We start from the raw sequence: 144,179 nt of genomic DNA, 5'->3' as shown, positions 1-144,179 counted from the left end.
CTCAGGAGCACACAGATATACAGGTGTCACATATCACATTACTCAGCGCAGTCTCTCATATACAGACTCAGGAGCACACAGGTATACAGGTGTCACATATCACATTACTCAGCGCAGTCTCTCATATACATACTCAGGAGCACACAGATATACAGGTGTCACATATCACATTACTCAGCACAGTCTCCCATATACAGACTCAGGAGAACACAGATATACAGGTGTCACATATCACATTACTCAGCACAGTCTCCCATATACATACTCAGATATACAGGTGTCACATATCACATTACTCAGCTCAGTCTCCCAAATACAAACTCAGGAGCACACAGATATACAGGTGTCACATATCACGTTACTCAGCGCAGTCTCCCATATACAGACTCAGGAGCACACAGATATACAGGTGTCACATATCACGTTACTCAGCGCAGTCTCCCATATACAGACTCAGGAGCAAACAGATATACAGGTGTCACATATCACGTTACTCAGCGCAGTCTCCCATATACAGCCTCAGGAGCACACAGATATACAGGTCTCACATATCACGTTACTCAGGGCAGTCTCCCATATACAGACTCAGGAGCACACAGATATACAGATGTCACATATCACATTACTCAGCGCAGTCTCCCATATACAGACTCAGGAGCACACAGATATACAGGTGTCACACATCACATTACTCAGCACAGTCTCCCATATACAGACTCAGGTGCACACAGATATACAGGTGTCACATATCACATTACTCAGCGCAGTCTCCCATATACTGACTCAGATATACAGGTGTCACATATCACGTTACTCAGCGCAGTCTCCCATATACAGATCAGGAGCACACAGATATACAGGTGTCACATATCACATTACTCAGCGCAGTCTCCCATATACAGACTCAGGTGCACACAGATATACAGGTGTCGCACATCACATTACTCAGCGCAGTCTCCCATATACAGACTCAGTTGCACACAGATATACAGGTGTCACACATCACATTACTCAGCGCAGTCTCTCATATTCAGACTCAGGAGCACACAGATATACAGGTGTCACACATCACATTACTCAGCGCAGTCTCTCATATACAGACTCAGGAGCACACACATATACAGGTGTCACATATCACATTACTCTGCGCAGTCTCCCATATACAGACTCAGGAGCACACAGATATACAGGTGTCACATATCACATTACTCAGCGCAGTCTCCCATATACAGACTCAGGAGCACACAGATATACAGGTGTCACATATCACATTACTCAGCGCAGTCTCCCATATACAGACTCAGGAGCACACAGATATACAGGTGTCACATATCACATTACACAGCGCAGTCTCCCATATACAGACTCAGGAGCACAGAGATATACAGGTGTCACACAGATATACAGGTTTCACATATCACTTTACTCAGTGCAGTCTCCCATATACAGACTCAGGAGCACACAGATATACAGGTGTCACATATCACATTACTCAGCGCAGTCTCCCATATACACACTCAGCAGCACACAGATATACAGGTGTCACATATCACATTACTCAGCGCAGTCCCCATATACAGACTCAGGAGAACACAGATATACAGGTGTCACATATCACGAAACTCAGCGCAGTCTCCCATATACAGACTCAGGAGCACATAGATATACAGGTGTCACATATCACGTTACTCAGCGCAGTCTCCCATATACAGACTCAGGAGCACACAGATATACAGGTCTCACATATCACGTTACTCAGGGCAGTCTCCCATATACAGACTCAGGAGCACACAGATATACAGGTGTCACATATCACATTACTCAGCGCAGTCTCCCATATACAGACTCAGGAGCACACAGATATACAGGTGTCGCACATCACATTACTCAGCGCAGTCTCCCATATACAGACTCAGGTGCACACAGATATACAGGTGTCACATATCACATTACTCAGCGCAGTCTCCCATATACAGACTCAGGAGCACACAGATATACAGGTGTCACATATCACATTACTCTGCGCAGTCTCCCATATACAGACTCAGGAGCACACAGATATACAGGTGTCACATATCACATTACTCAGCGCAGTCTCCCATATACAGGCTCAGGAGCACACAGATATACAGGTGTCACATATCAAATTACTCAGCACAGTCTCCCATATACAGGCTCAGGAGCACACAGATATACAGGTGTCACATATCACATTACTCAGCACAGTCTCCCATATACAGGCTCAGGAGCACACAGATATACAGGTGTCACATATCACATTACTCAGCGCAGTCTCCCATATACAGACTCAGGAGCACACAGATATACAGGTGTCACACAGATATACAGGTTTCACATATCACATTACTCAGCGCAGTCTCCCATATACAGACTCAGGAGCACACAGATATACAGGTGTCACATATCACATTACTCAGCGCAGTCTCCCATATACAGACTAAGGAGCACACAGATATACAGGTGTCACATATCACATTACTCAGCGCAGTCTCCCATATACTGACTCAGATATACAGGTGTCACATATAACATTACTCAGCGCAGTCTCCCAAATACAAACTCAGGAGCACACAGATATACAGGTGTCGCACATCACATTACTCAGCGCAGTCTCCCATATACTGACTCAGATATACAGGTGTCACATAAAACATTACTCAGCGCAGTCTCCCAAATACAAACTCAGGAGCACACAGATATACAGGTGTCACATATCACGTTACTCAGCGCAGTCTCCCATATACAGACTCAGGAGCACACAGATATACATGTGTCACATATCACGTTACTCAGCGCAGTCTCCCATATACAGACTCAGGAGCACACAGATATGCAGGTGTCACATATAACATTACTCAGGGCATTCTCCCATATACAGACTCAGGAGCACACAGATATACAGGTGTCACATATCACGTTACTCAGGGCAGTCTCCCATATACAGACTCAGGAGCACACAGATATACAGGTGTCACATATCACATTACTCAGCGCAGTCTCCCATATACAGACTCAGGAGCACACAGATATGCAGGTGTCACACATCACATTACTCAGCGCAGTCTCCCATATACAGACTCAGGTGCACACAGATATACAGGTGAAACATATCACATTACTCAGCGCAGTCTCCCATATACTGACTCAGATATACAGGTGTCACATATCACATTACTCAGCGCAGTCTCCCATATACAGACTCAGGAGCACACAGATATACAGGTGTCACATATCACGTTACTCAGCGCAGTCTCCCATATACAGACTCAGGAGCACAAAGATATACAGGTCTCACATATCACGTTACTCAGGGCAGTCTCCCATATACAGACTCAGGAGCACACAGATATACAGGTGTCACATATCACATTACTCAGCGCAGTCTCCTATATACAGACTCAGGAGCACACAGATATACAGGTGTCACTTATCACATTACTCAGCACAGTCTCCCATATACAGACTCAGGAGCACACAGATATACAGGTGTCACTTATCACATTACTCAGCGCAGTCTCCCATATACAGACTCAGGAGCACACAGATATACAGGTGTCACCTATCACATTACTCAGCGCAGTCTCCCATATAGAGACTCAGGAGCACACAGATATACAGGTGTCACATATCACATTACTCAGGACAGTCTCCCATATACAGACTCAGGAGCACACAGATATACAGGTGTCACATATCACATTACTCAGCGCAGTCTCTCATATACAGACTCAGGAGCACACAGATATACAGGTGTCACATATCACATTACTCAGCGCAGTCTCTCATATACAGACTCAGGAGCACACAGATATACAGGTGTCACATATCACATTACTCAGCACAGTCTCCCATATACAGACTCAGGAGAACACAGATATACAGGAGTCACATATCACATTACTCAGCACAGTCTCCCATATACAGACTCAGATATACAGGTGTCACATATCACATTACTCAGCTCAGTCTCCCAAATACAAACTCAGGAGCACACAGATATACAGGTGTCACATATCACGTTACTCAGCGCAGTCTCCCATATACAGACTCAGGAGCACACAGATATACAGGTGTCACATATCACGTTACTCAGCGCAGTCTCCCATATACAGACTCAGGAGCAAACAGATATACAGGTGCTACATATCACGTTACTCAGCGCAGTCTCCCATATACAGACTCAGGAGCACACAGATATACAGGTCTCACATATCACGTTACTCAGGGCAGTCTCCCATATACAGACTCAGGAGCACACAGATATACAGGTGGCACATATCACATTACTCAGCGCAGTCTCCCATATACAGACTCAGGAGCACACAGATATACAGGTGTCGCACATCACATTACTCAGCGCAGTCTCCCATATACAGACTCAGGTGCACACAGATATACAGGTGTCACATATCACATTACTCAGCGCAGTCTCCCATATACTGACTCAGATATACAGGTGTCACATATCACGTTACTCAGCGCAGTCTCCCATATACAGACTCAGGAGCACACAGATATACAGGTGTCACATATCACGTTAATCAGCGCAGTCTCCCATATACAGACTCAGGAGCACACATATATACAGGTCTCACATATCACGTTACTCAGGGCAGTCTCCCATATACAGACTCAGGAGCACACAGATATACAGGTGTCACATATCACATTACTCAGCGCAGTCTCCCATATACAGACTCAGGTGCACACAGATATACAGGTGTCGCACATCACATTACTCAGCGCAGTCTCCCATATACAGACTCAGTTGCACACAGATATACAGGTGTAACACATCACATTACTCAGCGCAGTCTCTCATATACAGACTCAGGAGCACACAGATATACAGGTGTCACATATCACATTACTCAGCGCAGTCTCTCATATACAGACTCAGGAGCACACAGATATACAGGTGTAACATATCACATTACTCTGTGCAGTCTCCCATATACAGACTCAGGAGCACACAGATATACAGGTGTCACATATCACATTACTCAGCGCAGTCTCCCATATACAGACTCAGGAGCACAGAGATATGCAGGTGTCACATATCACGTTACTCAGGGCAGTCTCCCATATACAGACTCAGGAGCACACAGATATACAGGTGTCACATATCACGTTACTCAGGGCAGTCTCCCATATACAGACTCAGGAGCACACAGATATACAGGTGTCACATATCACATTACTCAGCGCAGTCTCCCATATACAGACTCAGGAGCACACAGATATGCAGGTGTCGCACATCACATTACTCAGCGCAGTCTCCCATATACAGACTCAGGTGCACAGAGATATACAGGTGTCACATATCACATTACTCAGCGCAGTCTCCCATATACTGACTCAGATATACAGGTGTCACATATCACGTTACTCAGCGCAGTCTCCCATATACAGACTCAGGAGCACACAGATATACAGGTGTCACATATCACGTTACTCAGCGCAGTCTCCCATATACAGACTCAGGAGCACACAGATATACAGGTCTCACATATCACGTTACTCAGGGCAGTCTCCCATATACAGACTCAGGAGCACACAGATATACAGGTGTCACATATCACATTACTCAGCGCAGTCTCCTATATACAGACTCAGGAGCACACAGATATACAGGTGTCACTTATCACATTATTCAGCACAGTCTCCCATATACAGACTCAGGAGCACACAGATATACAGGTCTCACATATCACGTTACTCAGGGCAGTCTCCCATATACAGACTCAGGAGCACACAGATATACAGGTGTCACATATCACATTACTCAGCGCAGTCTCCTATATACAGACTCAGGAGCACACAGATATACAGGTGTCACATATCACATTACTCAGCGCAGTCTCCCATATACAGACTCAGGAGCACACAGATATGCAGGTGTCGCACATCACATTACTCAGCGCAGTCTCCCATATACAGACTCAGGTGCACACAGATATACAGGTGTCACATATCACATTACTCAGCGCAGTCTCCCATATACTGACTCAGATATACAGGTGTCACATATCACGTTACTCAGCGCAGTCTCCCATATACAGACTCAGGAGCACACAGATATACAGGTGTCACATATCACGTTACTCAGCGCAGTCTCCCATATACAGACTCAGGAGCACACAGATATACAGGTCTCACATATCACGTTACTCAGGGCAGTCTCCCATATACAGACTCAGGAGCACACAGATATACAGGTGTCACATATCACATTACTCAGCGCAGTCTCCTATATACAGACTCAGGAGCACACAGATATACAGGTGTCACTTATCACATTACTCAGCACAGTCTCCCATATACAGACTCAGGAGCACACAGATATACAGGTGTCACCTATCACATTACTCAGCGCAGTCTCCCATATACAGACTCAGGAGCACACAGATATACAGGTGTCACATATCACGTTACTCAGCGCAGTCTCCCATATACAGACTCAGGAGCACACAGATATACAGGTCTCACATATCACGTTACTCAGGGCAGTCTCCCATATACAGACTCAGGAGCACACAGATATACAGGTGTCACATATCACAATACTCAGCGCAGTCTCCCATATACAGACTCAGGAGCACACAGATATACAGGTGTCACACATCACATTACTCAGCGCAGTCTCCCATATACAGACTCAGGTGCACACAGATATACAGGTGTCACATATCACATTACTCAGCGCAGTCTCCCATATACTGACTCAGATATACAGGTGTCACATATCACGTTACTCAGCGCAGTCTCCCATATACAGACTCAGGAGCACACAGATATACAGGTGTCACATATCACGTTACTCAGCGCAGTCTCCCATATACAGACTCAGGAGCACACATATATACAGGTCTCACATATCACGTTACTCAGGGCAGTCTCCCATATACAGACTCAGGAGCACACAGATATACAGGTGTCACATATCACATTACTCAGCGCAGTCTCCCATATACAGACTCAGGTGCACACAGATATACAGGTGTCGCACATCACATTACTCAGCGCAGTCTCCCATATACAGACTCAGTTGCACACAGATATACAGGTGTCACACATCACATTACTCAGCGCAGTCTCTCATATTCAGACTCAGGAGCACACAGATATACAGGTGTCACACATCACATTACTCAGCGCAGTCTCTCATATACAGACTCAGGAGCACACAGATATACAGGTGTCACATATCACATTACTCTGCGCAGTCTCCCATATACAGACTCAGGAGCACACAGATATACAGGTGTCACATATCACATTACTCAGCGCAGTCTCCCATATACAGACTCAGGAGCACACAGATATACAGGTGTCACATATCACATTACTCAGCGCAGTCTCCCATATACAGACTCAGGAGCACACAGATATACAGGTGTCACATATCACATTACACAGCGCAGTCTCCCATATACAGACTCAGGAGCACACAGATATACAGGTGTCACACAGATATACAGGTTTCACATATCACTTTACTCAGCGCAGTCTCCCATATACAGACTCAGGAACACACAGATATACAGGTGTCACATATCACATTACTCAGCGCAGTCTCCCATATACAGACTCAGCAGCACACAGATATACAGGTGTCACATATCACATTACTCAGCGCAGTCCCCATATACAGACTCAGGAGAACACAGATATACAGGTGTCACATATCATGAAACTCAGCGCAGTCTCCCATATACAGACTCAGGAGCACATAGATATACAGGTGTCGCACATCACATTACTCAGCGCAGTCTCCCATATACAGACTCAGGTGCACACAGATATACAGGTGTCACATATCACATTACTCAGCGCAGTCTCCCATATACAGACTCAGGAGCACACAGATATACAGGTGTCACATATCACATTACTCTGCGCAGTCTCCCATATACAGACTCAGGAGCACACAGATATACAGGTGTCACATATCACATTACTCAGCGCAGTCTCCCATATACAGGCTCAGGAGCACACAGATATACAGGTGTCACATATCACATTACTCAGCACAGTCTCCCATATACAGGCTCAGGAGCACACAGATATACAGGTGTCACATATCACATTACTCAGCACAGTCTCCCATATACAGGCTCAGGAGCACACAGATATACAGGTGTCACACAGATATACAGGTTTCACATATCACATTACTCAGCGCAGTCTCCCATATACAGACTCAGGAGCACACAGATATACAGGTGTCACATATCACATTACTCAGCGCAGTCTCCCATATACAGACTAAGGAGCACACAGATATACAGGTGTCACATATCACATTACTCAGCGCAGTCTCCCATATACTGACTCAGATATACAGGTGTCACATATAACATTACTCAGCGCAGTCTCCCAAATACAGACTCAGGAGCACACAGATATACAGGTGTCACATATTACATTACTCAGCACAGTCTCCCATATACAGACTCAGGAGAACACAGATATACAGGTGTCACATATCACATTACTCAGCACAGTCTCCCATATACAGACTCAGGAGCAAACAGATCTACAGGTGTCACAAATCACATTACTCAGCACAGTCTCCCATATACAGACTCAGGTGCACACAGATATACAGGTGTCACATATCACATTACTCAGCACAGTCTCCCATATACTGACTCAGATATACAGGTGTCACATAAAACATTACTCAGCGCAGTCTCCCAAATACAAACTCAGGAGCACACAGATATACAGGTGTCACATATCACGTTACTCAGCGCAGTCTCCCATATACAGACTCAGGAGCACACAGATATACATGTGTCACATATCACGTTACTCAGCGCAGTCTCCCATATACAGACTCAGGAGCACACAGATATGCAGGTGTCACATATCACATTACTCAGGGCATTCTCCCATATACAGACTCAGGAGCACACAGATATACAGGTGTCACATATCACGTTACTAAGGGCAGTCTCCCATATACAGACTCAGGAGCACACAGATATACAGGTGTCACATATCACATTACTCAGCGCAGTCTCCCATATACAGACTCAGGAGCACACAGATATACACGTGTCACATATCACGTTACTCAGCGCAGTCTCCCATATACAGACTCAGGAGCACACAGATATGCAGGTGTCACATATCACATTACTCAGGGCATTCTCCCATATACAGACTCAGGAGCACACAGATATACAGGTGTCACATATCACGTTACTAAGGGCAGTCTCCCATATACAGACTCAGGAGCACACAGATATACAGGTGTCACATATCACATTACTCAGCGCAGTCTCCCATATACAGACTCAGGAGCACACAGATATGCAGGTGTCGCACATCACATTACTCAGCGCAGTCTCCCATATACAGACTCAGGTGCACACAGATATACAGGTGAAACATATCACATTACTCAGCGCAGTCTCCCATATACTGACTCAGATATACAGGTGTCACATATCACGTTACTCAGCGCAGTCTCCCATATACAGACTCAGGAGCACACAGATATACAGGTGTCACATATCACGTTACTCAGCGCAGTCTCCCATATACAGACTCAGGAGCACACAGATATACAGGTCTCACATATCACGTTACTCAGGGCAGTCTCCCATATACAGACTCAGGAGCACACAGATATACAGGTGTCACATATCACATTACTCAGCGCAGTCTCCCATATACAGACTCAGGAGCACACAGATATACAGGTGTCACTTTTCACATTACTCAGCACAGTCTCCCATATACAGACTCAGGAGCACACAGATATACAGGTGTCACCTATCACATTACTCAGCGCAGTCTCCCATATACAGACTCAGGAGCACACAGATATACAGGTGTCACCTATCACATTACTCAGCGCAGTCTCCCATATAGAGACTCAGGAGCACACAGATATACAGGTGTCACATATCACATTACTCAGGACAGTCTCCCATATACAGACTCAGGAGCACACAGATATACAGGTGTCACATATCACATTACTCAGCGCAGTCTCTCATATACAGACTCAGGAGCACACAGATATACAGGTGTCACATATCACATTACTCAGCACAGTCTCCCATATACAGACTCAGGAGAACACAGATATACAGGAGTCACATATCACATTACTCAGCACAGTCTCCCATATACAGACTCAGACATACAGGTGTCACATATCACATTACTCAGCTCAGTCTCCCAAATACAAACTCAGGAGCACACAGATATACAGGTGTCACATATCACATTACTCAGCGCAGTCTCCCATATACAGACTCAGGAGCACACAGATATACAGGTGTCACATATCACATTACTCTGCGCAGTCTCCCACACAGATATACAGGTATCACATATCACATTACTCTGCGCAGTCTCCCATATACAGACTCAGGAGCACACAGATATACAGGTGTCACATATCACATTACTCAGCGCAGTCTCCCATATACAGACTCAGGAGCACACAGATATACAGGTGTCACATATCACATTACTCAGCGCAGTCTCCCATATACAGGCTCAGGAGCACACAGATATACAGGTGTCACATATCACATTACTCAGCGCAGTCTCCCATATACAGGCTCAGGAGCACACAGATACACAGGTGTCACATTTCACATTACTCAGCGCAGTCTCCCATATACAGACTCAGGAGCACACAGATATACAGGTGTCACACAGATATACAGGTGTCACATATCACATTACTCAGCGAAGTCTCCCATATACAGACTCAGGAGCACACAGATATACAGGTGTCACATATCACATTACTCAGCGCAGTCTCCCATATACAGACTCAGGAGCACACAGATATACAGGTGTCACATATCACATTACTCAGCGCAGTCTCCCATATACAGACTCAGGAGCACACAGATATACAGGTGTCACATATCACATTACTCAGCGCAGTCTCCCATATACAGACTCAGGAGCACACAGATATACAGGTGTCACATATCACATTACTCAGCGCAGTCTCCCATACACAGACTCAGGAGCACACAGATATACAGGTGTCACATATCACATTACTCAGCGCAGTCTCCCATATACAGACTCAGGAGCACACAGATATACAGGTGTCACATATCACATTACTCATCGCAGTCTCCCATATACAGACTCAGGAGCACACAGATATACAGGTGTCACATATCACATTACTCATCGCAGTCTCCCATATACAGACTCAGGAGCACACAGATATACAGGTGTCACATATCACATTACTCAGCGCAGTCTCCCATATACAGACTCAGGAGCACACAGATATACAGGTGTCACATATCACATTACTCAGCGCAGTCTCCCATATACAGACTCAGGAGCACACAGATATACAGGTGTCACACAGATATACAGGTTTCACATATCACATTACTCAGCACAGTCTCCCATATACAGACTCAGGAGCACACAGATATACAGGTGTCACAAATCACATTACTCAGCACAGTCTCCCATATACAGACTCAGGTGCACACAGATATACAGGTGTCACATATCACATTACTCAGCGCAGTCTCCCATATACTGACTCAGATATACAGGTGTCACATATAACATTACTCAGCGCAGTCTCCCAAATACAAACTCAGGAGCACACAGATATACAGGTGTCACATATCACATTACTCAGCGCAGTCTCCCATATAGAGACTCAGGAGCACACAGATATACAGGTGTCACATATCACATTACTGAGGACAGTCTCCCATATACAGACTCAGGAGCACACAGATATACAGGTGTCACATATCACATTACTCAGCGCCGTCTCCCATATACAGACTCGGGAGCACACAGATATACAGGTGTCACATATCACATTACTCAGCACAGTCTCCCATATACAGACTCAGGTGCACACAGATATACAGGTGTCACATATCACATTACTCAGCGCAGTCTCCCATATAGAGACTCAGGAGCACACAGATATACAGGTGTCACATATCACATTACTCAGGACAGTCTCCCATATACAGACTCAGGAGCACACAGATATACAGGTGTCACATATCACATTACTCAGCGCAGTCTCTCATATACAGACTCAGGAGCACACAGATATACAGGTGTCACATATCACATTACTCAGCACAGTCTCCCATATACAGACTCAGATATACAGGTGTCACATATCACATTACTCAGCTCAGTCTCCCAAATACAAACTCAGGAGCACACAGATATACAGGTGTCACATATCACATTACTCAGCGCAGTCTCCCATATACAGACTCAGGAGCACACAGATATACAGGTGTCACATATCACATTACTCTGCGCAGTCTCCCACACAGATATACAGGTATCACATATCACATTACTCTGCGCAGTCTCCCATATACAGACTCAGGAGCACACAGATATACAGGTGTCACATATCACATTACTCAGCGCAGTCTCCCACACAGATATACAGGTATCACATATCACATTACTCTGCGCAGTCTCCCATATACAGACTCAGGAGCACACAGATATACAGGTGTCACATATCACATTACTCAGCGCAGTCTACCATATACAGACTCAGGAGCACACAGATATACAGGTGTCACATATCACATTACTCAGCGCAGTCTCCCATATACAGGCTCAGGAGCACACAGATATACAGGTGTCACATATCACATTACTCAGCGCAGTCTCCCATATACAGGCTCAGGAGCACACAGATACACAGGTGTCACATTTCACATTACTCAGCGCAGTCTCCCATATACAGACTCAGGAGCACACAGATATACAGGTGTCACACAGATATACAGGTTTCACATATCACATTACTCAGCGAAGTCTCCCATATACAGACTCAGGAGCACACAGATATACAGGTGTCACATATCACATTACTCAGCGCAGTCTCCCATATACAGACTCAGGAGCACACAGATATACAGGTGTCACATATCACATTACTCAGCGCAGTCTCCCATATACAGACTCAGGAGCACACAGATATACAGGTGTCACATATCACATTACTCAGCGCAGTCTCCCATATACAGACTCAGGAGCACACAGATATACAGGTGTCACATATCACATTACTCAGCGCAGTCTCCCATATACAGACTCAGGAGCACACAGATATACAGGTGTCACATATCACATTACTCAGCGCAGTCTCCCATATACAGACTCAGGAGCACACAGATATACAGGTGTCACATATCACATTACTCATCGCAGTCTCCCATATACAGACTCAGGAGCACACAGATATACAGGTGTCACATATCACATTACTCATCGCAGTCTCCCATATACAGACTCAGGAGCACACAGATATACAGGTGTCACATATCACATTACTCAGCGCAGTCTCCCATATACAGACTCAGGAGCACACAGATATACAGGTGTCACATATCACATTACTCAGCGCAGTCTCCCATATACAGACTCAGGAGCACACAGATATACAGGTGTCACACAGATATACAGGTTTCACATATCACATTACTCAGCACAGTCTCCCATATACAGACTCAGGAGCACACAGATATACAGGTGTCACAAATCACATTACTCAGCACAGTCTCCCATATACAGACTCAGGTGCACACAGATATACAGGTGTCACATATCACATTACTCAGCGCAGTCTCCCATATACTGACTCAGATATACAGGTGTCACATATAACATTACTCAGCGCAGTCTCCCAAATACAAACTCAGGAGCACACAGATATACAGGTGTCACATATCACATTACTCAGCGCAGTCTCCCATATAGAGACTCAGGAGCACACAGATATACAGGTGTCACATATCACATTACTGAGGACAGTCTCCCATATACAGACTCAGGAGCACACAGATATACAGGTGTCACATATCACATTACTCAGCGCCGTCTCCCATATACAGACTCGGGAGCACACAGATATACAGGTGTCACATATCACATTACTCAGCACAGTCTCCCATATACAGACTCAGGTGCACACAGATATACAGGTGTCACATATCACATTACTCAGCGCAGTCTCCCATATACTGACTCAGATATACAGGTGTCACATATCACATTACTCAGCGCAGTCTCCCATATACAGACTCAGGAGCACACAGATATACAGGTTTCACATATCACGTTACTCAGCGCAGTCTCCCATATACAGACTCAGGAGCACACAGATATACAGGTCTCACATATCACGTTACTCAGGGCAGTCTCCCATATACAGACTCAGGAGCACACAAATATACAGGTGTCACAAATCACATTACTCAGCACAGTCTCCCATATACAGACTCAGGTGCACACAGATATACAGGTGTCACATATCACATTACTCAGCGCAGTCTCCCATATACTGACTCAGATATACAGGTGTCACATATAACATTACTCAGCGCAGTCTCCCAAATACAAACTCAGGAGCACACAGATATACAGGTGTCACATATCACATTACTCAGCGCAGTCTCCCATATAGAGACTCAGGAGCACACAGATATACAGGTGTCACATATCACATTACTGAGGACAGTCTCCCATATACAGACTCAGGAGCACACAGATATACAGGTGTCACATATCACATTACTCAGCGCCGTCTCCCATATACAGACTCGGGAGCACACAGATATACAGGTGTCACATATCACATTACTCAGCACAGTCTCCCATATACAGACTCAGATGCACACAGATATACAGGTGTCACATATCACATTACTCAGCGCAGTCTCCCATATACTGACTCAGATATACAGGTGTCACATATCACATTACTCAGCGCAGTCTCCCATATACAGACTCAGGAGCACACAGATATACAGGTGTCACATATCACGTTACTCAGCGCAGTCTCCCATATACAGACTCAGGAGCACACAGATATACAGGTCTCACATATCACGTTACTCAGGGCAGTCTCCCATATACAGACTCAGGAGCACACAGATATACAGGTGTCACGTATCACATTACTCAGCGCAGTCTCCCATATACAGACTCAGGAGCACACAGATATACAGGTGTCACGTATCACATTACTCTGCGCAGTCCCCCATATACAGACTCAAGAGCACACAGATATACAGGTGTCACATATCACATTACTCAGCGCAGTCTCCCATATACAGACTCAGGAGCACACAGATATACAGGTGTCACATATCACGTTACTCAGCGCAATCTCCCATATACAGACTCAGGAGCACACAGATATACAGGTGTCACATATCACGTTACTCAGCGCAGTCTCCCATATACAGACTCAGGAGCACACAGATATACAGGTGTCACATATCACGTTACTCAGCGCAGTCTCCCATATACAGGCTCAGGAGCACACAGATATACAGGTGTCACATATCACGTTACTCAGCGCAGTCTCCCATATACAGACTCAGGAGCACACAGATATACAGGTGTCACATATCACGTTACTCAGCGCAGTCTCCCATATACAGACTCAGGAGCACACAGATATACAGGTGTCACATATCACGTTACTCAGGGCAGTCTCCCATATACAGACTCAGGAGCACACAGATATACAGGTGTCACATATCACATTACTCAGCGCAGTCTCCCATATACAGACTCAGGAGCACACAGATATACAGGTGTCGCACATCACATTACTCAGCGCAGTCTCCCATATACAGACTCAGGTGCACACAAATATACAGGTGTCGCACATCACATTACTCAGCGCAGTCTCCCATATACAGACTCAGGTGCACACAGATATACAGGTGTCACATATCACATTACTCTGCGCAGTCTCCCACACAGATATACAGGTATCACATATCACATTACTCTGCGCAGTCTCCCATATACAGACTCAGGAGCACACAGATATACAGGTGTCATATATCACATTACTCAGCGCAGTCTCCCATATACAGACTCAGGAGCACACAGATATACAGGTGTCACATATCACATTACTCAGCGCAGTCTCCCATATACAGGCTCAGGAGCACACAGATATACAGGTGTCACATATCACATTACTCAGCGCAGTCTCCCATATACAGGCTCAGGAGCACACAGATATACAGGTGTCACATATCACATTACTCAGCGCAGTCTCCCATATACAGACTCAGGAGCACACAGATATACAGGTGTCACACAGATATACAGGTTTCACATATCTCATTACTCAGCGCAGTCTCCCATATACATACTCAGGAGCACACAGATATACAGGTGTCACATATCACGTTACTCAGGGCAGTCTCCCATATACAGACTCAGGAGCACACAGATATACTGGTGTCACATATCACGTTACTCAGGGCAGTCTCCCATATATAGAGACTCAGGAGCACACAGATATACAGGTGTCACATATCACATTACTCAGCGCAGTCTCCCATATACTGACTCAGATATACAGGTGTCACATATAACATTACTCAGCGCAGTCTCCCAAATACAAACTCAGGAGCACACAGATATACAGGTGTCACATATCACATTACTCAGCGAAGTCTCCCATATACAGACTCAGGAGCACACAGATATACAGGTGTCACATATCACGTTACTCAGCGCAGTCTCCCATATACAGACTCAGGAGCACACAGATATACAGGTGTCACATATCACGTTACTCAGCGCAGTCTCCCATATACAGACTCAGGAGCACACAGATATACAGGTGTCACATATCACGTTACTCAGGGCAGTCTCCCATATACAGACTCAGGAGCACACAGATATACTGGTGTCACATATCACGTTACTCAGGGCAGTCTCCCATATATAGAGACTCAGGAGCACACAGATATACAGGTGTCACATATCACATTACTCAGCGCAGTCTCCCATATACAGACTCAGGAGCACACAGATATACAGGTGTCGCACATCACATTACTCAGCGCAGTCTCCCATATACAGACTCAGGTGCACACAGATATACAGGTGTCACATATCACATTACTCAGCGCAGTCTCCCATATACTGACTCAGATATACAGGTGTCACATATCACGTTACTCAGCGCAGTCTCCCATATACAGACTCAGGAGCACACAGATATACAGGTGTCACATATCACGTTACTCAGCGCAGTCTCCCATATACAGACTCAGGAGCACACAGATATACAGGTCTCACATATCACATTACTCAGGGCAGTCTCCCATATACAGACTCAGGAGCACACAGATATACAGGTGTCACATATCACATTACTCAGCGCAGTCTCCTATATACAGACTCAGGAGCACACAGATATACAGGTGTCACATATCACATTACTCAGCACAGTCTCCCATATACAGACTCAGGAGCACACAGATATACAGGTGTCACCTATCACATTACTCAGCACAGTCTCCCATATAGAGACTCAGGAGCACACAGATATACAGGTGTCACATATCACATTACTCAGGACAGTCTCCCATATACAGACTCAGGAGCACACAGATATACAGGTGTCACATATCCAATTACTCAGCGCAGTCTCTCATATACAGACTCAGGAGCACACAGATATACAGGTGTCACATATCACATTACTCAGCGCAGTCTCCCATATACAGACTCAGGAGCACACAGATATACAGGTGTCGCACATCACATTACTCAGCGCAGTCTCCCATATACAGACTCAGGTGCACACAGATATACAGGTGTCACATATCACATTACTCAGTGCAGTCTCTCATATACAGACTCAGGAGCACACAGATATACAGGTGTCACCTATCACATTACTCAGCACAGTCTCCCATATAGAGACTCAGGAGCACACAGATATACAGGTGTCACCTATCACATTACTCAGGACAGTCTCCCATATACAGACTCAGGAGCACACAGATATACAGGTGTCACATATCCAATTACTCAGCGCAGTCTCTCATATACAGACTCAGGAGCACACAGATATACAGGTGTCACATATCACATTACTCAGCGCAGTCTCCCATATACAGACTCAGGAGCACACAGATATACAGGTGTCGCACATCACATTACTCAGCGCAGTCTCCCATATACAGACTCAGGTGCACACAGATATACAGGTGTCACATATCACATTACTCAGTGCAGTCTCTCATATACAGACTCAGGAGCACACAGATATACAGGTGTCACATATCACATTACTCTGCGCAGTCTCCCATATACAGACTCAGGAGAACACAGACATACAGGTGTCACATATCACATTACTCAGCGCAGTCTCCCATATACAGACTCAGGAGCACACAGATATACAGGTGTCACATGTCACATTTCTCAGCACAGTCTCCCATATACAGACTCAGGTGCACACAGATATACAGGTGTCACATATCACATTACTCAGCGCAGTCTCCCATATACTGACTCAGATATACAGGTGTCACATATCACATTACTCAGCGCAGTCTCCCAAATACAAACTCAGGAGCACACAGATATACAGGTGTCACATATCACGTTACTCAGCGCAGTCTCCCATATACAGACTCAGGTGCACACAGATATACAGGTGTCACATATCACATTACTCAGCGCAGTCTCCCATATACTGACTCAGATATACAGGTGTCACATATCACGTTACTCAGCGCAGTCTCCCATATACAGACTCAGGAGCACACAGATATACAGGTGTCACATATCACGTTACTCAGCGCAGTCTCCCATATACAGACTCAGGAGCACACATATATACAGGTCTCACATATCACGTTACTCAGGGCAGTCTCCCATATACAGACTCAGGAGCACACAGATATACAGGTGTCACATATCACATTACTCAGCGCAGTCTCCCATATACAGACTCAGGTGCACACAGATATACAGGTGTCGCACATCACATTACTCAGCACAGTCTCCCATATACAGACTCAGGTGCACACAGATATACAGGTGTCACACATCACATTACTCAGCGCAGTCTCTCATATACAGACTCAGGAGCACACAGATATACAGGTGTCACATATCACATTACTCAGCGCAGTCTCTCATATACAGACTCAGGAGCACACAGATATACAGGTGTCACATATCACATTACTCTGCGCAGTCTCCCATATACAGACTCAGGAGAACACAGATATACAGGTGTCACATATCACATTACTCAGCGCAGTCTCCTATATACAGACTCAGGTGCACACAGATATACAGGTGTCACTTATCACATTACTCAGCGCAGTCTCCCATATACTGACTCAGATATACAGGTGTCGCACATCACATTACTCAGCGCAGTCTCCCATATACAGACTCAGGTGCACACAGATATACAGGTGTCACATATCACATTACTCTGCGCAGTCTCCCATATATAGACTCAGGAGCACACAGATATACAGGTGTCACATATCACATTACTCTGCGCAGTCTCCCATATACAGACTCAGGAGCACACAGATATACAGATGTCACATATCACATTACTCAGCGCAGTCTCCCATATACAGACTCAGGAGCACACAGATATACAGGTGTCACATATCACATTACTCAGCGCAGTCTCCCATATACAGGCTCAGGAGCACACAGATATACAGGTGTCACATATCACATTACTCAGCGCAGTCTCCCATATACAGGCTCAGGAGCACACAGATATACAGGTGTCACACAGATATACAGGTTTCACATATCACATTACTCAGCGCAGTCTCCCATATACAGACTCAGGAGCACACAGATATACAGGTGTCACATATCACATTACTCAGCGCAGTCTCCCATATACAGACTCAGGAGCACACAGATATACAGGTGTCACATATCACATTACTCAGCGCAGTCTCCCATATACAGACTCAGGAGCACACAGATATACAGGTGTCACATATCACATTACTCAGCGCAGTCTCCCATATACAGACTCAGGAGCACACAGATATACAGGTGTCACATATCACATTACTCAGCGCAGTCTCCCATATACAGACTCAGGAGCACACAGATATACAGGTGTCACATATCACATTACTCAGCGCAGTCTCCCATATACAGACTCAGGAACACACAGATATACAGGTGTCACATATCACATTACTCATCGCAGTCTCCCATTTACAGACTCAGGATCACACAGATATACAGGTGTCACATATCACATTACTCATCGCAGTCTCCCATATACAGACTCAGGAGCACACAGATATACAGGTGTCACATATCACATTACTCAGCGCAGTCTCCCATATACAGACTCAGGAGCACACAGATATACAGGTGTCACATATCACATTACTCAGCGCAGTCTCCCATATACAGACTCAGGAGCACACAGATATACAGGTGTCACACAGATATACAGGTTTCACATATCACATTACTCAGCGCAGTCTCCCATATACAGACTCAGGAGCACACAGATATACAGGTGTCACATATCACATTACTCAGCGCAGTCTCCCATATACAGACTCAGGAGCACACAGATATACAGGTGTCACCTATCACATTACTCAGCGCAGTCTCCCATATACAGACTCAGGAGCACACAGATATACAGGTGTCACATATCACATTACTCAGCGCAGTCTCCCATATACAGACTCAGGAGCACACAGATATACAGGTGTCACATATCACATTACTCAGCACAGTCTCCCATATACAGACTCAGGAGCACACAGGTATACAGGTGTCACATATCACATTACTCAGCACAGTCTACCATATACAGACTCAGGAGCACACAGATATACAGGTGTCACATATCACATTACTCAGCACACTATCCCATATACAGACTCATGTGCACACAGATATACAGGTGTCACATATCACATTACTCATCGCAGTCTCCCATATACAGACTCAGGAGCACACAGATATACAGGTCTCACATATCACATTACTGAGCACAGTCTCCCATATACAGACTCAGGAGCACACAGATATACAGGTGTCACCTATCACATTACTCAGCGCAGTCTCCCATATACAGACTCAGGAGCACACAGATATACAGGGGTCACATATCACATTACTCAGCGCAGTCTCCTATATACAGACTCAGGAGCACACAGATATACAGGTGTCACATATCACATTACTCAGCGCAGTCTCCTATATACAGACTCAGGAGCACACAGATATACAGGTGTCACATATCACATTACTCAGGGCAGTCTCCCATATACAGACTCAGGAGCACACAGATATACAGGTGTCACATATCACATTACTCAGCACAGTCTCCCATATACAGACTCAGGAGCACACAGATATACAGGTGTCACATATCACATTACTCAGCACAGTTTCCCATATAAAGACTCAGGAGCACCCAGATATACAGGTGTCACATATCACATTACTCAGCGCAGTCTCCATATACAGACTCAGGAGCACACAGATATACAGGTGTCACATATCACATTACTCAGCAGTCTCCCATATACAGACTCAGGAGCACACAGATATACAGGTGTCACATATCACATTACTCAGCGCAGTCTCCTATATACAGACTCAGGAGCACACAGATATACAGCTGTCACATTTCAGATTAATGAGAAATAACCTATGGCTGGCAACCATTAAATTACCACTGTTCAATGGAAAAAGTACTTCCTTCGAATCGGAACTACCGATGGTTGCTAACCATCGGCTCCCGATGTCCATCCCTGGTGGCTACTACATCTGCAGTTGTCAGCGGCCAGCACTTATTGTGAGGTGCAGTGACAACATAAAGAACACTGACATTATGTCCCCCTAGTGTTTTACGCGCATGTTTGGGTAAAACACTAATGGTAGAGGCAGCCGTGCGGTCTGATGAATCTTCCACAACAATTACAAATAAGACGAATATGTACAATTAACTTACCAGGTACGGGTCTTCTACATTCTGCAAGAATATCATCTATGTTTGGTTACGAGGGTCTTCTGCAAACTGAGCAAAGATTACAGACTGCAGCCTGGATGCCTGATGCACTTTTCTCACATAATGAATTTTTTTTAATTGTCTCAATGAACCGAACTGTATAAATTGCTGCTGTAGAAACAATTATTTTAGAACAGCAGTTGTGTTTATTACTAATTCTCTGATTATATTCGCTAATGAACTTTAAACATGTATTTGCTATTACAGTGCTGCCCGACTTGCACGTTCAGTTTTGAAAGTCATCAAGCAGTTTACCATTACTCTGAATTACCTATCTGATGCAGTAGGGCACTTTGGATAGAAATACCTTTAATAATTGTCTAGAGGGGTAAAACACATCCGGATCACATATACGGCACAGACTACAGATTTGCAGCATTTTAATTGGAAGTGCAAATTTATCAAAATCAACAGATACCAGAAGCTGTTAATATTCTGCAATTTTATGCAATCAGTTTCTATATACATCATTACCTAATATCTACCATTCCATCGTATATCATTATTTTTATGAACAAGTGTCTATATGAAGCTCTGCTCTGTACCAAAAAAAAAAAAAAAACTCCACAAAGGAAACAATTTAATTATATAGTTATTCAATTATATTTGATTGATCACCGACAAATCTGATGTATTAAGTGTTTCATATTATGAAATTGACTCAAGGAAACTTGTTTAATAGACTCTTCGGTCTGACATTAGTTTAAAATGTTCCCATCCACTGTGTTATATTTAAGTCACATCATATTATACATTATAATAAGTTATATTTATCCTCATTAATATTGCCTCTTATAAAGCACAGTAATAAGCACTGCCTGTCTGACGCCTCACAGGCGGTGGGTTAATAATAGCATTAATGCGGGGCTGCTTTACTAATGATAAGTTTATCCTAATTATTTTAAAGTTGTCATGCCGATCTAATATATGGAAAAGAAATCGCAAGTCATAAGATTACCTTTTGTACCGGGACTTGATGTCCAATTATAGAACCAGAAGCCTGATTCAGACCCGGACGCTATTTGCGTCCGCTCGCTGGCTAAAAGGGGCCGGCTATTTAAATCATGTGCTCACACTGCGTCGCGTAAAGCCACCCACTAAGTACTAGCGAGCGGCCGCACTATGCGCTTGCACCTGTATAAAGACGCCCCTTTGCCACTCGCAGCACACGTCATCTGTGCAGTTGTAGGATTAATCGGGAACATCAAGAGCCATCGGAGCTGCTCGCAGCGCTTGTGGTAGCCTTTTCCCACCACAACATTGCGAGCAGTTCTGGCTAAAATACAATCCAGTCACGTGTGTAATGAGGCTACTTTGCTAATTTTGCACACCCATTAAACGCCGTTCTGACGGTCGGGCACGCCTGTGTTCGCACATACACATCCCCGTTTTCAAGCACCTTCCCCTGTTACCACCCACAAACGGCACTATCTGTCACTCAAAATAGCGGGCCGACTGCGGGCTATGGGCGAGCACTTTTCCATCGCAATGAATGGTTCGCACATGCGCATTGCGACTCATACGCATGCGCAGATTGTGAAAAATCGCTCAATGCGAGCGAGCGCAGCATAGCGTCCGGGTCTGAATCAGGCCCCAGGCCCGGTGCTACCATTAGGCAGCTTTAGGTGGCTGCCATGGGGTGCCAGCCACTGGGGGGTGCCGCTGAGTCTACAATAAAAAAGAAGGATGTCTGTTTCAGTCCCGGCTGGGTCTACTGATGACCAAGGCTGATGCAGGTGTGTATGTGTGTATGTGTGTGTGTATGTGTATGTGTGTGTGTGTATGTGTGTGTGTGTGTGTGTGTATGTGTGTGTGTGCGCGTGTGTTAATGAGTGGAGACAGGCTAGTTGTGTGTGGGGGTGGTGGTTTTATTGAGTGCTGACAGGGTAAGTGTATGTGTGTGTAGGTTTAATGAGTGCTGGCAGGTTGAGGTGTATGTGTGTTTTTGGTGGGTGGGGGTTTAATGGTTGCTGACATATCATGGAGCACAGATGTGTGGCATAAATATATATTGGGGCATGGATGTATGGCATAATGTATTGGGGGCACAGCTGTATGGCATATAAAGAATTTGGGGCACATGTGTGGCATGTGTATTAGGGGCATTATATAGATAATTCAAGGCTATGTGGCATACAATTCAGAGGACTCTCTATGGAACGAGGATTTTAAAATTGATTTCTTTGACAGAAGCAATTTAATTAATAACTAACTCGCTGGAATTGGCAACTAAAGCAAAAATAAATATATCAATTTAACGCGATATAAAGTTATATTAACTTATATGTGTAACAAACCTTTAATGTGTTTATAATGCTTTACCTAACAAGTGCAGGTAGAATTATAATGACAGTTTTAAAGCACATATAACTTCACACACACAAATTCTGCTGTTATCCATTGTATGCATAAAACCACATGCTGTATTTTTATGTATTAATCCAAATAATGTTACGCCCTCTGATATTAGACAGTTTATAAGAGTGAATGTTTGCAGGTTCCTAGCCGAGGATGTACTATACATAGAGAAGTCAGGACCACTTGGAAAAACGGCATAATGTGCTATTGTGTAAGCAATGTGGACCTCATTCAGAGTCGGTCGTTGCGGACGCTCGGTCGTAAGGGAAAAGGGGCCGAATATGCAAATTAAGCGCTTGCAAGTTGCGTAGTTAAGATGGGATCGTTAGCTGGACGAGCGAGGGGAGGATGCGGCCATAAGACTAAAAACACGCCCCCTTCTCGTTCGCAATACACGTCATCTCAGGGTATATAAGGATTAATCGAGACCATCGGAGCTGGTCGTAGAGCTTAAGGTTGACCATACCCTCTCTTAAGCACTACGATCAAGTCAGTGTAAAAACCCCCCATGTCACATGTGCCATTACACTACTTAGTTAATTATGCACTCCCATAAAACGCCGTTTGCATAGTCAGGCACGCCGGCGTTCGGATCTCCACTCCCCCGTTCACAAGCACCTTCCCCTGTTACCACCCACAAAACGGCTCAATCTGTCACTCAAACTAACGACCTGGCCAAGTTGAAGTAGAGAAAAATTTCCGATCGCAACAGCTAGTTTGCGCACGCGCATTGCGAAACTTACGCATGCGCTGTTTTGCGAACATCGCTGGGTACGACCGAGCGGCCGCTTAATGCCTTCTCTGAATGAGGTCCTGTATCCCTTGGGTCTATTGTAGGGGTGTGCACCGGCCACTTTTCGTGTTTTGTGTTTTAGTTTTGGATCTGGATCTTTCTTCGTGTTTTGGATCTGGATTGGTTTTGCCAAAACCACCCTTCTGTGTTTTGGGTTCTGGGTTTTGTGTTTTGAATCTGTATTTTTTTGGAAAAAATCATAAAAACAGCTAAAATCACAGAATTTGTGTGTTTTTCTGGTCCTATGCTATTATTAACCTCAATAAACATTAATTTCCACTCATTTCCAGTCTATTCTGAACATCTCACACCTCACAATAGTGTTTTTATGTCCAAAAGGTTGCACCGAGGTAGCTGGATGACTATGCTAAGCGACACGAGTGGGCGGCACAAACACGTGGCCCATCTAGGAGTGACACTGCAGTGGCAGACAGGATGGCAGTTTGAAAAACTAGGCCCCAAACAGTACATAATGCAAAGAAAAAAAAGAGGTGCAAGATGGAATTGTCCTTGGTCCCTCCCACCCACCCTTATGTTGTATAAACAGGACATGCACACTTTAGCAAACCAATCATTTCAGCGCCAGGGTCTGCCACACGACTGTGGCTGAAATGATTGGTTCGTTTGGGCCCCCACAAACAAGCTGGCAATTAATCTGTCCCTGCATAAACTGGCTCTACGGAGGCAAGATGTTGTCCTCATCCTCCTCATCCACCAATTCCTCATCCTCTTCAGTGTTGTGTACATCCTCACATTAATTCGTCCCCGCTGGAATCCACCACCACAGGTCCCTCTGTATTTCTGGAGGCTGGTCTCCATGGAAGAATTGATAATTAATTTTGATGAACATCATCTTCTCCACATTTTGTGGAAGCAACTTCCTACGCCTTTCGCTGACAAGGTTCCCGACTGCATTAAACACGTTTTCGGAATACACACTGGAGGGGGGGCAACTTAGGTAAAATAGAGCCAGTTTGTACAGAATCCTCCAAATTGCCTCTTTTTCCTGCCAGTACAGGTACGGACTGTCTGACATGCCTACTTGGATGCTGTCACCGATGTAATCCTCCACCATTCTGTCAATGGTGACAGTATCATATGCAGTGCCAGTTGATATGTCAGAAATTGTTGCCAGGTCCTTCAGTCCAGACCAGATGTCCAAATTTGGTCCTGTCTGCCCTGCATCACCGCCGCGGGTTGCTTAGGATACACAAGTTGTTTCCTGGCAGCCGCAGTTGCGGGAGAAAATAAAGAAGGAGCTGTTGACGTGTCACGTTCCGCTCCAGCTGACAGTGTTTTCACCAGCAGGTCTTTGCACCTCTGCAGGCTTGTGTCAGCTGGAAAGAGAGACACCATGAAGGCTTTAAACCTAGGATCGAGCACGGTGGCAAAAATGTAGTGGTCTGATTTCAACAGATTGACCACCCTCGAATTGTGGCAAAGCGAATGAAGGGCTTCATCCACAAGTCCCACATGCTGAGCGGAATTGCTCTGTCTTAGCTCCTCCTTCACTTTCTCCAGCTGCTTCTGCAAAAGCCTGATGAGGGGAATGACCTGACTCAAGCTGGCAGTATCTGAACTGACTTCACGTGTGGCAAGTGCGAAGGACTAGAGAACCTTGCACAACATGGAAATCATTCTCCACTGTACTTGAGTCAGGTGCATACCCCCTCCTTTGCCTATGTGATAGGTAGATGTATAGGCTTGAATGGCCTTTTGCTGCTCCTCCATCCTCTGAAGCAAATAGAGGCATGAGTTCCACCGCGTCACAACCTCTTGCTTCAGGTGATGGCGGGGCAGGTTCAAGAGTGTATGCTGGCACTCCAGTCTTTGGCACACAGTCGCTGAATGGGGAAAGTGGGCAGAAAGTTTTCGGCCCACCCAAAGCATCTTCTGCACGCTCCTGTCATTTTTCAGAAAATTCTGCACAACCAAATTTATTGTGTGAGCAAAACATGGGACGTGCTGGAATTTGCCCAGATGTAATGCCCGCACAATATTGGTGGCGTTGTCAGATATCACAAATCCCCAGGAGAGTCTAAGTGGGGTAAGCCACTGGGCGATGATTTCCCTCAGTTTCTCTAAGAGGTTGATGGCGGTGTGCCTCTTACTGAAACCGGTGATACACAGCGTAGCCTGCCTTGGAACGAGCTGGCATTTCTGAGATGCTGCTACTGGTGACGCTGCTGTTGTTGCTGCATAAGGTGATACATCTACCCAGTGGGCTGTCACAGTCATATAGTCCTTAGTCTGCCCTGTTCCACTTGTCCACATGTCCATTGTTAAGTGGACATTGGGTGCAACCGCATTTTTTAGGACACTGAGGACACTTTTTCTGACGTCTATGTACATTCTCGGTATCACCTGCCTAGTGAAGTGGAATCTAGATGGGATTTGGTACCGGGGACACACTACCTCCATCAATTGTCTAAATCCCACTGCACTAACGGCAGATACCGGACGCACGTCTAACACCAACATAGCTTTCAAGGCCTCAGTTATCCGCTTTGCTTCAGGATGACTGCTGTCGTACTTCATCCTCATCGCTAGGGACTGTTGGATGGTCAATTGCTTAGTAAAAGAAGTAGTGGTGTTCCTACTTCCTCTCTGGGATGATGAACAACTCCCAGCAGCAACAGCAGCAGCGGCAGCAGGAGGCGTAGCAATGCAGGATCCTCCGGAGGAATCCCGGATAGGAGAGTCAGTCATGCCAGTGACATGGCCTGCAGAACTACTTCCGATCCTGATTGAGGAGGAAATTGATGAGGAGGGAGTTGGTGGTGTGGTTTACAGGCATTTGGATACAACAGGACAAAGGGATTTAGGTGTCCCTGGACTGCTTACGGTCTTAGCCACAGTTTCTGAACTTGACAGTAACTTTTTATGAATGTGCTGCAGGTGACGTATAAGGGAGGATGTTCCCAGGCGGTTAGCATCCCTACCCCTACTTATTCCACCTTTACATATGGCAAGACAGTTGTTGTCCGGATTTGGATAGAAATATTTCCAGACCAAAGAGGTGGAATGTTTGGTCTTCTGCCCAGGCATGACCGTGATGGGCTTTTTCATCCCACGGACAACAACTGTCTCCCCCGGTGCCTGATTTAAACAAACCACCTCACCATCAGAATTCTCCTCGTCAACTTCCACCTCAGCGCCAGTTACACCAATATCCTCATCCCGTTGAACTTCAACAGTGAAATCTTCAATTTGAATATCATCAAGTGGACTGTGGGTGCTCCTTCCAGCACTTGCAGAGGGTGTGCAAATGGTGGAAGGAGCCACCTCTTCCCATCCAGTGTTGGGAAGGTCAGGCATCGCAACTGTCGCCACACTTGGACTCTCCATGGAGATTTGTGATATCTTCTTAGAATTAGAAAGCACAATTTTTTGCTGTGTTTTTGCCAGCTTAACTTGTTTGATTTTTGTAGCGGGAGGAGGGCTTCCATCGTCATGTGAAGCTGAACCACTAGTCATGAACATAGGGGTGGACCTTAGCCGTTCCTTGCCACTCCGTGTCGTAAATGGCATATTGTCAAGTTTACGTTTCTCCTCAGACAATTTAAATTTATTTTTTAAGGTCATTTTCCTGAACTTTGCCATTTGGGATTTTATGTGCCCTCTACTATGACGTTGGGCATTGGCCTTGGCAGACAACGTTGATGGCATTTCATTGTCTATGTCATGACTAGTGGCAGCAGCTTCAGCACTAGAGGAAGTGGTTCTAGATCTTTCCCTAATTTATTTTTATCGGACAAATTTTTGACCTCCATTTATGTGATATTGATGCACGTGCGGCAAAGGCGCACACAATCACAGAAAAAGATTTTTTCATTTTATTTCTGACACTTTGGGGGTTACACCACCCTTCAACAGACGAGCCAGCCGGCCCTTGACTTATGACACAGGGCACGCTTGGCGCTGCTACTTTGTTGATGCACATGCAGCTACTGCGCACACAATTCACAAACACAGAAAAAAATATTATTTTTTTTTTGCACTTGGGGGGAGCACCCCTGATGGACAGATCACCCCCTGGACAACACTACAGCACCCCTTTAGGACTACAGCCTTTATGGGACACTGCACAACACAGCCCAGCCAGCCCCTATGGACTTTGGAGTTGACACAGCCTCTATGGACAACTGACTGCACAGCACAGTCCAGCCAGCCCCTATGGACAACAGCAGCACAACACAGCCCAGACAGCCCCTATGGACAACAGCAGCACAACACAGCCCAGCCAGCCCCTATGGACAACAGCAGCACAACACAGCCCAGCCAGCCCCTATGGACTTTGGAGTGGACACAGCCCCTATGGACAACAGCAGCACAACATAGCCCAGCCAGCCCTAACTCCCACCCTCACTCTTCACTGTCCACAACCAGAGTGAAAAATGGCGCTGACGTGGGGACCTTTTATAGAATCCAAAACCCGCGAGATCCGACAGCGGGGTGATGAAGTTTTGCCTCGATTTCAGATCCGACTCAGGCCGAAAAACTCGAGCCGGACTTGGTTCCCAGCTCAGATCGTGGGGGCTCAGGGGGCTTGGATTTCATAAATCCGAACCCGCTCATCCCTAGTCTATTGATGTATTATATTAATATATATTAAATTTTACCAAAAATTCCTGCAATTTTCACTTTTATCCACAAGATGGGGCCATTGCAGTTTATACATAATACTTTTTGTCTTGCTATAAAAACTAAGGGGCATATTCATCATCACTTAATTTATACAAAAGCAGGAGAAAAATAAAATTTTCACCTAATTTTGTATAATTTTAGTGTCAGCCCCATTCATTAATTATGTAACACAGGAGATATCTGCTGGTTACAATTGTGAATCGATAATTTCCACAATCGATAGAAATTATGAAATTCATCAAGTTCCGAAAAAGCTTTTTTTATGGAACTTGTGAGTGATGCTAATCGCCAACCCTGGAGGTGGCGTACAGCATCCGATACCCGTCAGAAAATGCCTTTTACACTGCACCTTGTGCAGTGTAAAAGGTCTGTGTCCTACCTGTGGCACTTCTGCTACACCTGCCGCTGCTGGAGGGAGAGCCAGGGGAGAAGCAGCAGGGTAAACTTCTCCTGCTCAGTGGCCAGGCAGCACGATGTGGCAGCTGTACGAAGGAGGCAGGAGGGGAAGTGACCGGAGCTGGCAGCAGAGACATTGGCACATTCTGCTGCACCTGCCGCTGATGGACGGAGAGCCAGAGGAGAAGCAGGGAAGAAGCAAGCAGCGCAATGTGGCAGCTGGACGAAGGAAAGTAGCCAGCAGGAGGGGAAGAGACCGGAACCGGGGGGTACTCCGGAACTGGCAGCGGGGAGACACAGAGGACCCAGCAGCGCTGGGGCAGCGGGGGACTCCGGAGCCTACAGATGGGAGATCAGAGAGAATACAGCAGCATAGGGGCAGCAAGGGGACTCCAGAGCAGGCAGCAGGGAGATTAACCGTAGAGTAGCCGGACACACGCCACGCGGGAACAGGAGTCATCGGGGCCGGCAGCCGGGGAAAATGAAGCATGATTGAAGCAGCAGTGGGAACTTCTACTGCTGAGAGTGTGTGTGGGGAAGGGGGGTGGAGATTGACAGGTGGAGCCAGCAGCAGGGGGTATTGAAAGACCAGGGAGGGCATACTGGCAGGGCATGCTCACAATGCCGGCAGGGAGCGGGGACACTGGGGAAGGAAGCAATGAGAGCGGGGACATTGAAGAGAGAGTGCTGGCAGGGAGAGCAGCTGAAGGGGAAAAGTATCATATTTTCGAAAAGCTGTCTCCACAGAAATAGCAGCTTTTCGGAAGTGATACTTTAATAGTTGAGGAATGATGAATAGGTCTGAATTTAACAATGAACTCGCAGTGAGTTCAAAACTAAATTATCACTAATGAAAATGCTATCATGCTGAATATGACCCTATGGGGTATATTTAAGAAAATGTAGGTTTACAAAAGTGGAGGTGTTTCCCATAGCAACCAATCAGATTCTACTTATTTATCTAGCACCCTCTAGAAGATAATAGCTAGAATCTGATTGGGTGCTATGGGTAACATCTCCACTTCTCCAATGCCTGAGTACTTCCTGGACTGGTCACCCGATCGTCAGAGGTGTACATCAGAGCTCAAGGCATGCCTCCATGAGCGCTTTTTCTTTGTGTCTTATTGGCTGCTTTGTGGTCCAGCCCCCAGCTTCAGGCAGTGTCTGAGTGATCAGAGGAGAAGCTGAGCTCTTTACTGCCTCATCTCTCCCTGGCAGTGCTGCTATTTTGGTGAGTTTTGCCTATAAAAATGATCAGAATAATACAAAGAAGATATTTATAAGTTATAAATATCCTCTTTTTAGTATTCTAATAGTTTTTATAGTCAAAACTCATGGCTCTCCCCCCCTCTCGGCCCCCCTGTGTATGGGCAATAGTCTGATCGCCTGTACACACTTGCCGATGGACAGATATGTCTGCATATGTGTGCAGCACAGCCAATGCGATGTGTCTGTGAACGATGTTGTTTACAGACATATCGTCTGTACACACTGGCCGATGGGGGCACGATATATTGGCCAATCAATTGATCGGCCAATATATCGGCCAGTGTGTACCCAGCATAACCAGGGGCTCCAAGAGGGGGGGGTGGGAACAAATTACCCGGGCCCAGGGTTGCTGGAAGGGCCCGGGTCCGGTACTGCTCCCCCCTCTTTTATCACAGCAGCCCAACACATGCTGCTGTGTGCTGAACTGCACTGGGAGACTGCTGGCGGCTGCTATGAAGCAGCCACAACAGTCTCCTATGCCTGTGGGGAGAGCGATCAAGCTGATTGCGCCCCCCACTGGTTATGCGCTGGGCTGAGGGGGCTCAGAGCGCCCCCCATGCCAGCACTGCTTTGCTGTGCTGCAAAAACATTTTTTTTCTCACGGAGGGGGCCTGGTGATTAGGCCACGCCTCCTTTACCCGGGCCTGCTGCGGCTCTCGGCGGGCCTGAGCATAACAGATAAATCTTATATGTCTGAATAAATAGCCAAAAGGTGACAATGAAAGGACTTAAAATGTTTTACAAAAAACTGTTCAAGTTATTTGGATACCTAATTAAATATTATATAGGCTTGTTAAAACCCAGAATGCTGTGCAGCATTCATGTGTGTATAGTCAGGGGGAACGGTATAGACTATATGTAGTGAATATTTAAGGTATAAGGAAAAAAACTGGTTATAGTTATAGCAAAACTTATAGGTACAGAGTAATGTGTAAATGTATACCTATGTGTAGTTTAGACTGATAATATGTGTAAATTACATGTATGCATTGTAAAGTAATGTGAATGTTACTAATTAAATGTCATTAATGTAATTTATTGAGAATAAGAAAACCCTGTGCACCTTCATAAAACAGTGTGGCTAGTTATTTGAAAACATTTCAAGTTTCACTTAATAGCACACTACAGGTAATCTAATAAAAGACCCTAACATACTATTCTGTTTTTGGAAATGGCTAATGAAATATTATTGAAAGGAAACTAGAGGAGCATTGCTTCAAACAACATATTGTAACATTTCACTTTTGATGGGCAATTTTATTTACAGGTGATGGGTACCGCCATGGGCACCAGGTTCGCACCGAGCTTTGCCAACCTATATATGGGCCTATTTGAAGATCTAATGGCTTGGAATGGCCCGTTTGCTGCGAACCTGGTGCTGTATGGTCGGTACATTGACAATGTTTTTTGTGTGGGATGGTGATTCACTTTCAGCTTCTTTATTTGTAGATTTCATTAATACCAACACTTTTGGTTTAAAATTCACTAGCACTATTCACGATACACATATCACCTTTTGGATATTGCCCTCTCTATAAGGGATAATCATCTAGTTACATCTACTTATCAGAAGGAAGTTGACTGTAAGAGCTTTCTAAATTACTGCAGTTGCCATTATCGCCCTTGGCTCAGAAATATTCCTAAGAGCCAATACTGCAGACTAAGACATAATTGTTCTGAATTACAGTAGATCAATATAATATTCAGGCAGCAGAATTGACTGAGTCTTTTAGTGTTCAAGGTTATCCTGCAAATATTTTGAAACTAGCCTTCGAAACAGCTAGTAAAAAAGACAGAGATTCCTTATTATGTCTATCCACTACAAAAACTAAAAGACATACTATGGATGAATTTGAGTTAAAATTTGTTACCAAATTCAAATGATCTAAAGGCTGCTTTCAAAAAGAATTATCCTATTCTTAAAACAGATAATATTTTATCATCCTTGCTTGGTGATGAACCAAGAATCATTTAAAAAAAAACAATGAATCTTCAGAGATATCTAGCACCCAGTCATTTTAGGACCAAAAAAGAAGAACATACTGAGGATACTTGGTTAGATAAATATACCCAGAAAAAGGGAAACTTCAAATGTGGGAAGATGGAATGTATTACTTGTAGGTTTATGATAGATAAGAGCACACAAATCAAATCAGCATCATTGGGATCTACTTTTGATATTAACAGTAGGATTAATTGTAGAACATCTTATGTGGTCTATGTTATCACTTGTAATTGTGGGGTTCAGTATGTTGGTAGGACGACTCGTATGCTCCATACACGCTTTTTGGAACATAGGAGAAATGCTATCAAGGGAATTAAAACATAGTCTTTCCCAACATGTGAAACTTAAACATGGGGGTGATGTAGGTGTACTTACACTGCAAGGTATTGAACACATTAAAGAAACTCCAAGAGGTGGGGATCATTTCAATTTATTATGCAAACGTGAGGCCTTTTGGATATTCTCACTTGGTTCCCTTTTTCCAAATGGTCTCAATGACTGTATAGAAATGAACAATATTTAATGGTTTATTTATTTTGGAGTTCTGGTTAATATTGGTTTATACCTATTTGTATGCTTACGCATCCCTGTATGCATTTATATATGTGCATCTATATATGTATATATATGTGTATGTGCATGTATGTATATGTATGTATATGCATATAGGTTTTTCGAAGCCGGATAATTGGCTGAGACAGAATCTGTTTAAAATTAAATCTACACGACGCCATTTTGCGAATGGCAAAAAGACGCCATTTTGCGACTGGCCGCCTAGCGCCATCTTAGCGAATCTCACCCATTAAAAGTACATGCGGCGATGCTATTATTTAGTATTGTGCAATTCACACACAATGGAAAGATGTTAAAAGTCCTCATTATATAAATACAGACAGTTACTAAAACATATAATATGATCAACCCTGCAAAACATGTAGTCGCACAACGCTAACTAGCATCTTTTCTCAATACCCCAATATTTACACACTGCACACTTACATAAAAGGTTACCTAGCATTAAGGTTAATATTTAAGGTTTTATTCATTATCAGTAATGTTGTGAAATACATGTTATTTGATATCTTAGGTTTAGTGCATGATGAGCAGACCTTGTTTGGTGTCATTCTAAACCACTGTGTCTTTGCAGATTTCCGGTTCCATCGGGGAAGAAATCGCAACATGTGTCTGCAAGTTATGGATCATAGAGAGTTAGGCATTAAAATGTATCCTGTAATGCAGCCAGTCTAATTTGTTATGCAGCAGGAAAATGGACACAAAGAGCTGTTGGAGGCTGGAATGTGACCATACGAATTGACCTATGTACTGTAACAGAAGAACCAGGAAGAAGAACCAATGGAATCATGCCAAACTGTTCTATTGTATTGCCTATCTCTGTAAGAGTATATATGCAGGCTCTCTGAAACTAGATGTTAGTCTTCTTGCTTTGCTGTTGACAGAGGTTTCATCTTTGATGCTGGGATCTGGATTCAGAGCGCGTGCGTATGTAACGACTGTTCCTTGTGTCTGTATAATTTGTTTGCGCTAATTGTATTTAGATCACAGCGTGTAACTATCTGTTTTATGGTGAATAATAACTTTTTGTGCTTTGGAGCCACAATCAAAGTCTGAAAGCAATTATTTCTTGTGTGACTCATAACGCTAAATAGCAACAATTTTAGAGTGTATAGATAGGTAGGAATCCATAGTTGGGGGCTTTGTCGAGTGAGATCACGCTACTACTTACACGATAGACACACGATTAGCGATCTCTCACCAAAAGGGTGGAAAGGCACCATAAGCAGGAAAGAACTCTTTGCCTTCGAAAACCTGCTACCACTTGGTTGCTGAGAGACCGCTATCCATATATTGTGCGAGTTCAAGGAGAGCTGATTAGAATCCAGGGACAAGGGAGGAAAAAGTTTGTTTTCCTTCGTTGATAGAATTTCATGTTAAAAGGGGAAGTTGCACAATAGCGTAAGGGTAATAAATAATAATATGTTTTGTGTAGTAGTTGCATTATTGTGAATGCGACTAGTCGCACAATAGCGTATACGTATTTCCTGTATTGCTGCCACGTGTTTTAAACAAAGCCGTTGAGATTGCATTGTGATATTGATAGAGTGATAGCATTGTTGTAAATATCTTAGTCATTGCTGCCATAATCTGGGAAAACGTTTATTTTTCTGCGCAGGAAAAGAGTGTGTAACAGTGAACGTGTGTTGGTAGGGGTAACATGTTCCCTAGTTAAGGGTATCGTAGGACCCTTAAGTGCTAGGCACCTTGTGTCGGCCTAGTGGCTCGGTAGTGGATACCGCAGTCTATACACATACGCAGGTGTAGTTGTTGGCTTGTTGTAGGTATCGGCTCTCAGTGTGATTGCAGCATTCAGTGATCAGTTAGGGTTATTGAGCATTGTAATTGAACCACAAAGTTGTGGCAAATTGTGATTGTGAACTGAGCAGAGGGTGGACGAAATCACTGAAAAGGGTAGGTGTTATTGGAATGCCTAAATGCTAGCAGTGAAAGGTAGTCAAAAAGGGATTAGGTGCGTGGAAGCAGCCTGGTTATTCTTCCATAGGTGTGTGGGCGCATCCTGTTAATATCGTCCACAGGTAAGTGAAAGTAGCCTTGACGTTCTTTCACCGGTCTAAACCTCTATAGAAAAGTTTGGTGTTATTTCCCCAAAGATGGGAGCCAAACAAACGGTAGAGATGTTAGCTGATGTGCTGCTGTTGGAAGCGCCGCTTGGGTCGGCATGGCATATTATGCATACTAGGTACGGTACTTATGCAACTAGGTACTGTGATATATGGTTTAAAATGATGAGGAAAAGTGTGAAACCGTTTCCCAGAATTGGCAGCTTTAATAAGGAGGTATTGAACAATGAGCCTGATTCAGAGCCGGATGCAATTAGCGCTCGCTCGTCCAGAAAATAGGGGTGGCTATTCAAATGAACCGTTCGCTCTTTGCGGTCTGTTCACGCCTCTAGGTCTGAACGAGCGAACAAAACTTGCAGTCGTTTTTTGGAAAAATACGCCCCCTGGCCGCTCGCATCCTACGTCATGTCCGCTATTTATTAGATTAATCGAGTACATCGACCAGCGTATGAACTGCAAGCTATTCTTGTGGTTGGTTTTTTCTACCGCAATCTTGCGAGCAGTTCTGACTATAAAATAACCCGGTGACGTGGTCAATGACGCTCCTGTATTAATTATGCACACCCTTAAAACGCCTGCGTTCTGATCTCCACTCCCCATTTTCAAGCACCTTCCCCAGTTACCACGCACATACGCCTCCTCCTGTCACTCAAAATAGCAGGCATTCGCTGTTTAGCGAACAAACGAATTTCGGCCGCACTGACTGGTTCGCGCATGCGTATAACGATCCGTACGTATGCGCAGTTGGGCAAACATCGCTCGGAGCGAACGAGCGGCTGCTTACGAGCGGCTCTGAATCACGCCCATTGTCCGAGATAGCATCTGTTTGGTGCACTCTCGAATGAAAAAGATAAAGTATAATGATTGTTTAAAGTTATGGCAGCATGAGGGGGATACGTGGCATAAGGGTGTGCATGCGATGCAGCGCTAGACTGCGGCGCGAGCGCGCCACGAAATAGCGCACATGCACAGCAAGGTAGCGTTGCGGAAGGTATTGCCAGTGGTTCACGTGCAGCACCACTACCCTATGCAGATGGGGGTGGAGGTACAGTCGATGTAAAAACTAATGTAACAGGTAACTTGTACCCTCTCTTAAGTAATCACAAGGAAAATGTTTATGATGCGGATGATGAGCCTATTGTTATGTCTGCCATTTCCCATGCTGTGCAGATGTTATATGCTCCATCACAACAAGCACAAGTGGTGCCGCCATCTTCATCAGTGGTAGTAACATCTACTGCACCCGTAGAGGAATTTGTTAACCCTATACGTAGCAGTAATAGACTAAGAGGGGTATTCAATATGAAACGTTAACTTCACTGCCGAAGTTAATGTTTCATATCGGAGGTTTTTTTCTGCGTTAAGTCTGGTGCGCGCTCCCACTTATCCCCGTATTCAAAATAAAATTAACGAAAACGGGAAACTCCGAAGTTGGATTTGCGTAAAGTTACGAATTTTTCCTGAAAATAATTGTAAGACCCCCCTAAAGTTGTAAAAACATGGGGGAACACTATGGGTACCCCCGTTTTAGCCTTTAATTGAAAGTCGGGGATTTAAATAGCCGCAGCAGGTGTTTTTTTCCCGACATTGAAGAAGTGATGCAGAAGAGCACTTAGGTTATTTTTTTCGTTTTTTAAGTGGTCCCATCAAATTTGGGGTACATGAAAATGGGTACTAGCATATTTTGGTGTCCCTAAAGTAATTTTTTTTAAATTCTGCATTTGTGCACCTGCCGCTATAATTCTATTCAGGAAAACATCTGCCGCATACATGCAGAATAGCCCTGAACCTATTTCCCTATTGTTTAACAATTTTTTCCCATTTTTTTTTTGCACCCCATTTTTTAAATAAATTTTTTGGGGTGTGCCTATTTTTTTTTTTAACTTTTTTTGACACAGTTCTTTTTTAAATGTCAATCTCAGGGGTGCAGGCTATTTTTTTTAAGCCTGCACCCCTAAACTCCAATTCTGCACTTTTTTTCAACACCTATTCAACGGTGAAAAGTTATCCCCGTTTTTTATCAAAGACTTTTCAAAACTGTCTTTGAAATTGAATAGGGTGTAAAAGTAAAACAAGTGATATTAACGCAAAAACATTAAAAAGTGCGATATTAACGCAAAAACACCCATATTGAATACCCCTCTAAGTCCCCAGTCAGGTAACAAGGTCAAAGGTAACAGTGTGGGTGGTCTCCATCCCGTCCGGACAATAACTGTTCCCAATGGGAATCCGGATGCGAATGGTGTAGTGCCCACAAGGGATGTAGCAATGCATTGTCCTTGGACAAGAGCGGAGCAAAATTCCATAATGAATGACTTCCCTGACCCTAAGAAGGAATTAGCAAAATGCCAAAGATTTTTGAAAAACTTGGGTAATGCTCACGAGCCAACCAATAAGGATTAGCGAGTGGTGTTAAGGGCTTGTCTTCCACACAATACCGACGTGAAAAAGTTTATCACGGATTGCGTATTGGATGGAGATGGTCCCTTAACAGACGAGGGTAACCAAGGTAACATTACCCGCATAATAACTCAATTGGGTGTATATTTTCCAGTAGTAGTTAACTGGAGTAAAATTTTCACCATAAAACAAAAGGAGAGTGAATCTGCAGAGGATTACTGTAACTGAGCTCTGCAGGCTACCACCCAGTACACTGGGATAGAAGATATTACAGATAGCACTCACCATATGGAAATTGTCATCACAGTGCTTATGGATGGTCTTAAAGACAATCTAAAGACCCGAGTCCAGACCTCTCTACCTGGCTGGAGAGGAGTTACTGTAGACACACTTAGGGAATCCGCTATTGAGCATGATAAAAACATCCACAAGAAGAGAGAGACCCAGAGCGAGAAGCTAATGGCTGTTAGTATTCAAGCTCTAGAAGGAATGAATGTAACATCACAGCCACTAGACACACATGCACCTGCACAGTTACACGTCCTCACCAATCCTGCACCACCACAAACACAGCCCTACCCCACTTATCACACACAGCCACAAAACCCATACTACCCACAACAACCATATTACAATCATATTACCCTCAAAATCCTTATCCACGCCCACAATCTTTCTCTACTGCTCAACACACACAGCAACCATTTCACCCACCCCACTCACGAAGGTGCTTTAACTGCAACCAAGTGGGACATGTAAGGAGGAACTGTAAGGTGAAGAAGGTAGGACCCCCTAACCAGGGAGTACCTGGATATCCTCATAAGGGATATACACAGAGTACAGGAAATTTCCAAAAGTCACCAGCTCCAATTGTGGTCTTAAATGCTGTGTTGGGGAGTGAAAGTCAACGCTAGGGGTCAGGTCATACCTGTAGTCTACAGATAGTCATGTTAATGGGAAGTACTAGGGAGAACTGGTGATGATGGTTGATGTAGCTGGTACTAAACATCCTTTTCTTGTAGACACAGGGGCGACCAGGTCAGTGATAAAATCTCCAGCTAATTTACAGGTGACCAGGGAGACAGTACCAGCAATGGGTGTAATGGGTTAAGTGCAACATTATCCTTTAACCAATTCCACAGAGGTTACTATCGGGCCATTGCATACCAGGCATTCTTTTCTCCTGGCAGCAGCAGCTCCTACTAACCTACTGGGAAGGAATTTGTTATGTAAGATGGGATGTGTCATATATTGTACCCCTGATGGTATATTTCTAGATATCCCAGAGAGAGTTATGCACGAGTTGAGGGATATGTTGGATATTCCCCAAAGGTTAATGTATCTCTCTACCGGTTCAGGTAAAAATCCATCTCAGGTAGACCCAATGTTATCCCAAATACCAGATTCACTTTGGACCAAGGATGGACAGGACACTGGTTTAATGGCAAATGTAGATCCCTTAATGGTAAATCTAAAAAGCGGTAGGTAAGCTCCAAAAATTCCCCAGTACCCATTAAAACAGGAGGTAGAGATAGGGGTTTATCCCATAATTGAGCAGTTATTACAGCAGAGAATTATAGTCTGTACAGCAAGTGTAGCCAACAGTCCCATCTTTCCTGTGAAGAAAAGTGGTGGGAGGGGTTACAGGCTGGTACAAGACCTTAGAGGGGTTAATAAGGTAGTAGAGAGCCAATTTCCCGTAGTGCCAAATCCAGCTGTCATTCTTATGCAGATCTCACCAAATGCAACCCATTTCACTGTCATTGACTTCTTCTCTGGTTTCTTCTCTGTACCTCTTCATCCTGACTGTTAGTACCTATTCGCTTTTACATACCGGGATTTACAATACACATGGACATGATTGCCCCAGGGCTTCATAGACAGCCCCAGTATCTTCTCCCAGGCCTTACACGACTGTTTACAACCTTTTCAACCTGCCAATGGATCTGTTCTAATACAATGGGCCAAATGTAATAGGGTGTCTGTTTTGGTAAATTGCGAGTTTGGTGCTAAACTCGCAATTTTTCACAACTCTCCAATGTAATAGGGTGTCTGTTCACTAAAACTCGCATTTTTCAGAGTTACTAAAACTCTCCATTCTCAAACTCGCATCCAGATGTTTTCACCTTGAAAACAATCAACTCGCCCAATGTAATAGGGTGTCTGTTTCAGACTCGCAAAAAAAAGATTACCAAAAGTCCCCAAATAATAGACCTGCTTCAGGCTAGCGAGTACATCCTGAGCAGGTCAGATTAACACTGAAACATGCAGATATCCATGAGATATGTACATGTTTCTGTGTGTACTTATGTAAAAGGTTTTTAAATAAAAAAAAAATTACGTGCACCCCCTCCCCAAAAGCGTAACCAGCCCCGGGCTTTATAAAGCCTGTTCTGGTTCTAAAAATACAGGGGCCAAAATGCGTAGGGGGCACCTGTATATTAAGAACCATTGTATCATTGTATCATTGATGTAACCACGACATTGCGACATTGTATCATTGATGTAACCACAAGAGTAACCTCAATTAATCTTGCGGCTACGATGTAGTGGTTCCCACCATAGACTTCAATGGGGATTTCTCACCATAGAAGTCTATGGGAGACACAGGCTGGCCGCATTCAGCCAATCAGGGAGCTGCTCCAACGGAGATGCTCCCTGATTGGCTGGCGGCCCCTTAACTGACGGGGTACACGTGTGCCCCGGTCATTTACGCGGAGCAAAGGTATGTGTACACACATACCTTTGCTGTGTCCGGCATGGATCGGGTTTTTTGCATTTTTTTATTTTAACCCCTGGATTGCCTACTTGGACAAGTGGACGTGATCTACGCATAGAAGAGGTGAGTATGGTTTTTCTTTTTTCAGGTACACCCCTATGGATTACTTTGGATACTAGGTGAGTATGTGTGAGTGTGAATGTATGTTTTATTAAAATTTTACTTTCACTGTGTATGTTTGTTTATTTACGTATTTCTTTAGTTGTGGAACTACAAGTGCCAGCGGGCCCGTAATGCCCCGCATGCTGGTATTTGTGGTTCTCCAAATACCAGCATGCAGGGAAGGCTTGCTGGTACTTGTGGTTCTACAACTAAAGACAATATGCAAACTTTATTTTTACACTTTACACTATCATCCCGGCACCCACCACCCTAGGGTGCCGGGGATAGCCCCGGGCTATCAGTCTAGGCCTGGGGTGTCCTGGAGAGGGGTACCCCTTTATTGGGGTGGGTACCCAACTCCCCAGGGATCCCCGGCCTGGACTGACTAGCGGTCAGGGGTAATGCTTTGGCCGGGGAAACCGGTGAAAGGTTTTCCCTGGCTGTGGCATTATCCCCCCACTAGAAAGAGTTCGGTGCTGGTTTTGGAATTTTCAGGGGACCCCTACTCGTTTTGTCCCCTGATTTTCCAGAACCAGGACCAGCTCAACAAAGCCCTGTGCTGGTTCTTAATATACAGGGGCCCCCTACGCATTTTGGCCCCTGTATTTTTAGAACCAGAACAGGCTTTATAAAGCCCGGGGCTGGTTATGCTTTTGGGGAGGGGGTACACGTTTTTTTTTTTTACACACACACAGAAGCTATCACGGATCTCACTGATCTGTGATGGCTTCTCTAAAACTTGCACCTTTTAATGCTACTCGCATTAAAAGGTGTCAGTTTACATAGTCCTAAACTCGCCTAAATTCACAAATGCAGTAGCCTCGAGCTGAAAAGTTCACAGGCTATTGAATTTGCGAGTTTCAGTACAAACTTGCACTTTTTAAAAGTGCGAAAAAGTGCGAGTTTGTAATGTTGCTAAAACAGACTACCTATTACATTTGGCCCAATATGTGGATGATTTATTGTTATGTTATGATTCGTTTATGTCATGTTTAAATGATACTAAACTACTGTTGCTTCATCTCTCACAGACAGGACACAAGGTGGCTAAGGACAAATTACAGTCATGCCAGACCATGGTTAAATACTTGGGAGACTGCCTAACCCAGGGGTTACGACATCTGACTAATGACAGGATACAGGCCATACAGACCATGACACTGCTGCAGAACCAACAGCAAATTCGTACCTTCCTGGGCATGTGTGGATACTGCAGATCATGGATCCCAGGTTTTTCTATCTTGGCTTTACCATTGCAGGACTTAGTCTCTTCCTCAAAACACGATCCTGTCATACACACAGAGGAAACAGAGGAGGCTTTCCTTAACCTCAAAGACAGTCTGACAAGAGCACCTGCATTGGGAATACCAGATTATGAAAAACCTTTTGATTTATACTGTACGGAAGCTAATGGTTGTGCAGCAGGTGTCCTCACACAAAAACATGGTGATGCCAGTAGGCCCGTAGCATACTACTGTGCACAATTGGACACTAGCAAGATCACTTCCAATGTGTTTAAGAAGTGTAGCAGCGACTGCACTATTGGTCAGTAAGAGTGAGTATGTAGTATTAGGCCATGATATGACTGTTTATACACCCCATGCTGTATCTGCATTGCTGAATTCTGCCCAAAACAGACATGTATCCTCAGCTAGGTTCACAAAATTGGAACTAGTTCTAATAGCACCTGCAAACATCACCATTAAACGGTGCAGTACGTTAAACCCAGCAACGTATTTACCATATGTGCCTCAGGATGCACAAAGGGTGGTGAGAGGTGAGTCGTTGGTGGAAGGTGAGTTCTGCAGGTATACTGATGCACATGATTGTATGGAATATATGAATTAGACCTTTACTGCAAGACCTGACACACGTGATACACCTTTAGAAAATGTAGATGTGACATTTTACACGGATGGGAGTTGTCATAGACAAACTGACACTGGAGAGTTATGTACAGGTTATGCTGTGGTAAATGACGAGGATGTTATAGAAGCCGAACCCCTTGGTCCACCTCACTCGGCCTAAGTGGCTGAACTGGTGGCATTGAGGAGAGCGTGTGAACTGGCAGAAGGCTGTCTGACAGATCGGTGGGAAGGTCCATATCAAGTGTTGCTGACGAGTACAACTTCCTTGAAAGTAGCAGAGAGAAAAACCTGGGTCCATTCCACTCACCGCAGAAAGGTCAACCAACCGGTGGAGATACAAGGGGGAGTAGAGGTAGATAACGTAGACCTATCAATCGCGAGCTTGTTCCAGGAGAGTTAAAGACTGCCTTGAGATAACCTGAGCTAGGAAAATTTGCAGCCCATTGTTCCCGCAATGGAGTGGCGGGCTGGGTTTGTGTTCTTACTTTCTTCCACAGTTTTCATGATCCTTGTTTGGTTCGGGAGGTCCTGTTTCTGTAACGGTGGGCAGATGATGGAGAGGTCGATGGCGATATTGATGGAGTGGAGTCGGGAAAAGGAGTGTTAAACCAAACGGGGGAGTATCTGACCAAACCCAGTACAGTAATTGCTAAGAGATCTGTTATTTTGGAAACTAGGAGACAATGTGAAGGTCTATCATCTGAGGACTATTGTATTTGTGAGTTTTCTGGGTTCCTAGTTGATGAGTGATGCATCCAGCAGTGTCAGCCTAAGTATAACCCGTATTGGGGTGGGTATCCTTCAGAGGATTATCATACCATGGTGGGCTAAGTTTTAAACCAAACTGACTGTTGGGTGTGCTCTCACATGCCTCAGGGACAACATAATGTAGGGTTAATGCCATTTCCATTAAATGTCTCTGAGGCTTTAGAATTGCAACAAGGGGAGGCACTGGATGGAAAATTTCTTATGCCCAAACCGCCTCGTTTTAAACTCCACCAGTATCAAGTAGATAGATCACTTTTGTGTTTGAACTTCACCAACTTCAACAAACCAGGAAGTTGGGAAGTGACTGGAAATAACCAGACGATGACCTTCTCACTAAGAGCTGATAATGAACCTATTCATTTTTAACTTTTACACTCCATTAGACTAGGTTGGAGACATTTCCGGTATTCCACCAAGGAAATGGTTGGTAGGGTACCAGAAGGCTACTGTGCCAAGGTTATACAACCAGAAACTTGTATGAGTCAAATGGGAGAACCTGAGATAGGATCACTTGCTAGGGAAATGTGTTTGACGATTATGATGCATTCTATTCCTTACGTTCTCCCTAATGATGTGTATTTTATATGTGGAAGGAAAGCATATAAGTGGCTCTCTCTGAGTTCAGAAGGTTTATGCTTCCTAGGAAGAGTAGTTCCAGAAGTTATGACCCTTACACATGGTGAAATGCTTGGTATCCATAAAAACACACCATCTCCATATCTTCATACGCATTATGAATACCGTGACAAGAGAAACATGATACCTGTTGACATACATGCACCTACACAGTTGATTAGTGAAACAACTGGCTTTCAAGTTTTAGTAGCATTGGATCCCACCAGGATCTCTTGGGGTACTCAAAATTTCAGATATATTCAAGACCTTGCTAAATAGATAATATCACTGAGATGTATGATGACACATTCAGGTATACCGGTAGGGAGTTACAAGCTTATAAGAAAGAACTTGTGCAACATAGGCTAGTGTTAAATTATTTAACAGCTGTCACTGGAGGGTATTGTGTAACTTTGGCCACTCAATTTGGTGTCAAGTGCTGCACATATATCACTGATAACACTAGTGACCCCAGGGAGGTGATAGACCGGAAGATGGATGAAATTCTGCAGTTAAAATGGGAATTTCGGAAGAACCATAATGCTTCAGTGGCTGAAGTATAGGAAAAGGTAGAAGAGTGGTTCACTTGGTTGAACATTGTAAAATGGTTCTCCGGTCTAGGAGAATGGGCAGGAACTGGTTGCTACTGTGGGTAAGCTCCTGATCCTTATACTGATTGTCATCTTAGTAATTGGCTTATATGTCAGGTGTGTTCTTAATGTATTGAAGTGTGGAAAATGTACAAGGGCGAACAGAGAAATCGAGATGATGGTGGTGAGCAATGATATTATAGATACCAAGGTCAAGGAAGAACTGTATTACAATCCTGAACTAGAATGACGATGTATAGATTTAGTCATGCATAAAATGTATTTTTAAATGTTATTTTAAACATCCTAAATAATGTAAGTCCCTATCCCCTTCAAGACTTCCTTTATATGATAGATGCATCCCCACATCTTTCTCATGATCTTCCAAGATCCACGGTGTGCGTATAAGGGTAGTTTTACATCCCTACCAGAGACACATTATTGATGGTTTAATGACCATATTGTGCCATCCCATAATATAACATTAAATAATATCCCATAGTGTAAGACTAAAAATAAAAAGTAAGACCAGAGTGTGATAGCGTGTTGCTTGCTATCAAAGTGTGGACTGTCGAAGCCGGATGATTGGCTGAGACCAGATCTTAAAATTAATATCAAGTGACACCATTTTAGGTTGCCCCTGACGACGCCATCTTGCGTCATCAGCATGAAACCATTGTGTGTGATGTGAATATGCTATTATTAGCATCATGTGATCACATTGCCACCGCATACTGTTTAAAATCCTATCATACTCCATACGCATATAAATATATTTATATAAAGACTTCATATATTCAGTGATGACAGACATGTCTTGTGGACATGTTTGTGATAAATAATTAAGAATACACAAGGATACTGTGAGTGTTTGCTCTGCATATAGATACAGTGTGTCTGTGACAATTGAAGTATAACACAGACACTGATATGCTAAATGTGGATTTGGAAACAATGGTCAGACATTTAGCTATCGTTTAACAATTGTAGGCCTTGTATCCATGTGGTTAAGTAGAACTAACAGTTGTATTCTGGATAAACATAGGAGAGCCTTTTGTTAAAATTATCAGACTGTTTGCCAAAGCTTGCTCCATCTATGAACAGGACAAACTCCATTGTTCGTCATTCTTTTAGTTCAGACAGAAGTAATATTAATAATAACCAGTTTGAAGCTATGTATATAAATATATATATATATGTGAATATATACACTTAAATGATCACATGGGTGTCCACAATGCGTGCACACATATATATATTTATATGTATATACAGTTGCATTTGTAAATAGAAACACACACAGCACACCTTTTATGCTGCATGTAGACACACAACGCATACTTACATATAATCAGAAATATACACGCACTCATAAAAGGTTCCTGCACAATATGGTTTATATTAAAGTTATTAATTATGATGCAAAATGCATGTATTTGATATTAATGGTATACAACATGATAGACATGGCATGTTTGGTAGTAAACTGACACACTGTTTATTTCCAGGTATCTGAACCTATCAGCGAGGGAGTCGCATCTTACGTTCGATGGTTATGGAATATAGGAAATTATTGGTTAGAATGTATACATTGTAATGTAGTGTCTCTATCTAGTTTAAATCAATTAAAGAAAGACAATGTAATCTGGAGAATTGGGACATACCCCTAGTGAACTGTCCTATGAACTACAGCGTACTACAAAGACCAAGAACCAATGGAATTATGTTTGTCTGTCTACATTGTTGTTATCATGATCTGTTAGGGTATATAGCCTGTGTCCAAGTCCCAGTTAGTAGCCATTCTCTTGGATGACCACAGACCTCTGGATAGATGACTGTAACTGGGACCGGTGCGCCTGCGTATGTATCGACTGTACCTTGTTGAATAATAACTTTTTGTGCTTTGGAACCACACTTAAAGTCTGGAAAGCAATTATTTCTTGTGTGACTTACAATGCTAAATAGCGACTTTTAGGGTGTATAGATTATCAGGTATTCATATCTTGCAGGTAAAAAAGTTATTTATTACTCACATATTGCAAAGGTAATACAATGCTCAAACATTTTCGGACTCCAAGGAGTCCTTTATCAGGAGGTACAACCAGCAAGTAGCAACATATAAATAAAACCAAACACCTACAGCAGAGGGGTTGTCTCTCACCTGAATTGCCCACATTCCTGATTTGGAACTCTGGGTTTTCACAGTCGCACAGGCCCAGCTACAGCTCATCACTGAGAGACAGAAAGGGTTTAAAATTCTCACACACCCAGTGCTCTGGGCACTGATGCCGGCCAGCGGCCAGTTAGTAGGCCAAAGTTTCTTTAGTGCCAGGGACTGATGAGATGGGCTGTGTTAGAAGAGCATGGCAGATTGTGGCTGCAGGCCATTGCAGCAGACTGACCATCAAGCACTGGGAATGCTGGGACGTTTACTTTTATCTGTTTATTTATGCTATGTGCCTGTGTGTCCAGCACTAAGCCCATGTATGCTAAAGTGCAGTGTTTGCTGCCATTAAAGACACTGCTTTACTAAATACATTCCTGTCATGAGTCCTTATTTCTACACCCTGTGTCACTATATTATATATATATATATATACATACATACATACATACATACACATACAGGTTGAGTCTTCCATATCCAAAATGCTTCGGACCAGGGGTATTTTGGATATCTGAATATTCTGTATTTTGGAATATCTGCATAAAATAATTAAGTAACTTGGGAATGGGATCCAAATCCAAATCTAAACACAGAAAGCACTTATGTTTTATATGCACCTTATACACACAGTCTGCAGGTAATTTTATACAATATTTTCAATAATTTTGTGGCTTAAACAAACTTTGTGTACATACATGAAATTAATTTATGTTTCATATACACCTTTATGCACAAAGGGCCTGATTCAGAGTTGGGAATAGAGTGAGATATCTCTCTCAACTGATCATCTTGGTGAGACCATGCTGCACGGCAGGGGGGGGCAGATTTAAAATGTGCAGAGAGATTTAGATTTGGGAGGAGTGTTTCCAAGCTGACATCTACATTGTAGAGTAAGAATAAAGCTGTGCAGTATTTGTGGGCTACATGCAAAAGCGGGAGGGAGAAGGTCAGCGACATAATGTACACACTGGGTGCGGGAGGGAGAAGGTCAGCGACATAATGTACACACTGGGTGCGGGAGGGAAAAGGTCAGCGACATAATGTACACACTGGGTGCGGGAGGGAAAAGGTCAGCGACATAATGGACACACTGGGTGCGGGAGGGAAAAGGTCAGCGACATAATGGACACACTGGGTGCGGGAGGGAAAAGGTCAGCGACATAATGGACACACTGGGTGCGGGAGGGAAAAGGTCAGCGACATAATGGACACACTGGGTGCGGGAGGGAAAAGGTCAGCGACATAATGGACACATTGGGTGCGGGAGGGAAAAGGTCAGCGACATAATGTACACACTGGGTGCGGGAGGGAAAAGGTCAGCGACATAATGTACACATTGGGTGCGGGAGGGAAAAGGTCAGCGACATAATGTACACACTGGATGCGGGAGGGAAAAGGTCAGCGACATAATGTACACACTGGGTGCGGGAGGGAGAACGCCATGGGAACGCCTCTGTCTGGGCAACCACACCCCTGACCCGCCCACCAAAGGGGGCGTGCTGTCACTCAACATCGACAGCACGTCCCCTTTGGTACGAGACCTGGAGCGACGGTTTGCTATCCGGGTCTCGCACATGCGCACGACAGAGCGAAAAAAGGTCAGCGACATAATGGACACACTGGGTGCGGGAGGGAAAAGGTCAGCGACACATAGGACACTGGGTGCAGGAGAAGGTCAGCGACATGTCGTGCGTACAGGGAAGGAAAATCCGGTTTCTGATCTCCTGTACCTATAGTAATGACGGCACGGCTTCCCACTCTAAGACGCATGAGTCCCCCGCATACAGAAGAACGCATTAGCAGAAGGTAGTGAATCTGGCTTGCACAGCTGCAGCCATTGTGTCTGAGACTCACAATCAGACCTACTGACAGTAAATACCCTGAAGTGGAGGCAGCTGCCCCAGTTGCCTCATTGTCGGGATACATTGTGCTTTGTTTTCCCGTGCAGAACACCGGCTGTTTGTGGTACAATCAATGTACCACAAACTGCTATCTCCAAATAAGTCAACGATTCTGTAGTGAAGTAACTGGGATGGGAATGGTGGTGGCCCACCAGTGGTAATAGAAGGATGTTGGTGTTGTCTCTGTATCCATCAGATCTTCCCTCATCCCATCTCTTGTACAGGACCCTTTGGTACCCTGAAAAGCTACTATAGTAGGAAATGTGCCACAGCTGAGTCTTTTTCACATTTGCTTCTAGGGTGGGATTCGAAAAGATGGTGGTGGTCCGGCCTCCCCCAGAAATAGCCAGATACACCATGATGTTCCACACCAGAGATACAGGCAACGAGGTCAACCGAGAGAGGTGAGATTCTGCTCTTATTCAGCTGTCCCTTTACTTCCTGAAGCTTCTCACATATGCAGCGATGTAGAAGGTAAATTGTTTTGCGGTCAGATTGGCTTCAAGTAGCTGCAACATTTTCTTTATAATCCAGTTGGCAGAAGACCAGTTGTGATCAGCCGGTAAAGGGTCGTTGTCAGCCAACCGAATTTCCGGGTCACACGATGCTTGGGCCAATTCGCCATGTCCGCAGGGTTTGGGAGTAAAGTAAGATACAGAACAGACCGCTGAATAATCCTAATATCACATCACATAATAGTATTCTCTCCATCTGCGTCTTGGGGAATCTGGAACCAGTCTATAGCAAATGTGCAGATTCTTCTGGCATTTCCTGAAATGAGGACACAAATTTCCTCAGATAGAGAGAAGCGTATTCTCTTCACGGGATGCAGATGGTTGAAATGTTGACTGCCGGCTTCACAACTGTCTAATCCCGGCAAGGGGCTAATGATAGACGTCGAAATCCTGTCACCTATCATTATCCCTACGCCGGCATACCGAACAAAGGGTTAGGCACCCCCCCCGGGAGGGTTAGGCTATGGGAAGGGGAGGTCTAGGGTTAGGCACCCCCCTGGGAGACTTGGGTTTAGGCAACGATCACGTGGGGGTTAGGGTTAGGCACTGGGGGGGTGTTAGGCAGGGCCATAGAGAGCGCCGCCGGGCACAGGTAGAGGGAGCATGGCCTAATTGCGGGAAGTGTGGCAACTACAGGGGGCTCCTACACTTTCATCCTGGCTCCTAGATTTTAGGAACATTTGTCAAGCCCTGTATTATATGGATTTGTTAATTGTATATGAATTTTTTTTTTAACATTAAAGCACACAATTTTCTTTTATTTGTGTGTGTGTGAAAACCCTCCAGAAGGAAACAGGATTCCCCCAAAATAATAATCCCTGAAAATTGCTAACCCTACTTATAAAGGGCGTTGGGTCCTCTATAACAATACAGATATGAAATGTATTTATAATGTACTTTCCTCTCGCACAGGATGCAGTTGCTGAAGGAAACCTCCAAAGTGTGGAAGGTGGACGGGCTTAATTCCTGCGCCTACAAGCTGCTGTCCGTTCAACGTGAGCTCTTATACGTCAACATCACAGTTGATATAGGAAAACCGCATTACTAAGTGGAGCACCAGCCCTAGAAGAGGCGCGACGGCTGGCAGACCCCATTGTTGTAGAGCGCGGACGATTGCTGCTGCTCAGGATAATACAGACAAATCTTGAAAAGTAATTTACAGACTACTTATCACTGGCGTTGCTCACAGACCCTTCTAAATGGACGTCTGTAGGAAGAGATCCAAACGTGAAATTATACTTTTCTAGAACACATGGTACATAATTACATTCATGATTACATTCTACAGTAGCTATTTGATATAATTCTGAGCCACTCACTCATTTGATTTATTTACAGGGAAAATAAAATGACCTGTTTCAGTAGTTTGCAAATGAAATATTTCCCAGGGTTTGAAGTTGATACGCCCCGCGTCATTTACTATTAGGAAGCCATTGTTCTGCTGTAATCTGCTTCTGAAATGGAAACTAAGATACACTTCAGTATACTGGATCCCACTCACATATTAGGCTAGCAGGATGAGGATTACATTATATTCAGATTTAACAAGTTTTCCTTGTGAGCCCTGACATTCTAGGTTGTTAATGAACAAGAAGTTTCATAGGCTTGCTGGAAATTGTAGTTCAACAAAACAGGTTTCCTAACTCTGAGGAGCTTGGAAGCTATACTTATTATTACGTATTATTTCTATGCAGTGGCGTAACTAGGGTATTTGGAGCCCAGGACAAATTTGAAAAGGGAGCCCCCCCTCCCCCGATGGCGCGCGCGCAGCGAAAAAAATGGGCGGTGTCACTTAAAAATGGGGCGTGTCAACATGACACACCCCTTTATTTTCACACTGAACATTCCTATCTATATGCACCTTAACCCCAGTAGTACCCCTTATACAGTACCCCCAGTATGCAGTTGTGGTCCCTCTTATGCAGGCCCATAGTAGTGCCCCTTATACAGTATCCCCAGTAGTGGTCCCCCTTATACAGCCCCCAATTAGTTCCCCTTACTCAGTACCCCCAGTAGTGGCCCCCCCAAATGCAGTGCCCCACGTAGTGTTCCCCCTTATGCAGTGCCCCCAGTAGCAGTCCCCACAATGCAGTGCGCCCAGTAGCAGTATCCCCTGATGCAGTGCCCTTTATATGGTGCCCCCAGTAGTAGTCCCCCTCCCCTATGCAGTGCCCTTTCTATAGTGCCCCCAGCAGTAGTCCCCCGCCATGCAGTTTTCCCAGTAGTGATCCCCCCTATCCAGTGCCCCCTGTAGTGGCCCTTCCTATTATTGCCCCCAGTAGTGGTCCCCCAAGTGCAGTGCCTCTACTAGTAGGCCCCTTTTATAATGCCCCCAGTGGTAGTTCCCCCCCAAGTAGTAGTCCCCAGTAGAGGTTCCCCCTCCCGATTAAGTGCCCCCAGTAGTACCCCCCCAGTAGAGGTCCTCCCAATAATGGTGCCCCCATCCCCAGTAGAGGTCCTCCCAGTAGTAGCCACCCCTCTCCCCCGTTCTGCAGATAGGTTAAAAAAAAATAAATGTATATATATATATATATATATATATAAAAACATACTTACCTGCTGCTCCGGTCCGCGCCGCCGCTCCCGCCCGCCAGTCCTCCCGGGCTGGCGCGCTCAGCATTATGGGACAGAAGTCATGACGTCTGTCCCATTACCCACTGCAGGAGCCGGACGGCAGTCCGGCTCTTGCAGTGGGTGCTGCTGCAGTCAATGAGAGTCTATCTGACTCTCATTGGCTGCTGTTTAACACACGCATCGCCGTCAGCGATGCGTGTGTTATGCACAGCCTGAGCCCGCCTCCTGGCGCTATTGGGCAAGCGCTCAAGGGGGAGGGAACGGGCTCAGGCGTGCAGCACAGGACCGGCGCTGGAAGCCTACCGCTGGTCCTGTGTAAATGTGTAGCGCCGACCGCAATCACTGTGGTCGGCGCTACACTTGTGGCTAACTAGGGTGGGCTGGACCGTGGCCAGCGGCGCCCCCCCCGCGCCGCCGGTCCCACGGCGCCCAGGGCACGCACCCTGCCCGACCCCCCCTAGTTACGCTACTGTTTCTAGGGTATTACAAGGTGTGCACAGCTCTGTACAATGTAACCTATAAAGCAGTAAGCAGGCGAACAGTGCATACACTTAATATGGTTACTGTAATGGCGGTGCTGCTGCACACAGGGCCCCTCAGGTGTTAATATGCCCCTGGCTCAGAGATCCTGTATCCAACCAGTGGGCATGTATACAGAATATGAGAAGCTGAGGAGGACAATGGCGTAGTGCACTGGGGACATCCATAGTGCTGGGAAAGAGCAAGAAGGTGGAGGGCACTGCTCATAAAGAGGGCCAAGGCTATACTATTCACAAGGCTGGGAGCCCTGCAGGGAGAAGTTGCACACCACACTCGTCCACTAGAGAACCACCCACGTGTGCAGAGCAAGAATACCCCAAACAAAAATAAGAATTTTGTTTCACCTCCTATTTTTTTTTTCTCAACACCCCCACATAAATTACAATTCATTGATTCTGTTAATTATTTTATATAAACTCTATTAATAAGAGAATTAACTGCTACCCGATTGCAGGGAAACAAATGGTCTCTTATATCAAAAAAATGATCCCTAAACTGTATATTTTTTTTATTAATTATTAAAATTGTATTCACTTCAAAATATTAACAACTAATACTAATAGAACAATGAAGCGCAATCAAATATTTATTGATAAAAATGTATGATGATAAAAATATCACAATGGGAAAAATATATATAAATATGTCTCCCCTAAACAAAGGCTATCTTTAGGTCAAAAGATGAATACTATTTAAACAAAAAATAAATGTTTTAAAAAAAAAAAAAAAAAAATATATATATATATATATGTGACAATTGAACTTATTTAATACATAAAATTCAGACACATGAAAGATCAAATATTGAGTCCAATTAATCCGGAATTATTGAAATAAGATATTTTATAATATCTGTGGATGCGGATAATAAAATAGACCAGAATATCTGAAGTATAAACACCTTAGTTTGTTGCAATAAACTGTAAGATAACGAATATCTGTGAATTGTCTCAATGTAGCGAGTTCTTAGTAACGCTATCTTTGCTTAAGTCCCGTATGAATCAATACATATATATTATAAACATAATCCTCCAGGAAGATAGGATACTGCACAATCAGTCCATATAACAAAGGTGTATTGTTTAACAACACGTGGTGCACTCACGTTTGTAACGAATACCGGGTTTTCCTCTCTGTTATCCGGAGGTATGTAACTTGTGTTTTTTTGCAGCAGCAATTGCCGATGAGTGTCAGGTGGACTTAACCTGTATAAGTGCCAGGTCTAGCCCCTCTATCCTCCAGAGGCCTGCACACCTGTAGTCTCCAAGACGGCAATGTATCAGACACCTGTAAGTCTGTATTCTCCACAGCGGCAATAACGGAGGTCGGGTTGTATAAGCCGGCACAGCAACGGACAGTGTGATCACATGGGCAGTGAATGACTTGCTGCCGTCTATTCTTCAACGCGTTTCTCCGCCTATATAGAGGTCAGCGGCTTCATCAGGAAGTGAATAGACCACTGTGTGTTTCATATATACTAATTTCAGCGCTAGACTGCTTTTATCTGTGTGTTCTGTCTAAAACTTCAAAATATTACACAGTATTAATATAAACAGTAAACCTGCCCTGTAACCACCAATTCTAAATAAAGATCTGGGAGACCGTATCAAATGTTTTCATCAACAAGTATATACAGGTTCTGGGTCACCATTATAATCCATATGACTTATCTAAGTACACAAGGTCTCCTATAGCGGGTGCTGCCGCTATGAGGACCCTTCCTCCAGACTGTCAGATAATGCAGTCATAAACATTCATGGCTGAATCTGCAGCAAAGTAATATGAAAATATATGGTTGAACCCATTTCCCTTTCATCCTAAGGACCTGGAAGTGATGTCAGTGAGGACAGAAGTGCGGTTCCATGCCCATAAAGACCACGAAAGAAGAAATGTTTCCGCTCGCCACGCTTCAGGCTTATTTCCCCTCTCTATGATCACGTGAATAGTAAAGAATGACGTTGGACAGTACCTGATGACATTAGGGTCCACTGGGTGAAGGGCATCTAGATAGTACCGTAAATATATGCATAGAATGAGGTCATTTACCGATGTTTATTACAGCTTAATTTCATATCGTTCAGTTTTGAGAAAATATATATTGGTTGCTGCCAATATGGACTCTATTTCATTTAGATTATAACTCAGAGAACCAGAACTTGTATATACAGTACTTATAGTAGCATATATCAACTATATTTATTTTTATAATCTTATAACTGGTGGTTACAGCACAAGTTTACTCTTTTTTTTTATAGTGCAATAAATATCCTCCTTCTCCAAATGTTGGGGAACTACAAACCCCAGCATATTCTGCAGCAGGTCTTCAAATGCTGGAGACACAGAGAACCATGTTTAAACACAGAAACACTATCAGTTCCTTACATAACATTTCACCTGGAAGAGTATACAGAAACAGGATACAAGTGGTGGCTTGACCAAAGGTGACTCATTACCTCCGTTAATTTAATTTAGCCACCTGTGCTCAGCCATGGATATCTCTAAAAACTAAACTGTTGGGTTGCCTTGAGGACCGCATTTGGGAATCTCGGCAGTAGAGACATGTGACATCACTAGGACTGCAGGCTAACCATTCAATAGGTACAAGTGACATCACTGAGAATGCAGCCTATCCATTCACTAGGAGCCAATGACATCACTGAAAATGCAGCCTACCCATTCACTAGGGACCAGTGACATCACTGGGACTGCAGCCTATCCATTCACTAGGAACCAGTGACATCACTGAGAATGTAACCTATCCCGGCATCCCGCAGATGGACTCCAAGGAAGAGAGAGAGGGGAGTCAGGACAGACAGCTCAAAAAATTTTTTGCCCAACACTGGCATCCCTGCTCCAAATGTATGATAACGGTAACATTTTGTAAAAGTGTGTATGGATGACCAGGTGGCTACTTTGCTACTGAACTGAGGCACCATCCCGAAAAGCCCAAGAAGCCCCAACAGCACGAGTCAAGTGGGCCCGTAACCTTCACATTTGAAGACAAATATGCCTGCCGAATGGCAGAAGTGACCCATCTAGCAATGGATCCTTTTCAAGGCTTGCCAGCCTCTCTTTGGTGCAACAACCAACACCAGCAAAGAATACATAAGCCTCAAAGATGCAGTGCGCTCCAAGTAAATGCGTAACACACGTACCACATCCAATAGTGCCAAGGAAGAAGCTTCACTAGTAACTGAATCCTGGCAAAAAGCTGGAAGGACAATATCCTGGTTAATGTGGAAAGCCAATACCACCTCCGGAAGAAAGGAAGGAAGGTTTAGTACATAACACTACCCTATCCTCATGAAAAATGAGAAGCGGAGATTTACAAGAAAGAGCCGCTAACTCAGATACCCTTCTGGTCGAGGCAATGGGCAAAAGGAAAACCACCTTCAAAGTGATATTGCAATTCTACAGATTCTAAAGGCTCAAACGGTGCCTTTTGAAGCACCTCCAAAACTAAATTCAAAGTCCCAAGGAGGAACAGGCAGGACATAAGGAGGCTGCATGCGAAGAACCCCCTGCAAGGTTTGAACTTCAGGAATGGTGGCCAATCTCCTCTGAAACAGGATAGGGACAAAATTTGTCCCTTAAGAGAGGACAATCTAAGACCCTTAACCAACCCCTCTTCCAGAAAAGAAAAGAGACGAGACACTCAGAACCTGTCAAGTTTGAACTTATATATTTCTTGGTGTGAAATACACATTTTCGATTTCCGATGATAAATCTGGGAAGTGACTGGTTTGCGAGCCTGTAGAATGGTTTTCACAACAGATTCTGAAAACCCTTTGGCCCTCAAGATATTGGATTTAAGAACCATGCCGTCAAAGCCAAACAAGACAAATCGGGGTGATGACATGGACCCTGAAGTAAAAGATCTGGACAAAGGGGCAGACGATACAGAACATCTACCAGCATGTTCCGAAGAACTGTGTACCATTGACAGCGCAGCCAGTCTGGAGCCACTAGAATGACTGGCCGTGCCACTTACCAAATCCGCTAAATTACCTTTGGTAACATTACCAGAGGAGGAAAGATGCTGGTGCTGTCATGGTATGCACCAGAGATGCCTGAGAAACCTGGGACTGAGATCCGTACCTTGGAAGTTTCTTGTTGAGACGAGAAGCCATTAGATCTATGTCTGAAGATCCCCACCTGGAAACTATTTCCGCAAACACCTCCTGGTGTAATTCCCATTCACACTGTGGCAACTTAAGAAGTCCACCTCTCAGATGTCCACCCCTGGAATGTAAATTGCCAAAATAGCTGTAACCCATTTTTCTACCCAATGAAGGATGTGAGAAACCTCCCTCATTGTTCGCCAGCTGCATGTACCACCCTGCTTGTTTATATAAGCAATTGCCGTGGAATTGTCCGATTGGATTCGCACTGGTAGGCCGCTGAGATGGAATTGAGCCTGAACCAATGCATACCAAATCTGCCTCAACTCCAGTATATTGATGGAAATAGAAGCTTCCTGGATGGCCCAAAGACCCTGTAGGTGCCTGATAGGCTGGCATCTGTGGTGACAATGGTCCAATTTATTACTGACAATTGGCAACCCCTGTTCAGACTTGCATCCTGTAGCCACCATAGAAGTGACTGACGGGTCTGCAGAGATAATCTGAACATCTGCCTGTTTAATCGAGGGTCTGGCTTCACCCATCGATGAAGCAATTGATTTTGCAGTGGTTGGGCATGAAGTCTGGTGAAAGGAACGGCTTTAAATGAAGCCACCATTTTTCATAGTAGCTGCATAGCCCTGAGGACTGAGTCGTAACACATCTGTAAAATGATCCTTATGTTGCATTGAAGATCCTGAATCTTTGCCTGTGGAAGAAACACTCTGACACTGGGAGTCGAAGAGAAGTCCCAAAAATAACATCCTCTGAGATGGAATTAAATTTGATTTGGGAAAATTGATGATCCAGCTGAATCTCTGGAGAATGCCTAAGGTAATCTGAAGATGTTGTTGCAATAGAGCTATCGAGGGTACCCTTAGCAACAAATCATCCATATAAGCCAACACATTGACATACTCCCGAGTAGGGAGATCATGTGTGCCATAACCTTTCATAACCTTTATAAAGACTCTGGGAGCTGTGGACTAACCGAATGGCAGAGCCTGGAACGTAAAATGCCAGTGCCCCCACTGCAAAAAGCATATGGAGGTAGGCATCCTTGATATCTACAGAGGCCAAAAATTCCTCTTCCTTCATGGAACAAATGACTGACCTTATGGACTCCATCTTGAATTTTTCCAAGTGGAGATTTATCCCTCTGAGGTTGAGAATGGGACGGAACGACCCGTCCGGTTTGTCTACCAAGAAAATGACTGGAGTAGAACCCCAAGCCTTGCTGTAATAACGGAACCGGAATAATTACTCCAGAATCGGAAAGCGCAGAAATTGCCTGTATGAGAGCGGCCTTTCTGCAACCATCCACAGGGAGAAGAGAGGAAAATAATCTTTCTGGAACAGGACCCTCCAGATCTAAAATATAACCCCTGGTTACTACAGATGTGTCCACATACATCTATACTCCGTGTGCAACACAACGCAGGAGCTCTGTGGGACAAGGTAGCGCCGAGCATCTTTTTAACTTCAAATGCATGTTATTCGCGATGCAAATAGATAGCGCAAGCAGCTTATGCTGATTAAAATAATATGCTGCATGCCTATATTCTGTGAGCGAGTGTGGGTGTATCTACATGCTAAACACAGTGTTACAGCCACTGACACTAACGTGGCATTCTGCATGGAGTTACACCCGCAGTCACACACAGAGTATAGGAATGCTGCATATCATTTTAATCAGCAGAAGCTGCTTGTTTTATCGATTTGCACTGCTGTGTGAATAAGACATTTGAAGGTAAAAAGATGCTCCGCACAACCGAGTCACGCCACGGCATGGCACGACTAGAAGGGCTGTTTAATGCACAAGTAGGCTAGATGTATGTGGACCCATCTGTAGAGGACTTGTCAAAAAATCCGGGTTGGATTGAATCCAAGTTTCCAGGAATATGAGTAAGCGGCCTCCCACCAGAGGACCGGTCCCAGTCCCATGACATTCATGTGGATTGCCCTGCTGACAGCAGCAGGGCGAAGGGTTTAGGGGACCCCTAGGTATACCCCAGAAGGTCTAAAAGCTTCCCCTGCCTTGAGTCGGAAAGGAACGAAATCTAGGGGATTTTGGTTTTGGTGTAGTTACAGGAAGGTAAGGACTTTTTCCTCCTGAGAACTGAGAAATTTTAGATCATTCTGGACCAAACAGAAAACCTCCTTCAAAAGGCAATGCCCGTCAATCATGCTTGGACTCTATGGGCCGTATTCAATTAGAAGCAAAAATCTGTTTTCCGCAAAAAAGTAGCGCTGATTGCGTCAGGTCAGAACTTCTATCCGTATTCAATTCCAGACGGTATTTGGATACGCGGAAAGTCAATACAAATGTAATAGGCGAAAAAGATTCGCCTCTGAATAGCAGGTTAAAAGAAATGCAAAATTTTTATTTTGGGGAGCAAAGGTGGGGAAACCTCTCAGAACCCTGGGGATAGCCCCCCAAAGGACAATTGTGTCGAAAGATCCTGGGGAAAAACTGAACACTCCAAAAAAGTATTTTCATTTTGGGGGCGAAAAAGCACAAAGTGGGGGGGACAAGTATAAAAGCTAGCTAAATAGACTTCTTGGGGGTCTGCAAGGATTGGTCAGGGTTTTTTTTAGGATTGCAGGAGCATTTTTCACGTTTTAAAAAAAAACTTCACTTTAGAGACATAACAATATGCTAGCACCCATTTTCAAGTACCCCAAATTTGACAGGTCTACTTATTTTCACCCACAAATATTGCTTAATGCCATTCTTCACCACTTGTGCAAAGACGCTAATAAGTGACTATTGAAACAATAAGTACCCAAAATAGCTTTATTAGGGCTATTCGGACACATCTACATAGATGCCCAATGTTAGTGCATCTTTTTTTCTGGGGGGGGGGGGGGTGTTCAGGCTAGTTTCCCCAATTCTGACAGCACTTTCCGCCTGTTCTGAAATAGCCGTTTGCCGTTTTTGCGTGTTTTGCAATTGAATACGGCGAATAGCGGGGATGCGCACGATAAGTTTCCGCATCCAAAAGACGCGATGTCGGCGAAAAGTCCGGCAGGTGAAACTTTTACACGGGTGCGAAACTAATTGAATACTGCCCTATGTCTGCCTTCCATGTTTTAAGCCATAGAGAACGTCTGGCGGAAATAGCCAAAGCAGAAATAGGAGACTGTACATGAATAGTATCTATTAAAACATCACCTATATATATATATATCAGTTTCCAAAATCTGATCAGCTAAAGATCTAGCTTCAGACAAATCAACTGATTGAAACCCAGCAATCATCTGGTTCATCCAGGAATTGATAGCCTTCATCACCCAGGCGCTGACCAGAACCGGGCACAGTGAGACTTTTGACAAAGTGAATATAGATTTAAGTGCAGCCTCATTCTTCCTATCCATAGGAGTTACAGGCTGTGTTGTGGGAATAACCGTATTCCTGACCAACCTAGCAATAGGAGCATCCACCATGGGTGGAATTTCCCAAAGCTTGGTATCCTCTTCCGAAAAAGGATAAAGATACTTACATTTTTTTTTTTTAAATGAAATTTGAAATCAGATTTTAACCAGGTTTCATTTAATATTGCCTCAAAATGTGAAAATTCTGGGAAAACAGAAACATGTTTCTTCTTACATTGAAAGAAAGAAACTGAACTAGTTACTGGAATAGCCGTTCCTGTAGATGAAAAGTCTCCCTGACCGCATCTATCAGCATAGAAACTCCTGAATCAGAATGGGAATCACCCTACCAGTTTGAGTTGTCTTTCTAGTCATAATCCAATTCCCCTTCTTCGTAGCTGAAGCCTCATCTCCAGGAAAATCCACTGAGGAATGGCCTGAACATGCTAACGTTACCATTTTATTTAGGGACAGTGCCATCTGAGCGAGACCTCGTCCCATATCCTGGGCCCATCTGGGCTCTACCAAGGGATCAGACAAAGGAGAAGCTTGAGCAGAAGGTAGCATATAATTTGCCAGAGAGTGATGTAATTAATCTATGGCCTCAGCAATAGACACGGCCCAATCAGGCATCACCGACTGTTCAGCCGAACAGCCCGGTAAGGGATCCCTGTGGGAACAACCAGCAGAGAGCGACCGCTAGTCCGTACCTTTTGGCAATATTTCATCACATTTTGTACAAGTATAAAAAGTGACTGATCCTTGTTTTTGTGAACCCTTCTCCATACTAGAGAAAGACAAGTCTAACCAATACAGATAGCTACCTAAATTCCACTGGATAAAGTAGCACTCATTGAATAGAAGAGAAAAAAAAAAAAAAAATCAAAAGGAGGGTTTTTTAATTTAATTTTAGAACAACCACTGCTTCTAAAATGACAGCAAAAGTGAAGAGGCTAAATAAGACTCTAAATCACCTGTTTAAATACAATAAAATCCCAGATTCCTCGAAGTCCACATTCACTTGCAAAAAACCCAAAGGCAAACAAAGACTCTTTCGTACAACCATGTTTGTTACTGCCTAGATTCCTGGCAAACAGTGCAGTAAAGGTGCTTACATATACATAACAATGTTATAAGACCGACATATATCACCAGGTTAATACCCAATTGTAATAAACCCAGTTTAACTGCTTATCTGATAATAGACAGCCGCCCCTGTAACTTGCAGTGAGTCTCAGCCAAACAATGTTTGGCCGTGGCTCTGAAGCTACACGAGCCTGCTGGTCACTCAAATACCTGGAGGGGGTGAGGCCGAGCACGCCGCCGGCGTCCTGCTTCATTCAGGGGCCTGACGTCAGCCTAGGCGTTTACCTAGCTGCCCGCATTTTCATCCAGAGAACGACAGAGCTCTGATGTTACCATGGCTCATAGTGATAACGTCACAGACAGCACGCTTGCACGTGCAGCGTCCTGGGGACATTAAACAAGCTTCCCTCTCTCACAAGAGCCAGCAGCATGTTCCACTGTTATCTCAGCCGGTGATCCCCCAGGAGGAACAGTCTGCTCATCTAGCGATGGTTGAAAGCGGCGGGTGCTACGGAAACCTGGGGAGGTGGAGTCACAGCTGCTGCCACGTGAGTAATATGGCCGGTCACTCTGCTTAAAAGCGGTGTGCCGGGAAGCAGAAAATACATTTTATATCTAAAAGACCTTGCTGCTGTATCAATCTTACGTTTTTGCCAGCAGCCCCCTCAGATGTGTGTCTGGTATGGAGAGAGACCCAAGGACTGTGTAGTTTAAAGACGGCCCCTGGGAGAGTCGCCAGAGTGGGATACAGTGTTCACACAATCCTCTATTCTAACTAACTCCCACTCTGCTAGTGCTTGTCGCCCGTTTCCGGGAACTAAGCACCCAAACCAAACAGAAAAATAAAGAAATGACACCTAACTGCTAGGACCTAGCTAGTGCCTTACTCCAAGGCACTAAAACAAGACTGAGGTTCTAGAGGGAGGTCTACAAGACATGCCAATTAGAGGTACTGTAGGTGACGGCACAGGCTTTGTACAGGGAAACGCTGAATCCCGCAAGACTTGTTCTTTTCCCAAATGCGCCACATACGCCCCAAAACGCCCATACATCTGTTATGTGTACTAGGCAATAAACACCGGACACAAAAGGTAGAAAATACAACTCTTTATAATCACACAATAAATACTGTAGTCACACATTTCCATGGACAGCTGATTGTCATGTTACAATATCACAGCAATCTCCACCAAATGACGTCTCCCTGCAACATACAGATCTAACTGTAAATAGCTATAAATGTATTAAAACACTTGTTTTACATTTTATCATTTTCCTATGAACACACAAGAATTGTGACTCATTGCAGAACCGATCACACACATGAAAATTACCCAAAGGCACAGTAATAAAATAAATCTAATAAAAATTTGCATATAACCAATCCCTGACAGTTATTTTTATTGTAGACAAAATGGACGCAGTCTTGCGGATATGGGCGTGGCCAAGGCAGATCATGACCACTGTATGTCCCAATTTTTAATCTGGAATATCATTTATATATATATATATATATATATATATATATATATATATTATATATGAATTAAACATACTGAAAGCATGTTGTCTACCTCGTTCAGTGTTTTGTTTTTATTGTTACCTAGGAGTATTAGGTGTTGCAATCGCTGTCAACAAAAAAGTTTAGCCATTGGCTACAAAATCTCTTCCCATATAACTATGTCCAAAACAGCAGGAGCATTAGAATACACAAGCAATTATACTTTTTTTAATTAAATATAATACAGAAAATAAATTTATTGTATACACAAATATATAATTATATTTTATATCACATATCAAAATAAAAACAAATTTGGTGATTGCATTTAGACTTTCAATAATTTTCACAGTTGGAAGAAATTAAAAATTCCCACAAACAAAATTTTTTTAGTTGTTACAAAGCTAGTTCCTATCAGCCCATCGCTAATGACCTCTCACTGAGCTGTTGGGTCTGTATCTGTGAGATCCCCTTGTAGGTGGGGTGAAGGAACACTCAGTGGGAATCCCAAGACCCACTCAGAACGTATCACTTGGACTCTCCTCAGTGGGAGGGGCCTATAAAGTCCATACCATACTCTGAGACAGGACTTTAGATGTAGAACAAATTGCTGAGGACTGTAGCTGGCTTTGAAAAATAAAAAGCAGCAATTTGTCTTTTGACAACATTTTTTTTTTCAGTTTAATGAGTGTTGTAAGAGCGATTTCCTAAGGAAAATCAGGCGAAACCCAAAAGAGACTCTAAGAACGACGACTGGAGAAGCGTTGAAACGAAAGTCCAATCATTTTCGATGGCTTAAATCCTACCTGCTCCTTAATTAGACTAATGTCAGCCATTTATATGATCACACTGTAATAAGGTCTTAGCGTCGCTAGTTTCTGTCACTCTGAGAACTCACTGAGGTAGTGCAGAGGAAATGAGGAGGGAAAAATTCTAGATGTATGAACTATTCTGCTAAAATGTCCTATTTGGAATGGAAACCTTTTTATAGATCTCAAAAAAAAAAAAAAAAAAAGTTATTTCATTGTTTTTTTTCTCAAGAAATTACTGATGCCTTTATCATTCTTACCCTGTTTGCAGGGAAAGAAACAAAATTACGTAAAGCAAACAAAATCAGACAACGATATAACGTGGACTTGAGAAAACGGAAGTTGTACTGAGGTGCCAAGTCCCACCTGTGTTTTAATCATTGCCATAAGAACAGTCAGAAATGGAGGGAATTATGGTAATAACGTTTTAGAGAAGGACAACCCTGAGACAAGGTGACATTCCTGTTACTCCTTGTGTAGAGAATACCCACCCGTAGAAGGCACATCGGTTTTATAAACACTTTATTCACTGTTTAATGCTCTGTATACAGTCAGGTGCATAAATATTGGGACATTGACAGAATTTTCAGATTTTGGCCTCTATTCACCACCACAATGGTTTTGAAATGAAACAAACAAGATGTGCTTTAACTGCAGACTTTCAGATTTAATTTGAGGGTAATTACATCGAAATCGGGTGAACGGTGTAGGAATTACAACAGTTGCAATATGTGCCTCCCACTTTTTAAGGGGCCAAAAGTAATGGGACTATCAACTCAAAAGCTATTTCATGGACAGGTGTGGGCTATTCCCTCGTTATTTCATTATCAATTAAGCAGGTAAAAGGTCTGGAGTTGATTCTAGGTGTGACATTTGCATTTGGAATCAGTTGATGTCGACTCTCAATATGAGATCCAAAGAGCTGTTACTATCAGTGAAGCAAGCCATCATTAGGCTGAAAATCAAAACATACCAATCAGAGAGATAGCAAAAACATTAGGTGTGGCCAAATCAACTGTTTGGAACATTCTTAAAAAGAAAGAACGCACCGGAGAGCTCAGCAACACCAAAAGACCCGGAAGACCATGGAAAACAACTGTGGTGGATGACAGAAGAATTATTTCTCTGGTGAAGAAAAACCCCTTCACAACAGTTGGCCAAATCAAGAACACTCTCCAGGAGGTAGATGTATATGTGTCAAAGTCAACAATCAAGAGAAGACTTCACAAGAGTGAATATAGAGGGTTCACCACAAGATGCAAACCATTGGTGAGCCACAAAAACAGGGAGACCAGATTATAGTTTGCCAAACAACATCTAAAAAAGCCATTACAGTTCTGGAACAACATCCTATGGACAGATGAGACAAAGATCAACTTGTACCAGAGTAATGGGAAGAGAAGAGAAGGAAAGGAACTGCTCATGATCCAATACATACCACATCATCAGTGAAGCATGGTGGTGGTAGTGTCATGGCGTGGGGATGTATGGCTGCCAACGGAACTGGTTCCCTTGTATTTATTGATGATGTGACTGCTGACAAAAGCAGCAGAATGAATTCTGAAGAGTTTCGGGCAATATTATATTCTCATATTCAGTCAAATGCTTTAGAACTCATTGGACGGCGCTTCACAGTGCAGATGGACAATGACCCGTAGCATACTGCAAAAGCAACCAAAGAGTTTTTTAAGGCAAAAAGTGGAATGTTATGCAATGGCCAAGTCAATCCCCTGACCCGAATCCAATTGAGCATGCATTTCACTTGATGAAGACAAAACTGAAGGGAAAATGCCCTAAGAACAAGCAGGAACTGAAGACATTTGCAGTAGAGGCCTGGCAGAGCATCACCAGGGATGAAACCCAGCGTCTGGTGATGTCTATGCGTTCCAGACTTCAGGCTGTAATTGCCTGCAAAGGATTTGCAACAAAGTATTAAAAAGTGAATGTTAGATTTAGGATTGTTTAGTTTGTCCCATTACTTTTGGCCCCTTAAAAAGTGGGAGGCACATATAGAAACCGTTGTAATTCCTACACCGTTCACCTGATTTGGATGTAATTACCCTCAAATTAAATCTGAAAGTCTGCAGTTAAATCACATCTTGTTTGTTTCATTTCAAAACCATTGTGGTGGTGAATAGAGGCCAAAATCTGAAAATTCTTTCAATGTCCCAATATTTATGGACCTGACTGTAGGTCCTGCGTCGTGCGACCCAATTTTTTATTTTTTTTTTAACCATGAAATGGCCACTTAACACAGTTCTGAGTTTGATTTCAGGGAGATCTACAACAAAATTTCCAAATTACTCATATAAATCATGGAGACACAAGAATTCTCCAACCTGACATACTGAGTAGCACCAACCAGCGTTCTATGGGCACTAGAGGGATTATTGTTAACACTCCACACAGCGGAGGCAGCCATCTTGTGTTCTGCACCATTGAACTTCTGAATGTAGACTGCTCAATTTCTGACTGACCTCTTTCTTCTGGCCCTAGTTTGTTCGCATATGGCATCGGAATATGGGATCAGCTCACAAAATGGCTGCCTCTGTGGATGTTGGCAAAGGACGTACTCTCCCAGCAGGCTTGTGGTAACGCACAATTCCAGGGAGTCTTTAGTCTCATGAAAGAACATCTGGTCACATTGTTGGCAGAAAGTGCGAGAGTCTGAGCATTAGATTAGAGTTAAAGTAACGTCCACTTCTTCGTCTTAAGAATCCTGGCGGGAGCATCACCAATGTCCACGGTAATGTTGGTATAAAGTACAGCTTTGTCTCTGGAAAGCAGATGAAACTCCAGAGAGTTCATCCCATCTTCTCTCCAGGTTCTTCCGGTGTTCTGTAAGTGACTATCCCTGAGGGAGTAAAAGAAAATTATCTTATTAAAGAGGCCCCGCAATGCCACATGCTGAGGGCGCTCTCAACACGGTACAGGAAATTAGGATGCCTCGAACCCTTGGGGGACTGCAGAGTCTGTAACACCCCTGTACTCACTCTAAACGCATTAACGTCTTTGGATACAAGGATAATTTTCAGAGTGTTCAAAGCACATTGCAAACACCCGCAGTAAATGATCTGCAGATATTAAATCAACATAGAGGAAATGGAAACCACCACGTCGGAGAGACCCATGGATACAGTTACAGGGACAGATGCGTTTAATAAAACATTTATTGGAGAGATAAAATAGAATATTGCTAGTGGTGGCAACCTGTGTGCCAGCAAATTTAAAGCAAACGTCCGGGTGCAATCCCTATACCAGTGATTCCCAACCTTGCTCCTCAAGGCACACTAACAGTCCTGGTTTTAGTGATATCCATGCTTAAACATGGATGGTTAAATCAAAATAACTGAGGTACTAATTAAGTCACTTGTGCTCAACTATAAAGATCAAGCGCCAAAGGAGAGTGTTGAACAGTTAATATGACAATAATTGTGTAGACAGCTAACACCACCTGGGAGTATGCCACCACTCCCAAAAAGCACAATAAGTGCCAGGAACTGCAAGTTTAAAACAGGTGGAATGGCGCTAAATACACATACTAGACATATAATGTATAAAATACATAAACCATTTATTAAAAATGTATATGGATAAAAAGTAATGGTATCCAAAATAGTGATAACATAAATTCGATACAAATCATGAACGCTCTACGTCAGCTGAACTCAAGAAACATAGATGCTGAATGTGTCAGCCTCCACATATATTGCAATGAAACAATTACAACATTACAAGTGTGGTGTCTGTTCAAAGAAGAGCGTCTTACTCCAAACGTTAAATGGTGTCGACAAAGTATCACATTGATGGCAAGTCACTGTTACAAGGCAGCCGCTGGTAAGTACATAACGATATGGGTACCCATATATCAAATGTCCAAATAAATAAATTCTTCCTTTTTGAAAAAGCTGCTGCATGCGGTGAAACGCGTTAAGGATCACAGAGACCATTCCCCACCAGTTTGCTACACTGTTACACGGCTCACCCAGCCATTTGGATTGACCCTTTTACACGGATTTCCCGTTTCACATTTGGCTTGAGCTTTTACCGGGACTGCATCCACCCTGCGGTATCCTTCAGCTGCGACTCAGCCTTGCTTAGCAAGACCGACGCCGCATCACATCTCTGGAGTGTGTCATCCACACTGCCGGGAGGTAGACAGCCACAGCTACCAGCCAGTGAACATTAGCGGTGGCTCCGCCTCGCTGTCGGGAACCACCAGCTGACAGCTTTACAACACAGACACGAGTCTGCACCAGGATTGCCACTTACTCCACGGCACCCTCCAGCTGAGAGTCAACCCTTCACCTTTAGGCCGATACCGCATCTTTAACCTGGAGAGGTAAACCATCATTGCCGGGAGGCAGGTAACTATAACGATCAGCCAACAGACCGGAGCGGTGTCTCCGCTATATTTGCTGACACGGACCAGCTGTCAGCTTGATTTCACATATACGGCTGGTGACTTAACACTTGCACTATTTGCCACTTGCTCTTTATTTGAACATTTGATATATGGGTACCCATATCGTTATGTACTTACCAGCGGCTGCCTTGTAACAGTGACTTGCCATCAATGTGATACTCCAAAAGATAAATGGTGTCGACAAAGTAAGACGCTCTTCTTTGAACAGACACCACACTTGTAATGTTGTAATTGTTTCATTGCAATATATGTGGAGGTTGACACATTCAGCATCTATGTTTCTTGAGTTCAGCTGACGTAGAGCGTTCATGATTTGTATCTAATTTATGTTATCACTATTTTGGATACCATTACTTTTTATCCATATACATTTTTAATAAATGGTTTATGTATTTTATACATGATAAGTCTCGTATGTGCATTTAGCGCCATTCCACCTGTTTTAAACTTGTGCTCAACTATGGCTATCCTTAAAACTTGGACTGTTAGTGGGCCTTGAGGACCGTGGTTGGGAAACCCTGCCCTATACTGTGTAGTTAATGTGCGAATGTGGATAAAGCAGAGGCGTCTGGGTTAATGCCATGTTTTAAGGATTTCCATGTTTGAGAACACAACTTAATAAGCACACCTGCACGGAGTGAAAATGTATGCCCTCATTTGTGGATGCAGGGTCCCTAAGGGTCTAATTCTGTGCATATCGGGCCTGATTCTGATATTGAATTTGCCCCTAGTACAAACCCTGTTGCACTGCAAGAAGGGAGGGGGGGGTGGAATGCATGCTTTTCCATGTAGCCCACAAATACTGGGCAGCTTGTTTTGGCACTGACATTCAGAATTAAGCTGATCACGCCCCTTCCGACTCAATCTCTCTGCACATGTTACATCTGCCCCCTGCAGTGCAGCATGGTGTTACCAAGGTGTATAAAGCTCCTGGTCTGATCTTCTCCCAACTGTGAATCAGTGCCTGAAATGCACCAGAGGTTTGAAATACTCCATTAAATAATCTAGAACACGTGATCTGCAGTGATACCCAGGGAATTCCGGAGACACTGATCTGGCCACAAGTATGTAGGCATTATCAGGTCTTCCTCTAACATTCCTAGGTGTAACCTTTGTTCTTTACTTCCAAATGTGATATTTACTTTGTGCAGCGTGTATACCACTGCCCAATAATTACTCCTTTTCCACAAAGCTGCACTGAAGCCTGACCCTGGGTATTGGAGGCCGTCTGTGTGGCAATCGGTAATCAGGTCAGAGCTTGATTAAAGCCTGGAATCTGGTTAATAGCATCACAAGCAGTGATCAGGTAGTACACTGCTGCTGTTGGAGAACTACAAGCTCCAGCATGTATTGCTGACTTAAGGTGGTCATACATCAGAGCCTGGATTTTGCGATCCGGTGATGCGATGGGAAACGCCGACCTCCCACCATCGATGTTCTGCGATCTGTCGCCGGATCGCAGACATTTTCCATGTTAAATGTCGGCGATTTGACGATCGCGATCATTTTTTGATCGCGATCGTCAAATCGGGAAAATCCAAAATGTTGGATTTCTGATGTCCAGCGATGCCGCATCGCAGAATCACGGCAATCCATCGCTGATGGATGGGCCCCAATAGGCGTGTAGATTGGGTTCAATCAGACTGCTATGAGATGATGCCATCCTTATCCTGCAAGACACCCAGACCCACTGACTTGTTATTGTGGACCCTTGCTACGGGGTCCACAAAGTTCTAGCTACTTCCCTCTACGGCGGTCTACCTGTTGTTGTTGTGACACCACTCTCCCCAAACCCACCTGTCCGGGCACTGCTGGCTGAAGGGCTCCTGGGGGGACTTAGAGTTAGGCACCTGCCCGGGAGGGTTAGATTTCGGCTAGGGGAAGTGGGCGTTAGAGTTAGGCACCCCCCCAGGAGATTAGGTCGCACTTAGAGGGGCGTTAGGGTTAGGCACCCCTAAGGGAGTGTTAGGGGGGAAAATAGGATTAGTATACTTACCTTATTAGCGATCAGGATCTTCACCACTGTCGGGATTTGAACCGCCGGCCGTGCGGTATAACCTACTACACCCGCGGCAAACAGAGAGGATACAAGGCTGCACAAAGATGGCTACTAGGGAGAAAAGTACACGGACGATGGAAGGCAGGTATATGAAGCATGCCAGATACAGGAAGTCTCCTACAGTCACGTCCAGGCAGGACATATAAAGTCAGGAACCCGAGGAGGTGGAGGAGAAAATAGGCCAAAACGGACAGGAATGAAAAGGCAAGATAGACTGCAGCATAGTGGAATATGCCTTTTCCAGTCAGAGATAGACAAATGCGTTGTACATATTGTGATTATACAGGCCATTAGAACTGAAATGTGTATTGTAATGGAATTATAGGTCTACAGGAATTTGGGGCTCCAAATCTACATACAATTGAACAAAAACCAGAAAAATGGTAAAGAATATAGAATGGGCACATGTGGTACGGCCAGACAGCAAATGTAATGTAGCACGGAGAGGACGGTGTGATATACATACAGCATAGTGATTGTTGGCTGTGTGGGAAAGCAGTACACGGCGCACAGAACCTTACACTACAGCCATGGCCAAAAGTTTTGAGAATGACACAAGTATTGGTTTTCACAAAGTTTGCTGCTTCAGTATTTTTAGACCTTTTTATCAGATGTTACTATGATATATTGAAGTAATATTACAAGCACTTCATAAGTGTCAAAGGCTTTTAATGACAATTATATTGTTTATGCAAAGAGTCAATATTTGCAGAGTTAACCCTTCTTTTTCAAGACCTCTACATTTCGCCCTGGCATGCTGTCAATCAACTTCTGGGCCACATACTGACTGATGGCCGCCCATTCTTGCCTAATCAATGCTTGGAGTTTGTCAAAATTTGTGTGTTTTTGTTTGTCCACCCGCCTCTTGAGGATTGACCACAAGTTCTCAATGGGATTAAGGTCTCGGGAGTTTCCTGGCCATGGACCCAAAAATTTAGATGTTTTGTTCCCTGAGCCACTTAGTTATCGCTTTTGTCAAGGTGCTCCATCATGCTGGAAAAGGCTTTGTTCGTCACCAAACTGTTCTTGGATGGTTGGGAGAAGTTGCTCTTAGACGTTGTTTTGGTAGCATTCTTTATTCATGGCTGTGTTCTTAGGCAAAATTGTGAGAGAGCCCACTCCCTTGGCTGAGAAGCAACCCCCACACATGAATGGTCTCAGGATGCTTTACCGTTGGCATGACACAGGACTGATGGTAGCAGACAAGCGTTTTTCCAGATGCCCCAAAGAATCTGAAAGGGGAAGATGCACTCAGACTTGCCTGATGCCATCCCTGAGCAAGCTCTGCACTGGTAATGCCCTGTTACCGCAGCTGAATCAACTTTAGGAGATGGTCCTGGCGCTTGCTGGACGTTCTTGGGTGCCCTGAAACCTTCTTCACAACTATTGAACCTCTCTCCTTGAAGTTTTTGATGCCAATAAATGCTTGATTTAGGTGCAATCTTACTAGCAGCAATATCCTTGCCTGTGAAGCCCTTTTTGTGCAAAGCAATGATGACTGCACAGGTAACCATGGTTAACAGAGGAAGAACAATGATTTCAAGCTCCACCCGCCTTTTAAAGCTTCCATTCTGTTATTCTAACTCAATCAGACAGAGTGATCTCCAGCATCGTCCTCACTCTCAACTGTGTTAACGAGAGAATCACTGACATGTCAGCTGGTCCTTTTGTGTCAGGGCTGCAATGTAGTGGAAATGTTTTTTGGGATTAAGTTCATTGTCATGGCAAAGAGGGACTTTGCAATTCATCAGATCACTCTTCATGACATTCTGGAGTATATGCAAATTCCCATCAGAAAACCTGAAGCAGCAGACTTTGTGAAAACCAATACTTGTGTCATTCTCAAAACTTTTGGCCATGGCTGCACATAACTTAAACCCCGGCCGTACCTGCATTACTACAGGATTAATTTCTCCATTATGCCGATGACTAGACCTGAGGATACAATGGCACCTTCTTAGTGCTTAGGTGATGGGCCTACATTCCAGCATTGCCGATTTTACCTGTTCATATTTTCCTCGTTGCCAGAGTCTCGCCCATGCGGGATCATTTTGTAGTGTCCAATACTGAGCGGCGTTCGTATGATACTCAGTCCTGCCAGAAGAATCCTAGAAGGGAAAATATAAAAATGTGACAGGACGCTGATTAGTTATCTTACTGTTATGTTCTGGGTTGTTTGTGGACCCGGGGTGGTAGCAGGAGCCATCACAGAAGCGGGTTTGAATAAAAAACTAGGTTTTTTAATAAGTGCTTGAGTAGACAAACTATAGCAGTAAATAAAAGTCAAGGAATATATAAATGTGCACAAGAGTTCTGTGGTGGGAGTAATGGGTTAATGTCCAAATAGAAACAATTAGAGCTGTCCAGGTGTGCAGGTAGTGAGACTGAAAATAATCAGCCAGGTATGCAGGTAGTGAAGCAGGAAAATAATAGCCAGGTATGCAGGTAGTGAACTAAGGCAATGAGCAGGATGTCAACAGGCTCAGGCACTCAGGTATGGGCAAGGGTGATGGAGGAAGCGGGGTAGTCCAGCGGAAGCTAGGAGCTGACAGGCAGACTGGCAGACAGCGAATTCACAGGAACAGGATAAGCACAGAGAACTCCCTCTCAGCTAGGCTGAGATACACGTTGCACTGGCAAAGAAGGAAGGCACTGACCCTTCCTAAATACCCCATGCCGTGCTGTTACTGGCCGGAGGGAACATGTGACTCACCAGGATTGGCCAGCCGCATCACATGGCCCGAAGGCAAGAAGGCGGCGCCCATGCCAAATGGAACGGAGACGCCGCCAGGCCTCACCAGCGCAGAGTGACAACAGGGCCGCACAACAACATGCGCAGCCAAAGCCCCCCGCCAGACACCAGCTCCGCCACCAGACAGCCCGCGCCACAATGACCTCACAGGTAACACCCGCCTAGCGCCATGCTGAAATACCCTGGCCGTGACACTTATATCTCAAGCAAACAAATGTAAGTTCCCCTATAATATAGTGATATTATGATGAGCAACGAGTGGTTGAATAAATTGCTGAAATACTTGTTAGAAAGTAATCTTGGTTATAAAAACTCCACATAGGGGGATCCTCCTGTCCTTTCCTGCTCTACGTGCCTCACACCCCGATCTTTGGGTATATGCAAGCCAGACACGAGCCCCACCTTTAACTCCCTCCAAGGAACGGTCCTCGACTCTACACCAGACGAGAGATGGTAGAGTGACCACCCGCTAGTAGCTGCCTATTGTACAGAATTTTGCCGTAGGAGGTCATTGTACTTAATTGGTTTTATTATATATTTGTACGATGTGCTCTCATACACTGTTGCTCAAGTCGCAGTAAACAGCCCCTCTCAGTGCGCCAGGTTACGGGCGACTTGGCCACGCAGAGCGTCTTTCTCGCTCAAAATATGAATCATATTCGCAGAAAAATAAAAAAAACTGGGTGCGACAAAACGGCATTGCTAACTTGCACTGATCAATTTGATGTGCGACATTTGTACAGTCTGGCGCCACATGGCGCATTGAGGCTAGATGTTTGAGGATACATCTGTAAACAAATTATATTTAGTTATGTCAAAAGCCCACACATTGCAACATTATACTGTACACGCTATTACCCACATACATCGCTAACATGGCTTCCCAGATCAGATCCGTCAGCCTGGCTTGAATTAATCTCCTACCTGGAAGCGATGTCGTCATCCTCTCCACCCCAGCCCCAGTATGTGTTGGGGAAACCATTAATCTTCATGAACTGGTCCGGCGTTAGCGCAGAAACTCCTCCGAAGTATCTCCAATAAGGCAGGCTGCGAGAAAGCATTACTGGTTAGTATACTCAGTAATTTGTTGTCCATGTTATTTAGATTGTAAGCTCTTTTCTCAGATTTATTGTGTGTAGTGGAAACACTTTAAAATCTGCTATAGCAAATATGGTCACTGCATAGGTGCTACAAAAAAAAAAAAAAAAAAAAATATATATATATATATATATATATATATATATATGTGACATATGTGTGTAGTAGCATGTGGTCTCTGCAAAGGGGGATTCACTTAAAGACAAACTTGTCTCGGGGAAAAGAAAACAAACGAACCCCCCCTCCCTAAAAAACAAATCCACAAATCCTTAAAGCATAAAATGATCTGTATAAGAATTGTAGATCTTATATTTGGCACCAGCGTTCTGCTGTAAGCAAACCTTTGGAAGTAAGACCCAAAGCATTATATGTAGTTCGATTATTTGGACACACAAGGGGCAGTTCATATTCAGCCGAGGAGTTTTCCATTACTATAGCGGAAGCTGGCACAGGAACGGACAGATAAATATTATTGCTCTCTAACGAGTTATCATCATCCGATCTGTCCTAGGGGACCTCTAACCTTTGCCATCCTGAATGTGGCTACAAATAATGACCCGTAAGATTGGGTAGAATCACAAATTCTCTCTATCTATAATATTACGTTCATTAGTAGATAATACTTCTTGTTTGGTCTCTGACGTCTTTCATGGTGAAAACGAAATAGCTGTAGTTTTTGTACACGCGCACCGTACATTATATGAACACGCGATATCTGAGCCAGCTAAAGGAAAACAAAAAGCAGCATTGTCTCAGGATAATCGCAGTACAGGAGATCAGCTTTGTAAGAACAAAGGACAACCTTTGTGCATATTCCAAGTAACGTAAGTGTCACATAACATCAGATCTCGCAGGCTCGCTCCATGTCCTCAGCAGACTCCCAGCCCTATGCAGGAGTTATACAGAGGGGCGGAACGAGACCTTGCTGACTGCATATCTAACCAATTTGTTAATGGATATTCATGCTCTTTGTTTAGACAGGTTTAGAATCAGTGTCAGACAGAAGTCATGAAAAGGCAGTGACAAGAGACAAAAACTGGAAACTGTAGATTTAATTCTTTGATCCTCCTGCAAATAGGGATCGATTGTGCTTTGCATGTATGAAAGCAGAAAACTTTGGAGATGCATTCGCGTGTTTGATAGGTTTGCTGTGCAACCGAAAAGCCAGACGGGTTTCATCGTACAACAAATTCTAATTTTGATATGTAATTTGCACCTACTGCTCCCATCCAACAAAGCTTAGGAACATCCAAGAGGTTCCAAAATGAATCATGTAATTGATGTACGCTGCGAAGTACAGATCGATGTGCAGTTCCAAAGAAACACAGAAGAGGGGTAGACTTAGCAGCCCGTTTTGCATTTAATATTAGTGACGCTTTAAATTTTGAGGTCAGACTCGCTAAGAAGCTTCATAAATATAGCCAAAAGGTGTACAGACAGACACTTGTAGCAGCATAACAGCACTGGCGAGATATTTAAACTGCGTTATCATTCCATCAGGAGATGAAACAAAAGCATCTCAAGTCCTGCAAGTTTGTGAGCCCGGTCACATTACCCTTTACCCAGCATGCTCAGAGGGAGGACATTAAATGCCAGTTTTGAACAGAGGTTAAAGTCATCCAACACCGGCATCATTAGTTAATTCTGCAAACTATCCAATCTACTAAAGATGGATTAATTTAAAAAAATGTGGCAATTTTGATCAATGTGACGTTGCTTAGCAGAATTGCCATTTATGTGAAAAACCAATATACTTTCAATGCATGCAGAACGGATGCATGAGAATCACATGGCCTGCGAAGACTGTGTGGGGATTGGTCTAGGTGCACCCTCTGTGTGCGGCTTGTGCTAGTAAATTTATAATCTCATCTTGTGCTCCCTGATGTACAATGTGGAATCAATTTCCAAAGTTGTTCATTAATTATTGCATACACCAACCTTTATAATGCTTCAACCAGTATGAACATCGAGTGTACAATTTAATGCCAAGATAACATTTTAATCAAGCCAATAACTTACTAATTTATAGTTGTATAATTTTACTTCTAAATTTTATAGTAGTATATTTTTGCAAATTCCCTCTTTATAACATTAGCTTATAGTGAAAGCAGTATCATAAAAAGTGTGTGATATATAAACATTAGACTGCAGTGCAATTTTGTGCAAATACTACACCTGGTGGGTAAGTGAGGGTGACATTATAGACGGTATGGTATAAAGAGGGAGCACTGTACAAATCTAATTTTACCAAGAGTTATATAAAAGACGACAGTGTATTGTACCCATGTAAAACAGCAGGGACATCTAGTGTCCGGTATGTGGTACTGCAGCCTATATGGAACTTCAGCTAATACGATACACACTGTACCTCCCAACTATGCTAATATAGGTGGGAAATTTCACATTTTATTGAACTGTTTGAACAATCAGATCTTCTGTCCCAGCTGCTGGGAGGGGTGTTCTACTTACTGCCACAAGCAAGTACCATACATGTGCCTGCCTCTTATGAATGAGACAAGTTGGGGGATGTTTTTATGAGACCATGGTGGGGTGGAGACAGTCTAGTGTTAGCAGCACTAGGCACACTCCTTTATGAGCTCACAGCACCAGGGTCCCATAGGAAAACTTTTTTCTTTGGTGCGAACGCACTGTCCCAGTTTACGCACTGACCTTGTTGGGAGGTTGCTATTATTCTCTTGTATTTGTAAAGGCACCATAAGGGTTCATTAGCAACATACAGGATTACACATGTACACAGTGAACACCGTGAACAATGTAGACCTATATAACAGTAAACAAGAAGTCACAGACCCATAATTACATAACAAGACATTAGGATAATGCAGAATTACGCAACAAGACATTCTAACAGCATTTGGGACACAAAAAGGCTGTGAGGAGTAGTGCAGTGAGGTGAAACATTTGGAGGGTTAGGATAAGGTGTGAAATAGTCAGTTTATAGCAGGGATGGGGAACCTCAGGCCCGGGGGCCGTATAAGGCCTGCAGAATCATTTGGTATGTCCCCCTGAGCTTTCTTCTGCTAGCCTCATCTGGCTAGCAAGATGCCTAGAATGGCACGTTTAAAGGCTGGGAGAACAATCAAAAGACTGGGTCATCCGGCAGGGAATCCCAGAATATGGGAGAAGTCCTGAAAGGGGAAGTGAGAGGAGGTTATCCGGAGGAACGGAGGAAGGAGGGGGGAAAGGCCACCACTGGCTGAGCAGAGCAAATAAGGGGGGGAAAGCATTTAAGGAGTTTCAATTTGATTCAGTGTCGAATAGGGAGACAGTGGAAAGGGGGGCAGGGAGCGGAGGGGAAAATGAGGCAGGCAGTGGAATTTAGGATGGACTGAAGAAGGATGAAGCGGGAGATAGGTAGACGTGACAATATTATGTATGATGATGATGTATGCCGACATGACGTGAAAGTTGGCCGGGGCAGCGCAACAGGAGCTTATAGGACAAATATATGGCAAATAAAGGGACAGCAATTAAGAGGGCAATCATGTTCACAATAGTAAATAAATGTAACAGTAAGAAGCAGCTCACAGTGTCACCCGTAGTCACACAATGTATGTAATGTGCATACATATAGCAATATGCGTTTAAAGACAAAACAATCAGAATAGACCCACATTGCACTTATCAGTTTCTCCATAACCTCATGGGGAATAGTAATAGCACAGTAATAGAGATGTGTCAACATATATCTATCCTCCATGCGCTACAAGTTGCTCCACACATAGCACAGGAGTACTGTGTGACTCGGTAGCGCTGAGCGTCTTTTATGAGTCTTTTTATCCTAAAATGTGCCTTATTAGCACAAGCAGCTTCTGCTGATTAAAATGATATGCAGCATGCCTATGTTCTGTGAGCAAGCAAATCACTACGTTAAAGTGTTATAGTCGCTATTAGTGTAACGGATACACCCGAACGGGCTCACAGAATATAGGCATGCTGCATATCATTTTAATCAGCAGGAGCTGCTTGTGCTATCAATTCGATTCGCTGTATGATTCAGATGCATTTGAAGGTAAAAAGATGCATAACAGGCGCTCGCACTACCGAGTCACGTCATGCCATAACAGAATTCACAGGAGTGCTGTGTGGCTCGGTAGCGCCGAGCGTCTTTTATGCATCTTTGTACCCTAAAATGCGTCTTATTAAGCAGCTTCTGCTGATTAAAATGATATGCAGCATGCCTATGTTCTGTGAGCCAGTATGGGTGTATACTGATTCCATGACCAAAATGCTATACTATAGTGTACCCAATTACAGCTTCTGTCAATCATCGGACGGTGATACAGAAAATGCATTGGAACACTGACGCATGTGCTGTGTAGTTTAGGAAAAGTGACACCTGGTGGACAAAAAGTTGTATTACACGTTATGACTTTTTTCCAGTTCTACACCACGTTCCGTTAAGAAACATTCTGTGTGGCGCGACTCAAGGCTTCTGTGTGGCGCAAGATGCATGGCGCACTACATGGCTGTATGGAGCAACAAACTAGCTGGGCACATCTGTAGGTGGCATTACCGGCCTGGAGCTTTCTGAAATACTGTGTGGGCTGAGGAGGTGCCACATGCTGTACCAATTCCTGCAACGTGCTCAAAACTGTTCCCAGGGGGGGGGGGGGGGGGTGGAAAGTGACATAGGGGATGCAGACCCTTTATACCAGGCGTGGCCAACCTATGATTCTCCAGCTGAACTACAATCGGTGATATAATGGATCAGAGCATGAAAAAGTTCTTAAGAGAAAAGTTAGAAAAAAAAACTGTGGAACATTGCCCGAGCGATAGTTTATCATGGCGGTGACAGAGGGAGGATTTTGAGATTTCCAGCTGGCTGCAATTGTAAGTCATCATCTAGGGGGCACTAGACTTACATGATGAATGAGCTTGCATTGGTGCTTGGTCATGTCGAGGTGGGGGTGGGGGTGGTAATCAGTGAGGAGGCAGAGTCTCCAAGCCCTCTGTCTCAAACATGTGGTAACCGAATCAAAGCCTGGAGTACTTGCCCTTGTCAGGTGGTCTTACACAGCCCCCAGTTGGATCAACCTTTCTGTCTACTGTTAAATTGATAAAAGCTGGGGGCTCTTCATTTTGGTCCTTTCCTTTTGCATTGCTGGCAAAGGAAGAGATCAGGGGTCGAGTCAGTACTTCTTGTCCTCTCACAGAGGGTGGCATAGAAGAATACAGGTCTGTCTGCTAAGGAGCGGACGGGTTAGCATCAAACCTCTCCATGTCTGGCAATCTGCCCGGCTGGTAGAGACGTTGGTGGGATCCTGCCTGGTTCCGTATCGGGATCTGTGGTATAATTACACTTTAGATTGCTGGGTGAGGGGCGTTACAGATTAGGGATATGTCATTGAGCCCCTCAGAATACCACCCATATGTTTTTTTTATTACAGGTCTACCTGTGGACAAGGTAAAGTGCCAGTCCATGAGACTAGCCATTCAGACATTACTCACATTGTGACAATCCTAGTTCCAGTACAGATTTTCACTCCAGCCTGTTTTGGTTCGGAAGTGAAAATGGGTCCTTTCAGCCTATTCTGAATCTCAACATCCTAAACTTACGTAGTAGACAGGACCAAAATGGAATCTCTGAGATCTGTACTCAACAGCAAAAGTGAGCAAATTAAATGTTTTTCAAATACTGCAAAATTTAAAGTGCCAACATCCAAAGGGATTCAGGCAAAAGGATTCTCAATCATTCCAGTATAAATATATCATTGTACATACCCAAATTCTTAAAGTAAAATGGATTAATAAAGTATATAAAACATCCACTAGAGGGCACAGATCAATTAAAAAAAGAAAATTATTATCACACCACCGTGGCAAAGTTACGATAATCAGCTATGAAACAGGATACCAGTTTTATTTTATATGCTCTGACTAGTATAGATATATACATATATATACACACACACACACACACACACACACGTGACCACATACATCTAGCCTCTTTGCTAGTTAAACAGCCCTTCTAACCGTGCCATGACATGGCGCAACCCGGCACAGTTGAGCGTATTTTCGTGTGACTTTTACCTTCAAATGTGTCTTATTTGCACAGTGATGTGAATAGGACGCACAAGCAGCTTCCGCAAGATGATATGCGGCATGTCTACAGTCTGTGTGCGGCTCTATCTGCAGGCGAAATGCTATGTTACAGTGTCACAGCCACTGTCGCAAGGAGAGACGCTCGGCGTTACCGTGTCGCACTGCGCTCGCGCATTGTGTAACGTGACTTGTAGCGCACGGAGGATAGACGTATGTGGACACATTTGTATATAAAACTCAACAACATAGTTGAAACATTACAATTATTCTCACCCCTTGCTCCAGAATCATGAAATAAGTCTGGCAGATGCTTTACTGTGTTATTGCTAGGTCATTTCATGTAAATATTCTGTCATTTTCATTGATAATGTTTTATTTCTAATATATATTTATTTATTTATTTTTTTTGAGGGGAAATAGGCCACATGATGGGATAGAGCACATGACCAGTTTTTAGGTTTTCAAGTACCTGTTATCTTCATGGGCAGGCAAATGCACACCCCCTATTGCATTTGCGATCCCAGCACTGCGACCAACGTCTCAGGGGCTGCGTGCGATCTCGCAGGACCCGCTCCGCATATGCACAGAATGGGTCCTGCGCACATTCCCATTAATTGAGAATCTGCGTTCAGCATTGCATGCTGAATGAGGCACTTAGCGCGTAGAGAGGTCATTGGAATAATGAGACGAGTCATACTATTGCACTGGTCACCTCAGAACGAGCAGGACTAGTGTCAGCCACACACTAGCAGCACCTTACCTGTACTGGTCACCTCAGAACGCACAGGACTAGAGGCAGCCACACACTAGCAGCACCTTACCTGTACTGGTCACCTCAGAACGCACAGGACCAGAGGCAGCAACACACTAGCAGCACCTTACCTGTAGTGGTCACCTCAGAACGCACAGGACTAGAGGCAGCCACACACTAGCAGCACCTTACCTGTACTGGTCACCTCAGAACGCGCAGGACTAGAGGCAGCCACACACTAGCAGCACCTTACCTGTACTGGTCACCTCAGAACGCACAGGACTAGAGTCAGCCACACACTAGCAGCACCTTACCTGTACTGGTCACCTCAGAACGCGCAGGGCTAGAGAGGCAGCCACACACTAGCAGCACCTTACCTGTACTGGTCACCTCAGAACTCACAGGACTAGAGGCAGCCACACACTAGCAGCACCTTACCTGTACTGGTCACCTCAGAACGCACAGGACTAGAGGCAGCCACACACTAGCAGCACCTTACCTGTACTGGTCACCTCAGAACGCGCAGGGCTAGAGAGGCAGCCACACACTAGCAGCACCTTACCTGTACTGGTCACCTCAGAACGCACAGGACTAGAGGCAGCCACACACTAGCAGCACCTTACCTGTACTGGTCACCTCAGAACGCACAGGACTAGAGGCAGCAACACACTAGCAGCACCTTACCTGTAGTGGTCACCTCAGAACGCGCAGGACTAGAGGCAGCCACACACTAGCAGCACCTTACCTGTACTGGTCACCTCAGAACGCGCAGGACTAGAGGCAGCCACACACTAGCAGCACCTTACCTGTACTGGTCACCTCAGAACGCGCAGGACTAGAGGCAGCCACACACTAGCAGCACCTTACCTGTACTGGTCACCTCAGAACGCACAGGACTAGAGGCAGCCACACACTAGCAGCACCTTACCTGTACTGGTCACCTCAGAACGCACAGGACTAGAGGCAGCCACACACTAGCAGCACCTTACCTGTACTGGTCACCACAGAAAGCACAGTACTAGAGGCAGCCACACACTAGCAGCACCTTACCTGTACTGGAATTTGTCCATTGCACTAGACATGTGTTTGGGGTATTGCTCATCACAAATATACAGGTTGTAGTCATTTTCGGGAATCAGGTCCACGTCGTGGAAGATTAGACAGTCCCAATCATCGTACCTCAGTGCTTCCCTCACTCCTACGTTAAGGAGTTTCGCCCGATTAAACGTACCACTGCCAGCCTGGGAAGATAAATGCCAGTCAGTTAGTAAGTGCGAGGGAATCAGTCTTATCGTGTAATAACAGCAGTGACTATTTCACGGGTCATTACAACACGATGATCGCTGCAAGACGAGGGAGCCCAGAGCACTTATCTGTACAGGAATTTAGTATTGCAAAAGGGGAAAAAAGGTTTATTACTCTCTTTAAAAGGGCAGCGCAAGGCTGATTTATTCATTTGTTAATAAAGTGCAAAAGGAAAATAAACAAAAAACTTAATAGACTTCCAATTCTAATAAGCAAAAACATGAGCTGCTTGCTTATACCACTAGGGGGCACAATCTAGAACATGCTATGGAACGATCTCTCAGTTGTACCAGAATATCTGTACACAATTGTACAATGAAACATTATAGAAGAAACACAACATATTTTCCACATCTTACTAAGATGTGCCCAATTACAATACTTATACAAGGCTGTATCAGAGTGAAAGCCAATAGATCCCAGGGACAATGCAGGCAGCATCTGTGGCACCCACTGCTTTATACAGATACAATACAAATATGTTAGAAATCTAGTTAAATACCAGTGACCTTGTGACGGTTACTCCAAGGCCTGACTCTGCATGACGTAGCGCTCAGTGTTATGTTACCTGTACCCAGACAGGAAGCAGGGAGCGCAACACAATGCCGCTTGTAGCAAATTTTCTATGTACTGTCTGTAGCAAATTTTCTATGTACTGTCTGTGATGCATTCAATAAATCAAAGACCATAGGAATAGCAAGAATGAACAGACCACCGTCACCCAAACATTCCCAGGTCTGAAGCCTAAAACCAGATTCATGAGGAAAAGCCCATTTTCACCTTTGAAAGCAGCAGTGCAGGGGAACAGGTGACAACCTGCATTTTTCAGCGTTATGCAGACTAATAAGGCTAAAAGTTTTTAATGTGCACCAACGTTGCATTCGTTAATTAACAATATGTTCATCAAGGTACTCACTGACGTTATTAGTTATATTACACTGGGGAACAAAAAAAACCCCCAAAAACATTTTTCTTGCCAAAGATTTAAGATCGGTGTGACAGTACTCGCAGGTCCTAGTTTCGTGTTAGATCTTCACTATGGCTTAATTGGTTCCAGTTTTCAAATTAATGAAAATTTATAAAATTCTAACCATTTTCTCCAGTACCTTACTAGTCTAGGCCACTTTAACAGAATCAACTTAGTTTTGCTTTTCTAAACTACCACCCTCCTTCAACAATAATAAGAATTTGTTTTATTTGTGATAACGTAGCTGGTAGTCACGATTGAGACACAACACGTTCAAATCTCCTAACGCTGGGAGGAGGCGTGGCTGTGCACTGCTGAGCATGCTGGGACATCCTCAGACCACAGCCACGCCTCCTCCCAGCATACAGAGAGGAGCAATGCACTGCTGAGCATGCTGGGACATCCTCAGACCACAGCCACGCCTCCTCCCAGCATACAGAGAGGAGCAATGCACTGCTGGGACATCCTCAGACCACAGCCACGCCTCCTCCCAGCATACAGAGAGGAGCAATGTACTGCTGGGACATCCTCAGACCACAGCCACGCCTCCTCCCAGCATACAGAGAGGAGCAATGCACTGCTGAGCCTGCTGGGACATCCTCACACCACAGCCACGCCTTCTCCCAGCATACAGAGAGGAGCAATGCACTGCTGGGACATCCTCAGACCACAGCCACGCCTCCTCCCAGCATACAGAGAGGAGCAATGTACTGCTGGGACATCCTCAGACCACAGCCACGCCTCCTCCCAGCATACAGAGAGGAGCAATGTACTGCTGGGACATCCTCAGACCACAGCCACGCCTCCTCCCAGCATACAGAGAGGAGCAATGCACTGCTGAGCCTGCTGGGACATCCTCACACCACAGCCACGCCTTCTCCCAGCATACAGAGAGGAGCAATGCACTGCTGGGATATCCTAAGACCACAGCCACGCCTTCTCCCAGCATACAGAGAGGAGCAATGCACTGCTGGGATATCCTAAGACCACAGCCACGCCTCCTCCCAGCATACAGAGTGGAGCAATGCACTGCTGGGACATCCTCAGACCACAGCCACGCCTCCTCCCAGCATACAGAGAAGAGCAACAGAGAGGACCGAGTGACGCAGTTAGCACGCTCCTGTCCCTTTGTTCAGCCCTCTCTCTGTCCCACCACAACCAATTTCCTGCCGTTAGCATTGAATGTGTGAAACAAAACGTTTTCGCCATAAAAATGAGTTCTTCTCGGAGACGGTGTACTAACCACCCTGATTTTTTTTGTTATATTTGTGGCAAATATAGTGATGCAAAAGAAAAGAAAAACAAGCGTATCAGGCTTATTTTGGACATCACATAAGCCAACAAGACAAGACTCGGGTGCCTCACAAAGTTTGTAAAACCTGCGTGGAATCACTCCGCAATTGGACTAAAGGTGATCGAAAAAAAACGTAATTTCGGCACACCTATGATGAGGTGGTGTGAGCCAAAACATCACTTGAGTGACGGCTATTTTAGTGCTGTAAATGTGACGGGTATGAATCGATTTAAGAAACGCAAATGGGAATTCCCAAGTATGAATTCTGCAAAACAACAGATACCACATAGCGAAGATTTACCTGTACAGGTTGAGTCTCCCATATCCAAATATTCCGAAATACGGAATATTTTTAGCATGACTGAGAAAGTGAAACCTTTGCTTTCTGATGGTACAATGTACAAAAACTTTGTTTAAAGCACAAAATTATTAAAATACAGTATAAAATAACATTCAGGCTGTGTGTATAGGGTGTGTATGAAAAATAAAATGATTTCATGTATGTACACACACTTTTTTTGATACACAAAATTATTACAAATATTGTATAAAATTACCTGCAGGCTGTGTGTATAAGGTGTATATAATACAGAAATGCATTCTGTGTTTAGATTTGGGTCCCATTCCCAAGACATTTCATTATGGCATGCAAATATTCCAAAATACGGAATATCCCGATATCCAAAATACCCATGGTCCCAAGCATTTTGGATATGGGAGACTCAACCTGTACCATCATTCAGTTCTTTGTGCAAAATTGAATGTGATGATGTGGAAATGTTAATTTCATCCAGAGCAAGAAAGTTCCTCTACTCCAAACAAATTTTCTCAAAAAGGAACTAAACGATTTAATTTGTGACTTGAATTCATAGAAAACAAAAGAGCTGAGCTTTTAGCATCCAGACTTCAAGAAAAGCACGATCTTGAGCCGGATGTTACTAGAACGCTGTATCGAAATAGAGAGCAAGCCATACTGCCGTTCTTTAGCCAAGATAACAATCTTGTGTATTGCAACAATATTCCGGAACTTCTCCAGATGATGGGCTTACCAGAATATTGAGCAGAAGACTGGCGGCTCTTTTTGGATAGTTCTAAAAGGAGCTTAAAATGCGGATTTCTGCACAATGGGAATAAATTTGCGTCGATTCCTATCAGTCATTCAACAAAACTTAAAGAACAGTATGAAAATATCAAGCTAGTCTTAGAAAAAATAGCTTATTCTCAGCATTAGTGGTCTGTTTGTGTTGATTTAAAAATGGTAAACTTTCTTCTTGGGCAGCAAAGTGGATGTACTAAGTATCCTTGTCACATATGCTTATGGGATAGTCGTGCAAAACAAAAGCACTGGCAGCAAACCGTATGGCCTCCAAGAGAAGTTATAACTGTAGGAGAAGCCAACATCATTCATGAGCCCTTAATTGACAGGAAAAAAAAATCATACTGCAATCTAGGAGACTTAAGCGAAGAATAGGGTAAACGGTTCCACGAGGATATTCAGGTAATGGAAGAAATAGATCAAGGAAGGTGAGATCGTCACATGATGGCCGCATGAGGGACTGCCCGCAACAAGAATACAAAAGAAAATCCTCCAAAAAACGGTTCTCATAGGAAACTAACACTTATGTACGTAGCGTTGCCGCTAGGCTGTTTTAGTGGGGCGCTTCGCCCTGCCCTCCTTCTGGAGAGCATAAAGCGCCCTGCTAACGTCCTAACGTCCCTGGTGGGCCAGCGGTCACTTACCTGGTCGCGACTGAAGCGTGGTCTTTCGGGTCACAGAATCATGTGACCACTAGTTCCGGCGCAGGTGTGTGACTTAGTGGCAAATATTTTGTAGGTCTTGCCAGAGGAGACAGACATCAACTTAAACTTCCCCACTTGGATAAACAACAGGGATTACCTAGCTGGGACCAATTTCTCAGTAACTTCTCCTTGCAGTTGTCAGATTATTCTGGGATTGAAATCTGGGGATTTGTAGGTGTCTTTTATATATTATTGGAACCAGAAAGCTCCAGACACAGCACAGTCTCTGGGAACCATTAAATTTTCTAGGTGGGTCTTTGATTGGGGGTTGAATACCAGATATCAGACTGGATTATTACAGCTTCCATTAATATAGTCACAACATTAGTCACATTAGATCTATGTACATAAAGAATAATAAAAAAAAAAAAAAGTCAGAAAGGCAAACTGCGGCACAGGACGGTACATGACTTTCAAATGTGTGTGTACAGTCCTGTGCCAATGCATGATCAGCATATTCACTAGACTATAAAGTTAACGATATGGACGATAATGGTATCGTTAATGGCGTTCAATATCGTCCAGTGAGTATGCACGATATCGGGGATTTGGCAGGATGACGTCACAGGACGATATCGTTAACAATATCGTTCAGTGTGTATGCTCAATGTTGTTCCCTGGGAGTTCAAGGGATAACACTTAGCGATATCGCTCAAGGAGCATATTGTTAAGTGTGTATGAGCCTTTAGTCTATGGAGCGCTGCCCCCACTTCTGCTGATAGACACGTTCTGGATTGCTGTGAACCAGCCCGTCCAAGGTGAGTCACCGCAGCCAAACTAGAACGGGAACGTCTAAAATATTGTCCAAATGTATTAGCAACACTGAGGTTATTTCTCATTTTCAAAAAAAATAAAAAAATATAAAGTATATATATTTTTTTTAATGGAGCGCTGATTCAATCAAATTAAAACGACAATATCATATTGTATGAAAGCTATGTTTTATTCTGGCGGTCTCTTAACACCCACTTCTTACTGATTTGTATGTAGTAATTTTGTTGAATATCCACATCACAGGTTTTAGGTGGCGGTTAGGGCTCTAACACTAGAAAAATGTAACGTTGACATGCCGACTGTGGACAGGTACAATGGCCATGTTTACATTCTGTCCATGTCGACAATCTGAATTTCGACCTAAGATTCAAAAGTTACCAAAACCGGTGTGTATTTTATAGCCGTTTTCATTCTACAAGGAAATATTCAACTGTAGAACAAATTATTTCTATAAATTCTGCAAACAGCGACTCCAACGAGCTAACAGTCACTTCGGTTCTCATTACACTATTGTACAATAGATTATACACTGAGAAGAAAACGGCATATTATCTTTTACGCCACCTGCTCATGTAAACATGTAGCTGAAAATAACCGCAGAAAAACCACAAAGCTGAAGCAATGTGTTCAGTGACAAGTTGCACAAGAGGAAGTATATATGGTTACTAAACCACAATCCTATCTGAAAAGGCATGTTGCAATGACGGACTAATGAGGATTAAAAGAACATAATTGTATGATTACAGCAGAAAACAGGCGACAACAGAAGGAAGGGCCCCTGCTTGTGAGGGAGGGAGGGTGGGCAGAATTGGGGATGCATATGGTGGAGAGTTAGGAGGAGGGGTGCCGACACACACACACACACACGGTCCCCTGGTGACCTCTGCCTACTTCTGCCACACACACACACAGGGGCCCCAGGTGACCTCTGCCTACTTCTGCTATACACACACACACGGACGGACCCCCGGGCGACCTCTACTGCCACACACACACACATATAGGGCCCCCTGGCGGCTCCTGATGCCAAACACACACACAGGGCCCCTGGCGACTTCTGCCGCCACACACACACACACACGGCCCCTGGCGACTTCTGCCGCTACACACACAGGGCCCCTGGCGACTTCTGTCGCCACACACACACAGGGCCCCTGGTGACTTCTGCAGCCACACACACAGGGCCCCTGGTGACTTCTGCAGCCACACACACAGGGCCCCAGGCGACTTCTGCTGCCACAAACACACACACACACAGCCCCCTAGAGACATTTACAAAACAGCTTCTGCAATGTTCCTCTGCTGACCATTCCTCTGATATATATTAACATTATGTCTAACACAGCCATTATTAGAGCTTCAGTGCCCGATAACAGTAGCCCCCTGACTCCCTCCTACAAACAGACCCCAAAGCATGGCAACAGCTGGTGGAGGCCAGAGTGCATTAATCAGCACAGGCTGGGCAATATGCAACCGGCCCAGGGGCCAATGTCACTTTCTTAACCCGGTTTGACAACTCGAAAATGACTCATTACAAGCACACAAACATAAATGACCAAAATATGACAAGTTTCCGAGTCTGCGGCTTAGACACAAACACACAAATCAGCACAGACAAAAAATGCAATTTATCTGCATTTGTTCTCATTAATTTGCTTTCTGAGAAAAAAAACAATTTATTGTCTTCACTTTCTATAAAGCTCTGTCAGCTGCAATCTAGGAAGAGACGTCTAATTAATTTACAAACAGGAAGACGGCTGTAAATCGCCAGCTGTACACCACGGAGCAGATCCCGGAAATATATGTCCTTTTTGTGACAAGACGGCTTTTCACAATGAACTAATTGCAATATGTCTACTGGCCGCAGCTCTCTAGACTTTAATGTTTCAGTATCACAGACTTTTTCTTTCATAAAACCGTTAGAGAGCGCCCAATACTTACAGACGGCAGGACGGACATTTTTATTTGTGAGAATGCAGCAGGAACAGTCACTGAGGCACTTTGTGCTGCTTTCTCATAAATTTTGTTGTAGTGACCATAAAGGACGTCAGACAGGACATCACAAAATGGCTAGGAACTTTATAGGCCGCATTCTCATGGGAACATCCACAAAATGGCTGCCACAAAAAGGGAGATGAAGGTAGAATCAGGGTTACCCCAGTTGGGTACTGCTGATGTCCTTATGTCACTTGGCGGATGCATCAGCCGGAATTGGTATGAAATACCGCCGGCCGCATGGTCGGCGGTTCGATTCCCGGCAGCGGCAGCCCGACATCAGCAGAGATCTCGGCAGCGGAAGCCCGACAGTGCTGGAAATCCCTATTGTGGATAGGTAAGTAATGTCTAACCTAACCCCCCCTAACCCTCCCTAGGGGTGCCTAACCCTAACCTCCCCCCCCCAAGTGCCTAACCCTAATCCCCCCTCTAAGTGCCTAACCCTAACCACCCCCTTCCCCGCTGCCTAAACCTAAGTCCCCTGGGGGGGGTGCCTAACCCTAAGTCCCCCCCCAGGGTGCCTAACCCTAACCCTCCCTCCCCCTAGCCTAACCCTACTAACCCTCCCCCCCCGCAGCTGTCCGCTCGCGGCGCCCGGCATCCCTGCAATCGGGATGCCGGGCGCCGGTCTCCCGGCATCGGAGAAATGCCGGGCGTCTACATCTAGACAGTCGGAAAGCCGGCTGCCGGTATTTAGGCAGTCGGCTTCCCGATTGCATACCCATCAGCCACCCCACACACACACACTACAAAGGAATGAGGCCCCTGAGAAGAGAATCCCGCCTAACCTACTAAAGATGGACAAACCCATGTTATAAAACTCATTGTCCTTAAGTGCAAAATTAGGTTTACATCTAACATGCCATATATAAAAAAGGTAATAGAATAGATTTAAAAAAACCACATGCAAATAGATCCCAAATGGCCTAAAATAAAATAAAGTATACAAAAATAAAATAATTAACTTACTTCATTATTTTATTATTTTTATTTTTAAGTACTTTTCATGAGGCGTTCTATCAGTCTGTGAATTCAAAAGTCAAAAGGATGGAAAGGGGATTTACAGAGAGACCGGACGCAGGCGCTGTGCGAAAAGGCGATTTTCTTCAGAGACAGATTTCAGATTTGAAGCAACAAAACTTCTCTGTCCAAAATATAAACATCCTCACTAGGGGGCGCTGCAGAGAGAGTACAGCGCCAGTAGGCGTTGCGCATGGCCAGAACAGCATACGCCCCTCGCAGGTTTGCAAGATTCTGACGCTTACTCCTGGGTCATTCCATGTCAAATGGATCGGGGTCACCACCCGACCGTCTCTATTTTTGATATAATTTGACATTAAGGTCGGCATAAGTATACGATTGCTGCATAAAGAATAAATGGTTTACCAAACAGCGGCAAGTTAAATGTCTTCCACGTCTAACTGGCGGAAACCAGATACACACGATACTAGTACCAAATCTCGAGCCCTGCACATGGATGTAATAAGTTTTGTTTTAAAAGCTATTTACACCCATAGGTTTAGACTTAATATTAATTGTTGAGTAGAAGGGTTTTCCAAAGAATGATATCAGATAAATGCCCAATATTCAGGCTACAATTCAATTATCCACCTTATTTCCAATCCTTACAAACCAGTAAAGTTGCATACACACAGAACGATATATCGTTACGATATGAACGATAGTGTTCAACGATATATTGTTCTGTTTGTATGCAATGAGAGACCAACGATGCGCGCTCCCGCTGGACGATAACGCTATCGTCCATCGGGCGTGCATGCAGGCCAATCTGAACGATATCGTTTTTTTTCTATAATGGGAGAACGATCGTCTGTCGTTCTTCGTTGGTGTGTGGATGAACAATATCGTTTTTCCTGAACACAATAGGAATTTCAAGGGAGATCGTTCAGCGATATTGTTCGCTGAACAGATTGTCCCGTGTGTTATGGATTTTGAGAGAGGAGTCCAAATCATTAACCGTTCTAGCTGTAGAATTACTTTCTTAGAAATAAAAAGACAACTTTATCAGTTTTTCACGGTACAGATGTGACCACATACAATACTGGGCAAAAGTTTTAGGCAGGAGTGGAAAAAATGCTGCAAAGTAAAAATGCTTTCAAAAATAGAAGTGTTAATAGTTTATTTTTATCAATTAAGAAAATGCAAAGTGAACGAACAGAATAGAAACCTAAATCAAATTAATATTTGGTGTGACCGCCCTTTGCCTTCAAACAGCATCAATTCTTCTAGGTACACTTGCACACAGGTTATGAAGGAACTCAGCAGGGAGGTTGTTCCAAACATCTTGGAGAACTAACCACAGGTCTCTTCATGTAATCCCAGACAGGCTCCATGATGTTGAGATCGGGGCTCTGTGGGGGTCATATCACTTCCAGGACTCCTTGTGCTTCTTTACGTTGAATATAGTTCTTAATGACATAGGCTGTATGTTTGGGGTCGTTGTCCTGCTGCAGAATACATTTGGAGCCAATCAGACGCCTCCCTGGTGGTATTACATGATGGATAAGTACCCGCCTGTATTTCTCAGCATTGAGGACACCATTAATCCTGACCAAATCCCCAACTCCATTTGCTAACATGCAGCCCCAAACATGCAAGGAACCTTCACCATGCTTCACTGTTGTCTGCAGACTCATTATTGTACCGCTCTCCAGCCCTTCGGCGAACAAGCTGCCAAATATTTCACATTTTGACTCATCAGTCCAGAGCACCTGCTGCCATACTTCTTCTCCCCAGTTCCTATGTTTTCGTGCATAGATGACTCGTTTGGCCTTGTCATTGGTATGGTTTTTGGCCGCAATTCTTCCATGAAGACCACTTCTGGCCAGACTTCTCCGTACAGTAGATGGGCGTACCTGGGTCCCACTGGTTTCTGACAGTTCTGAGCTGATGGCACTGCTGGACATTTTCCGATTTCAAAGGGAAGTAAGCATGATGTGTATTTCATCTGATGCACTTTTTGAAGGCAACGGGTGGTTGCACCAAATATTGATTTAATTTAGATGTTTTCTGTCTATTCACTTTTGTTAATTGATAAATAAACTATTAACACTTATTTTTGAAAGCATTCTTACTTTGCAGCATTTATTTCCACACCCACCTAAATCTTTTGCATAGTATTGTACACCTAGCCTCCTTGTGTATTAAACAGCCCTTCCTGTCGCATCAGGTCTTGGAGCAACTCTGTAGTGCCGAGCGTTTTTTCGTGTGACTTTGCCCCTTATAGTAAGACTTATTTGCAAAGTGATGTGAATAGGACATAAAAATGATATGCGACATGCCTATATTTTGTGTGCAACTGCGGCTGTATCTGCACGCGAAATACTACGTTACAGGGTCACAGCCGCTGACACCATCGCATTTCGCATACAGATACAGCCGCTGACACTAACGTCGCATTTCGCATACAGATACAGCCGCTGACACCAACGTCGCATTTCGCATACAGATACAGCCGCTGACACCGTCGCATTTTGCATACAGATACAGCCGCTGACACTAACGTCGCATTTCGCATACAGATACAGCCGCTGACACCAACGTTGCATTTCACATACAGATACAGCCGCACACGCAAATACCACGGAACAAGCAGAGATCGTATCAGGATGACGCATACAGGAATCCCTGGCTTTCCTTCATTCTCAAGAACAAAGCGTTCCGTGGCACACTGCTAGGACAGAATATCTGTGGGCTACCTACCCGCCCCGCACAGTCATATCATCTATGTTTGGTTACGAGGGTCTACTTACAAGCTGAACAGAGACTGCAGTCTGGACGCCTGTTGCGCTTTTCTCACGTAATGAGTTTTTTAATTGGCTCAATGAACCAAACTGTATAAATTGCTGCTGTAGAAACAATTATTTTAGAATAGCAGCTGTGTAAATGACTAATTCTCTGATTATAATCTCTAATGAATTTTAAACATGTATTTGCTATTACAGTGCCGCCAAATTGTTTGAACGTTGTGGGAGGGGGAGCAAATTAGCTCCAAAAACCAGGGCTTTTTCACCGGTTTTCGGGTATTTTTGTGCTATACAATTAAACCCCGTTTTTTACGTCCGAAAATTCTGTTTTTCTCACGAAAACATAGGATCCGCGAAAAGTTGCGGACCTATGTATTTTCACTTCCGTGATCGGGAGAAAGACCGCTTCTTATCATGGATTTGGTTTCACCTGCCTGAGGCAGGCAAAATAAAATCCCCGATAAGTGCCGGCATCGGAGCCAAATGGATAGCCCTGCCGCGATCAATTAGCAGCGCTACTTTAGTGATGCTAATTGGATACCCCCCTCAGTTTTGAAAGTCATAAACCAGTTGACCAATACTCTGAATTACCCATCTGACGCAATAGGGCACTTTGGATAGAAATACCCCTAAAAATTGCCATGAGGGGTACAACACATCGGGATCACAAATACGTCACAGGCTACAAATTTGCAGCATTTTAATTGGAAAAGTGCCAATTTACCAAAATGATCTCGGATACCAGATGCTGTTAATATTCTGCTATTTGAGCTATTTTATGCAGTCGGTTTCATATACATCATTACCTAATATCTACCGTTCCATCGTATATCAGCTCTGCTCTGTACTTCAAAATAAAAAAAACTCCACAAAAAGAAACTAATTCTACAGTAATTCAATTATATTTGATTGATTGCCAACATATCTGATGCATTAAGTGTTTCATATTATGAAAATGACTCAAAAGAAAAGGAAACTTGCTTAATAGACCCTTCGGTCTGACATTCGTTTAAAATGTTCCCATCCACTGTGTTATATTTAAGTCAACTGCTCATTAATATTGCCGCTTATATAGCACACTAATCAGCGCTGCCTGTCTGACGCCTCACAGGCGGTGGGTTAATAATAGCACCAATGCGAAGCCTCTTTACTAATGATAAGTTTATTCTAATTATTTCAAAGTTCTCATGCCCATCTAATATATGGAGAAGAAATCGCACGTCAGAACGTTACCTTTTGTACCAGGACTTGATGTCCAATTATAGAACTCATGATAAATTTAATTAGTATAAAATACTCATTTCCCCGTCTGAGATAATGAAGTGTAACTACATCATAACCAGCTTAAATTAACATGTTCCCAAAGTACTAACTTATATAGGAGACTGGAAAACAAAGTTAGTCTGAAAGAATTATTCAGAGGATTCTCTACGGAATGAGGATTTTCAACCGACTTCTATATTGTATGTATAAAATCACTTGCTGTAATTTTATATCTTAATGCAAATAATGTAACAACCTCTCTGACAGACAGATAAAGAGAGTGAATGTTTGCAGGTTCCTAGATGAGGATGTACAGTACTAGACAGAGAAGTCAGGACTACTTGGGAAAGACGGCATAATGTGCTTTTGTGTAAGCAATGTATCCCGAAAATGTAAGCTCTGGTGTTCCCACCTGACTCGGGAGGCCGAACGGCATCCTCCCAACGTTGGGTTATCGTGAGACTTGGATGACGTTTGGCCTCTATATAAAAGGTGCCGCTCCCGAGACTCGGCACCATTTGTTAGCACACACGCTGCACAGAGCTCTGCAAAGTTGTCAAAAGACTCCAGAGACTCCATTGGCTGTGCTGTTAGGTAGGAGGAAGACTGCACGCTGACGTATCCTGCGCTACTCTGCTAATTAAAGTGGCTGTAGTAGCCCGAGTCCAGACTGCATTGGTTGAGCTTATGTATGCTGCTGATTAAACTACTGCCCATCTGCTCCAGTGTAACAAAAAAAAATTATATTATAATCTATATATATATATATATATATATATATATATGTAAAAAAAATATTTTTTTTTTGTTTTGTACTGTATCCCACTGTGTACTGTTACTGTATACAAACACAGTGACTCCTTGGGCCATAGCCCTCTGCGTATACAAGCAGCACCATGACTCCTTGGGCCGTAACCCTATATATATACATGCACTGTGACTCCCAGGGCCTTAGCCCTCTGTGTGTCCATAACACACAAGTACTGTGACGCAGTAGTGAGTGGCAAGGTTTCATAGATGTGCTTTAAACTGCGGTGTCTGTCGCTTAGTAACCAGCCAGTTCACTGCAGCCTTTGGCCAATAATGGTGAAAACAATATTGTGATGTGTGAGGTGGTCTAAATTGACTGGAAATTAATGTTATTGGGGTTAATACTACTCTAGGAACAAAAAAAAGCCCAAATTATGTGATTTTAGCTTTTTTTTGTTAATTTTTGTAAAAAAATCCAAATCCAAAACCAGTCACGGCAGGTTTGGCAAATTCAAATCCGGACGACGAATCAGAACCAAATCCAGCAAAAATGGTCCGGCGCACATCCCATCTGAAAATACATTGTGCCCCAGTGACATAAAGGTGGTCCTGAGAGTGTCAGGGACAGCACATTTGAAGCAGGGATTCGTGTACAGATTTTACATCATTCTTTGTATCTTAGCCATGCAAGTCAACAGGGCCATCATCAGGTAAATACAGTTGCAAAGGGGCCCAGGACATCTAGGGCACCTTGCGCTGATTATCCCCGTCTACTTGTTAAATTACTTATATCTTCAGGAAGTCTCCAAATCCTGAACATGTAGTGGCGGAGTTTGGTCTCCAGACACATAGCCGCCACTTGTGAGAAGAGAAACACTAAGGTAGAAGTTGTGTCCCCCGACTGATGTGCCCAAGACTTTATCAACTGCCAAAGGGTTGTGGCATTGGGGGAGGTTGGGCCACACAATTTCTGATGACTGTTCTACTAATCAAAAGTAATAGGATAAGAAATATATACATATACACTATGGCAATGCCATTTAGGAGGAAAGAGCGGGATAATAACTTAACCATAAAAAGTAGATTACACGCACGTTGCAGAGAACGGAGCGATTCTCCCCCCTTCTCACATATAGCTTCCTAATGGTCATAAGCTCAAAGTACCATCACAGTAGCTGCGTTACCAGCAGGTCACATGTGGCCGTCTCACGGTGCCAGCCGTCGTGCTTTGTGAATTCAACTGTAGGCACAGGAAGGGATCGCAGGAGTCATCGTAACATGCAGGTGCTTTTCTGCTGGCTCTACGCTGCTATATTATAAAGGACAGGCTTTGCCTAGAGTGTCAAACAGGGCAGATTTACTACCACTGTAGTTTAAAAAAAAACAAAAAACCATAGCCACTGGGACCTCTTCGGTAACCAAGACAGAACCCAATTAAGATCCTATTCTGCCGGCTTCTCGAAAAAAACAAAACAAAAAAAAAACAGGATATTACAGTATGACGGGGTCACCAGAAGAGAAGAACTATAAAAATGATGAACCACCACATCTCACCAAAACGTTCTGCCTGGCCCCATTTATGCTGCAAGCCGGAGAGGGGAACCCACCATAAGCCCAGCTGCACATGTTCTCCAGCGAGAGTTATACAGTAACTGAGACACCTATGAGAAGCCGGCAGAGTACTAATAAGTGACCTTTTTTGTTAAACTGATACAGAACAGTGAACGTTACCTGATGGATGACGAATATTGCGTAGTGCAGCTGTTGCCGCTGCAGGAAGGGGTGAAGGTAGTACAGTAGGGTACGAAGGTGATGTTCTCGGTTTCTGTGCGGTATAATCACTGCGGTTCTGTACCGCCCAAAACAGTGCTTGGGACTGAAGTATCCCCCGGCCTTCACATGGCGGTTTTTCAGCTCCGTCCGCTTCAAACTTGGTGGCTTGGGGAAAGTTACAGTTATAGGACCAACTGAAAGAGAAGTGCAGGGAAATTGAATATTATGGGCTCAGAGCACAAACATGCAATCCGCTCCTAAATGTTATTTTACTGACTGTGCTAGATAAATGATCGCTATAAGCGGACTGGTTGCTACAGGCAGTAATGTTTGTATAGTGCACCTACATCCTACTTCTCTGCTATGGGCAACGTCAAATTTCCCCAGAAATTCTGTGCAAGCCTCATCTAATGTTGGGTACACTCTTTCCAATATGGCTGACATATACCGCGGGTACACATTGAGCCATGTAACGAACGGCATAGCGATCCCTCGTTCCTACTTTCGTTACCTGCAATGGAGCTACATCGTCCGGTTGGCTGTGCAGCACGACAGACTACAAAATATCGCATATACAGTGCATCCAGAAAGTATTCACAGCGCTTCACCTTTTCCACATTTTGTTACAGCCTTATTCCACAATGGAATAAATTCATTTTTGTCCTCAAAATTCTACACACAATACCCCATAATGACGTTTAAAAGGTTTTTTTTTGAGATTTTTGCTAATTTAATATAAAAAAAAAACTAAGAAGTCACATGTACATAAGTATTCACGGCCTTTGCTCAATACTTTGATGATGCACCTTTGGCAGCAATTACAGCCTCAAGTCTTTTTGAATATGATGCCACAAGCTTGGCGCACCTATCTTTGGCCAGTTTCGCCCAGTCCTCTTTGCAGCACCTCTCAAGCTCCATCAGGTTGGATGGGAAGCGTCGGTGCACAGCCATTTTCAGGTCTCTCCTGAGATGTTCAATCGGATTCAAGTCTGGGCCACTCAAGGACATACACAGAGTTGTCCTGAAGCCACTCCTATGATATCTTGGCTGTATGCTTAGGGTCGTTGTCCTGCGGAAAAGATGAACAGTCGCCCCAATCTGAGGTCAAGAGCACTATGGAGCAGGTTTTCATCCAGGATGTCTCTCTGTACATTGCTGCATTCATCTTTCCCTCTATCCTGACTAGTCTCCCATTTCCTGCCACTGAAAAAACAACATCCCCACAGCATGATGCTGAAACCACCATGCTTCACTGTAGGGATGGTATTGGCCTGGTGATGAGTGGTGCCTGGTCTCCTCCAAACATAACGCCTGGCATTCAAGCCAAAGAGTACAATCTTTGTCTCATCAGACCAGAGAATTTTGTTTCTTATGGTCAGAGAGTCCTTCAGGTGCATTTTGGCAAACTCCAGGCGGACTGCCATGTGCTTTTTACTAAAGGAGTGGCTTCCGTCTGACCACCCACTCTACAATACAGGCCTGATTGGTGGATTGCTGCAGAGATGGTTGTCCTTCTGGAAGGTTCTCCTCTCTCCACAGAGGAATGCTGTAGCTCTGAGAGTGACCATCGGATTCTTGGTCACCTCCCTGACTAGGGCCCTTCTCCCCCGATCACTCACTTTAGACAGCCAGCCAACTCTAGGAAGAGTCCTGGTGGTTCCGAACTTTTTCCATTTACGGATGATGGAGGCCACTGTGCTCATTGGGACCTTCAAAGCAGCAGATATTTTTCTGTACCCTTCCCCAGATTTGTGCTGAGACAATCCTGTCTTGGAGGTCTACAGACAATTCCTTGGACTCCATGCTTGGTTTGTGCTGACATGCACTGTCAAGAGTGGGACCTTATATAGACAGGTGTATGCCTTTCAAAATCATGTCCAATCAACTTAATTTACCACAGGTGGACTCCAATTAAGCTGTATGTACATCTCAAGGATGATCAGTGGAAACAGGATGCACCTGAACTCAATTTTGAGCTTCATGGCAAAGGCTGTGAATACTTATGTACATGTGATTTCTTAGGTTTTTTTTTTTTAGAATTAAATTTGCAACAATCTAAAAAAAACAAACCACTTTTTACACGTTGTCATTATGGGGTATTGTGTGTCGAATTTTGAGTACAAAAATTAATTTATTCCATTTTGGAATAAGGCTGTAACATAACAACAAAACGTGGAAAAAGTTAAGCGCTGTGAATACTTTCCGGCTGCAGTGTAGTCTGTACACACTATGCGATCCGCACGATCTATCATTCTGATCCACGTCGGAATGATAGATCGTTCAATGGATCGCATAGTGTGTCCCCAGCTTAAAACCTGTACACAGTCAAACGGAACAGGGTATGACTCGGAGAGAAAGGCGGCACCCGGGTCACGTGCGCTTGTGTAAGCCCTAAAAAGAATTTTAAATTGTGTCCCCGCACAGGTCCCTTTTTCAAGGTTTCCCTCAGTAAGGACAGGTGACAACATTCCGGACGTAGATTAACAGATGTATGATTAAGGAAATGCTTAACACAAGCAACGGCAAGGGGTTCAACAAAAATTGGAAATGATGCAAAAATAAGAGTTATGGTAGACTTACTCTTTTTCTTTGAGGTCCATAGGGATACCATGGGGGATAATGTGATTGGAGTAATCCAGGCACCAAATAGTTAAGCTTTCAGCTCCCAGGAGGACCTAGGTCCTCCTCCACATATACCCCGCCACTGGCCACAGGCATTCAGTTTTGTAAACAAGCCCAAGGCAGGAGAAGGAAAAAGGAGAAGGAAGAACAATCGTACACCAGAAACATGCACATCAAAAGAGGGAATCCGTGACCCAAAGAAAAATTACTCAATGCAGCCCTGTGGACCTCAAAGAAAAAGAGTTATCAAAGATAAGTCTACCATAACGCTTTATTTTCTTCTTCAGGGTCCACAGGGATACCATGGGGATGTCCTAAAGCAGTTCCCCTAAGGGTGGGGACGCTCCTAAGCAGAAAGGAGAACCCACCACCCAAAGGAAGCATCCTGAGAGGTAAAAGTGTTCATAGGCGCAGAACGTAAAAAAAGTGTGGACAGAAGACCACGTGGCTGCCTTGCACAATTGTTCAGCAGAAGCACCATGATAAAACGCCCACAATGGTCGCACAGACCGTGTAGAATGTGCCGTCGCCGTGTTTGGGACAGGAAGATCAGCCTGTGTGTAAGCCTGAGCGATAGTCATGATAGTCATATGTAACCATCGTGCCAGAGTATGTTAGCTGGCCATCCTCGTTTGTGAAAACGATAGAAATCAAAAAGGAGCTTCTGATTTTCTAAAAGAGTCTGTACGATCCACACAGACACGGAGAGCACGGAATGGGTATGAAATACCGCCGGCCGCATGGCCGGCGGTTCGATTCCCTTCAGCGGCAGCCCGACAAGAGCAGAGTTAGAAGCAGCGGAAGCCCGACAGCGCTGGAAATCCCGATCGTGGATAGGTAAGTATCTACTAACCTAACCCTCCTAACCCTCCTTAGGGGTGCCTAACCCTGACTCCCCCCCCAAGTGCCTAACCCTAATCCCCCCTCTAGGTGCCTAACCCTAACCACCCCCTTCCCCGCTGCCTAAACCTAAGTCCCCCGGGGGGGGTGCCTAACCCTAACCCTCCCTCCCCCTAGCCTAACCCTAACCCTCCCGGGGGGGTACCTAACCCTAAGTCCCCCCCGGGAGCCCTAAACCTAACCCTCCCCCCCACGGCGCCTGGCATCACTACGATCGGGATGCCGGGCGCCGGTCACCCGGCGTCGGGAAAATGCGGGCGTCTACATCTAGACACCTGGCATTTCACCCTTGCCGGGATATGAGAGTCGGGAAGCTGGCTGCCGGTATTTAGGCAGTCGGCTTCCCGATTGCTTCCCGGAGAGCACAAACCACATCCAGGGAGGCTTCACCTACAGAAAGGTCTGAAGACTGAAAAGCTGGAATCGCAATCTCTTCATTCACATGAAAACGGGACACTACCTTAGGAAGGTAACCCGCCCGTGTACAGAGAACAGCACTATCCTGGTGAAAAATCAAAAAGGGGGAGCACCAAGAGAGCGCTGCCAAATCAGAGACTCTGCGTGCAAAAGAGATAGCGAGGAGATAGTGTCTTCGCTGTCAACCATTTCAAATCCAGAGGTTGCAGCCCCTTGAGAACCAAGGAGAAATCCCACAGTGCCACCGGTGGGACAAAGGGTGGCTGAACTGAGAACACTATGTAAAAAAAGTTCTAACATCCTGCAAAGAAGCAATCCTTCGCTGGAACCAAACTGTACTCTCAGGGTGGCCAGGCAGAGACCGAGGTCTAACCCATCCTGGAGAAAAACCAAGTACCCTGGAAATCCCAAAAATCTTAGGGTCATACTTTCTGTGGGAACACCATTGACTGTCAATCCCTGTAAAAGATGCGGGCAGAGGAAGGTTTTCGTACCCTAAGCATCGTTTGAATTACAGGCCTGAAGAAACCTTTGGCTCTTAAAGATGGAAGACTCAAGAACCACGTCATCAAAGACAGACAGGGTAAGTCCGGATGTAGGCAGGGACCCTGCACTAACAGATCAGGCCATAGAGGAAGAAGAAACGGAGTGTCTATGGATAGATTCCGTATGTCGGTGAACAAATGGCATCTGGTAGGCCCCATTTGTTGACCAGGAGTTAAAACCCCCCAGGTGTAGAGCCCACTCTACGGCGTGTATGTCCTGACGACTTAGGAAGTCCGCTTCCCAGTTGAGGACTCCCAGAATGAATATTGCAGAGATAGCCGGAAGATGACGTTCTGCCCAGATCAGAACGTTTGTCACTTCCCTCATGGATGCGTGAGTTTGCGTGCCACCTTGTTGATTGAGACAGGCTACTGTGGTCGCGTTGCTGGACTGGCCTGCCCTGGAGCAGGTCCTGTGCCATGATAAGTGCTTTGCATACTGCTGGAAGCCCCCCATCCGAAGACTGGCATCCATGGTGAGAAGCACCCAATTTGAAATCCAGAATGGGCAAACTTTTTCCAGGTGTGTGTGTGTGTGTGTGTGAGTGAGAGAGACACAGACAGACAGACACGGACCGACCTCCGGAGAGAGAAGGATCCTCTGGGACCGTATTAGATGATACTGTTCGTTCCAGCAGGAGAGAATCAATTGCTGCAGAGGCCTGGAGTGGAACCACCATGTCGAAGGTGGATACCATTGACCCCAAGACATTTCTCCCTGAAAGAATGGATACCCTTTGATTCCGTAGCAATTTGCGTACTCGCAATGATAGGGCCACAATCACCCTTTGTGTCTGAGAATCCAGAAGTACCCCCATCGGCTGTATTGGAGACAAAAGAATATTTTGTCCAATTAATGATCCAGCCGTGTGTCTGCAGGCAGGCAATGGTCAGTTGGAGATGGTGTTGTAGAACAGACGAAGATTATGCCAATATCAGAAGGTTGTCCAGGTATGGCAGTATTCCGATTCCTTGACGCCTGAGGTAGGCAGTCATCACCACCATTCTTTTGGTAAAGACCCGAGGGATGTGGAGAAAAAAAAAAAAAAAACAGTGAGTGTTATAATTGTCACTAATAAAAGGAAGTATCAGCACCGCAGCTAGCAAAAAAGTCACATACAATGCATATGTAATGCAGTTGCAATGGACCAAGAATCAACTACTCAAATCTTGGTAGGATATACAGCACTATATACCTGACCCAGGGGAGAGGTATACAGGGAGACTGACCCAAAACCTCCCGAGACCAAACCGATTCAGAAGAGCACAGATAGTGGACTGTGAGCGTCTCATATATACGAGGAGGGTAGGAGGAGCGACCTAGGTGCAGGAAAACCTTTAATGGATCTGCGCATGGGTCGGGGGAGAGCCTACCTCCCCATAGCTGCGTCAAACGGCCGGGTACGCTGGCCTCATGGCAGCAGAAGCGTCTACTGTTGATCCCCGGCGTCACACAATAAGGTCCAGTGAGGAAGCAGACGGCCCTCGGCCCTCACTGCAGCAGCTTTCGGTGCATCGCCAACGCCGGAAGGACTGCAACGCGTGATTCCCCCGTAAGCGAGGAATCGCCTTACCCGACATCTCTGTGCATCCGGTTGCATTACGGTACCCGGCGTCGCTGCTAGCAAGCTTTTGCCATGATCCGTCGAAATCACCAGAGACGTTACTGGTGTTGCGGCCCAGCGGAAGGTAGTCCAAGTCGCAGTGCAGGCGTCATATTACGCTCAGTACTGCTAACTCTGTGATATATAGAAACAAAATTAAATCTTGGGATTGCCTGAGCGGTCCCCCTGTTAAAAAGGTGCATCTGAATCCTGCCGCACCAAACGAACAACTAAATGCCTGTGGCCAGGGGCGGGATATATACGTGGAGGAGGACCTGGGGCATCTGGGAGCTGAAAGCTTAACTGTTTAGCGTTCCCGCTAGGCTGTTTTAGCGGGACGCGGCGCCCTGCCCTCCTTCTGGAGGGCAAAAAGCGCCCTGCCCTAACAGCCTGCGGGAGCCGTTCTCACCCGGGGGACGCAGTGTCCCGCGGGTGGACAAACATGCGGTGACCCGGTCACCGCCGGAGAATAGACGCCGGGTGCATGCGCCCGGCATTTATTCTCCCTTTCTGCAGCGCTTGGGGGCTGCCCGGCATGTCCGTAAGCGCCGGGCACGCCCCCAAGTATGACGAAAAGGGGACGCGTCTTATAGACACGCCCCCATTTTCATAACCACGCCCCCCTTTTCGGGCACGCGCACAAGATTGTCCTCTCTAGCTCCGGCGCCCTGCCTGCCGCCGGAGCTAGAGGGAACACTAACTGTTTGGTGCCTGGATCACTCCAACCACATTATCCCCCATGGTATCCCTGTGGATCCCTATGGACTCTGAAGAACATTTTATTTTCACACGTCTGCCGGTTTTAAAAATGAGACAGTCAGGCTGGAAACCCAATAAATATTACCAATAATAAAATGTTCAGACACCTATAGTACAAAAACTTGTATCCACTGTTAAATGTAGCAAATTTATGTAGTGTAAAAGGCTGCAAAGTAAAGAGAGCTATTGTTTAGCTGCAGTTTAATACATGTAAATAACCAGTTCTGCAATTAAAAGTTTCACTCCGACGGTTTGTAGCATGGGAGGATGTTCTCCTCTCCTTGTGCCAGAATAAGTGCAATGAAAGCAGACGTTCCTTCCGCACGGCAGCCTGGGAGTTATTCATACACCGAGGACAAGTCTCTACGGAGCTCATATACAGACCTACTTTATGTAAATCAGATTTAAATGAATCTATTCTTTGCGGACTCGGAGAATGGAATATAACCCATTTCTTCATTCTAATTGCCTCACACTCCTCGCAGATACAATCGAGGTAATTAGCTGTGGGAATCGCTGGTGTCCCAGAGTATATTTGGCTCTGATTCTCTACCAACACTAAGACCTATTTCTCACAGCGTAAATTCTTTTGGAAACAATAGGCGCACGGGCCTGCAGTCCTGGCGGTATCTGGGGTAACAACTGTACGCAGCCCCAAGTCTCCCTCTCCCTACCTTTCTGCTGTAACTTTGGTCATTTCTTCCCGATCGCCCAACAAACATCCCCATTGTAACTTCTTTAATAATTGGAATTAAACACAAAATGAAATAAGGAGTGAAATCATTGTAAAGATGGGTAGCATCCGGTTTGCTTGGTGGCCTGCTTCAACGCTCAGATTGCTACCAGTATGTCCGGACGTGGGCGGTCAAATGTAGTTATAAGTCAATCTGGCTGGACAGTATATTATGGCGCTCCAATAGGGAGCGCACACAGACACTAATGGTATAACATTCCCGGCCAGCCTTATTAAAGATTTGACCAATCACAACTAGATTACGATGGGAATGGATGGCTGTTCTGGGGACGTAGAGCAATGCTGGGTGAATCAGGTTTTAAACAGCCATATTATAATGACTGGGCTCAGCACTATAAAATCCCTGCCTTTGGTGACTATAGTATGACACACGGGGGAAGGGTATCAAACCTATTTTTTTTTTTTTCTAAAGTGGAGAAGTGAGCAAGTAGAGACGTTGCTGATAGCAACCAATCAGCTACTAGATAACATTTACCAAGTACAATAGAAAATTATAGAAGCTGATAGTTGCCGTGGGCAACTTCTCCACACTCTTAACAGTGCTTCAAACATCTCCCCCTTAGGGGGTCAATTAACTAAGATGGGCGTTCTATTAAGTGATGTTGCCCATAGCAACCAATCAGATTCCAGGTATTATCTTCTAGAAAATGCTAGATAAGTGAGAAGTAGAATCCGATTGGTTGCGATGGGCAACATCACTTAATAGAACTCCCATCTTAGTTAATTTACCCCTTAGTCTCTTTCTTGGGATCCCTAGCACTAGTCTAACATAGTACAAATGACAACCAGATGGGCCAGCTGGCCCGATGTATATTGCCCAACCCACAGGGACCAGCACCTACTGAAAGGCTAAGCTCCACCCCCAGTTCTGTTCTAGTTGTCTTCTTTTAAAACGGTGTCTTCCTTTCCCTGAGGCTAGCAGTCCTCTGCTGCCCTATATAAAAAGGTAAATAGCCCACTTGCTTTGCTAGCTCCACCTGCACTCTGCCAGCAGTGAGAGCCGAGGCACATGGTAAGTCCCCAGCTCTGCCACAAGTGATGTATACTGTCCAAGTGGGCAGAAATATTTTACGTATGCATACAAAAACCATCCTGCTTTGGGCAAGACGGCCCTGTTTTTCAGGGACTGTTCCACCTACGGGCCGGGGAAAGGAGGCATGCTTTCATATGTTGGGAGGTAAGCATATAGCAAGAGGAATCTATAGTTCACAGCAGAAATGCTTTGTGTCATTTACACTTTAACAAAAAAAAAAAAAAACCTGACTTAAGAAGCTTATTTACAGATCAGGGTCTTAAGATTGAATGCCACCGAAATAAGGCAATAAGCAGCGAGCAACACTTCATTTGTTTTCTGGGGAAGCAATCGGGAAGCCGACTGCCTAAATACCGGCAGCCGGCTTCCCGACTGTCATATCCCGGCAAGGGTGAAATGCCGGGCGTCTAGATGTAGATGCCCGCATTTCCCCGACGCCGGGAGACCGGCATCCCGATCGTAGTGATGCCGGGCGCCGCGAGCGGACAGCCGCGGGGGGGGGAGGGTTAGGTTTAGGGCTCCCGGCCCTTAGGGTTAGGCACCCCCCCGGGAGGGTTAGGGTTAGGCTAGGGGGAGGGAGGGTTAGGCCCCCCCGGGGGGGGACTTAGGTTTAGGCAGCGGGGAAGGGGGTGGTTAGGGTTAGGCACTTGGGGGAGAAGTTAGGGTTAGGCACCCCTAAGGAGGGTTAGGGGGGTTAGGTTAGTACATACTTACCTATCCACGATCGGGATTTCCAGCGCTGTCGGGCTTCCGCTGCTTCTAACTAACATGCGGCCGGCGGTATTTCATACCCATTCCGTTTTCTGTATAAAGAGCTATCCTGCCATGCAAGATAACATATGCAAAGTACCCTCCTCTACAATAAAATCTAAATGTATTGGCCAGAATTTGTCCATTGCAATGGTCACCTGCAGAACGCCGGCGGATTACCACTTTAAGAGCACATTTAGCAACTACTGAACACAGCTCTGCCCTTTGACAGACTTGACATATCTGTGTGCAAAAACCCAGCCAAAATATACTGGTATCCTGTCCAATTCCTCGTTTTAAGCTTTTCAATTACAACAGGGGCAGAGGGACGAGTCTCTCCTGACCACTCCATCTTCACTTTAACCTTTCAGGCCTCAACATCTTCCATCTCGGAGAAGAGGAGAAACGTCAGAAGTGACCTTTCATCCGGACAGCCTGAATTTTATATCCCAGATGAAGGGAGAAAGTGTCGTAACCCCTTACACAATGTGCTATAGCGTGTCCGGGTTCATCAGATTTATTCCAATCTGCTTTATTTACTTGTGGCTGAGCTGCCAAAGAGAGTCCAACAGCCATTTACTAAACAAAAATCACCAATAAACTAACTGTCCATGCCGCTATAACATATCTGCATAGATAACGAATATTGACACGGGTGATAATTGGATGTGGTAACGAACGCTACAAAAAAAATCTGAGTTTGCAGGAGAACATGTGGCAGCGCTGGGCTATGCAGATAGATTAATACACGATGGCAGTATACCAGCTGGGCATCTCCAGATATTTTTTTGTACTTCCACCATTTCTATGAAGGAAACAACTGGGACCCTCTGCTCTTATGAAAATGTCTGTGTGTAAGTGGCAGCCCTGGGCTTCTTTAATCTGCCAATTGCAGGAAAACAGCCGAATGTGGGGATCGCAATTGTGCCATTAAAGGGAAACTCTTCAAATCTTTTTACACCATTAAAATCATTATAGTTACTTTTCCCTGAAATCATCTGTTGGAAACAGTTACGAGCCGCCACGGCTGGCCTGTCCCGGTGCTTCCGGCCGGCGGCACCATGCAGTCGCTAGGTGATCAGGGCGCCTGGCGACTGCGGGGGGTTGTGGGCCAATCAGGAGAGACGTGCAGCACTCCAGCTGCACAGGATTGTTCATCAAGTTGGGCTTGTCTGGGCTGGCCTCCTGATTGGTTCCTGTTCTCTTTATCTTGCAGTCAGCCCCGTCTGACCCTGCCGGTTATAGTTCTTGCTTGCTGCATAAACCCCTGGTCCTTTGTTCCTGGTGTCTGTGTTCCTCTGCCCGTCACAAGTTCTGTTGGTTCCAGTACCTGCATCCAGAGTACCTGGCCTGCTACACCCAGATTCATATCCTGCATTGCTGTTCTGCCATCTTCCAGCTAGAATCCTGAGTATATAATAGACAAATAGAGTGATCCAAAGAAGTGCGATCCCCAGGGAAATGCTTAAAGGATGTCCACCTTGATAAAAATTCCACTTAAAATAAAAGAGAAGATGTGCAGTAGGTCATACTTCTGAATACTGGTATACTTTAAATGTTCTGGAGTCTGCCTTATGAGACTCACCTCAACAAAATATAATGCCTTCACATAAAGGTATCTTTTTCTAGTTAGATTAACGTCCCAACTTGAACCCCTCAGAAAGAGCACTCACCTAGGATCAGGTGTAAGCGTTCCCATAAAGGTTTCTTTGTATATGTAACCAGTAGCTATCATGTATGCCAGGTTGAAAAAAGGAGTTATCCACCAGAAGCCACAGACAATGGGATTTAATAGTAAAAAATGGAGAAGACAACTCCAAAAATAAAAATTAAAACATTTAAAACAAACTTCCCTCTTCCAAAATAATGGAAAGAGGTAGCAAAAGAATGCAGTATAATGACACTTTACATAAACACCAACGCGTTTCTCACCATGGGTCCTTCCTCAGGGTGTAGTTAATGTGAAAACCTAAAGGGTATATATACCCTAACCTAGATCACATGACATAAATGTATACCAGTTCTATTCAAATTACGGAGATCCATTCCACTCTCTCCTTTCAATGGAGGAAAGACTGTGTATATTATAATCAATATCCTATTGGTCCTAGCACACCAATCTATTATTAAAATTCCATAATTGTAAAATACAATATAAACATCCAAATTGGTTTGTATTTAATATTAAAAATGTGTCCAGTCCGTTTTTATTAGTGAATCCAGTTCATGTTTTGTGACTCCTTGATCGTCTGAATGTTCAGACGATCAAGGAGTCACAAAACATGAACTGGATTCACTAATAAAAACGGACTGGACACATTTTTAATATTAAATACAAACCAATTTGGATGTTTAGATTGTATTTTACAATTATGGAATTTTAATAATAGATTGGTGTGCTAGGACCAATAGGATATTGATTATAATATACACAGTCTTTCCTCCATTGAAAGGAGAGAGTGGAATGGATCTCCGTAATTTGAATAGAACTGGTATACATTTATGTCATGTGATCTAGGTTAGGGTATATATACCCTTTAGGTTTTCACATTAACTACACCCTGAGGAAGGACCCATGGTGAGAAACGCGTTGGTGTTTATGTAAAGTGTCATTATACTGCATTCTTTTGCTACCTCTTTCCATTATTTTGGAAGAGGGAAGTTTGTTTTAAATGTTTTAATTTTTGTTTTTGGAGTTGTCTTCTCCATTTTTTACTATTAAATCCCATTGTCTGTGGCTTCTGGTGGATAACTCCTTTTTTCAACCTGGCATACATGAGAGCTACTGGTTACATATACAAAGAAACCTTTATGGGAACGCTTACACCTGATCCTAGGTGAGTGCTCTTTCTGAGGGGTTCAAGTTGGGACGTTAATCTAACTAGAAAAAGATACCTTTATGTGAAGGCATTATATTTTGTTGAGGTGAGTCTCAAAAGGCAGACTCCAGAACATTTAAAGTATACCAGTATTCAGAAGTATGACCTACTGCACATCTTCTCTTTTATTTTAAGTGGAATTTTTATCAAGGTGGACATCCTTTAAGCATTTCCCTGGGGATCGCGCTTCTTTGGATCACTCTATTTGTCTATTATATGCGATTTTGGAGGAGTGGTGCTCCTAAGAGTGAACTAAGCTGCGGTCTGTGGGGCGCAGGTTGCATTAACCAAAAAAACTTTCAGAATCCTGAGTAGCTGGCCTCCTACATCTAGATTCGTATCCCGCTCCGCTGGTTTTTCCAACTCCAGCTAGTGTTCTGCACGCTACCCTGTGCCTGCCTCATTTCTTGTCTCTGTACTAGTAACTGAGTGACACAGCCAGTGGGGGCCATGACCTGCCCAGACCCCTCAAAGTCCATACTTCCTTGCGGGGGTCCCTGGCGAAAACCGCCGACAGGTTAGACTCCACGCCTCTGGTCTGGGTCTCCGTCAACACTCAGGGCTAGCCCTAGAATCCTCAGACACTTTAAATTCCGGCTATATTGTTACTCTCCGCCTTCTACACAGAGGACACCCAACATATTAACCTGGCCTAGTACCTCAAGGGTCTCCTGGAGATTCCTACGGGTGTTTATAACAGAAACTAGGAAGAGCACTATTGCTGCCACTTGACAGGTTGGGAATAACTGACCTATTTTAGAAAAAGCTGTAGCCATGGAAAACAATTAGAGGACGTTGTTAGAACAGATGAAACTGTAGTAATGGTAATATTATTTCTATGTTTATAACACTATCATGTGAAGGGTCCAGATTATTTCCATGACTACAGAAAAAGATCAGATTATTCACAAACTATTGAAGAGCAGCAACAGTGCAAAAGAGTTTTCAACAGGGAATTTTAGGCACAAACCCAATTTCAAGATTAAGGAAATATCACACTGCCCTTAACAATATCAGGGGTCTTGTTAAAAAGTGCAAAAACGGACTGTACTGGGAAAACCCCAACACATGGAAATAATAATCTAAGTACATGGAAATAAACTCGACCCACTTTAATACGAATTGTATTTTGCATATAACAGTGGGCTGGAGAGAAATTTAGCATTGATAACACTACCCATATGAATATTAGATTTTGGTTTAAAAATGTAATTTTGAAGCAAATTTGAATAAACCTCTTTATATAAAGATGCATTATATACAGGCAAAATAGAGATTCCGCCACATTTACGGTCATACAATTAGTGCAGCACCATTAACTTACCCTAAAGTGTATGAGAGACCAGACTGACGTGTATTGCGCACGTCTCGCTAAAAGAACGTTTCCCGTACTTTATACCAGGGATGTCTGAATAGCCAAAAAACCTACAAGATCATCTCTGTTCCAGACATCAGATGTAAAAGAACTAATCCCCCCCCTCCCCGCTCTTTGTACAATATGCAACACATACATACCAAGTATGGGAGAGCTCATGGAGCAGTACTGAGTCTGTGCAGCCTCTGCATCTGGAGTGAACAAGCTCAGGTTGGTGTACACATCATGGGTCTTTGAGTAGTCCCACTTGGGATTGGTTCCAAACAAGCCTTGGAACCCATTGTAGGTTCCCCGTCGATAGAGGAAAAATATAAACAGCAACTGAGAAAACACTAAAAACATGAGAAAATACTGCTTCTCTATCCGTGCCAGGAACATTGCGCAGACCGCAATCTCGCACAAATTACGCAACTTCATGCGTTTAGGATCCGGTCTACTTGGAATGCTTCAGTGTTGGGAACAATGCCAGGATCAGACATGGGCATTCTGACGTCGTATCCAGACAGAGGTGGTGAATTTATGCTATGGGCCTCTGCAGCGTAGGTTTTCCCGTGCCATAATCTGCAAACGTGAAAGAGACAAAGTCAGAATGTAGGACGCACAACAGACAAGAGTATATAAAAAAAAAAGTATAATAATGTGAAAAAGACAAAATGAAAAAAAAAAAAAAGTTTACAAAATTAGTCACAGAATTATAAAAGTATTTCATATTTAAGGACTGCGTGCCCAGTTTACGGCATAGCACAAATTTGCGTGGCGAAACGCAGTCCGGTCAACTTTACAGGATAAACCTGGGGGCACTATATAATTCTATAAGCCCTACTACACCAGAAATCAGCAACAAGAACCATATTGCTGTCTGCAACAAGCCGTACAAAAGAACTGCCAGCTGGCCCCATTTTCCAGTGACACGCTGACGATTTATTAATTTACCCTATTTATCAATAAAGTAAAACTAGACGGTAGAATCTCTTTCTGTATTATATGCAGTAATCACCCTGTAAACGTTATTAAATAAACGACAAATAAAATATTTTTTTTTTTACCGTGTTAAGTTCACAAATCATGCTGGGGATTGCAGTGCACCACTGTCTGCTGAGCCCGCACTACGTGTAGAGGTAGTAAAGAGTGCATGGAAATGGTTTGAAACCGTTCACAACCATTTCTACATATATAGGACTCAAGGCCATAACTAGGGTGGTGTGACCAGTGCCACGGCACAGGGCACCGCTCGGATCCGTCAATTTTCGGTTTATAAACATTTTCACTTGTATCTTTCTTTTTTTTTTTTTTAGCCCTGGCATCTCCTGGTCGCCCCCATCTCCTCCCTGGTTGAAGCCACCTCCACAAGCTGATATGATGGCCTGTCGGCGGGAGGGGGTTGGCAGTCGCATCGTTTGGGTAGAAACATTGTTTCATGTGTACCCAGCTTAACACATGAAGCTATCTGCCCCACAATTTCTGATGGTAGCCCTGAACACAGCCACTGATTTCCGACCCAGCACACCTCGTGTCAGTGAGTTCAGCTGCCGACGCAGGGTATGTACACGGATCTCCCCACCGCTGGCGAGTTATACTGTATAATTATTGTGTAATATCACAGCAGCCATTGGATTCACACTATTTGGTAAGGACGCCTGGATAACAGTGGTACAACAGATCGGTACCCCTTCATCATAGTACAGGACAAATCAGATCTGTCAAGCCCTTTTCTGGGTGCACGTCTCATGTCCCTATTTGAAAAATGGGGGAGTGGGGTTGTGGGGGGCGCCAATGCTCTTTCTGGCCCATGGCACCAAAAAGTCTAGTAACGGCTCTGATAGGACTCCCTGATAGAGTAGAAATCCCTATTCACCATTTTTAGATCGATTTGTCACAAGCTAGATCCCAACACCCACAGTTGTACAAATTAGCCAAGCAAGTTCATCCATTGCAGAAAAGTTAAACAGATTAAGTAAACCAGTTTGAATTAGGGATGTGCAGGCTCGGTTCTACTCGGTTCTGTTCGGTTCTTTTTACCGAATCTTATTGGCTATCCAAAACTCGTGACAGCTGAAACCCAATAAGATCCGGTAAAAAGAACCGAACGGAACCGAGTAGAACCGAGCCTGCACATCCCTAGTTTGAATGTGTGTGCATATAGATGTATATATTTGTTTTGTTTCAAACATTCCCTTGTCTCCCCCATTCTAAAAAAACCCCCTACCCTTGATTCTAACACTCACTCCAACTACCGTCCCATCTCTCTCCTCCCTTTTGCCTCCAAGCTCCTTGAGCGTGTTGTTTACATCCGCCTTACCACCTTTCTTTCCTCCCACTCCCTCCTTGACCCTTTTCAGTCTCGCTTCCGTTCTCTCCACTCCACTGAAACTGCCCTCACAAAAGTCAGCTATGACCTTCTTGCTGCTAAATCCAAGGGCCACTACTCTCTACTCATTCTCCTTGACCTCTCTGCTGCTTTCGACACTGTGGACCACCCTCTCCTGCTGCAAATCCTTAACTCCCTTGGTCTACGTGGCACTGCCATCTCCTGGCTGTCCTCCTACCTCTCTGACCGATCCTTCTCTGTCTCCTCTTATGACTCCTCTACTCCCCCACATCCTCTCATAGTAGGTGTTCCCCAAGGTTCTGTTCTTGGACCTCTCCTTTTCTCACTCTATACATCCTCAATAGGTGAACTCTTCAGCTCTTTTGACCTCCAATATCATCTCTATGCTGCTGATACTCAGATCTACCTTTCCTCCCCTGACCTCTCTCCTCACTCGTGTCTCCAACTGTCTCTCTGTCATCTCTTCCTAGATGTCCCAGCGATTTCATAAACTTAATATGTCGAAGACTGAGCTAATCATCTTCCCACCCCCCTACATAATCACACTTCCCACCATTTCTTTATCAATTGACGGCACAACTATCTCCTCTAGTCCCAAAGTGCGCTGTCTTGGAGTTATCCTGGACTCCTCCCTCTCGTTCAAACCAAACATCCAGAATCTTTCGCAGTCCTGTCGTTTTCATCTTAAAAATATTTCCAAAATTAGACCCTTTCTCACCTAGGATGCCACTAAAACCCTCATACACTCATTGGTCATCTCCAGATTGGACTACTGTAACCTCCTCCTATCTGGCCTCCCCAATTTCCTTCTCTCCTCTATAGTCTGTCCTCAATGCTGCTGCTCGGCTCATCTTCCTGTCAAAACGCTCTGCATCTGCCTCCCCTCTCCTACAAGCCCTCCACTGGCTCCCTTTCCCTTTTAGAACCCAATTTAAAGGTTCTCACACTCACTTACAAAGCCCTCAGCCATTCCTCTCCCAGTTACATCTCTGATCTCATCTCCCTTCACTCTCTTGTCCGCCCTCTTCGTTCAACAAATGCACGCCGCCTCTCATGCCAACTGATTACTTCCTCCCACCTCCAAGATTTTGCCCGCGCTGCTCCCCACCTTTGGAACGCTCTTCCGCTTCCCATCAGACTCTCCACCTCTCTTCAATCCTTCAAACGGGTTCTCAAGACCCACTATTTCGTCAAAGCCTTCCAGCTCTCATCTTAACATGCTGCTACATACTCCTTCCTCCCTGCCCACCCCATCTGTGTCACACCTGTTTGTCTGTCCATCCCCTTTAGAACGTAAGCTCCTATGAGCAGGGCCCTCCACCCTCTTGTGCTTTTCCTTACTCTACCTTCATCTACTTCTAAAGCTGCATACACACACAACGATTTTTTGAACGAATATCGTTTAACGATAATAGTTTGAAAAAATTGTTCACTTTCTGAGTCAAACGATGAACGGTTATCGTTCATGCGCGTTCATGTTTGTAGTCCAGTCAGACTTGTCAACTCGACGATTTTCATTAAGTTAATATGCAAAAATCGTTTGTAGTTAAAAAAAAATCGTTCATTATGGAGCATACACACGGTCAGATTTGTCAGACTTGTCAGATGAACGATTTGACCAAAGATTTGAACGATTGAACGATTTTTGACTGCATTAAAATGAATGGAATCGTCCAAGTCTGACTGCAAACACATCAGATGTCAGATATCGTTATCTGACAAACGGGAACGCGCACTGTAGATCGTCCATCGTTCAGGCATGTCAGATATGTCAGATTTTCCTTCAGATATGAACGACTGAACGATTTTTAAATCGTTATCGTTCATATCTGTAGGAAAAATCTGACCGTGTGTATGCACCAATAACACTTTAAAAAATCTGACAGATAATCTGACAGAAAATAGTTCATAAAATCGTTGGTAACAAAATCGTTGTGTGTGTATGCAGCTTTACGCTCTACCAGGGCACCTAACACTTGCTTGCTTTGTATAATAGCTTATCCGGGTGTTATGGTCCCGAATGTAGCAATGTATATTATCCATGTCCTGTATTGTATTGTACTGTACTGTAAGTCGCTGTAAATCAACCTGTTTATGTACTTTGTAAAGGCGCTGTGGAACATTTGTGGCGAAATATAAACGATAATAATAAAGACAGAGTCATTGTGTATCTTTGGGAAACAGATAGTCTTTGCATAGACTAGCTGGTATTAAAATTAACAACTCCAGTCAGAATAGGCATTTTATGTTAATCAGAACTTGTTTGCCCAGACAATAGATCCATTTGTTTTGAATAAGTTTACTTTTATCAAGTTACCAAGATTTGTGAAAGTCCAAATATGCTAAGACATTTGGAAGGCCTCATTACAATAAAAATACAAAGAAGTGAAGGCTTTGATCATAGAGCTTTGACCTAAATTAGAATTCTATTCAACAATGGAAAAGAATATTCCTTTATAGGAAGTGATGTGTACATAACTTAATGTACAGCACAGAGAATACAGACAAGGTTATGTCACTTTGAAGCATACCATGAGAAAAGCCCAGATACATCAGATTAGGAATATAAATAGGAATTGTGAGTCTGCAGTTAAAGGGCCTGATTTATGCTAATTCAATCGCAGCTACATTCTCTCACGGATCGCAGTTGCTAAAATATGCTAATGCCTTCCAAAGCACAGCCAAGCATAGCGGCGTCCACCGCTGCCTTCTCATATCCATCTGTCACGCACCAACGTATACATCGGTAACAATGATGCACATCGGCCGTTCCATCCGTCATTATCTTGCACGACGCCGCATGTGATATTGTCTGCAGCACAGCCGGCCTGGAAGATATCGCCAACGACCGTGGGAGCGTGCAGATTGGCCGTACACACTGAACGATTCAGCCAATATGTTGTTCCGATTCGTCCGGAAACGACATATCGGCCAGATATCGCTCCGGTGTGTACCCAGCTTAAGTCAAGTCTGACCAGCCACAAACGCTGCAGCTCTGCTGACCCGCAGAGGGCTCTCAGGCTGTGAAGGAAATCGCAGTGGATATTTTATGCATTCCTATGAAACGTCGTTTAAATGGTCCGACACGCCTGCGTTTTTCTAATCCCTCTAAACACGGACCCTTTTCACTCACTTTGCGAATGGTTCCTATGAGCTGCTAAGCCCAACTAGGATTTCTTCTCGCATCGATCCATCGATGCGAGCAGAAATTCGACAAAAGTCCAGGCGCGATGCTGTTTTCTGCCCTTAGCGCTGGAAAAACAGCATCGCGCTGGGAAGTTTAGTCGAAGAATGCCAGTTTTCGCGCCTAAACACCCTATTTAAAGGTGCGAGAACGAGCCTTCCCCGACCTAACTTGTCGCAGAACTGAATAGCTCCGGGAGCTCATTCCCGGCGCTATTCACTTCGCGTTTAATCTAATTGTGCCCTGTGTGTCATGCGGTCTGCTATCCCCCCTACACCCCATTCGCACACTCACGTCAGACTCCCTAAACAGACTATCATCTCTCTCTATCTTAAGCCGGGTACACACCTGAAAGATATATCTGCAGCTGGTGGTGGTTCATACACACTGAACAACCATCATCTGTCATCTAAAAATATATCTGTTGAGAGACATTGGCCAATTAATCTATTACTCTGTACACACTGACAGATCATTGCATTAATATTTGGCACATTTAATGGTTCTGGCCTTCTAGAGCACACAGAGAAAGGAAACCGGCCTTTTTTCCTCTGTCATCTGCTGCAGCTGTAACCGCAGTTGGTCACAAAATTGGGAGATATTGGGCTAAGGACTGGCTTACCTCTCAGCGCTGGTATCAGTCTGAGCAGGGCCGGTGCTAGGGTGATTGGCGCCCCCTTGCACCGTCCCTATTTTTCTATAAAGGAACAGCCCGTGGCTACGGCGTAAAAAGGGGCGTGGTCTCACAATAGTATCCCCAATTCAAATTACGCCACACAGTTACACAATTTTATTCACATTACACCACATAGTGTCCCTAATTCATGTCAACGCACAGTAGTGCCCCTTATAAACAAGGCCCACATCAGTAGTTCCCCTTATGCAGTGCCCACAGTAGTAGTGCCCCTTATGACGTCTCTATCTTCAACCACTGCGGGAGCCGCAGCTCAGGAGTGAGCTACAGCCTCTGGCTGCCGATGTAGGGAAGGAGCTACCGGGCGCCCGCTGGTAACAAAATCTCAGCGGGCGTCTGGCAAATGGAGTAGGCAGCAGCGGCAACTCTCTGCGGCACAGAGCCAGCTCAGCACATTGCACCGGCCCTGAGTGTGACCTCGGCCTGAAGGAGCTGCTACTCCAATTAGAATGTGTCTCTAGGAGGAGCCCTAATCTAATGCTACCACTATACTGGAGCCTCCTCCAGGACCTGTTGCATGTGATCCTCAGGCCCAGGGTGTGCCTGCCCCGATCCCCAGGGTGTGCCTCCACCAATCCCCAGCCCCAGGGTGTGCCTCCACCAATCCCCAGCCCCAGGGTGTGCCTCCACCAATCCCCAGCCCCAGGGTGTGCCTCCACCAATCCCCAGCCCCAGGGTGTGCCTCCACCAATCCCAGCCCCAGGGTGTGCCTCCACCAATCCCCAGCCCCAGGGTGTGCCTCCACCATTAGTTCTACAGTGTGCCCACATCTGCGCTGTCCATATGTGGACAGAGCACATTCACAGCTCCTGTATGGTCTGCATACATGTCCCACGCTGATGTCGGCTCCCGATAGGACACTGCTTCCGCACGGTGATACTACTCTCTTCACCAGTCCCGTGCCGAAGTGGTCTGCAGTGAAGGCCTCCGCTCCCACGATGAGACGAGCACACGTGGCTCTCAATCCCAAAATGGAGGAGGGAAGTGGCCAGGGATTTTGCAACACCTCGTACATCGGATCCTACGCCAGCAAAACAGTATACGATGTGTATCACATCGTACACGATAGGTCGAAAACTTACAGCTTTTCCATAAACCCCGCCCTTTACAAGCACCTGTGCTAAACCATTAAGCTGATTTGAGCGGCCACCACACTTTTTGTTTGCAGTTTGGAGGCATGAAAGGAGTCAGCATTGGGAGGAGGTGCTGGTCCTTATAGTGCCATGTGGAGGTTTTTTGGGGTACCTCCAAGGTAAGTTAGCTCTCAGCTTATACATGTGCTGTTATCATGCAGTACACCAATTTGTAATTATATGACCCAGAGTGGGTGCTACTATTATGTAGCAATAATTATTTTGGGGTGAGCGTTTGGGAGTGGGGCCCCCAGGGTTGCTCTGACTGGACCTTTTTCAGGGCATCACCACTTAATTTACATAGATATTTTTTATCACTTCTCTAATTGTTTGTATATTATTTATGTCATTTTAATTCTTTCACATTTCATTAACACTTATTGATTTATACTTACACATCTATCCTTTACACTTCACTATCACCTTTTTTTCCCCCTTTTGTCCTTGGCTGGAATTTTTTGGGGTACCCTGCTTCTCGGACGTGAACCCCTTAATGTTAGGGATGCCAGTACAGAGGAGCCTTGACGCTGGCCTGGCGCTTATTCATATATTTGCAAATGTATGTAACAAATACCTCTGAATCTCTATCATTATGTAGGATTTAAGTATTTTTTGTTGATTCTGCTAAAGTGTGCTGGAGGGCAAATCCCTTTTTTCGCTTTTCCATAAGATCTACGAAGCAGAATTACCACGGCGGGGACACGCACTGTCATCGTACAAATACCGCACACGATATGTCGGATGTACACAATTGGTCGATAAGATTGTTCTAAATCGGCCATATCGTGCAAAAAATAAAATAAAAAATAGCACAGTGTACGAGCCGCTTTAGAGGGAGTTTATCTGAAGCAGAGGACTATCTGACCAGCTCAGAACAGCGCTGAGGGGGTGCTTGCCTGAAGCGGAGGACCGCCCGGCCAGCCTGCAACACCGCTCAGAGGGTGCCTGTCTGAAGCTGGGGGTTCTTTTCGGAAGCTGAGAAGCTGCCCAGCCAGAGCAAACCTATGCTCAGGGGTTGCTTGTCTGAAGATGAGGAACCACCCAGCCTGTCCAGAACGCAGCTCAGGGAGTGATTGCCTAAAGCTGATGAACTGCACGGCCAGCCCAGGACACAGCACAGGATGGGGGGGGGGGGGGGGCTTCGGATTGCTGTCAGTGCATATGAGCCAAACTTTCATTAAATAATGTAATCTGACACTCCAGATAACAGTTAAATAGCCCTGACAGAGCTTTGCAGTATGTCACAACATCAGTAAATTATTAAACGGCGATTCAAAACAGTTAACTTAATCTTCCTAAATTAAATGGCTAACATCACGGTTGCTGGTACTCCCTAGAGTTAATATGGACATACCGAAGAAGAAAAAACACTTTGTGGGGCGCTCTTGTGATGAAATTATATTCAAACATTTTTTATTTATTTTTTTAGATATTAGATTTAAAACTAAGTTGAGTAACTAGACAAAGCTACAAAGACCTATACAAAATAAAATAATAAAAAAAAAAAAAAAAAACACATTGTATTTGCAGCATCATGGAGCAGGTAACAGGTAAAAAATATAATGTACACAGAGGCCAAGGCAAAAAAAAAATAAAAAGAGGAAAAGGGTGTATACAGTATATATCTTACAGAGAAAACTTTTGTTCTTACAGTCGAAAAATTATATAATCAATTATCCACGTTTTTACTAAAGTTTTTGTTCAACTTTTTTTGCGTGTGCAAAGGGGTGGTCCACATCATTACAACACACCCTCCAAGCACTCAGTTAACTGACTGCAGGACAGGTAAAGAGCCTGCATCACGCCCACTGTCTGTATGGAATGTAGTCATAACAGTTTATAGGCTGCAGGTAATAGGCTACTGTGTTTTTTCTTATTCAAAGGAAATATTACTAGCTCTATTTACAGACTGGCATTGAGGGGCTGTGCTGTGTTTGATCCTTCTGCTCAGTTAACAGGTAGAATACTAATGCGCCAGGCACGTTATTGGAGCACTGGATATTATTTTAAGTAAATTGGCATTAATATAGGGATGGCCATCGATGATTCATAATCATCAATGGTTTATGGCCAATGTAAAATGGTTTTACATTCGATTGTGGAGAACCAGATGGTTTCCCTCAATGGAACAGCATAACTGAGTTTTTTTTACAAGGTACCGGGACACAGAGCATAGCTCCGCCACCCAACACCCATGAAACCCCGCCCACGGATCTGATTGGCCAAAGGACCAATCAGTCAAAGAACAGGGATGACCATCAGTTGGTGAAACCGTCGATGGTCATCCATCACATAGTTGGTTACTATCGATGGCCACTTACTATTTTGCCATCAATGGTAACCATACATTAATAACAATCTGCAAACTCCAGTCTCTTTTAAATGCATGGCTTTTCATTCATTTGTTGGGTTGCTGTGGAGTTTTTATTGGTAGTGTGGTAGTGGGAGGGGGGTATTGGGGGTGGGATGCAATCATTCAAGCAAAGATGTATGTAACACTATTAATTAGTGTATAGGCTGCAACCAGTAATAGGCTGCTGTGTTTTTATTTTATAATTATAAATACATTACAGCTATAAGAGTTAAACAGGAGGAAACAAGGAGAATTACAGTCACCCTGAAAGCTCTACTACTATGAAACTACATTTTTGGAAACTGCGCTTTGGCCCTTCTCCATATCCTGTACACTACTTATTAGACACCCTATATATAGCTCCTGCACTTCATCAGGGACACTCTCCCCAGCTGGATCTCGGTGACCTGGCCGTGAGTATCTGTCCACCTACCCTAACCTAATACCATCACACTATCCTCTAACCCAAACACCCTAATCCCCTATCAACCTTACCCCCCTACTCTAACCCGAATACCCACTCCGATCCCAAAAACTCTACACCAATGGTTCTCAAACTCAGGCCTCAGGCCCTCACACAGGTCACGTTTCCCAGGTCACCCAGCAGGTGCACAGGTGTATTCATTACACATGTAAAAGTTCCACTGTTGGAGCTAATTATTTTACTGGCGATTCTGTGAAAAGACCTGGAAAACATGCACTGTTTGGGGTCCTGAGGGTCGCTAGGCTGTTTCAGCGGAGCACCGCACCATGCCTTATTGGGGAAAATGATGGTGGAGCGGTCACAGCAGGTGAATGGTGCACATGAGCCCGGCATCCATTCGCAGTGACCGCAGCGCTTGGGGTAAGTGCCGGGCACGCCCGCAAGAGTGACAAAAAGGGTAAGCCTCATAAAGACACACCCCTTTTTCCTGGCCACTCCTCCTTTTCGAGCAGAAGTGCCCTTTCTCTAGGTCCATTGCCAGACCTAGAGTGAACACTACTAATACCCAAACAACCCTAACCACGGACCATAACCAAGCCTCTAATTAGTCATAGCACACCCGCCCCTAGCAAGTCACACTAGGAGTGATGACAGGTGCAGCTCTGCCAAATTTTAATTTTATATGAAATTAGCTCCTCTAATCTTCTAATCTTTAGGCCCGTATTCAAATAGTTTTGCACCCACGATAAAGTTTTGCATGCTGGACTTTCCGCCATCACGTGTTTTGGATTGAGGATTCTGACTTTTCGCTTCTAATTGAATACGGGCCTTAGTCTCTTTTTCATTATAATTAAACAGCGACGACTGTACAGGATGGCACTACAGTGTAGGACACTAAGCATAGTAAAAGACACTATTAGTAGTCCTATAGGGAGGAGAAATTCAAATCCACATTTACTAGTCCTGCACATGAGGTAGCATTATTCAGCAATATACAGAATATAGAAGTATTCGTCCCTCCTGGATACAGCGCCTAACAAAGGTCTGACTGGAAATTAAATACTGACATATGATAATGTGTACATCAACAAATGTCCAATTTTTGCAGAAATAGAAGCTTTAATATTGCATATGCTGCATTGTAGACTCTAGTTTCCGTCACACATTTTTTCTCAGTTTGTGTACGGTTTTGTCTATACAGAACAGCTATTTAGGTTTTTTCTTACTGAGGCAATGCAAAATGGTACCTTTTTGTTTCGCCATAACTAAAAGCATTATACGCATCCTACACAGCTTGTTCTCAAAGGATTTAGGGCCTGATTCAGAGCCGCTCGCTGCTGGCGAGTGCTCGCTCTGAATCAGGGCGGGGATTTTTTTTTCCTTCAGGCCGCTCACTAAACTGTGCATGACCACCCACAGCTTTTGCGAGCAGCCTGGAGATGGTCGCAATTATCGTGACTATCGGGCTTGCGAGGAGACCCCGTGGTAGGGTCTCAGCTCTCGCAAGCCCGAGTGGCCTTCCTGCTCAAATAGAGCGTTTGCTCAACCACCCCCCCCACCCGCCTACAAAACGGGGCGAGCTGTCAATCAATATTGACAGCCGCCCCGCTTATAGCGAGCCCCGGAGCAACTGAACTTCAGTCGCTCGCTGGGGCTCACGCATGCGCAGGGAGGCAAACATCGACCCGCTTGCAAGGGCCATAATTCCGCTACCTCCACACAAATAACTGTAGTGATATAACATTTCATTTGATTACCAACTGTACAGCGCTACAAAGCATGCTGGTGCTACACAGACACATGGTAATAAATTTATGCGCACGTGTTAACACACAAGTCACAACGTTTACAGATGAAGGCACAGATGCGCCCAGTTACATTGTGGCTGATCGCGCCACAACCCGTGCGCACACATCGCGCCATGCAATTCCCCACACCTGCAAACGCTACGGCTCGCACCATGCATTTCTACAGAGGTGTGGTCACGTACGCAGTGCGCATATCCGCTCGTGGGCGCACGCCTCACGCTATGCATGGCGCAAATTCACCACACCTGCTGCAACAATATAGCTGGGCATACCAGTAAAAGCATCGCAGGGCAGGACACAAAGTAACATATACAAGAAAGAAAGCAAAAACAAACATAAAAAGTTGTGAAAGTCGTAAGCAGGAAACATATGACATCAATGACGATATGGGGGGCTAATGAGACCCTGGGGTAACCACTACAGTACAGTGTGAATGACAGGACTGACTTCAGCTGTATATGGTATCATTAGGGGACGCTGCATATGGTATATAGGTCACATGCAGGCATGCTAGATATACTCAGTGTATGAGACAGTGGAGGGGTCACTGGGGCGGAGTGGGGAACCTCAGGTCCCGGGTAAGGGGTCAGGGAATCGGGTACCTGCTCGCTCTGCTCTCGGGCTGCATTCACACTAACTGATGCGGGTAGCTACAGTCACCTCGCTCACCTGTTACACAGCGCGCTCCCGCCACCAGCGACGTGCGCGGCCCCGCTGCCCCAGGGGCCGAGGCTGAAATGTGACGTTATTGTGAGAAAGGCGGCGCCCGGGACCGGGCCACGCCCCTCCATGACGTCACCTGGAACTATATATAGCTCAGTGAAGCGACAGTATTGCCGCTGTACATGAATTAGTGATTTTTGTAATGTACTATGTAGTAGCCCTTTATGTCCAGCAACTCTCCCAGGTTCTCAACGTTGATAATTTTTCTCCCTATATTCTAACTTGCTCAAGTTCACAGTACAGCTCCATAGATTTAAATGCTATTATTATTATTATTATTATTATTATGATATTGTTATTATTATTATATTATCATTAAGTTTTTATTATTATCATTATGATATTATTATATTTTCATTGTGATATTATTATTAATATTATTATTCAATTATATTATCATCATGATATTATTATATTATCATTATGATATTATTATTAATATTATTATCATTATGATATGCGAGAGCATGGGACTGTACCTCAACATCAAGAAGACAAAGATAATGACTATGGCAAGTGACTATGCAGTCCATATTGCAATCGATAATGAGGAAGTCGAATCGGTACGGGACTTCCTCTTTCTGGGTTCTAAGATTGATCGCAGTGGAGAATCATCTACTGAAATAAAGCGACGAATTGCACTTGGCCGCAGTGCTATGTTAGGAATGCCGAAGATATGGAAGAGCAACGATATCAGCAGCGCAAGAAAAGCACGGTTGGTCAATGCAATTGTTTTTCCAATCTTTATGTATGCATGCGAAACCTGGACACGCAAGAAGGCAGATCGCAAGAGAATCGACGCTTTTGAATTGTGGTGCTGGAGGCGAATGCTGCGCATACCATGGACAGCAATGAATACGAACAAGGCAATCCTAGAGCGGGTCAAACCAAAAATATCATTAGAAGGCAAGATCACCAAACAACGACTCTCGTATTTTGGACATGTCATGCGGGCTAATTCCCTAGAAACAGCGCTAATGCTTGGATTCGTCAGCGGGTCCAGAAGAAGAGGACGCCAAAGAACTCGTTAGCTGGACACAATAAAGGCTGACACGAACATGCCCATAAATGACCTGAAGGAAGCGGTCAGAGAAAGAGAAGCGTTCACTGGCGTTCACTGATCCATAAAGTGTCCAAAAGTCCATGTCGACTAAACGGATAATCATCATCATTATGATTTTATTATTATTATTTTCTAGGATTTATCCATTATTTATTGAGGATACATTTTTAAGGTGGAAAAAGAAAAAGGCATTGTAACCAAGTTAAGCAAAGTTAAGGTGCCCACACACATAGCGATATTTTACACGATCTGGCCGATTCCGACGAATCGTGACGACAGATCGTGTAAAATATGGCCAAATCGTGAGTCCTAACTCACAATCACGATGCGATGCGCGTCCCCGCTGGTCGCACATCGCATCGTCAGATCTGCCGTGCAGTAGGGCAGATCTGACAAAGTTAAGAAGCACGATAGATCTTATGCTTTTTACTCCAAATCGTGTGTAGGAGCTGCCGGGGGAGAGTTCAGGGGAAATCGCACACATCGTGTGCAGATCGGTATGTGTGTGGGCACCTTTAGACCCTTCAATGTGACCCTTCCACCTACCAATATGTATAAAATGCTATTCAATTAGCCACAAGGGGGTGGCTTGCCGTTTCAACGGTATGGATACACTGGCAACGGCACATCATCTCCCTCTCCTCACAGCCCGGATTGGCGGATTTTAGTACGCAGCCCAATGGGCATATATTATGTTTGCCGGGCGAGTCTGATGGGCCCCATACATCTGCGATGGATTGCCGCGATGCTGCAACTCGGCATCGCAGGATCGCAGAAATCCAACATGTTGGATTTTGTCGATTTGACGATCGCGATCAAAAAATGATCGCAATTGTCAAATCACGGACATTTAACATGTCAAATGTCTGCGATCCGGCGACGGATCGCAGAACATCGATCGGAAATTTCCGATGGCGATCAGAAATTTCCGATCGCATCCCTGCATTGCGGCGATCCATCGCAGATGTAAGGGCACCTTAACACAGGTGGCTGCAATCATAAATAAAGTGGGAAGTCCAGGAACAGTGAGCCTGATTCAGAGCCACTCGTAAGCGGCCGCTCGTTCGCTCTGAGCGATGTTCGCACAACTGCGCATGCGTATGGGTCGTAATGCGCATGCGCAAACCAGTCATTGCGGTCGGAAATCGTGCGCTCGCAAAACAGTGTGGGGCTGCTAATTTGATTGACAGAATGTACCGTTTGTGGGTGGTAACGGGAAGGTGCTGGAAAATGGGGGAGTGGAGACCTGAACGCAGGCGTGCCTAACGGTCAAAAGGGCGTTTAATGGGAGTGCATAATTAGTAAAGGAGCGTCATCGACCAAGTCACTTGGTTGTCTTTTAGCCTGAACTGCTCGCAGTGATAGCGGTAAGAAAAACCTACCACAAGCACTGCGAGCAGTTCAGATGTCTTTCGATGTACCCGATTAATCTAATAAATACCGGAGATGACGTGTGATGCGAACAGCAAAGGGGCGTCTTTACAAAATAGCGAGCGCATTTTTCGTTCGCTCGCTCAGACATAGAGGCGTCAACAAACTGCAAAGAGCGAGTGCTCAATTTAAATAGCCGGCCCCTTTTTTGGAACAACCGTCCGCAAATAGCGTCCAGCTCTGAATCAGGCCTAGAGTATTTTGTACCTGGTGGAAGGGGTCTTGCTGGAGGGTCTGTAAAATCACAAATGGGATTGTAGTGCAACAAGGTCTACCGAGACAGTGCAACGCAGGATGCTACAGAGTGTGGTCACTGCGCACAGGGCCGGGTTAATGGCGGGGTGACCAGGGCCCCAACCCAGGGTTGGTCTGACCCACCAATTACAGAGAACAGGCGCCCAGTGGTACCTGTGCTTGAACGATGGTCTATAGTAGTGTATCCCTATCAGTGCATGTTTTCCAGATCTCCTAGTTGGTGCACAGGTGTATATATTACTGATACATGTTAAAAGATTCACAGGTGGTGCTAATTATTTAATTTGTGATACTTAGAAGAACATGCAGCACTAGTAAAATTCTGTTGTGGTAATGGTGTGTGCCGTGGAGAGGGGTTTCCAGGCAACCGGAACCCCCCTGCATTTGCCAATACAACAGCACCAGTAGACCGTAATAGGATGCTGGGAAATCAGCAGGAGACCACCACATAAAGTACTCAGTCCGGGGCTCTCTTTGGCATATTGGGGTGGGGATGCTGACTCACTGACACATACTATTAATATGGGGGACTCTTTGTGTGGCATACTGTGACGTAAGGGGGGGCACACTAGGACACACTGAGGGGACACTGGAACATAATATAAAAAATGGGGGGCTCTTTGTGGCATACTGGGGGAGCAATGTGTGGCATGCAGGGGAGGGACTGGGACATAAATAATATGGGGGGCTCTATGTCACATACTGGGGTACAATATGTGGCATTCTGGGATGGGCACTTGGGCATAGTATTAATATGGGGGCTCTGTGGCATACTGTGTGGGAGTAGGCTGTTTTTCATACTGGGGGGGCGCATGTTTTCACTATAATAATATCACTCTTCCAAATGGAATCTCATTTCCCCTCTGATCCCCAAAGTGAGGTGCCTCTTTAAGAAAGGAGAGGGATTTTTGCAGCAAATAAAAAGAGCCAAGTTTCCAGTAACCATCACACTGACAGACAGGGAGCTGTTATACAACCGAAACACAAGAGTGCTTGTTGTAGGTGGAACAAATTGCAAGCATGCACAGTATGGTGGAATGGAACTTTTGCAAGGGCAAACATGATATTTTTATGTTGAGACAGTCTGCAGATTTTATCCCCTTTCCTGGAAATGTTACTTACCTCTGATCCGCAGGAAACAGGAGAGTCTCTTTTTCTGTCATGCAATGCAGCGTTTGTTCTAGCATAGAACCATGGTGACCGGGCACAAGCCACTTACATACAGCAGCCTCCAGCCACTCACAGTTGTTAGACCAGTGTGACTGCAACCTGTCGCTGCTTCTGCCATTGTTGATGAGTAAACAGCAGACAATGTTTTGTGGATCCCACTCAAATTACAGGTTTCACATATGTTGTATGTCCTATTAGTAAACACAAGATTTTCTTCCAGCCAAGCTTCTGCCCGATGATGAAGATGGATAACCACATATCTCTTGGGGTTATAATATGGTAGATCCACCACCACCAGGGCCGGCTCTAGGGGTGTTCGGTCAGTGCGGTCGAACATGGGTGCCACCCATAGAGGGCGCACCCCTTCCTAACATCACGATTTCTGTCCCGCTGTTCCACCCATCGGCCGAAGTGACCTGCGTGTGGTCAAATCGGGAGATTGGGGACTCCCACCGCCGGAGCTGTGCGGCGGTGCCGGACCCCGGAGTCTGAATGGATGCTGCGCCCATCCATTCAGAGACGGGAGAGGGCTGGGGGAAGCCCAGCTAGTGAGGCTCCCCCCCAGCCTGACGTTTGGAGGGTCCCATGTGGCACGCCTCTAAATAACATCACATAGGAGGCATGGCCTATGGTAATTAGGCCACACATCCATTGGTGGTCGCGCGCACTAGCGATAGGGGTGCACTAGAGAGAGCCGGCACAGGGTGCTCCAACCCCTGGAGCCGGCCCTGACCACCACTGTATATCACTTTCTAGCAAACAAGTATGCTCTAACTGAGATCCATTGCGTGCATTGAAAACCACCAGACGCACATCACTAGTTACCCCCCACACACCGCGCACAGTGCTGGTCACACCCCCTGCAGCGGCACACACTAGGCCTTCCAAAATGTCTGCTCCAGGCCCATGTGGACCTTAATCTGGCACTGCAGTTTGAGGCTGGTTAATGCTTTGGCAGGGGAACTCCCGGAGACAATGGAGTCATTTGCCGCCTGGCTCCAGCCCTTAAGGGGGCACCTGGCTACATTGTTCCTGGCCGTCCACTGCTGAGGAGCTAGATGGAGATGGAGCGCCCAACATTTCCCGGGCGCCCGCTGAGTACTGAGTAGGAGTGTTACTCCTGAGCTCCGTCTTCCGGGTCCCGCAATGCTCTATGGTAGTGACGATATGACGTTAGTGGAGGCGCACTACAGGGGCCATTACAGGGGCATTACTGGGGGTTCACTACGGGGCATTACAGGGGGCATTATTGGGGGCTCATTACTGGGGGCTTACTACAGGGGGCATTACTGGGGGCTCACTACAGGGGGTATTACTGGGGGCTCACTACAGTGGGCATTACTGGGGGCTCACTACAGGGGGCATTACTGGGGGTTCACTACAGGGGCCATTACTGGGGGCTCACTACAGGGGGCATTACTGGGGGCTTACTACAGGGGGCATTACTGGGAGCACTACAGGGGGCATTACTGGGAGCACTACAGGGGCCATTACTGGGGGCTCACTACAGGGGCCATTACTGGGGGCTCACTACAGGGGGCATTTCGGAGGCTTACTACAGGGGGCATTACTGGGGGCACTACAGTGGGCTTACTACAGGGGCACTACAGGGGGCTTACTACTGGGGGCACTACAGGGAGCTTACTGCAAAGGGCTTACTACTGGGGGCTTACTACTTGGAGCACTACAGGGGCCTTACTACTGGGGGCACTACAAAGGGGGACCACTACTGGAGGTACTGCATAGGGGGACCATTACTGGGGGGCACTACATAGGCAGGCACTGCATAGGGGGACCTCTACAGAGTGCACTGGGGGAACTGCATACGGGGGCGGCAGAAGCTGGGACTGGCATAGGTGCTGGGGGGGTGGTACATTTTAATTTGGGGGGGCACCAACATTTATCTTGCCTCTGGGCACCTGGGAGGAAGTTACGCCACTGGACCCCACACTATGTGTCCCCCTGCTATGGCATGGAACACACATGCCATATCAGGGGGGCATGTTTTCCTGTACTAGTCCAGGCTGAAAGTCCAAAGACCAGCGCTGGTTATGGATTCAGGGGGGTGACCCCACACAGTTTTTTATTTTAGCTATTTAATTGCTTTTAAGCCTAAGAAGCCTGCATAGATCATAGTGATCTGTGCAGTGCTTCTCCCAAACTCACCTGCCTCAGGTAGGTCTATCGTCTGGTCTGGTTTGCAGTCGGATGTTGGTCAATTTCAAAACCGACCTACAGTCGTCTACAGTATGTAAAAGTAGCGATTCTTGGTCCGATGTTCTAACTTGTTCTAAAGTCATGTTTTTTGGTAAATTTTATGTCGGTTTTGACTTTAGTAAATCTCCGAATTGCAAAATCAATGGAAAACCATAAAAAAATAAATAAATCAAAAACTGACCTTTAGTAAATGTACCCCCAAATCAGGTGAGAGAGGTTCAACCACCCCCAAAGGAGGGAGACCTACTGTATATACATTCAGCCAGATGATGATCAAGGTCCAACAACAGACCAACAAGCCTCACCCTGCACCAACACCACCACTTACCAGATACCAGACCCCACTGTGATACATCACCCCACACTGTTGCAGGTCTGCCTTTGATACCTGGCAGCCAGAGCATTGACGACCGATGTGATACCAGCGCGGGCGCCAGTCTCCAGCTCTCCTCCCCTTCTCTCTTCTCTTCCCCTCTTCCTTTGGGGAAACATGACTGAGGAAGGGCCAGCTGCAAGGCATGGGCTGAGAATTAAAAGTTTGCATCATGCTACTGTGGCATGTACCTATGTATATATGTATCTGGTATATGAATGTATGCATGTACCTATGTATATGTGTATATGTATGTATGTACATATATATGTGTGTATGTCATACATGCCGACTATCTGGCTGCCCCTTCCGGGAGGGAGCAGCCAGATCGGCATTACTGGGGGATGTGGCCAACAAAAGGGGGCGGGGCCGGCAAGATGAGAAGTTTTTGTGGGCGGGGCGGAGCCACGCAAGCGCTTCATTTTGGCCACGCCCCCGCTACACACTGCCAATATTACAGGCAGTGTGAAGCGGGGGGGCGCTGCCAAAATGACGCAAATCGTGTCACCGCCCCCTTAGCTGCTGGGAGACTTGCGGTGGGACAGGAGGTGTCGGCGGCAGCCGGGATACTTGCCTGCCATCGCGGGAGGACGGGAGCAGCACCCGATTTTCGGGAGGCTCCCGACCAAATCGGGATGGTAGGCAAGTATGGTGTATGTTCTTATGTATCTGTATATGTGTATATATGTACAGTATGTACCTATGTATATGTGCATCTGGTATCTGTATATGTGCCGGGTTGCGGCCCAGGATCGGCTGTTACTTACCTCAGTGCCAGCTTCCCCTGACCTCTCGAGCGGTCAGATGCCAGGTGCGGCAGCGAGTGACACACTGAGGATTGTGTATCTGGTATATGTATGTAAGAATGTATGTACCTATGTATATGAGTATGTGGTATCTTTATGTATGAACAGGGGCGCGTGCCCGCTTTTCACCGTATTCAATTAGAAATCATCGAAAACGGGAGCCGGCGAAACTGTAACATGTGAAAGTGCTGTCAGATTTGGGGAAATCAGCTTGACACCCCCCAAAAGATACACTGACATTGGGGAGCACTCTAGATAACTCCGAATAGCCCTGCTGAAGGTATTTGGGGTACTTAAATGCTCTCAATAGCTGCATATTAGTGTCTTTGCAGAAGTGGTGAAGAATAGCATTTAGCAGTTTTTTTGGCTTAAAATAAGTAGTCCCAGCAAATTTGGGGTACCTGAAAATCGGTGCTAGCATATTTTTTTATTGCTAAATCATTAAAAATCCACCTGCCGCAAGCACCTACAAACTTAAAAAGACCTGGGGCATACTTGGGGATCCCCCTGGAGTCTATTACGCTACTTTTTAAGTTAGTCCCCCAACTTTGGACTTTTTCACCCCCAAAACGAAAGTACTTTTTTGGGGTGATCTAAAGACTTTGCACCCCAAAACCCCAATTCTGCACTTTTTTCAACACCTATTCATAGGCGAAACTTTTTTGCAGGTCCCATTGCATTGAGTTTCCGTACCGGCGAAAACTCTTTGGAATTGAATACAGAGGAAACTTTTCGCATGGCTGCAGCAGACAGAGGGTAAGCAGTGGTATTCTCCTAGCTACTTCAGGCTGACTCTCCCCTTCAGTGTTGCCACCTGTCAGCTGAGTCAGACGCAGCACCTCCATTCCCTCACAGAGCCCTTCTCCCCAGCGCCTGCCTCCTGCTCCTGAGTCTGTTACCTCTGACTGCAACTGCTACTCCCTTCCCACTGAAACCTGCCTGACACTGGTCGTGTGACCTGCTCCTGCCTCCTCAGCAGCTGCAGAGGCTGGAGGGAATTGTCCGCACAGTGTTAGGCATAATACCTTGCATAGCTGGGAATTACAGGTGTGCTCGGCTCTTCCCTCAGTCATGCACAGTCCAACACTGCCTTATTCTTACTGACTGTACTTGCCCACGTCCACAGTCACCCAGCCTGTCTTTCTGTAGTCCTTCCCAGTCCCCGCCCACCCCCTAAAGCCCGGTGAAGAGAGATGACATCATCATCGCACTAGACCATTCGCTCTGCAGCGGCACGGTATCTTGCAATCGAGTGGCACGGTCTGTGTGGTCACCTCAGTACGGAGACCGAGATCCTCCCCCCTCCCGACTGCTGCCAGTAGAGGATTTAGTAAACTTGAATGGAAAAAAATGGTTGCAAAAAAATGGCTACTGGTGTACTGCGGCCCGGGCCTCCTGCCATGCCCGGGTAATCAGTACCCGCTCCTCCCCCCCTCTCTGTGCCCCAGTATATTAGTGTACAGTATGTATTGTGTATATGGATATATGCGTCATGTATGTTAGTATGTGTACCCATGTAATAAAGCATATACAGTACAATTAAGGCAGTATGTTTTCCACTATAAAAGGGAATATGTATGTATGTGATTGTTTACCATGGCGTATAAATAATTAGTGCACACCTTGCATCCAAATATAGTTATACTTACTTCTCTGCAGTCTCCGAGGTCCTGCCTCACGGGGAAAATGGCGTGGGAGCCATTTTTCTGTTTCACTGAAATGTTTTCGTGAAAAATGACTCCAAGCCCTTTAATTCACATGCAGATCCCATTTCCCATAGTTGTAATGGTAAATGTGATCTGCTTAAAGTGTAATAAGGGGGAATTGTGAAAAAATACCGGATGGGAGCCCTGCGATAACAACTCCATCTGGAGGTGGCTTTAAGCAGGGTTGCCCCTTGTTCCCCGACTCCTGCTTTGCTCTGATGGGCAGAGCCAGGAAACAAATCTAAAAGGAAACAGGGCAAGAAAAATGTGTGGCAACTTAGAATCACTGCACGAGAAGTGGGTGTAAAATATAAACATTTATTCACATCTCATATATATGTATAACCCACGAAAGAAATCAGAATAAGGGCGGGATGTACTAATCATCACATCCACAATACGGTACACCCCCCCCGATTTCGTGTACATACCGTGGTTCATTACGCGGTATGTACCAAGAATATCGCAAAGGACAGCTCTCCCGATAAGAACTGTCCTTTGCAATGGCTCCAGACAGAGGGACTTCTGGGTTTAACTCCTCACAGCAGTGGGATCATGACTTCAATTATGGAACAAGGCCCTATAAGTGTGCAGTTTGTATGTTTTGCTTGTGTTTGTGTGGGATTCTTCCGGGTGCTCCGGTTTCCTCCAACACTCCGAAAACATACTGGTAGGTTAATTGGATGCTGACAAAAATTAACCCTAGTGTGTGTGTGTTCATGTCATAGGGAATTTAGTCTAGTTACTAAGCAGTGTTAGGAGACAGAGGCCCTGATTCAGAGCCAGACGCTCTGACAGAGCGCTTGCTCTGAGTCAGGGCCGGGCTATTTTTTTATTAGAGCGGCCTCCTGGCCGCTCGCATAGCTGTGGGTGACCACCCACAGCTATAACGAGCGGCCAGGAAGATGGACGCGATGGTCAAGACCATCGCGACCATCGGGCTTGCGATGAGACCCTTGTGGTAGGGTCTCGTTGCCGCAAGCCCCAGAGAGCTTTCGGCTCTAACAGGTGTTAGAGAACGCCTCCATCTGGGCAGCCACTCCCCCGGCCCGCCCACCAAAGGGGGCGTGCTATCACTCAACATCGACAGCACGCCCCCTTTGGTGCGAGACCCGGAGCGACGGCTTGCCCGTCGCTATCCGGGTCTTGCGCATGCGTACGATGGAGCCGGCTCTGGGCCACCATCGACCCGGTTGCGAGAGCTCAGCGCTTGCGACCGGGTCTGAATCAGGCCCAGAGTGAATAGTGATAAGTCTGTGATAAGGTGCCAGCCAATCAGCTCCTAACTGTCATCTCACAGGCTGTGTTTGAAAAATGACAGTTGGGAGCTGATTGGCTGGCACCTTATCACTTTCTTATCACTTTCACTCTGTCTCCTAACACTGCTTAGTAACTAGACCCCATAGATTGTAACCTTCACTGGGGCAGGAACTGGTGTGAATGACTAGATATTCTCTGTACAGTACTGTGTTATACTGTATGTGCTAATGAAAAAATAAAAGGAATACATTTGTTACTGTATGTATGTTACGAGTATGGTTTCTATTTGCATCCAGATCGTGTCACCCATACCTGGAGGTGTTTTTATTTACAATAAGTGACAAACAATTACGGGACTGTCCCGGGCAGTGGTCTCGTAGAATGCCTCTCCCGTTATCTGTCACACTCCGACAATCTGTAATACACTTCATGCATTTTTAATGATAAGGGAAAAAACAGTCCCATTAGACTAATACCAAAGGGATTAACCTGATTCTCTTCATTGCATTTTTCATGATGAAGCAACTTTAATTTTATCGCTATTCGCTGCCCATAAACTCTCCATCCTCCAGGCTGTATAAAGTAAATTTATATTTATGTGCATAACATCCTGTTTGGTGCATTATTTATGTGCCTTTATATTCACTTAGAGAGCAGAGGCGTCTTAAATCACTTAATCCCAGCGCACGTTAGCAGGGTGAGAGCAATCTGGTAAATGCATAGTAACAGGTCCAAAGTGGGTGAAAGCTTTCTACGTACATCTAAGTTCACACTTGTATTTATTAAATTGCTTTACTAAAAACACTGGACAGTTGTGCTGTGGACTGTGAAATTGGAAGTTTACGGGACACTTCTCTCCTCTTTGTTTAGAGTCACAGATTCCTGTACGGTAACATCTTCTATTATGTTGTGTACTTACTGTGGAGAATATTACCCTAAGCTTTACATCACTTAACGAGCAGCCATTCATGCGAGGACAGATGTTTCTCATTTCTAAGACAAATTTGCAATTCTTTATACCTAAACCAACGGGGACAGTCCTGATTATCAATAGGGTGTGAAAAAGAATATAGAATGGTTCCCTGGTTTATTATTAGAAGTAAAATCTTAGTGAGAAGAGACAGTGGGCTCGATTCAGACCTGCTCGCTAGAGGCGTAGGCTCACACCCAGTGTATGCAAATCCGGCGCGCCACAGCAAGGCAGGCGATTGCACGGCAAGGCATTAGCACGCCCACTATGTCTTGGCACGTGATCGTGGTGTGTATTAAGACGCCCACCAGCCTGTCTTAAGACGCCCACTTATGCACGTCATCTCCAGGAAGTGTATGCAACCATCGGTACCATCAGAAGCGAACACAGCTACCGCAAGCAGCGCAAGTGCTTCGGTGTGAAATTCAACAAAGTGACGTGTACTATGACGCTCCGTCTTAATTATGCACTCCTCTGAAACAGCGTTAAGACGCTCAGACACTCCTGCGTTCGCACTTCCACACCCCCTTTTCAATCGACCAACCACTGTTACCACAAACGTCTTGTACTGTCACTCATCCTGGCGGGGCGTCTTTATACATGGGGTGATCGCTTCACCATCGCATGGACTATTTTGCTCATGCGCACAGCGAGGCATACGCATGCACACATTGCGAAACATCAGCAGCTACGAGCAAACGCATCTTTGCAAGCAGGTCTGAATCGGGCCCAGTGATCCTATATTTTGCTCTTACAGGATCGGCAAAAAAATATTGGGTGTAAATTACTGTAGGCTAATGGAAGCGCTGGGCTTGGGACATAAAGCTTCACTTATATAAATCTGGTCCTGTTTAAATATAAGATAAAGAAAACCATATAAATGCAAAATTACAAAGATGACATAAACCCAACCTGAAAAAGTATTGTCTTTTTTTTTCTTAGGACAACTACCTATGGGCCTGATTCAGACCCGTCGCTCTGACAGAGCGCTCGCTCTGAATCAGGGCCGGGATTTTTTTTTTTTGGAGCTATTGCGAGCGGCCAGAATGATGGTTGTGATGGTCAAGACCATCGCGAGCATCGGGCTTCCGACGAGACCCTTGTGGTAGGGTCTGGCCCATCACAAGCCCCAGAGAGCTTTCGGCTGAAACAGAGCCGAAAGCTCTCCCACTGACATCACTTATGATGTCAGTGGGGCCGCCCCCAAACGGTAGGCGTTCTCATGGGAACGCCTCCGTTTGGGCAGCCACCCCCCCCCGGCCCGCCCACCAAAGGGGTCGAGCTGTCACTAAACATCGACAGCATGCCCCCTTTGGTGTGAGACCTGGAGCGACGGATTGCCCGTCGCTAGCCGGGGCTTGCGCATTCACACGAGGGAGCCAGCTCCGTCATGTGCATGTGCTGTGGACCACCATCGACCCGGTTGCGAGCGCTCAGCACTTGCGACCAGGTCTGAATCAGGCCCTCTGTGAGTAGCATAAACCTATTTATAATGGGTGCATAGTGTGCACTGCACCTGGGCTCCTAGGTCCAGAGGGGCCAACACCACACACCCTGCACCCATATAGTTATTATACTTACCTTTTCAGAGTCCTGCATTGGCTGGTTCTGCAGACTGAAATCTCCAGGAAAATGGCAGGGGGTCTCGCACTGCCCAAAGTATACTTACCTCACTCAGACAAGTGGTTTCCTCTTCCTCCACGACACCAGTAACCAGGGGGTGTTCTCACAATGGGCTGCTTTGTAATGGAGCCTCCATCTCTCTGTCCCAGCACTCTGGATGATGGCTGATCACCATAAGGAGATATGTGGCCCTCACACCACTGGCGGTGACCAGTGCAAGTGGCGATTTTACCTCTGTTTTCATGTCTCTATTATAAATCATTGTCATTCTTTTCTTGTGTTCCTTATTTCGTATCTTAAATACTTGGGTGTGTAAACTATCCTGATAACTTTTGTTATGTACAGTGGGCCTGATTCAGACCCGGTCGTGAGCGCTGAGTGCTCGCAACCGGGTTGATGGGGGCCCAGAGCGCATGCGCATGACGGTGTCGGCTCCGTCGTGCACATGCGCGAGACCCGGACCCGTCGCTCCGGGTCTCGCAACAAAGGGGGCGTGCTGTCGATGTTGAGTGACAGCACGCCCCCTTTGGTGGGTGAGCTGGGGGGGTAGCTGCCCAGACGGAGGCGTTCCCATGGGAACGCCTACCGTCTAGGGCCGGCCCCACTGACATCACAAGTGATGTCAGTGGGAGTGCTTTCGGCTCTATTAGAGCCGAAAGCACTCTGGGGCTTGCAGCAACGAGACCCTACCACAAGGGTCTCGTCGCAAGCCCAATGGTCGCGATGGGTGGTCACACCAAGAGTTGGCAGTTGTTTAGCATGCAGGCGAGATGTTATAGGACGCACCATTGCACCAAGATGTTGGTATACGTAGACACAAGGATATCACGAAGAGGGAACCTGGAACAAGGTAGCGGCAGTAAATACTGGATAGCGACAATATATACCCTAAGGTAGAAGATCATAAGTTGACAGTGTCAGCTAACCACTACCATGCTACCATTGGGTAAAGGGTAGCAGGTTTCATGGACGCGTCCATGACGGTCACCACAGTAACCAAGGCACGGCGCGACACACGGATGTCTACATGGCTATAAGAATAATGTTCAATGCGTCATTCGCCACTGCACCTGGCGTCTGACCACCCGAGGGATCAGGGGAAGCCGGCACCGTGGTGAGTAACAGATACTGCTTCTTAAAGGTATTATTGTTGAGTATCACGGCTGCCGACACCAGGGGCGCCAAGAGGGGGGGGGGGGCGCGTACTGATTACCCGGGCCCGGGCCGCAGCACACCAGTGACTGTTTTGCCATTTACTTTTTTTAATAATTAAAAAACTAATCACCTTCATTATACCTCAGCCGCAGGGGGCGGCAGTTCAATTTTGTGATGGTGGTGTTGGGAAGGAGGGGGCAGGGTAGTGGGTCACCGGACTACCACTGTGCATGATGACGCACTTGCTCACAGCTGCCGCGCCGCTGCGGAGCTAATGGTCTTGCAAGATGATGACATCATCATCATCTCGCGAGGCTCTCACTCTACACCAGGCTCCGGAAGACGGGCGGGGATTGGGAGGCACAACAGGAGGCAGGCACCAGGCTGAATGACCCTGGGTCTGGGCTCAGAGACAGAGTGTGACTGAGGGGAAGGGAAGAGCCGAGAGACTGCCCAGCTGAATACTGTGAGTGACTTTGACACTGCAGTTTCTATATTTTTAATTTATAAATGCATCCTTCCTTTAGTGTATTAGTTAAGTTTATTACATATCTATATAGATATATATAGATACAGTAGGTACTGTAAATCTAAATGAGTATGTGTGCAATATATGTACAGTATGTATATATGTATGTATATATATATGCATGTGTGTGTATATATATATATATATATATATATATATATATAAAATCAGAAAACCCAGCACTCACCATGTTTAAACACTCACAATGATGTATAAATAAATAAATAAATAAATAATGGGGATTTGGTTCATGGATTGATCAATGCATTTAAGCCCGCAGCCCACATCAAGGGACCCCACTTCTCTGCAGGTTCTACACTATCCGTAACACCTGGTTTAAAGCTCACCTGCCAGCTAATGGCTTTTAAAGGTAAGGCAGTCACCTAACATAGCTTCTATCATACTACCAAAAAGACAGCTGACACAGGTCAATATAAACGAGTTTGCACATGGGGTGCATGGGAAAGCTATGATCACAAAAGGTTAATTAAAAATTAACCGCATAAACAAAGTCAGAAATCCACTGCACTCGCCACTCCCAGATTTGGGGTGCAGACCTGCACTCGCCATTCCCAGGTCTGGGGTGCAAGTGGCCTGTGACCACATTGCTTAAATGTATTTATTTATTTATTTATACATCATTGTGAGTGTTTAAACATGGTGAGTGCTGGGTTTTCTGATTTTATTTATTTAAGCAATGTGGTCACAGGCCACTTGCACCCCAGTGTGACGAATTTGTGGCAGGTCACAAGGACTTGCCTTCCTGGTTGGCCACACCCTCTTTTCGGGAACACGGACGCAGAGACTCCCTGCCCTGTTTGCGGTCTAGCGGGAACACATCAAGTTGCTATGTGCTGCAGCCAATAAGATATTGCCCTTTCTCCCCCTCCAATAGACAGCAGATATGATATGCGATGTGTATGGCTGGGGGGGGGGGGGCGGGAAGTTGCTGTACCGGGCCCAAGATTTCTCTTGGCAGCCCTGGCCGACACTTGACAGGCTTGACACTCCTGGGAGGAGGCAAGCCTACTAGGCACAATAAACTGGGGTGGCTTTAGGAATGACCTTTTCATGAAATCTCGGTAGCACGGAATAAAAGTAAATAGAATTTATTCACAGGAGAAATATAATAGCAACATCTCACATAAAGTCTCAACAACACAGACGTTCACATAAGCAATAATGAGTTAAGGAGAAAACCCCCCATATATAGTTTTTAGCACAGAAGAGCCAATATGGTAGGGAACCCCCGAGTCCAGTATGAGGCTAACACCTCAGGATGGTATAGAGGAGCTTCACCAGGGTGGAACCCTGTAGTGATGGAGATCCGGAGCAGAGTGAGCCCTGTGATGCGGTGAGGTCGGAGCAGGGTTGAGCCCTGTGATGTGATGAGGTTGAAGCAGGGTTGAGCCCTGTGATGCGGTGAGGTCGGAGCAGGGTTGAGCCCTGTGATGCGGTGAGGTTGGAGCAGGGTTGAGCCCTGTGATGCGGTGAGGTCGGAGCAGGGTTGAGCCCTGTGATGCGGTGAGGTCGGAGCAGGGTTGAGCCCTGTGATGCTGTGAGGTTGAAGCAGGGTTGAGCCCTGTGATGCGATGAGGTCAGAGCAGGGTTGAGCCCTGTGATGTGATGAGGTTCAGGAACAGGGTTGAGCCCTGTGATGCTGTGAGGTTGAAGCAGGGTTGAGCCCTGTGATGCGGTGAGGTCGGAGCAGGGTTGAGCCCTGTGATGCGGTGAGGTCGGAGCAGGGTTGAGCCCTGTGATGCGGTGAGGTTGAAGCAGGGTTGAGCCCTGTGATGCGGTGAGGTCGGAGCAGGGTTGAGCCCTGTGATGCGGTGAGGTTGGAGCAGGGTTGAGCCCTGTGATGCGGTGAGGTCGGAGCAGGGTTGAGCCTTGTGATGCGGTGAGGTCGGAGCAGGGTTGAGCCCTGTGATGTGATGAGGTTGAAGCAGGGTTGAGCCCTGTGATGCGGTGAGGTTCAGGAACAGGGTTGAGCCCTGCGGTGTAACTAGAATCCGGAGCGGGGTTGAGCCCCACGATGCAATGAAGGTTGAAGCAGGGTTGAGCCTTGTGAAGCGGTGTGGTTCCGGAACAGGGTTGAGCCATGCCATGTGACTAGAATCCGGAACGGGGTTAAGCCCCGCGATGCAGTGATGATAACTGTAACGGTGCAGTTGACAACTGTAACGAAGATGGGTTCGATGTCCTCAGGAGTGACAGGCAAATAGGCAAAGTAAATAATGCAGCAAAAGGTGAAACCACAGCAGTGGAGCAGAAAGCAATACTTAGGCACTGGCTATGCTGAGCTCTGTAGTGCGGCTGGTAACTGGCATCAGAAGTTTAGCTGGAACATGAGCGGAGATATAGCTAAGTCCACAGCAACCCACAGGCACAGCAGGGATCTGGCAGGAGTCCAAGAAAGACCTGAAAGTAACGTTGCACAGACATTGAGACACAGTTAGTAACAGGCTTTATACTAGAGGTCTGTGATCCATAGGAAGTTCAGAATATGTGACCCAAATGGAATCAGGTTTGAAATAATGAGCAATCTAGGAATCCCACAACCTGACAACACCCTGGAAACAGATGATCACTTTAACTCTCTATTCCCTGCATGTGAAGAATGCCAGCAAGCAGGATAGCTCCTCCAACGACCACAAAGGAACTTTGGAAAATGTAATCTATCTTTATGTACTGAAATAGTCGCAGTCCTGACAGTTGAGTCCCTGTAGTCAATACAAGGCCTGAGTCCTCCTTTTTTTTTTTTCAACAAAGGAAAATCCTGCTCCTGCCGGTGAAGATAGTGGTCTGTGAACCTTTCAGCAAGGCTTTCTTTAATGTAAACAGACATGGCTGTCATCTCTGGCACAGAAAGAGCTTATATACGACCTTGAGGAGGCATTTTTCCAGGAACAAGATCAATGCCACAGTCCGAAGAGCGTTGGGGAGGCAAATGGTCCGCAGCTTGTTCATTAAAAACATCAGCAAACTCTTGGTATGCTTCCGGCAGGCGAGAAATAGCGAGGTCTTCCCTTTGATTAGGGATTGGAGGAATTTGCTGGGTCCGTACAGGCAGTACACGGGAGAGACACTGATGGAAGCAACTTTCACCCCAAGCGAGGACTTGCATAGTTGATCAGTTCAATGTAGGATTATGCCTTTTAAGCCAGGGAAGGCCAAGGACTAAATCACAAGACGTTTTAGGAAGCACTAAGAATTCAATCTTCTCCGGATGGAGGCAGCCAACTTGAAGAGACACTGTATAAGAAATAGAAGAAATGGAGCTTCTCAAAATAATACTGCCAACAACTCCAGAGAGGAATAGCTTGCTGGGGAGAGGATTCACTAGGATACCCAAAGAATTAATCAGGGTTTCAGAAATAACATTTCCTGCAGCTCCGGAGTCAATTAATGCTTCAAAGTCCTTTGTCCGGTTCTTATAGGAAAGTGATACTGATAATAAACTATGCATTACACGGGGTGGCTTGATCAAAACCCCTAACTGGATGCCCCCCAAACCAGTTAAGGTCTGGCGTTTCCTGTAAGAAGAGGACAATCTTTAAGAACATGACCCGAAGCAGCGTAGTATAGACATAGCTTGTTTTGGAACCTACGGTTTCGTTCAGCAGTAGATAGACGAGACCTATTGACCTGCATAGGTTCCTCTTTACTGGTAGTAGGTGAAGAAGGACGGGCTTCCAGAGAGAAGCGATCTTGGAAACAGTCCCCTTGCCCTCTTCTAGTCAAACGTTCCCTGTGCCTTAGGTCAATTTTTATACATAGTGAGGCTACCTCTGAAAAGGATTCTGGAAGATCTCGAGAGGCTAATTCGTCTTTCATTTTCTCAGAGAGCCCGTAAAGAAAAGCTGCTTTAAGGGCTTCCTTGTTCCACTTCAACTCTGAGGAAATCGTTTGGAACTGTACTACGTAGTGTCCTACAGTATGGGTTCCTTGGCAGACTTGAAGGAGATCAGCCGATGTCGAGACAGTATCGCCAGGTTCATTGATAATTCATTTGAAGGTTGAAATAAACGTATCTTAATTAGAGACCAGAGGATCAGCACGTTCCCATAGTGAAGAAACCCAGTCCAATGCAGCTCCACTCAGGAGGGAAATGATGTACGCCACTTTAGACCTAGGAGTCGGGAAATTCTGTGGCAGGCATTCGAACTGCATTTCACACTGGTGGATGAACCCCCTGCATTGGCGGAGTTTCACATCAAAGCATTCAGGGGACGCCAACTGAAGACGAGACTTTGGGGGGGTGAATCCTGGAGGTTGAATTGAAGGGTTAGATGGTGCTGCCACCACAGTTGGGGGGTGAAGCATAGCTAGGGTCGTCTGTATAGCCAGTAGTTGACCAGAGACCTCTTGCAGGTATTGTCCCACCTGACGCTGAGCTGCCTCTTGAGAATCCATGCGTGAGGCAAGGTCTTGCAATACACCTGCTGCCTGGGAACCGGCAGCTTCCATTGGGCCTGTGCAAACTGTCATGATTGGCTGTGCGGAATCTTCTATTGACAGGATGAAAGCTGAGGTCCCGGTCTGAGGAAGGACTCGGAGGCGTGGGGCCTGTATGTAAGATCTCCTCATCCATGAATACTGGACATTGGCGAGACCTGACCAATAGTGCGGAGTCTAACCAGCTTGGAGGTGTTCACCAGTGACCCCTCCAAGCAGGATATGGGTTTAGCTGCACCCAGCTGGCAGGACGCCGTCCTTTGGTCAGGTGTCCGGTACCCACGGGAATGGAGAAACTACTACCGTGGCCTTAGGAATTACTTCTGTAAGAAGTAGACGACACCAATGAGGAGCTTGCAATTTGTACACTGAGGAAGGGTTTTTGACGCACACTTGCGCCGAGAGGTGGCACAATTGCGTACCAAGACGGCACTAGCTGGATACGCAGGTAAAGATGAAAGTACACTCTGTTGCACAATGGATAGGCACATGCCAGCACACAGGCGAGATGTTATAGGATGCACTATTGCACCAAGAGTTGGCAGTTGTTTAGCACACAGGCGAGATGTTATAGGATGCACTGTTGCACCAAGAGTTGTCTGACCACCCGAGGGATCAGGGGAAGCCGGCACCATGGCGAGTAACGGTAATCCTAGGCCGCAACTGACAACATAGAGGTCTGCCAGCATTGGGCCATCCTGGCATGGGTAAGTCTAGTGGCGTCTGCAAGTGAAACTTATCTTTTCCACAGCCTATCACCCTCAAAGTAATGGGTCCACCGGGAGGCTGAACCAGGATCTCGAGACCTTCATGAGAATCTTTATGTCCTCATCCCAGGACAACTGGTCTGAGTCCCCTTCCCTGGGCCGAATTTGTGCACAATGCATCATACCACTCTTCTACTAACCAAACTCCTTTCTACATCGTGCATGGTCTTCATCTTAGGGTCCCTGTGTTCTGAAGTTTACCCGTCTTTAATGTTCCAGCTGTGGATACCACTGTACAGAACTTTGCTTCAATTTGGGCTCAAGTGTGGGCTGCTCTTGTTAAAACCTCCCTGCGGTACAAGGATCAGGCTGATAGGAAGCGAAGAAAAGTTCCTCAGATGCGGGTCGGGGATCAAGTATGACTTTATACCCTCAATCTTCGCCTCAGGGTACCGTCTATGAAGTTCGCTCCCCAGTTTATTGGACCATACTCCATTACAGAGATAATCAATCCAGTCTCCTATCGTCTTCAGCTCCCATCTTATTTAAACATTCCTAATTCATTTCATATATCTCTGCTCAAGCCATTAGTTCTCAATAAATTCCTAAGTGTTCTCCCTGTTCCCCCCAGGATCCAAACTGAAAAGGGGGTGGAATTTGAGGTGTCTCCGATTCTGGATTCTCATATCCGTCATGGTCATTTGCAATACCTGCTTGATTGGAAAGGCTATGGTCCGGAAGAGCGTTGGACAGCCATGCTCCCAAACTCATCAGCAAATTCCTCTTGGCTCATCCCGAAAAGCCTAGAAGGTGTCCTGAGGCCACCCGTAAGGAGGGGGTACTGTCACGACCAGGATTTTGTGGCGTGGAGGATTCTCTGCATCACGGCTGTCTGGCCGCCACCATCTTGTCTTTGGCTATGTGACATAGCAGGCCAATCGTCTGTGGGTCACCTGCTATAATGTTCCGTTACTTGGTACTTAAGGGTATTTTGAGCACCCTGTGCCAGTGCAAAGTATTCACAGCATCAGCTGTGAGAAAGAGTTCTCTGCGCTTCCAAACCTAAGACTTGTGCTCCGGTGCTTGCCCTAGCTCCTTGTCAGCCTCCGGCTCCCTGCATAGAGCACTGACAAATCTCTCAGCTTCCATTCCCCTCAACTGTGGCGTAAGTTCATCCCAGACACTAGGAGGCAATTTATAATCTGGTGTGCTCCACCCCCCCCCCCAAAAAAAGAAAAGAAAAATGGTGCATATCTATCTATCTATCTATCTATTTATCTATCTTATCTATACATATACACAAAACACTAATATAGAATATGTGAATTTGTTTCTATTAGGCCTGTTTACTAAAGTTAATTTGTATGATATCCCCCCCAAAACACCCTTCTTCAGGTATATACAGCTGTGCGTTAGTTAAAGATAATGATAGTGACCTGTATAGTGCAAATATCATGAGGCACAGAGTCCTTTTAATGCCCCTGATGGAGGGGAAAAACAACTGATGTGGGTGGGGAGCCCTCCGGATACCGCAGATAGAGGGGAAAACACCTGATGTGGGGGCTTTGAGGACTGAGTTTGAGTCAAGATACTGTAAGACTGCTACTGTGG

The 144,179-nt window shown here is 45.0% G+C and overlaps 1 protein-coding gene across 3 annotated transcripts; it reads right to left on the bottom strand.

The window, feature by feature from the left end:
* Window positions 1-65,883: 65,883 nt before the first annotated feature.
* Window positions 65,884-126,773, bottom strand: LOC148477620 (beta-1,4-galactosyltransferase 3-like). 3 transcript variants are annotated; one of them, XM_088456451.1, is made up of 7 exons: window positions 126,717-126,773; window positions 110,338-110,758; window positions 96,518-96,753; window positions 81,922-82,112; window positions 73,878-74,000; window positions 72,205-72,309; window positions 65,884-66,570 (listed from the first exon to the last, which is right to left on the bottom strand). In XM_088456451.1, exons 2-7 carry the CDS (start codon window positions 110,612-110,614, stop codon window positions 66,402-66,404), a joined length of 1,101 nt encoding a protein of 366 aa, XP_088312577.1. In that variant the 5' UTR covers window positions 110,615-110,758; window positions 126,717-126,773; the 3' UTR covers window positions 65,884-66,401. The 3 variants fall into 3 exon arrangements, with proteins under 3 accessions (XP_088312577.1, XP_088312575.1, XP_088312576.1); XM_088456449.1 differs by lacking the exon at window positions 126,717-126,773 and adding an exon at window positions 122,792-122,848; XM_088456450.1 differs by lacking the exon at window positions 126,717-126,773 and adding an exon at window positions 122,725-122,789.
* Window positions 126,774-144,179: the final 17,406 nt, after the last annotated feature.

This window comes from Taudactylus pleione, unplaced genomic scaffold, assembly GCF_031769625.1.
Source record: "Taudactylus pleione unplaced genomic scaffold, aTauple2 ptg000705l, whole genome shotgun sequence".
NCBI classification, from domain to species: domain Eukaryota; kingdom Metazoa; phylum Chordata; class Amphibia; order Anura; family Myobatrachidae; genus Taudactylus; species Taudactylus pleione.
Note: the sequence above shows the minus strand (reverse complement) of the source record. Positions and strands in the feature narration are given on the sequence as shown.

What these genes read in the sequence shown, in the direction of transcription:
- LOC148477620 (XM_088456451.1), bottom strand. Translation starts at nt 110,614, where the DNA reads ATGAAGTTGCGTAATTTGTGCGAGATTGCGGTCTGCGCAATGTTCCTG. An exon ending in ATGGACAAATTCCAGTACAG is followed by an intron (nt 74,001 to 81,921) that starts GTAAGGTGCTGC and finishes GCTTTCTCGCAG; the next exon opens with CCTGCCTTATTGGAGATACT. An exon ending in AACGAGGAAAATATGAACAG is followed by an intron (nt 66,571 to 72,204) that starts GTAAAATCGGCA and finishes TTACTCCCTCAG; the next exon opens with GGATAGTCACTTACAGAACA.